This window comes from Haemaphysalis longicornis, unplaced genomic scaffold (assembly GCF_048455015.1).
Source record: "Haemaphysalis longicornis isolate Haplotype H1 unplaced genomic scaffold, Haemaphysalis longicornis Haplotype H1 scaffold_8, whole genome shotgun sequence".
Taxonomy (NCBI): Eukaryota; Metazoa; Arthropoda; class Arachnida; order Ixodida; family Ixodidae; genus Haemaphysalis; species Haemaphysalis longicornis.
Genome location: NW_027526445.1, coordinates 8,206,775 through 8,350,953, shown reverse-complemented (window position 1 = coordinate 8,350,953; position 144,179 = coordinate 8,206,775). Strand labels below are relative to the sequence as shown.

Sequence of the window (144,179 nt, the reverse complement as noted above, 5' to 3'; positions counted from 1 at the left end):
CCCATAAATGCTGATTGGAAGGCGGACACTATATCCACTACACTCGCCCCGTCCAGTATTCCGCAGCAGCGCCCCTAGCGGATTTCTATATTTCTGGCTTCAATTTTCCTGTGCCGCTTTTGCCACTATTACAATATTCTAGTTCACTGTACTCCGGCTGTCCCAATCGCCCGGAGAGAGCGTATTTCCGAAGAGGCCGTTTCGCCGTTTTCCGCCGCACCGCGGCGCGCGGAGCCGATGGTTGAAACGAAAGCCGGGTATGCTGCAACGCTTCTCTAAATGGCGTTTCGTCAACTTTCGCGTTTCGTATCGCAATAAAAAGAAAGCATAGCCGATGTTATGGTTGCAAAGCGACTCATAGAACCTGATAATAATGAATTTATTTTACCTACGATTGCAGCTATGCGACTTCTTTAACGTGTGCCGCATGACGCCTTAAACACACGGACAATATTCCCTACTACCAATGGAAAATTTCTGGTGCTTAAAAAACGTTCGGTTTGATAAAATGGGATTATTGTTCATGTATTTCTTATCCAGGCTTACGTACTTTATATAATCTGCATGGTGAATGCAGTTCAGTACAGCGCGGGGCGCGATCGCGTCATACGCGCGACGGATGGCTGCGCTCTTATCTGGCCTTCGAATTAATGCCTGTTGGGTGGAAGAACCCGTTATATTTTTAGGATTAACATGTTTAAAGAGTATTACGTTGAGCGATAGCCTCAAAGATATGGCAAAGTGTTCTACACATGTGCGTTAAGCAAGTTACAACTTCAATTTCAGTCGCAACAAATAAAACAACTTGAAGTCAGATGCACCCCGATTTCATTGTATTCTTTAACGTATTTCGGTGACCAAAGGCAAGCTCAATTTGCCTATTTTGGACCCAAGACTAAAGACATAAATTTTCAATTACTGATACCGAAGCCCATCCATGTGTAAAGCAATGATGACAGGTTTTATGTTTGCTTTGGACGTGTACAAACTGCAGCTGTTTTCAGACGGTCATTCTTCCACACGAAAATATGCGAGACTTGTCCGTATGAAAAAAAAGGTGGCGACAACAGTGTTTGCAAAACCGTTTTAGTGTAACAGCGCACATGCAACCTGCATAAAACACTTCGTAAGATTTTCTGCGTTTTGGGGGTCAACCGAATGCTTGTAATGCTGCTTTCTTTAGATAGTGACATTGTGTCTTTCGTTTAGAGAAAACTGCATAAAGAAGGAAAAACGCCATCGTAAACGGCGACTAAGTGTTAGCTGAGTTGCATGCCGCAAAAAGCGAATATAAATTGAAATCTTGTAAATTAAAAAAAAGGCATGTGTGTAAGAATATAATCAATAGGCTGCATAACAGGTGTTCCTTGGACGAGGTATCAAGCAAAAATATACAAATGTTCAACTTCTAAAAATAACTGGCAAAATAAAACACTGCGCTCCATAACCCACCCTATGCGGAAATAAAAATATAACTGCTGTTCCAACAAACAAGCACCCGATAATTCTGTAGCCGAGAAGTTTTCGCACCCAAATATCCGCGCACCTGAATGTCCGCATGGAAATGTCCTGCACCGATCAAGCGCAGCAATCACAGCGCGATTAACTTTTCAGTGCTGTTCCTCGAAGCTTCTGAGACAAGCGTACTTCATGACCCGGTAGTTCGGCTTGTCAGCTCAACAAAAATAAAGCTGCAATACAGTAACGCGAATTCCGGCCGTGAAAACACGCAGCAACTCAAGCCCCCCAAAGCCGGCCAGGGGAGTCGGTGCAAGCGGCCGAACCATCGGCTAACACCGCCACATCGCGGCACGTTGCGGAGTTAGCAAATTACTTGCCCGGCCTCCGCGATCGGCTGCCGGCGGCGCGCCGTTGCTCCGGCCGTCCCATTCGGCCGGAGAGAGCGTAATTTCGAAGGGGCCGTTTCGGCGCTTTCCGCCGCACCGCGGCGCGCGGAGCCGATGGTTGAAAGCAACAGCCGTCCGTGCTGCGCCGGTCCGCGAAATGGCTATTGACAGCTTTTGCACTCCGTAGGCCAAAAATAAACGGCCATAGCTGCTTTTAGGAATGGAAAGTAATATTACAGCACCTGGTGATGCCTTTATGTCAGCTACGGTGGCGACAAGACGGGTTTATTTCACATGCGCTGCCCCGCACTACGCTCCACGGAACCGACTATGCTTTTCCGATAATACCGTGGTAGCAAAACTTCCCGTGTTTAAATGATGTTCAAATCATAAACAGGTATTGTTATTTCTTATGCTGGCGTACGGTCTTAATTCAGTTCTGTACAGCCACGGCTATTAACTTGAGGCATCTGCGTTGCGCTATTACGTTTTCGTTTTCAGCGGCAGCAAACAAAAAATAAGTTTAACTTAGATGCACTCCGTTTTTATTCCGTTCTTAAAGGTATCTCGCTGCCTACTGGGAAGCGCAATAAGCACTGTGAGTGGTATGAATACATAAAATACACGAACATCGTTAATGATTTCAGGTCCCATCTGAGAAGTAACTCAGTTTTTATATGTTTGGTTTGAATGTTTGCAATTTCTAAATAGTTACCTCGCACAGCCCACAAGCGAGTCCAGGGGCCGCATATGGCTTTTTACCTAATCACTGGGGTAGCATTAAATACTCAATTACGAAAAATATGGACTTGGGGGTCAGTGCGAGCGAGATATGGTTCCAAAAATTGCAGGCCGCGCAAAGAAAATAAAATGGAAGAAAATACGGTGTATTTGGATAAGGAAATGAAATTCGGAGCCGACGGATTGCCAGCTGTCAAACACGCTATACGCCTGCAAAATGGCCAGTGAATGCGCTGTGGCCTTATAGACCGGTACTCAGGTCCACAGGTCTCAGCGGGAGCTGTGAAACGTGGGGGACCACATAAGGGGGGGGGGAGCTCGCAAGAAGATGCAAACGAACACAAAATGGCGCAAGGCCTACAAAGACGCAAGTTCTCGCTGCCGCTAGAACGATTCCTAATCGACGCCTCCTCAACCGTTACGACACGTAGATTATACGCCAGACGTATTCCTCTGATGACTATGACATTGTCGAAATAGAAGGTGACACAACCGCGACGGACCTACATTGAGGATCGCACAGCTTAAAATAAAATGCATTCGCATTCCTGCAAGTAAGCAAAGTGTCGCTGTGTACGTTTTTAAGGGGAAGTGTTACAGGCTAGGAACGATCAGCAGCTGCGAACGTCGACAGGGCGCGTAGAAAAAGTCGCGTTGACAGCATGTATCTTGCCGCAAAGCCAACTTTCTGGTGTTTGCTCTGTATATGTCGATGTCATCTCGGTCCTCAGAAATCATAAAGAAATTGGTAGCCAGGGCGGTTGCATCATTACGCTGTGCTTCATTTAATTGTCATAATTTGTTTACAGTGACGTTATAAATGTTACAAAAGTCCCGTCTGCTCTACATGGCCCTGTGGAGAGCGTATGGATACAAAAAACGGCTGTAACTTTTGTTTTATCAAAACTATCGCGAAACAAATATGACAGTTATTAGCGCAAACGGCTCGAACATTACGCCAGGAATTGTAGTCAAGAGTTCGACGAAAGTTCGTCTGGTGAGGTATCATGATGAGAACGAAATGTGGTCACTGACCAAGTCAAGGTGAAAAACACAGAGACGTTTCGGAACCCCTACGGGTTCCTTGATCACACCTGGATTTATCTCACCTGGATCACAGGATTTATCTGCTTTTCAACGTTAAGTAGTTCACAGCTGAAGTAGGAATTCCCGTCTGCTGTCAATACATTTACGTGAGGGAAACAAACAGCTTCATATGGTTGTCCAGTTTCATTAAACAAATTAACTAAGGACTATACCGTATACGTTCAATCACAAATTGCAAACAATGTTTGTTTCATGCACTTCTTCAATTGCACCCTGCTGGTCCGGCCGCTGGTCAGCTTTCACACAGAAGAACGGCAGTAAACTGTTTTTTTTTTAATATACGCAGTAGTTTTATTAACAAATGTAGGATCTCAAAGCGTGGGCCTGACACAAGCAGAAAATATTTCAGTGCGGTAAAAAATTTCATATATATGCTTATAATTTCAATTCACGTTGCAGTGCCCTGGATGTTAGTTTCTTGCGCGATGGGGCCTGGTAGGTGACGATTGCAACAAAATATGGCACGCCAACTGCAAACTTGTTCTCATCATCCCAAATAACTATTTATAATAACTCTATAAATAACCTCCGAGAAAGTACTGCGAACCACTCCGTATGCTCGCTCCACGCTTGAAACATGGTCAAGCTTTCGTTGATCGCTGGCACACCTTTGCTTCAGTTAAATAAGTTTCTCTAAGCTGCTGAGACAAGCCGACTTCATAAAATCATTGTCAAGTCTCTTATTTCATCAAAACAAAACGTCCGCAGGGGAGGCAAGAGGAATTACGACAGCGATGACACCCAGCCGCGCAATCTCCGTTAAGCCATTCAGAAGAAGCGGTGCAAGCGGCCGAACCATCGGCTAACACCGCCACCTCGCGGCACGTTGCGGAGTGAGCCGCATTACTTTTTTTTTTTTTTTTTTGCTGGGGGACGTGCCGAATGGGACGGCCGCAGCAACGGCGCGCCGCCGGCAGCCGATCGCGGAGGCCGTGTTACTTGTTTTTGCTGGGGGACGCACCGAATGGGACAGCCGGAGCAACGGCGCACCGCCGGCAGCGGATGGCGGAGGCCGTGGTGTAATTTTGCTACCTCCGACACACGCCGCGAGGCGGCGCCGTTAGCCTAAGGTTGAGCAAGGCTCGTAGGCGTGCGTGCGTGCGTGCGTGCGTTCGTGCGTGTGTGTGTGTGTGTGTGTGTGTGTGTGTGTGTGTGTGTGTGTGTGTGTGTGTGTGTGTGTGTGCGTGCGTGCGCGCGCATGCATGCGCATACGCGTGTGCGCGCGTGTATGTGTGTATGAGTGCACGTGCGCGAAAACAGCGCAGTACCGATAAGCTCTTGTGTATTGTTTATAGGCCGGCGACTACGATAGTCAAATTATCTGTTAGGCTTCCACGGGTACGAATAAATCATTTTTTGCGTTTTATTTAATATGCTTAGGGGTTTCAAGTACCTACTGCAATCTCGCTACCAAATTATTTACCGTGAGTGAAAAACTCATAATATTCCGCGATGCCTTTCATATCACTATCGACTCTACATGTGTATTTTTTTTTCGAAGGACGGTTTCTGAATTTCTAGATTTGCAGGGGCAATATATGCTGCACATAATTTGTTGACATGACAGATTAAGGGCATTATCTTTTTCGGTGAGCAGTTAAGCTGATCACTAATATCTTTATGCGCAACATCGGCTGTAAGTACGTGGTTCGGGATAATAGTGAATAAACATATCAAGTGGAGAACTATACTAATCGTAACTCGGGTAAAGATTTTTATTACATTACTTAGACCACGTCCATTTATGGTAGACTGGAAGTCTCTCTGTACGTTTGTATATGCAAGCATGCATACCAATAAACAGCACCAGCACGTTTACCCTGCCCATTCGGGAAGAAATACCGATAGTCATTTGGATAGTATACACTCCAAATGCTGAAGTGTATGACGTCTCTGTTAATAGTATCGCAGTAAACGTTGCGCCAAACGTTTCAAGTAGTGTTGCCAGGTAATCTACTTTATCTGTCAAAGCTCGCACGTTTAAAGAGAAAAAAACGAAACGACAAAGGGGGTATTTTCGTGTTTACTAATGAGTGGAGTTCGTTGGGTTGAATTCCCATACTTTCGTTCTTGCTCGGAACGCACGGAATATGCGTTCCGTGTGTTCCAAACAACATGTACGAGATTTTCAGAAATAAAACCCGAAAACATGTTGATTTTTGGAACCATGCGTGACTGCATGGTTCTTGCATTGGTGTGCGGTTACTGTTGTATTATTAAACGTCGCACACAGGCTGTGAAGGCCGAGTTTTCGTCCTCTGCGCCCGCCCGCGCCAGGGAAAGCGACCTTAGCCTACGCGCGCCGCGGTGCGGAGAAAAACGCGGCCACGCCCCCTTTTCAACTTACGCTCTGTCCGGGCGATTGCGACGGCCGAAGCAATGGCGCGCCGCCGGTAGCCGATCGCGGAGGCTACGCGTACGACAACGTATTTGCTGGATGCCACCGTGATGGCGCTGTCGTTTCGCGCCTCTCTACACGGGAGCCTCGTGAGGTTTTTGACAGCGGAGCTCTTTATGACATGTGTTTTCATAAGGCGACGCGGGGTAACGAGGGCGTACCGATGTGGAGAGGGACATAACCCAGGGAGGGAGAGAGCCAGGGACAAGCTCAGGTTCAGCGTAGTGGGAGACGGGGAGCGACCGCCCAGCGCTGGTGGCAGGAGTCATGGGGAGGAGAGGAGTCGGTCGCTTTTCAAACGATGGTCTGGAGGACGCCCATCGACGAGTGTGCTTGCTCGTCGTTCCTCGAATGTTCGGAAATGCAGAGAGACAGAATACATTTACTTATGGCGAGATTAAGTTTTAGTGAGTCTGCCTTAGGTGAGGGAGGCGTGACAGGTATTCTTGAGCGGTAGTGGTGGCCAGGAACTGTTGCTCGATCGAGAAGGTAGCTCCCTGTCATCTCCAGCCAGGCAGTGGAGCGTGTTGTTACCGGAGCACGGATAAGAAAGGGCCCTTCGCAATGGCGTGTGGCGTGCTATTTTGAGCGCCACATGTCGGGCAGTTTCGGTGTGGGTATAATGTCGGATGGATGTCGTGGAGGACGTATTGGGAGGGAGGGGGGAGTCGGTTTGTATATGTCGCCATAATCTGCCTACGGGTAGTGCAAGAGACGTGTGAGGGACGGTAGTTCTCTCCGCTGTAGGCGGTGGTGTGTGATAATAGGGACTTTTAGTACAGCGTTTGTTGCCTTTTCATACGTTCAACGCTAAATTTTTGCGTGCCGCTACGTACACACCGCGAGGGGAGTTTTAGTAGAGCATCTCATCAGTTTTGAGTAGTTACACGCAAATGCATACGGCCCCATCTGTCCAATGTTTTGCGAAATGACTCGCCGGCTGATCTGCCAGCAGAGTGCCGTTGTGCTCGACATTTTACCACTACCCAAAAAAGTGCAAACAAACGCTTTCCGGTTGGTATTGAATGCAACACGGCCATAACAGACCTCAGTACGTTCCATAAAGAAAGCCTTGAAGTGCGGCGGAACTTGTTCCGTCCAATCGCACAGAACGCCCTGAACGGAATTCCCCGTTTTGACGCATACATTTTATACAACTTCAAAACAATCCAGATAATCTTTTCGAACGAACACAACGTCACGACATGCATTGCAAGTATGAACCGCGATTGACAGGTGATCGGTTGCATCCTCCGGTCCGTCGTAAATTCTGCAGTCACCTCGCGCGCGGTTTGAGGGGTCGAAAAGCAAGTCACTCAACTCTGACGCGCAAGCCGAGAAGGCTTTTAGACACGCACACTGTACACACTCGATGCGAGTTTGATTCGTAAGTCGATCGAGAAAAATAATCCAGAGCATGGAAAGCACTGTCCACCAGCAGAAGCCCAGCGCGCATTCCCTCGCGGAGCGAACACACACACACACACACACACACACACACACACACACACACACACACACACACACACACACACACACACACACACACACACACACACACACACACACACACACACACACACACACACACACACACACACACACACACACACACACACACGCCACACGCACACACACACACACACACACACGCACGCACGCACACGCACACGCACACACACACACGCACGCACGCACACATGCCCGCGCACGCATGCACGGACGCGCACATTGCCAACGCAAGCGGCCTCGCGTCCGCACGCCTTTTCGCTGAAACCCCTCATCTTCCGTCCGCTAAACGTAGACGCGGCTTAACGTTCAGGGCATGCGCAGTGCGAACGACGCAAAGAAGTAGCGTTCGCTAACTGTTTACGTACGGCTGCGTACGTTGTTGTAAACTCTGATGTCGCTGAAAGCAAGGAAGGCTTCGCGGGTGTTTCGTGCGCCGTGCTGCGAGGCATCCACGTTTGGGGCTCGATGGATGAAGTCTCGCGCTCTCCGGAAGAAGACGTCCGTAGGGACCGCCAGCGAGAGTTGCCGCGCGAAGGCGCACGACGTCATCGGGCGTATCTAGAAGGCCGCGTCAGATATACCGAAGCCATGCAGATGCGGATAGGTAACCGTTCAGCCAGTTTTAGCTTGTGCAAATTGATTTGTTGCCTTTACTAAGTTCTGTGTAGCTCTGCCTTGCAATTAGGGAACGCGAGTCAACTTCGCTGCTAAGAGGTGCGTTCGCGACGTTGAGTCAGTGAAACTGAAACTGGGCTAATATTTCTTGTCAAAAAATTCCCCGCATTTCCCCGAGGGGAAGAATGTGAAAGTGCGAATGCACGAGTTGAATTTGCGCGGTTCGGTAATGTTCGCGAAAGAGAGATCACACACACACACACACAACTACAAAGAAAGAAAGATGCATTTATTCACAGACACCTATCTGTGTTGTCGTTGTACTTGATTGCTAGAGCGGATCTCAGCTTTGAAATTTCGTGTCAGTACTCCTTTAAGCAGGTGCATTAGCCCTTCTCACGCCCGATTCTTGGCCAATCCCCCACGTGGGTATTTGCCATGTCAGCGGCCAGGCAGCGCGCGCCCATCTCCCCCCGTTGCCAAGGAAGACGAGGAGATTCCTGGCCAATCCCCCACGTGGGTATGTGCTATGTCAGCGGCCAGGCTGCGCGCGCCCATCTCCACGTGCGCGGGCATCGCCGGTGGACGCAGGTTCAGGGTCGCTTAAGAAGTGCATTGCACTTAATAATGTTTCCAATCAATCCTGTAAATTATGCACGGTAGGCTACACACTGAAACCCAGCGCGATGAAGTAGTGACGCCTATTTGGAACTGTCATTCCCAGCCCTATAAGCAGAACTTATCCCGACCTACGAGAACAAGAACTTTCAATTGGTTACTGCGTGGGAATGTCCAGCAACCCAGAGAAAAGAAACTGACACAGAACCTCCTATTTTATTTATTTTTGCTGATTTCAATGTCTCGTTCTGGTCGCATTTGTTCCTTAGAAGACTAATCAGGAAACATAACTGTCTGACAACACGCAGTGTTGACGTTTTGAGGAACTGTGTGTACGAATACATCGCCACGGCAATATATTGAAATGCCATAGGTTTTGCATAGTCGGACAATCATGCTATGAGAATTACACTGCTCTGTGGTTGTGAATTTTCAGCAGCACCAGACAAGAAGTGCTTTTCGCTTGAGCCATTCGTGCTCGCCTCGTCATGTCAAAGGTTTCGTTATATGTTCCCCTTCTCCCTGCAGGATAGCCATGAACGAGCAGCCAAACGCATCGATTCCTTCAAAGGGGTGCAGCACAAGCGCATCTCCCACATCGGGGTTCAAAAAGGGCTGCGTTTCCTCCTCGCCCTCAAAAAAGAAAAACTCCGTGTCGACACCCAGGAGAAAGAAGGATTCCCTTAAGCAGCCAAAAGCATCGATTCCTTCGAAGGGGTCCAGCACAAGTGCATCTCCTACTTCGGGGTCCAAAAAGGGCTCCGTTTCCTCCTCGCACTTAAAAAAGAAAAACTCCGTGTCGACACCCAGTAGAAAGAAGGATTCCCTTGCTCCGCCTGGCATCCAAAGGAAGCGATCTTCCAAGACGGGGAGTAGGAGGCTGTCCCCTTACCAGCAGCACGCAGAAAAGGGTTTTCCTGACGCTCAGCTCCCCGCGCCTGAGGTTGCGACAAGCGGGAAGGGACCTTCCACCGGCCCATCGCCGTACAGCGACAGGAGTGGCCCGCCGGTCAAGGAAGAGGACAAGGTGTCCGCGCCGTTTCCCCTCAACGTCGCGTCCCAAGACCAAGCGAAGGGTAGGGGCCCGCCGCCACTTGCAGTGCCCTCCAAGCCGCCGCTGCCTCCTTCCGACGACACAGGACAAAACATCCTCATCAAAATGATCGTGGTCCTCCTGGCAGCGGTCGTTGTGGGGCTCGTTGTTGTGTTGGCGCTGCCGCTCCTGAAGGGCTTCGCCCAGGGAGGCTCGACCTCCGCGTCCTCTACGGCGACCCTTCCTTCCACGTCCTCTACGGCGACCCTTCCTTCCACGTCCTCTACGATGACCCTTCCTTCCGCGTCCTCTACGATGACCCTTCCTTCCGCGTCCTCTAAGGCGACGCTTCCTACGGCGTCCTCTACGGTGACGCTTCCTACGGCGTCCTCTACGGTGACGCTTCCTACGGCGTCCTCTACGGTGACGCTTCCTACGGCGTCCACTACGGTGACGCTTCCTACGGCGTCCTCTACGGGGACCCTTCCTTCCGCGTCCTCTGCGTGGACACCTCCTTCTGCAGCCTTGTGCGAATCCGAGACGTGTCAGCAAGCCGCGAATCAACTGCTCCGTGGTCTGTCCCCTTCGACACGGCCGTGTGAAGACTTCTACGAATACGTCTGCGGAGAATGGAAGGGCCCGGTAAGTTAAAAGCGGGTCAAGTGCGCGCGAAAGTTAACGGTCGCGTTCAGTGAATTGCATTCCCAAAGGGAGGCTCGTGGGGGACGCCGCTGCGTCCCGATGGGAAATCGCAGGTTTACGACAGATTTTGCGAGTGGTGAAACGGTTACTGGGCAGTGAGAGCCGGTAACAGATGTGAAGACATGGGCGTCACAGCGGCGACGAATCCGGCGTCATCGAGACGGGTAACCGGAGGCTGTTTGCGGTATCTCTTAAAGAAGCGTCCGACCAGAATCTTCTTTACTTATTTTTTCTTTCTAAGTTTTTTGTTTATTGATTTATTTTTATTTATTTATTTATTTATTTATTTATTTATTTATTTGTTGAGTAGATAGGACGTATTCTTGTCGAGACATTCAACGACGCCTTTCAAATTATCGATTTGCGTCTTTAGCGCATTCAAACCTTCGCGACATTTCGTTATGGAGAGAAAATTCTGTTCTATTTCTCCCTGCTTCGTTAGAGTTGTTTCAACGGACGTGGTCAATTATTTTGGCCCCCCAGAAGTTAAGTTAGCATTTTTTTTCAGTTGGTCGTGGGTTTCGTTCTATGTCACCACATGTCAGCAAGCTTAGTGGAAAGGGAAGAGTTTTGGTAAAGACATTCATAAGCTTCAGTGGGCAAGGCAGCAGCACTAAAAATCGGTTATCGCTTCTGCAGCATTTCACAGGCAAGTAAATACTAACCTGTACCGTGAAGCAAAATTGTATGGTGAGCATTGTGCCCGGTGTATGCTGCCGAACTCACTGGTGCCGCAGACAAAGCGACACTTTTGGTAGCATCCGAAAACATCACGTGTGTGACGTCGCCGAACCGGCGTCTGATGTTCCAGGAATGCCACGTTGGTCTCGTCGTTCGCCCACCAACAGTCGCCTTGAGTTGATAGCGCGGAGCTTGCATTGACGACATGGCTGGTCGGTGATCCGCTTGAAGTGCTTGAAGTATGGGAGCAAAAAAACTGCACCAAGAAGCGAAATGGGTTGCTGAGCATAGTGCCCGATGTACTGCTGCATACGATAGCAATACCATGCATATCCAAACTCGCTGCGGTGGCTCAATGGCTACGGCGTTGGGCTCCTGAGCCTGAGGACGACGGTGGGTGGTTTACAACAGGTTCTAACAAGGGTAGCTGGTCGAGCTCTGCAATTTTCTTAAATTTTTTATATCATTCCCCGATCGTCTTATTGGACAGATTCACCAATATGTTATCCAGAAAAAATTATTGCCACTGAAAAATAATACTAAAGCGGCAAGGCAGACTTCCGCCGGTACCTGCCCCTGCACCTGGGCCAAATTTGCCAACTTCTATAGGCAAATACATTCATTTGAGGCAATAGTCAAATTTTATGCTCAATTTAAATCCGAAGCAAGTTCGCCTAAAAAGGTTTCGTTGCTGAGAATACAAATTTCTTGTATTAAATTATCAACTTTGGATCAAACTCCTATTTTTTCGAACAAGGTGCCTGAATATTACGAAACGTATCAAGGTACAACCTTTAATTAAAATTAAACAAAGGGTGCTTTTTGCATGTCTGAATAAATGCACCAAATATTGTAGTTTTTAAGATGCAACGCGATGCAAGTTTGAATGATAACGACAAGACCCCAAGTTTAGACGCCTGTATAATAAAAAGGTATCGTCCTTTTTTAAAGACCCTCCCCACGAATGTGTGTAGTTGGTGGGGTGGTAAAACGTTTTTTCGGGAAGGGATGGAAGGATATGGCTAGCCGCCTAAGTCCAGGAGGCGTCTTGTACGGAATGCCTCAAGGGCGCGCCGCACCAGGGTGACCAGGCGCTCCGGGTGCGGAGCGCTCAGCTTGGACTCATTGCTCAGGGGAAGGGAATGCGGACGTTGGGGGTGGAGAGAAGACGTTTCTAGAGCTCGCATCCCGAAATAAAAACAAAGGAATATTGCGGCGTCCGCCATTTCCACTCAGCGCAGCGACAGTCAGATAACGCTCGTATGAGCGGGCGCCGAAGGCGGCAGGAAGAAAAACCAAAATGCGCACTCGCCGAACGATGGTGTTTACATGGCAATGTTGGACATGAACTATGGTAAAATTTTCGTACTGCGCATACGCGGCCCGTCATCAGGATGCGCCGCATGTACTAAATAAAGCCGTGTGCTCCGTTCGTATTTTAATGTATCACGATAGTACAGGGTTAACGAATCCAGTGAACAAAAAAAATTGAAATCATGTCGCATTAGGATAAGACTCGCTGCCTTCCTGGATCGACGCCTTACTTAAATGTTGCTAAGACAACGAAGGCTGATCTTAGAGAGAAGCGGTGTAAGAAGGTTTCCGCATTAGTAAACAGCCTCCACAACTGATGTAACTTTTCATGCTTGTTCTTCTTTTTGCTGAAATGGGCAGCAAAGACGTAAAAGCTAGAGCTCTACTCGAAAAGCCTTTAGCCATTTCACAAAATATGCTGCGCATTGGGGACATTCACAAGTTTCTCACCGCTGAATTAAACTTCTCCTCTACGGTTTCCCTGGCGAGATCATGCCGACGTTCCAGAACCTTGAACCTAATTTTCGCGCGGAAGTTGCACTCGGCGCAGTCTCTCAAAAGCTCTGATAGGCGGCGCTACCAGGCAATCGCGCTTGAATATGGGGCTTTAATCGCGCTGGTCTCGCCGGGCAACCTCACCGAAACTGGAGATGGTGGTCCTTTTCCAAGAACAACTTCTCGTTGGAACTGGCACAGTTGGGGGCGAGGGAATTTGCTTAACAGTGTTTTCTTTCCCCTCTTACTTTTATAGGCATACGAAGAGCACGAGCTCTTCCAGAAGTTCGTGGATGGCGTCGCAGAGGAAAGCCGAGCACAGCGGATTCCGTCAATTAGACAGACGGCAACAGAGAAGGCTGCCATGGCATACCAGTCGTGCGAGGATATCGTTGCCAAAAACAGCACGAGCATGGCTATGGTCAAGCACATCCTCCATGCTGCCGGCTTCTTCTCTTTGGTAACCTGGTACAGACCATTTAAGATCCTGAATGCCACATTCTTCTTGGCACTGACGTGGCGGATCGCCTCGCCGTTCAAGATTGAATTCTTACAAGAAACGGAGCCAGGACTCATCATCCACCTAGGTCCGAGTCAGTCATTGGTGGAGTACCTCGAGAGGAGGCAGCAGCCGGACTGGAGCACTCGGTCACAGAGCGACTTCGAGGAGATGCAAGGCACGTTTCAGTCGGACATGGAGGAGACGATCCCGTACGCCCTGTGGAAAAAGGCCGACGACGCTGTGACTGATGACTGGTTTGGGAAACTTCCTACCGGCGAGTCGAAAAAGGTATCGCAAAGCTGGGACGACTCCAATATCGACCAGGCTGTCGTGAGTATGAGCCGAGACGATTGGAACACTTTGCTGGACACGCACTTCGTCAGCCGTACGCCGCTGACGTTCCTTGTGCATTCACCAGACCTGTTCTCCAGCTTCGCGGGCCTGCCAAGTTTGGTCGGCCATGACATGGCGCGACCGTACTACAGGTGGTACATGGTGGAGGTCCTGGCGGGTGCCGTGTACGCCCCGTGGATCACCAGACGGTACCCCGATCGACGCCGCGCACTCAAGCATCAGCGCCGGTATTGCTTCGCCGTCTTGGAGAAGTCCGCTGGCTACGCGTTTCTCGCGCCGTACGTCAGGAAGATGTTCTCCGTGGAGGTCACCGACAACATTTTCAGCCTGCTCCGCCTAGTTCGTAGCGCCTACGGCAAGCTGTTCGCCCGAAGCGGGAACTTTAGCAAGATCGTGAACTTGCTGCCTTCTTACTCCACTGACTGGGGACACGTGCTAGATTTCTTGGACGACGCTAATCTCGACCAACGTTACGCCCGCTACGACGATATGACTTCGGACCCCCTTGAGAATTGGAGAAGGCTGAGAATTGGCCTCACAGAATCCTTTGCCGGCGACGTCACGATGGATGCACCTGGCGATGTTATAAATCATTTGCGGTTCTACATACCCGCCAACCCGCACAAGGACTTCATCCTGCGCCCGGACGTGGCCGTCATCCCGTTTTTTGACCCTCTCATGCCCGCAGTGCTCCAGTTGGCTGGTTTGGGCTCAATAATGGCGTCCGCGATGATAGATGCCGTCTACGCCGCGAAGAATATGTGGACGGACGGAGACCGCGAAACATGGAAGCAGAGCTCCTCTTGCATAAGGAATTCGGTCTTTCCCGCCGACAGCTCGGAAGAGGACGACCTGCTGAAACGCACCCTGGCGCTTGCGACCGTCGTTCTGGCTCAGCAAAAGTTCCTCGAGTCCGAGTTCAGCGCAATAGTTTTGAAGGATCTGCCTGAGCTGTCTGGGACGCAGCTCTTGTTTGTCGCCTGGTGCCACCTCGAGTGCGGCAAAACAAGTGCCTCAAAGCGCTGCAATGTGCCTGTCAGGGATCTTCCGTCTTTCGCCGAAGCATTCAAATGCAATGCGGACGCGCCCACGCGAGCTAACGCGCTCTGCACTCATGGCCTATTGGAAATGTAGATGCAGACGACCTTGCGATGCGCGGGCAGTTTTGGGGTGTCATACACAGTTCACATTGTTCCATTACTACCCGGAAATGTGCGTGGTATAGCGTTTCTCTTCCCTGGGCCATTGCCTCCTAAACTATATGCTAATGTTATTTGTTGGTGGGCGCCGCAATCCCAAAGACGTATTTTTTTCCCGCTAGGAAAAAATTGTTCCATCCTACAGGAAAAAAGAGATTGTTCGTTCAATACACAATCTAGCCGACCACTTCGTGTCTAGATTATTGAATGTCTCCGATAAGTATTTTCTATATCAACATGCAGAAAAATACTCAACTCACCCCGTTCAAGTTGTGCTTTTAAAACTTATACCACTGCTACACTAGGGTCCAAATGTCATTTGAACCAAATGTCATTTCGCTCAAATACCAAATTGTGCTGCTACACTAGGTTTTCAAATGCCATTTGGCTCAAATGACATTCGAGCCAAATGAGCACCGAGAGAGACATTTGGGATTTCAAATGCCATTTCCAGCACTCTCCGAAGCAGCGTCTTCGATCGGCAATAAAATATATAATATTTCTGTGCGTAAAACAAACAAAATATTGTTGTTTGTGGAACTTTGGTAACTATTTATTCACTTAAAATACGAAATCAACATATTTAATTTTAATACTCAAAACCAGTGGGTCAGTTGCAAAAAAAAAAAACAACGCAAACAGCCGCCGCGTTAGAGTCAAAACTGCTGTCTCTTCTCATTTGATATGATTTTACTGGATCAGACTGCTCCTAAGTTTGATTCTTGTATTAGTGTACGAAAACGGAACGGAGCAACAACAGCGCCACTGCAGCATAGCGAACAGTTGTGAAAGTTTTTAAATGCCATCGAAATTGTAGTGTAGCACGGCGGATTCTGAATGGCATTCGAAGCAAACCATTTGAGTGAAATGACATTTGGTTCAAATGACATTTAGACCCTAGTGTATCAGGGGTATTAGTCGTTTCTCTCTCTGTCTAGTTTTCAATAAGGTAGTTCGCGAACTGTAATTTAAGCAATGCAGCGCCATTTCGAGAGTGAAATCTGGTGTTCTGTTCTTTCCTACTAAATAATGTTTTTGCATTTAACCCTTAAACGCAGCTCATTCCCACTTCATTCAATTAGCTTCCCACTTCAGGGAAGCTAATTCACACTTCATTCAAATTCCGCCATAGCCCGATGGGTTGCATGTTCTCTCACAGTATTGTGGAGCCATCTAGCGCGATGCCTGCCTACCACGACATGAAAAAATTGTTCTTTTATGTTCATTCCACTAGCTTTCTCTGCAGGTATTGTGATCATATGCCGCAATTTTCTGTCAATCTTGACTTGCGCACATTGAGCACCATAAGCGCTACAAGATATGAATTACTAAGTAATGCACTGCGGGAAAAGTAAGTAAATACTACTGATATGATAAACTGATGTCTTAGCTAACGTACTAGCGTGTTTTTGAGCCCCCTCTTTGCTTTTGTGTACTATGAGTAAGGCTTGGATCAAATCTACCACATGGGAACATGTTTTCCTACGGGCTTTCAGCGCATTCGAATATTTTTGCGCTTTTTCTTTTTTTGTTTTGTGTGGCTAGGCATCTGACGGCAGAAGAGGTTTACAACCTTTTTATTACCTTCCTGAAAATGTAGATCAGTACACGGATAGTGGAAGATTATGTTGATGAGGTTTCAGCTGTGTTTACCCATTCAAAGATGCAGGAATTGATAGCATTGCAGACATGGTCAGCTTGTCAAACGCGAATGCTAGCAGGGACATGTTTTGAAGAACATATATGTAATAATGACCGCTGGTACATACACTCCCTTCAGCACAAAAAAGCAGCCCGAAGTTTGGTTTACGGCCACGTGCTTCATTGAAGATTACCCCGTATTGCACGTACACCCTTGATTTTTGACTTATAGACGCACTGTTTTGTGATAGAGTGAACATTCTTGTAGAGCAAGTGAACCTTTTGCGAAGCAAGGAAACCTGTTTGCGAAGCAAGGAAAGATAATGGGCTGGCAGGATATAGGAGATGAAAATATGCGTGCTTTTATTCGTAGTATGAAGATGTGTTTTCATGCGCAACGCCCCTTTTCTCACAGGCGGGCGCGCCATACATGCGGTCAGATATTGTTCAAGAGCAAAAAGCCACAATCGGTCCAAGATAACTTGCACAACATACAAGGTTAGCCTCTGCGCGGCTCTGGCTTCGCGAAGTTTTCTATAATGTAGGACACCCCAAAATTCCCACAAGGAAGAATATTCCCATGGCTGTATTTCTTGTTCCTTGCAACTGCAGGGGTTTTCTCGGTTGTAGTTGTGTTCACAGCCTAATAAATAGTGTTTCTGGAAAAATACCCCCATTTATCTTCAATAGAAACCTTATGGGCCTTTAAGGGTTAAACGGTGCTAATGCAAAAGCCACTTTTCCAGAAAAGTACGGAGAATTTCTAATGGCACCTCTCAATTTCAAAGATGCCTTAAACGAGAGAGAGAGAGACGAGAGAGAGAGAGGGAGAGAGAATAATTTTTTTTATCGAGCAGAGGCAGATGAGTGGGCATAGCCCTGGTGGAAGGCATCCCTCGTTCGGGATGCCCTGACTTCTGCTGGCCGCCCGTGGTCGGCTCACCAGTTTTAGCTAGATATATAGGTCTGGGCTGACCAGGAAGCCCTCCACTGCTCGAACGTGGGGTTGGCAAGTGGGGGCGAGTTTAGAGTACGTAGGCACTTCCCTATTATATGGTAGAGGGCACCAGGCTGGGGACAGTAAGCACAGAGGGAAGGTTTTTGGGTGGGGAGGATGAGGTGAAGGCGTGTGAGATGTGGGTGTGTATTCGTCTGGAGCCGCTGGCAAGTTTTAGCTTCCTCTCTAGAGGTGCCAGTGTGGCGGTGGGAGGCTGCGGCGAGTTTGCTTGTAATGGGCGAGAATCTCTGTGTAGCACCTCAGTGGGTGGCGTTTATCTTGAGGGGGTAGACATTGACCACCGTCGGCAATGCCTAGGTGTGTCAAATCGCGAGCCGCGGCGTCAGCCGCTACTTTGACAGGGATGGCAGCGCGTCCAGGAACCGAGTCGATGCAATACAAGGAGTTGTCGAGAGGTTTTTGAGTATGAGTGGAGTTTGTAATGAAATGCGGTCAATCTGGTTGTTTCAGCAGGCTATCTGCGCACCCGTGAGGATAGTAACTGGTTCAGGGCGGGAAGTGGCGGCCAGGGAAATGGATATTTCTTCAGTGACATCGATTGAGGTTGTCGTAGTAGTTGCGGCATTTATGTATTGGCCAGTATGCGTAACTGCACAGGCTACGTGGCCTGCGCGCCAAGGGTAGGGGGCAGCATCTCTGTGTAGGGCGGTGGGGTCGTTCCCGTATCACGCAGCAAGGGCTCGAGCACGAGTAACCCGGCGGCCAATGTGGTAGTTGGCGTGCATATTGCGAGAGATTGGGGCCACCCGGTTGCAATCTTGCAGGTCTAGAGGGATGCGTTTTCTTTGTTCCCTCGGAGGTATCGGACGGTGTTTTAATGCTGTAAGGACCTGTCGACCGGTGGGAGTCAATTGCAGGTGTCGTACTTGAGCTGAATAATGGGCTTCTTGAAGCTCTTCCCACCTGTTGTGAACTCCCAAGGCGAGTAATTTTTGGGTCACAGTGGCAGTGGGGAGGCCAAGCGCCGTTTTGTATGCTTGGTTATTCATGCTGTTGAGCCGAGCCGAGCCAAGCCGTTGAGCCGAGCGTGGTTGCGCATGAGCTGAGCTCACGTGCAACCCGCGCGCAGGCCGATACACGCACGGACACGGGCGGAGCGTCTGCTTCCGTACTACTAAACGTTTCTGCGCCGCTCCCCTAGGCGGCGCTCAGTGATGGTGATGATGCTTAGTCGCGTCCCCTTTGTAACGGGGTGGCGTTGCACAGCGGCCTTAGTCGCAACGCCACTGTACAATCACCTCGCAAAAAATACAAACAGAATAAATAAAAAATATTGTCAAAATAAAAAGAAAATACTTTTACAAAATTTTTGTGCTAGTCAGACTTCTTTGTTCGCATGTCTTCACAGATGGTTCTCTGCTCTTTTCCCACCAACATTCTAACCTTCTTTTACTAACCTCTATTACTGTCCAGTTCACTTTTCCGCTAACCTTAAAGCCAAAGGCTTCCGGAAGCTTGATGGCTTCATCACTGAGTACTGGACGGATACTTTCGCACTCCGTTACAATATGTGGCATGGTTTCTGGCTCATTTCCGCAGCCTGCGCGTAGTTCTTCCTGTACCGGCTCGCGAATACGCGTTTTTATCCGCAAGCAACCCACTCGGGCTTCAAAAAGCAATGAGCTCCCTTTGGTATTATCGAATTTTTCCCTTGTGATCTCCTGCTTCCCGATCTTGTATATTCCTAAGGACTTCTTCGCATCCACCCTCTTTTTCCAGGTCGTTGTCTCTGTTTTCTTCACTTCATTTTTTCATTGCCTTGGTCATTTCCCCTGTACTTCCAGGTTTCATATACTTTGTCCTGTGCCTTCTGGTTCTTTTCCTCCATTGTGTGTCCACGCTTTTCATGAAAAGATACCGTAACACTTTGGCCGCCCATCTCTGGTCATCCATATTTCTAAGTCGTTATTCAAAACATATTTTGCTCTGTGCTTCCCTCACTTCGAAGGATGCCCATCCAATGTCTCCCCGCACTGCCTCATTTGTTGTTTCACTATGTGCTCCTAATGACAATAAACCTACGGCCCTCTGATTTACTTCTAGCCCTGATTGAATCTCTGATTTGACACATACTACTGCGTTTGAAAGGTGAGTGCTGATACCATTACTCCCTTCCAGATTCCTCTCACTACTTAATATCTGTTATATCCCCACAGTGCTCTGTGCTTCATGATAGAGGCGTTTCTTTTGCCTTTCATTCTTAAATGCTCCTCTTGAGTTTTTAGATACGCCTGACCAGCGTTTATCCATATGCCCAGATATTTGTATTCTGTTACCCACGGTATTGCTGCTTGTTGAACTAATACCGATTCGTTACGGGCGTCGTCATTAAAAACCAGGACTCCAGACTTTGCTGTGCTAAACTCTAAACCCCGTTCAGTGGTTTCTTCCCCACAGATTCCTGTGAGCTCTTGCAGACAGTGTTTGCTAACTATCTCATCTGCATATATCAGTCCCGGGATATGTAGTTCCACTTCCTGTCCTTTGCGGCTATACCATAGACTGAATCTTATTTTACTGCCTTCAAGCTTTCTTTCTAGTCTAGCCATGTACAGCATGAACAGTAATGGCGACAGAGGACAACCCTGCTTTAAACCTCTATTTGTGACTATCGGTTCCGTGCACTTTTCGTCCTCCCAGGTAAATTTCACCTCGCTCTCATGGTAAATTCCCTGCAACAGCTATATAATGTCCTGGCCTATAATCCCTCCCGCTCAAGTATGCTCCATAGAAGGTCTCTATTGACGTTGTCGTAGGCTTCCTTTATATCTTGAAATGCTATCCATAGTGGTCGCTCCTGAGCCATTGACACCTCTATGCATTTGGTTAGGACAAATAAATTGTCCTCTAAGCGTCTGTCTCGTCTGAAACCATTTTGTAGTTCTCCCAGTATGCTTCTCCCCTCTATCCACGCCTGTAGGTCCGCTCTTATGGCTTGCAATGCCAGCGTGTATGCTACTGGGGTAACTGTAATAGGCCCGTACAAATTGCCATCAGCCCTGTCTCCTTTACCTTTATATATCATCTTCCCGCTGCTCTTACGCCAGTTGTCCGGTACTTGCTTAGTTTTTATCACTTTTTTGGATGGCTCGAATTAGTTGTGCCTTGCTTTTTGGACCCAGTAGGTTGACCAGCCGTATAGGAATTTCATCTGTCCCTGTTGCCGTATTAACTGGAACATTTCCTTCGGCTTTTTTCCAGTTTAGATTCTCCAACTTCAGCTCTCTATCTGTACGCACTTCGCTTGCCCACTCCCTGAATGTTGTAGCCCTCTCTCCGTTCTTCTGAACTTCTCTTGTATCATTGAGCGTATGTGAAATACCGCTTCTTCCCCTTTTAGTACCTGGCCTTCGCCGTTTATGACATGACGTTGTACTTCTTTGGTCTTTTTTCATTGTTCCTTTACATGATTCCAAAACTTTCTCGGCGCGCCTTTATCCTTTGCCCGTATATTCAAGACCCACCGCTCACTTTCTCGTTTAAGTTTTTGCTGTACTTCCAGCTTCTTAAGGCGGTACCAATTCTACTTCACAGTTATTTCATCTGTTTGCATTCCCACTCGCTTGGCCTCCCTGTGTTCTCTCGAGGCTTGCTGCCTTTGTGTTATAGCTTCCTTGATTTCCTTGTTCCACCAGCTTCTATAGGTTTTCTTTTTCCTTTCCAGTAGTTGCGTTCTTTCGCGTTCCATATCTTTCCTTAAATGAAACCAATCAGTTTGCTGTATTCCCAATCTTTGGTAGGTTGTCTCTTGATTTCCGTCTCCAGGCTTTTGGCAATTTTAGCCATTTGCTGATCGTGTAATTTGAAGTCGTGTACCACCGTTTTCTGGTTTTGAACTTGCATTTTTCCAAAAGTCAATGTTATCCGTTTATGGTCACTTCCTAAGCTGTGGACACCTATTTCATCTATTTCCATTAGAGTCAACCTTTCACACACTCCTTTTGAAAGGAGGCTGTAGTCTATACTAGACTGCTTTTCGCCTCGTTCCCAAGTAATTTCTTCCTCACATTTATTCTCTCTGTTTACTACAATGAGAATATGTTCTTCACACATATCTAGTACGAGTTTGCCGTTGCGGTCTGTGTATCCGTCCAGGTCCTCAATGTGGGCATTCATGTCTCCCACTAGAATCACTTCTCCCGATTGTCTTAACTGATCAGGGTCCCGCTTAATGCATCCTACCAGTTTTTCATTCTTTTCTCTAACCTCCTGTCATCACCTGACCACAGATAGGCGACTCCCAACAGTGTTTCTCTTCCCGCTATCGTGCCCTTAACCCACATATGTTCTTCGCAGTTTTCGTTTACTCTGTGCCAATTGGCCAAATGGCTCCCTGTTGAATAAGCATGCCGATCCCTCCCCCATTCTAGTACCTACCGTTCTGTTACAGCCTTGCCATATATATTCATGGATTGCGGGGGGCTCTTCTGAATCTCGAAGAAAAGTGTCTGTAAAGGCATATCCTTCAGTTTTTTTCTTTTTCTAGTTGACCGCGAACCTCTAACCATTTTTCCCGTGATATGCCACCGTGCATGTTTATGTAGTTATTCTTAGCCATCCCATGCTTTTTCTTTCAGTTAATCCTTTTCCGATGTATGGGATAACAGTCGGTCACCGGGGGGACGTCGCTCGCCTGCTCGCTCGCCTGCATTGCTACCTCATGCCCCTTTCTAAGCCTTTGTGCGCCCTCTGTGCTATATTTGGCGCTTTCCTATGCACTGTACACTTGACCTCGATCGCAATCGCTTGCCCCTGCCGCATTTTCACTGTGCCTGTTATTTATACCAGCTTCCGGGATGATCTTGGTCCCCCTAAAAAAGCTACCGCCCGCGCAGCTAGTCGCCTCACCACCGGCTCCACTACGCCCTCAGTGAAATGTACTCCGTCCCTAACAAACGCACGGCCCCGGCCCGCACGGTGCACTTACTGGTTGAGGTACCACTTCAAAATTAATTGCTTTAGCTAGCGCCCGAATTTCCCTGTTGGCTTCTACCACTGCCCTTGCTACGTGGCCTCCTCTACCCTCAACTTCCGGCACCATGCAGACCGCGATTTGGACGTCGTCCAAAATCGCCCGGAGTTCATTGACCCCCTTCGCCACCTGCCTCGCTATGCCTCGTCCTCTTCCCTGAAGCACGTCGTTTAAGCCCCCCATTATCACCACTAGGTGCTTCTCTGTCATTTTGTCCCCCACCTGCTCTTTCGCCTTCTCCATCACCACGCTAACCATCTTTCCAGGGAGCGTGCTAGCCTTAACTCTTTCGTCCTCCCCTACCATCTTTGTAATCACCTGCTCTGCCCTGCGCATGTTCGAGCCGCCCACAATGGTGACTCGCCGGTCCCTTGGGTCTTTTGGCTGCGCAGGTGTTTTTGCTGCCGAGGCTTTCGCGCTGAGTGCCTCTGAGTAGCGCTTGCCCAGCGGCGACCCCTTCTCTTCTTCCACGACAGCGTTAGGCCCCTCTCCGTGACCAGCTGTGTCATGTCCGCCCGCTGCCTCATGCTCGGCGGCCCTGGCCTCCCCTTGTCTTACCGCCTCGGAGCCAGGCACCCTCTGAGACGAAGGAATCGCAGAGGCCGTGGGGACGTTGCGACGAACACATATTTATTCTCGAAAAGCATGATGATGACTAGAACAGGAACGTGCCTGTGGTGACTTCTTCTTCTTCACTTCTTCTTCTTCGCTTCTTCTTCTTCTTGGTTTTCTACATCTTCCCGCCCGCGAGATTCAATTGTAGTATCCCTCCATGGAGTACAAAAGCTGTACCGGTCTCCTGATTAACTGCCGGTCAGGTGTCTTCAGCAAACATGCCCTGACTAGGCCGTCTCTGCCTGGAAATATCTTCTCAACTTTGCACAGCTTCCAATGGGCTCGGTGTGTCTTGTCCCCTAGTAAAACTATGTCCCCTTCCTTAATCGTTGTGTTGGTTGACGACTTCAAGCTTGCGCTTCTTAATTCTGCTAGGTATTCCTGCTGCCATCTTTCCCACCACGCTGCTGTTCTTTCCCGGGAGTTCTTCCAAAAAGCTCCTAGGCATGTTTCGGCGGCTGTGGGGTCTTGATGAAGTCTCTGTCTACCGCCTATAACGTCGGCCGGGGTAATAGGCAGTGGTTCGTTTGGGTCGTCGTATACATATGTGAGCGGTCTGTTGTTGAGTATCCCTTCAGCTTTCACAACGATTGTCCGGAGTTGTTCTTCTGTCATAAGCCGTCTTCCAATGGTCTTTCTGATGGCTGACTTAAAACTTCTTATCAGTCTTTCATAAAACCCGCCCCACCAGGGTGCTAACTCGGCTATGTACTTCCACTTGACCTGAAGATTCGTTGTGAATATACGCACTTTATCGTCCTCCATCCTCAGTATTTTATTGATTTCTTTTTCCGACCTTTTGAATGATCTGGCATTATCGCTGTAGATGGTCTTGCACATGCCCCTTCTGGCCACGAATCTCCTAAAAGCGTGTATAAAGCACTCAGAGGATGTGCTCTTCATCAGCTCAAGATGTACCGCTCGCGTCACCGCACACGTGAAAATGACAATGTACATCTTTTGCTCAGTGCGTCCTTTTTCCTCTCTAGCGTACAGTGGTCCAGTGAAATCGACTCCTATGACTTCAAAAGGACTTGATTTGGTGATTCTGTCAGCTGGCAATGGCGCCATTTCCTGAGTCATCGGTCGAGCGTTGAATCTCCTGCATGTAATGCATCTCCTAATGATCATTCGGACTAACTGTCGGCCTTGAACTACCCAAAACTTTGTTCGTAATCTGGTCAACGTTACACAGACGCCGCCGTGCATTGTCTGATGATGCACATGTCGTACCAAAAGCTCAGAAAGCTTACTGGTTTTCGGCAGTACCATTGGGTGTTTCTCGTCGAAACTCATGTCGCTTCGCTCCAGCCGTCCTTTCACTCTGATTACACCTTGAGTGTCCGTGAAAATTCCGATTCCATGTAATTGGGATGCGCCTTTCCTTTCTGTCGCGCCGTTCCTGACCGTCTCGCCTGGATGCATGAGTTCTTTTTGCTCTTGCCTGATGAGAAATAATTCCGCTTTGTTGAGTTCTTCTGCTGTTATAGGACCTGATGTTTTATTCTTTCGTAACTTCCCAGCATAACGTAGCACCCATGCGGCGATCTTTAGTGCCTTAGTATAAGATCCGAACCTGCTCACGTCAATAACTTTTTCTTGAGTATCGCACGACGTAAGCATACAATGCTCCATGTTCGCGACCTCCTTTTCTTCCATATTGTTTATCTGTGGTTCATATGCCGGTCTCTCGCAAGTTCCTATTAGCCAAACTGGCTTTCCACCAGGCTTCCGACGCAAGCAGTTGTTTCATTTTTATCCCTCTCGTCATCAGGTCGGCAGGGTTTTCCTCACTTTTTACGTAGCCCCATTGATTTGCACTTGATTTCCTCTTGATTTCATTTACTCGATTTTGAACGAAAATGTCCTTGATTTTGCTTGATTTGACCCAGCAAAGCACTATTTGTGGGTCTGTCCAGAACTTGACGTCTTTGATTTTTCCGACAAAGTTGTACACAATGTATTTGGCTAACCGTGCTCCGACTGTGGCTGCCAGAAGCTCTACTCTTGCGAGTGTTACGTCCTTAAGCGGTGCAACTCTTCCTTTACTCATTAGAAGCTGGGTGTTCTTGCTTCCATCAGTGTATGTGGTCACAAGATATGCCGCTGCTCCGTATGCTCTTGGGCTTGCATCAGAAAATACGTGCAGAGTTGATAACTCTTCCGCTTTTCCAAAGGAGTGCGAGCATCTTGGTAACGAAAACCCGTCCAGCACCTCCAGCTCTGAAATCCACTCCATACAAGCTGTTCGTATCCATCGGGTAAAGGATCATCCCAGGTGAATGACTCTTTCCAAACATTCTGTAATTGCAGCTTTGCTCGCACGGAAAAGGGTGTCAATAGTCCTAGGGGATCGTACAATCTGGCAGTGGCTTGTAAAAGTTGACGCTTTGTTATCTCTGCGACATCCATCTCCGAACGCCAGGCCGTGCTAGGAAAGGTAATTTGGTCCTCTATTAAATTCCACTTCATCCCCAGCACTTTAGTTTTTCCTTCTTGTCTCAGTCGCCGGTCTAGGTCTTCCCCTTCCTTGTCAAAGACACTTCGTAGGGTTGGATCGCTAGATGTCCACTTCCTTAAATTCATTCCGGCTGCAGCAAATATACTTCGGGCCTCGTTGTACATGGTTCCTGCTGTTGACATATCTTCAGCCCCTAGCAACACATCATCGACATAAATTCCTTTTTTTAGTTCACCCACTGTGTTTGGGAACTTTTCTCTTACTGCATCTAGATGATGATGAACCGTTGCAGCCAACAGAAAACTACTGGGCTTCGTGCCGAATGTAACTCTCTTCATTCTCCAGGTCTCAACTGTCGGGAGCTCTGAGTCTTTGTTCGGTAGTTCCTTCCACCACAAGAAACGAAGTGCGTCCCGATCGTCTTCGTGGATGGCTATTTGAAGAAAAGCTTTCTCCACGTCTGCAGCCATCACTATTTTGTGTTGCCTGAAATTCATCAATAGGGATGCGATGTCAGGGTTAAGGTTTGGTCCAGTCTCTAAGTTGTCATTCAACGACCGACCTGCCGTGCGACTCGCAGATGCATGAAACACGATTCGAATCTTGGTTGTCGCTCTGTCCTCTTTAATCACAGCCTGATGTGGCATGTAGTAGACGAAGTTTTTCCTTTTTTGTCTTCTTCCGTGCTCACTTTCTCAGCTATACCTGATTCAATATACTCTCGTATTGCCTTATCGTATGCTTGAAGATTTTTGGGGTCCTTAAGTAGTTTTTTGGTTACTTGTAAAACTCTTTTTTCGTCCAACGTGACGAGTTCCTTCCAAGGAAGCCTGACTTTGTAACGTCCGTTTTGGAAATCTATAGTGTCTTTGATGTACGTATGTACTCCATCGTTGTCTGTTGTCTTGGTGTGAGCAATGTTGTCGCTGATGCCTATTGATTCTAGCTCCCAAAACCTTTTTACTTCTTCGTTTATGTCTTCATTCTTAGTGGTTACCTTCAGTACCATCACTGTTGACGAATTCATTGGTTGGGCTCGAAATTGTGTTGGCCCATGCAACGTCCACCCTAAAATCGTTTCCGCGGCCATTACTTTGTCTTGGAGCCGTTTTGTTCGTCTCGTAACGATCTCCCAATAATAATCTGCTCCGACGAGCAACGATGTATTTAATGGGACCCTTGACTTGTGATATTGCGTCAGGTCATCTGCCAATGTCAGTCCTAGAGCTTTCACTTCCTGCACCACTCTCTTCGGTGGCGATGGCAACGTGTCTTTAGAGATCATGTCTATTTCCCGTGCATCAATTATAATCTCTTCTTCGGACGGATGCCTCTTAATTTTCACCTCCACAACCCTCATTTCCATTTCTTTCTCGCCGCCACCGAACGACCCAACGGTTAGCCTCTCAATTCTTTTCTCCTTGCATCCTAGTTTTTGTGACAAGCTTTGAAGAATGAAGGATCGTTGGCTCCCGGTGTCAAGCATTATTCTTGCGTAGCTGCCAGATTTCTGCCCTTCCATCCAAGAGATAGCAGTTTGTAGCAAGATGCACGAAGAGATGTTCGTCTGTTGAGTGTGCATATTGCACGACCGGCTGGATGCAGCTTGGCTTGACTGATCCTGGCCCTTAGACATCGTTTCTGCATCGCTCCTATCATGGTCGCGTTTTTTGGGACAGCACATTGAAGTGGCGTGTCTTCCTTTGCAGGTCTTGCAGCGAACGTTGGCTCGGCAAATTCGCGCCGTATGGTTTGGTCTGGTGCATCGGAAGCATCGGTTTTCCCGTTGAAGCACAGCCTTCTTTTGGCTCAGCGTAATGGTCCGTCGGCAGTCTTCTGCATAATGTCCTTGTTTTTCACAGAATACGCACTTTTTGCTTGCGATGCTCTGGAAACTTGACGTCCTGCACGTAGGTCTGACGTTCGTCCTGGGTGCGCGATGGCCTTCCGCTTGGTTGTTGCTTCGGTCGTCAAATTCTCCTTCTCTGCTGCTGATGTGAATTCGCAGAAAATCTAACAGTCTCTGGATTGTTTGAACACTGACATCCGATGCAGATAGCGATGATCCCGTAATGTTGTTTGTTTCTTTTGTGGCTTCCTTCATCTTAAAGTCCACCATCATATCGGAAGGCAAAGCTTTCTTGATCAATGTCAGTAGCATTGGCGCGTAGCTTTCCAGTTTTACTCCCAATGATTCGAGTCCTCGTTTGTTAAGCTGTACCTTGTTGTAAAGAAGCTTGGCTCCCGTTAAGTCTTTCTTGCTCTTGACAGCTTCGAGACTTGTAAGCTCCTTCATATAAACCTCTCGCAGATTCTCCTCTTTGCCGAAGGCTTCCCGCAGCAGTTCTACGGCGTGGTCATAGTTTTCTTCTGAGAACTGCAATCCTTCAACTAGTGACGCAGCTTCCCCTGTTAGCGATGCCAGCAAGTAATTGAATTTTTGCGTCTTTGGCATGCTCTCTCTGTCGTGTATTGTCGTTTCGAATTGATTCCGAAACCGGGGCCATAGCTTCCTCGTTCCGTCAAACTTGATCATTTCGAGCCTTGGCAGCTTCACTATGTCACTTGGTTCCGTGCGGTTAGTACCTTGCATGTCAATATTGACATTATTTTCTTGAGCACGATGGGCTGTGCGAGAACTCAGCTCGGATTCCTCGAGTTTCAAATCAATCTTGGATAACGTCTCTACTATCTTCATTTCATATTCGAGCACTCTTTCAAACTCGGCTTCGGCATTTTCTACTGTCAAAACTTGCTCTATTTGGCTGTCCACTTGCTTTAGAGCCTCCGAGATTCTTGTCACTTGGTTGCGTAGCGTTACCAACGCGCTCCGATCTACCTGTGTCACAAGCTTCTGATCAACCTCATTAACAAGGGTGGTAGCCTGCCCTCGCAGCGCTTTGCGCTTCTTCATGAGTATGTCTCTGTTCATGTTTCTACGGAATACCGCGCTGAGGACTCGCCTGTTCTCGTGATTCTGCGATGCTTCTCCACGGCCTTGATCCTTCCAGCGACGCTTGTCCGATCAACGTTAAATTCCGGCCAGCCCGTTGACGCTGAGGAGGCTGGCAGCGTCGATGGCGTAGTCTTCCTCGAATCCTGGTCACGGCACCATTGAGACGAAGGAATCGCAGAGGCCGTGGGGACGTTGCGACGAACACATATTTATTCTAGAAAAGCATGATGATGACTAGAACAGGAACGTGCCTGTGGTGACTTCTTCTTCACTTCTTCTTCTTCGCTTCTTCTTCTTCTTGGTTTTCTACATCTTCCCGCCCGCGAGATTCAATTGTAGTATCCCTCCATGGAGTACAAAAGCTGTACCGGTCTCCTGATTAACTGCCGGTCAGGTGTCTTCAGCAAACATGCCCTGACTAGGCCGTCTCTGCCTGGAAATATCTTCTCAACTTTAGTTTTCTACACCCTCGGTGTGGTTGCCCCGTGGCGTACGCCATTGCTTTCCGGAATGGCATCCCTCGGCACACACACGCTTTCTGCCTGGGCTAGCTTCCCTTCGAGCACCTCCCGCTGTTGCCTTTCGTCTTTCAGCTCCTCCACTAACCCGTCAACCTGTACCTTCAGTTGCTCCTTCTCCTGCTCTATACGGTCGAGGCGCGACTCCATTACACACATTCTACTCATGAAGTCCAGCTGTCTTGAACCTTGTATCCTCGAGTGGATACTCCCGTTTGCACGTCATGCACGCAACGCCCGGCTTCTTCTTCGCCGGCATGTTTTGGAACTACCTGACTGCCGTCCACGAAGTTATTACTGCCGCTTTCTCCCGCACGTGCTACGCTCGAAAAGAAACGACAAACACCGTGCGATGCTTGCCTACAGCATCTTCCTTTGTTGGTGCACTGTCAAAAAGGTGCTTAAACACACTACTAACACTAAACGTTACTTCTATTTGCTCTACAGCATTACTTCCCGATGTACGATGTTCGGAGTAACACTATGTTTGTTCAGACCTCGAGGGATATTTCGGTACATTTTCCACAGCCATATCTTCCCGATATTCGGATATGCGTTATAAGAAAAGAGCACTCAAGAGGAGGAGGAGAAATTTTTCGTACAATAAAATCGAGCTGGTTACTGGGCCAGGTCCTCAGTCCAGGACAAGAGAGTAAAAGAAATTTTCTTCAATTCATAGATCACCATCTAGAGTATAATAGGATTTATTCTTTGCGCCTGGAAGGGTTGGAATGCAATAAAGAGCTACTTGGAATTATTCTTCTGTTTCGATTCTTGTAATATATGCAGATATACTATTTATTGCGTTAGCGAGTATATCATGCCTTCAACACTGTAATCATGTCATCATTGTTCGGGTTGAGAGTGAGTTCTTTATGATAACGATATGATTACGATAGAAATTCGGAGCACAAAAGCCGCCTTTGACTACTGTGGACAACGTTGTTTAGGGCGCGATTGCGGTGGCGTTGCACAAACCTTCTCATTCTATTTGCATGTGCATAAACAAAGCACGCTGCGGATATGCACCTTCTTGCACGCAGCCGTAATGAAAGCCCATTTGTGAAGAAGCAATGTATGCCATACAACAAGAAGGAAAATATCTACACGATCTTTGTGAGCCTCCCAAACATCCCAAAACTCCCTCATCAGACGTTTGTGACGGCGCAGAAAAATTTATGCGTTTGGCAGAAAAAAAAGCAAGAACCATTAATCTGACACAAGACAACATCAACAAAAAAAATAGAAGAAAGCCGCTTTATTTCCTGCTGTACAATGCGCCTGTTGGGGCCGCTGCTTGGTACGTAGTATTAGACTGTTGAGTCTTCATAAGAGCATCTAAAAAATACTGCAGGGAAGCCTACGCATTTTGAATACTTATCGAGAAGCTCTGATCGCTGACCCTCGCGAATAAGCTAGAAAGGACGAGTTACACACGATCTTGTGACCGTTGCTCTGAAGAAAGTTGTTCTCTATCTCCTCGTGTGTTGCAAACTTTGTTGGGGATACAGCTACAAATTATTAAGATGCGTCAGAAGCTGGCAAAATAACTCAATCACTAGAAATACGCTTTTTAATGCACTACAGCAACAAAGCGGGCGATTTCTAGCACAGACACTGCTGCTCCTCACAAGCGGAGTGTAGCAGACGGTAGCGGCGTGAGTCCCTAAGCTGACGTCAGAGCCAGGGGGCGCCACTCAAACATCCACCTGCTTACTACGCGGGTCATTCTCCCGGCCTCATCAACAATTGCCTTTCGGGGAACAACTTGTACGGCCGACTTCTGGGACCAGTACTGGCGCCGTTGCTGTCTGCTCCCTTGGGGTACCCTTTTCCTCTCTCTTTTTGAAGGACGCGGGGTTCCCCTTCTTTCCCTCGTCGGGGGAAACTGTCGGCGAACGCATGTTTTGAAAATAAACAGTATTGTTTTGAAACAGCAAACCAGCTCTGCGTCTGCATTCTCGCCTCCTTCGGGAGCCGACATTCTGGGCTGCTACAAACACATAAAAATAGTTTAAAATAGGTTTAGTCGTTTAAAATGTGTTTATAAAACCAGTTGCACAGAAGTCAACCCAACGCCCGCCTGCAACAAAAGGTGCGTTAGAATAAAACGGACGCAAAACGGACGTAAAACGGACGTTTTCATAACGGACAAACTCGAGAATACCGCCCCTGGTGTAATTACTCTGATAATGCAAAACATTTGAAAGTTGTAGCGTGCACGTTACACCCCTATCAGATCTGACACTTTTACCTTCACATTTTGCAAAATCGTCCTTGGGCCTATTTTCAGCGCCTGAAAAAGCATCACTTCACAGGGGTTTCTCTGAATAGGGCTGTCTGCTTATTTGTACAGCAAAAGTATGGCTCATGGTAGTAGTGTGCGGATGTTTCCTTTGCGATGTTCATTTTCTTTTTGTTGTTGTTGTTTTTTTGGTTCATAACTGTTCAAAGGTGATACCAAATCTTGTGACTGAAGATTGGGGAGCAACATCACAGGAGTGTTGAAGTTCCTGACCCCATCTGGACGCACAGCGGACATTCATGCTGAAGTGTCCTCTATCCAGATAAGTCGACTATAACCTACAACCTCGGTATCAGACTTATTGCGCCGACTTTTTTAAAAATATCACTATGCAGGCTACTGCTAACCGGTAGTGGTGTAATTAGTGTTGAAATCATGGCCGCGATGCGATGATGATGATGGTTAGTGTTTAATGGCGCAAGGCCAACGAGGGCAAAGAGCGCCAGAGAAGAGGTTATTTAATGAAGAGAAGTGATTACCACACAAGGGTAGGTATAAAAAACGTGTAAACCGAACATAGTAAAATCAATTAAAGATAATGGGGATGGCTGGTGTATAGGGCCAGATTTGATTATGCGTGATAGGAAATGAGGTTTCAAAACTTGACGTCTGACAAATATCAAACACACGTTTCACGGAAACCATGGCATCGTCACCTAGAAACAACGATGGATGTAGGGGAATATGTTGTCTGTAGAGTTCTCTGAACTATTTGTGTCATGTTGTGTGAAGTGTCTTGCATGTGATTAGTGTGTGCACTACGGATAGGGCCTCTCCGCACCTGGTGCACTGGGGTCTAGAAGATCCCGTCAGCAGATACGAGTGCGTTGCATGGGTGTGCCCTATCTGCAGCCTACCCAAGGCGACTTCCATGTGTCTGTTGTGTGAGTCAAATGTGTACCGTCCCAACTGCGGCTTTACTACATGTAGTTTGTTGTCTGTCTGTTCATTCCAGTGTGTTTGCCATGTTCGGCTCAAGTGTTGTCTTATGTGTGGCTTGACGTCTGTATAGGGTATCGTTCAGTGTTGTACACGTTCCATTAAAATAGGAACGAAAGCTCCTTCCTCGTTCCTGCCCAATTTTGAAACTAGCTCCCGTTACAAGTTCCTTTATTTGGAAAGGAACGCGTTCCAGTTCCACTTCGAAAATTGGAACGTGTCGTTACAATAACGTTACAATTAGGTTTTTATGTTAATATATAGTGTCGGACAATCCTGGGGCGAAATGAGGTGAGAACTTTAAAACACACATCGAACTACGTATATTATACGAATAATAACACCGCCGGCAGCAGAGTATCTCCACATAAAAGTAATAAAAAAACATTTCCTAGGCGAATTTTTTCACGGAGCACCGGACAAACTCCAGACGGCTGTAGGACATTTCGGTTCAGGATGTTTCGATGCGGAAATTTCGGTGTACGGACATATCGGTGTGCGTGCGTTTCGGTGCATGGACATTTCGCTGCGCAAACTTTTCGGCGACCAAATTATCCCGGGCTTGCCTGTTTGCGATAGCCGGAATATTTTTATTTCCGCCTAACGTGGGTTATGGACAACAATCTGGAGCAGTGAATTTATTTTGTTGTTTTTTTTAAGAAATTCTACATTTTTTATACAATTCTACAACTCTATATTTTTACAAATTCTGCAAACTCTACCATTCTATATTTTTGTTTGATATCTATTCCTGGGGCCCCTGTTATGCAGCCGATTGAATTCTTTAGCCCATGTTTTTTTTTTCATTTACGACAGGTTGTTAATTTATATTCGCCCTTTTTTACCTAAGACAATTAACCGGTGTTTATGATGGCCCGACGCCATTTTGTGTTTTTTTTTAATTACACAACCTGAAATTACATAAATTACATGCACACCCTCAACATCGAAAACGTAACAAACATTAGCTAGCCTCCCAAAATGCAGAAAACCTTATGAAGGGTATCGCGTAGGCTGGGCTGCGTTGCTAAAATTATTTTTGCGAACACTTGTCTAGGATATCGTCGTGGAGGAAGAACGGGCCTTTTTGAAAACAGCCATAGCTTCTAATGCCCTAAATGTTGATTAAGCGCGTAGGGATTCTGCATACAAATTGCACCCATCCTGTTCGGAAAAACCAACCTTCGTTGTATGTTTACATGCCTACATTCACCACATTTTAGTTCCTTGTCCAAGCGCCCCCCCCCCCTCCCCACCTGCACGCTTAAATCTCTACCAGATTCAATTACCAAGAAATGGGGTAGTTATCCGGTTTTCGGATTGTCATGGTCGGAAGGGGTGGATAGGATACTTCGGTGCGGCCCCTTTTAGGAGGCCGATCATTGGGTTTGAGAAATTTAGAAAAACCCATGCAGCATGTATAAAATCAGGGGACGGGGGTACTTCCTTCGCTCTGGTTACACTGATACCGAGAGAGGTGCTGGAGCTCCCTGCCTGGTAAACAGACAGGGAGCCCATCCGCCGGAGCTTGACACCTCGGCTCCGACGGCCACCGTTTGTGGATTCTGCCCTTCACCTTAAAACTCGTAGCCACGGTAGGTTACAGCAAGAGTATGGGGGCTCGGGGTCCGCGGTATCGCCAGTACGGTCACCAAGACTGCTCAAGGTGCCCCGTGCGGGGGGCCGCGATGCGAGGAGTCAGTTGATTTTGCCCAACGGGGCCAATCGCTACCACTCACTGACTAGCCAGTGTCACTGTTAATTATTGATAGTGGCGCTATCTAGTGAGTGAGCGAAAGCGGTTCGGCCGTTTGGGTACAAGTCAAGACACCATGCTTCCATCCAGTACAGCAATCCTGGCTGGCGTCGTTTCGCAACTGTAAGTCTGTCTTGATTTTACCCAAGCGGACAAACCCCTTCCGCTCACTGCCTAGGTATACCCGGTGACAACTTACGAACGCCACCGGAAGTTGCCGCTGTGCCTTATCACCGCAGCCGGATGTTTCTCCGCGCGGCCCAAGTAGGCCGTTACTGGGATTATTTTGAACATGGCGTGAGCCGCTCCCGTGATTTTTTGGACTTAATATGCTTATAAACGACTCCAGTGACTACAAACAAACTGCGTGAGACAAGGAAGACGATATCACGCATTCATAGCAAACCCCTTTCAAAACGCGCGCGCACTGACGTACCGGGTCCGGCGCTTTGGCGGAGTGATACACTACATGAGGTGGTGCCGTTCTTGAGTTGTAACAGAGTATAGCGTCACTATCAATAATTGACAGCGACTCTGGCTTGTCAGTGAGCGGTAGCGGTTGGCGCCGTTGGGTAAAATCAACTATGACTGCTCCTGTGGCGTGCATGATGCAACACTAATTAGACCGTTGCCCTGCTACACTGCTTGAATATTAGCTGAACGTCATCCAAGACTGCGGGGAAAATTTCTGAGCCACATAATTTCTGTTCTTGTTATATACTCGTCCTATACTTCGTAAGAATTGACCGCACGCTGTTTCTTCCCGTGTTTTGTTTTTCTTGCACAATATGAAACCGCGCGCAAAGCGCTACTTCTTGTTAATTCTTTCTGCTGAATTTTTTCTGTTGAAACGGGTTGAATATTTTGGGAGTGTTTATTCTTTCTGGTGTACGCGCGCTGTCGTACGCGTGGAAAGCCATTAAACGAATTAGCAATTGATTAGCAGCTGTGGAAACTTTTTCGTATACGAAACAGGAGTTGGTGCGCGTTCAGTGGACGCCGGCCGTGTGCGGGCTATCCCCAGCCTAGCCGAGTAGTAGTTTCGCCGCAAAAACACTTATTTGATCACATCTTAGAGCTCACAGAAGGTGTGCACGTGCCCAATTGAAATCGGCAAAGGCTGACCAAAACGGACCGAGAAAACGACAAAGTAACAACAATGCCAGGCCGAGCAAACAAGTATACAGCGGGGAAATGAGGATTAAAAGCAGCGCCTGCCGGTTCAGGGGCATCGGAGAGAACTACAAGAACTTGTAAAACAAGCAATAACAAATTCGGCATGCATAATCGGCTCGCCTGGGCGGTCGCTATCTATATTCGCCGCGAGCTCGACATGTACGTGGTGACAGCGTCGCGCTTCTAGTGTGGATGCTCCGCTGAGCGCCCCGGATGAATGCATACTGTGGGCACGCTTCATGCCTTTCTTTAATTCCGGAAGTTTCCTATTCAGCGTAAGGGATAAATGAAATGTACAGATACACTCCGGATTCCCGAAGGAATCGGAGCAGGGGGCCATGATGTGGTCCTTGTATCCACGCCATGAAATCTGGCGGACGTCCGGGGCGCGGGCCGCAGGTGGCGATGTGCACAGCGCGTAGGCTTCGCAGAGCAGGGCAACTCCACACCAGGTGCTCTGCTGTAGCCTGGTCAACTGGGGTGGGCAAAAGGGGCAGGTGGAGTTGAACGGGGCATGGTATTGATGAGGCCTGGACCTCCTCACAGCTGGCGTGAGGGCGTCTTCCAGGCGAATACGTCTGAGCAGGACCTCATCTTGGCGAGACAACCCGCGAGGGATATCCGTACCGCGCGGGGGAATTAGAGCGCGCGCGGTGTGCCGTAGACGTTCTTTTTCACTGGCAAGGCGAACACCGTTTGACGAAGGTGCAAGAGGAGATGGATATTGCACACGCACGGGGTGTGTTCCGGAATTTCCAGCCTGCATTGCGGGATGTCTGTTCTGTTGGCGCCATGACACGCGCACAGGACATGGATAAGTGTCCACTATGTCCTGGATTTCTAGCAGAAGTTCGTTGGACGTGAGAGTTTTACGAAGCTCTCGTACAGCTGCCGACGAATCAGTGTAAATTTTACACTGTGGTAAAGCGGGGTTGGTTATCAAAGATGTGTGTAGCAGAGCATCCCGCACTGCAAAGAGTTGTGCCTGCGTTGATGGCCAATTCTGCGTTGTTATGTAAGTGCAGGTTATTAGATAGGGAGCCACAGTCGCGAAAAGTAGAGCGGTATGAAGTAAGGTATCGGAAGCACTGGCGTCGACAAACATCAGCGTAGAGGAAGGGCTAGCAATCTCCATAGAAGGCGGAATCGGACCCCCAACTCTCCGGGGATAAATATGGGCAACAGGTCGTATATTCATTAATCCGTGGAACTTCCATGGGGGCCGTATATTAGGGTTTGTAAGACGTGGGGCTGGTGAACCGGTCATATACGCTGCAAGAGCGGCAGAATCATGGTCAGGGGCTTGTTTTTAGATGCTGGCTTTTCGACGCTGATGCACTAGCTCATCAAACGTGTTGAGCTGCGCTTGCTGTTGCAGAATAGGGACGAGGGTGAGGGTTGGAAGACCCGTGATAGCTCGCATAGCCGAATCGTTTATCGATTCGAGTAGTACCCAGTCTTATTTTATAAGAAAGTGGAATTGCGCTTAGGCTGAAGAATGGCTCGGACTAGGATGCGGGCCATCTTAGAGGCCGCACCGCCGGCTTTTAGAGACATCGGCGGAACAAATGCAGCTATTGTGAAGGTTGATGCTTTGCAGAGCGAATCCAATGTTTTTTTAGAACCAGTGGCCGTAATATCCAAGCCCAACACCCGCAGGGTAGATGCTGTTGGTATAGGAGTGCCTTCAACCGAAAGACAGATAGGGGAGGTTGCCAAGCGGTGACGGCCCCATGCGTTGGCCCCTGTGAGAAGGGCTGTTTTGTTAGGAGAGAGTGTGAGGCCAAGATACCTGCACCAAGAATTGGTTTCATCTAGAGTTGTTGCAGGTGGACACTTTGGACGTGAAGGTCGTGGTGAACAGACCATACCATGATGTCTGCACCGCTGTATGTGAGACCCAGCGGTGCAGGGCAGAGTGGTATGCTGTAGATCGGTTCCTCAACGTCCAATATTTAGCATGAAAGCTGGAATAAGTTATCATTACTACACAAAAAAACGGTGACCCATCGGGAGTCTCAGAACGGCCAAAATAATTCCAATGACCTTGTATGCCATGGCTCGAAGCAAGCTTGATCTTTTCAGACTATGGCTTTGAGCCTTCAACAAAAGCTTAAATAGAAACAAATCAGGAAGCCTAGAACTCTGGAATTCAGTTTACAACAGTTTCACTCGCTTTCATTCGTAGCATGACGCATTGTTGCATTTGTGAGATGCCCGTGAATGGTAACACCACTTAACTGCCCCTACATTTTTTCCAAGAGCTTACAATATTTTTTGTGTGTTTGGTTGATGAATAACGGCTTAATGAATAACGGTGCCAGTCACTCATTCGGGGTTTTCGTCGCAGGTGCACATGAGAATTAAATTGCTAACGCGCGCAGTACACTCACCATCTCATGTTTAGCTAGACTTGCAAAATGATAAGCAGATAATTACTCTGCACTGTGTAAAAAAAGCTGCTGGGACCTACAGTGAGCACAGATTTTGTTACGGGTGCACTGTTGACCATTTGCGTCCATTTTAAAATCTAGCAAGTGCCTAGAACAGGGAGATGTGCTTGTATTCTTGCATGATGTCGCTTACGAACCATAAACGTGGCAAATGAAGTTGCCCTGTTGCGGACGCAGTAAAACGTTCCTTTTTATTTCTCGTTACGAAACAGCGCAACGGGTTTCCGATGACTAATTCATGTTGTAAACTAAACCTCGATAGATTTTGTCGGGGCATTTACTTCTTGAAAATTGGTTAAAAAAGCCACAGACAAAAGTTTTCTGTGCATTTCCTTTTTCTTTTTTTACGGGGGGGGGGGGGGGTCTGCCAAACGTTCAAAGCCAAACGTTGGCTATCAGTATTACTTGGAATTGCAAGTACACTCTTAGTCAATTCCTAGTTATACGACCCGCATGCAGGCGGGCCGCCGCGTCAATTTAAAGCCTCTTATAAAGCGGCGGTTGAGGCGGCCTCGAGCGCAAGCGGCCCGCCAAACACGCGACCCGCCAAACACGCGGACCGGCGTTTAAGCGGCCCTCTTGAGGGCCGCCTAAAGGACCACTTGAGGGCCACTCTGTGCACGCCAGATTTTTTAAAAATGTTTTTCGGCTTTCGCCGCGTCGTCGGCCACCGCAAAGGAAGCTCGCGAGCCATTGTGTGAGGAGGAATACGCGCATGCCCCGCAAGCCACACTTATCGTTGGGAGTTTCACGATTGACCCCCTTTTTTATTTTATTCCTGCCGTTAGGCTGTCTGCTAGTTTATAGCCGTGACATGGGCCGTTGGCGCAGCCGATAAGCGTGCTGCAACAACCCCAGGTTTTGAGACTGCCCACCGCATATAAATAGGACAGAATCCGGGAAGCAACTAAGAGTGTGGGGCCCGCGCAGTGCGGCGCGCTCTCTCACTCCGCCGGTGGGCGGCGCTGCGCGCGGCGCAAGCGCGCTGTGCGCATGTGCAGCGCCCTCTCTCTCCGCGGTCTCCTCTCCTTCGGGCGCCTGCGCATATAAGAGGAGTGCCGCGCTCCGGCCGGTCTCTCAGTCGACGGTCGTCCGCGCTACCCTTGCTCTCTCTCTCCCTCTCTAGCATTACCCGACGATTGCTCACGCAATTTGAGTAATCGACCCAGCGGAAACGCACAATGGAACCCCCTTAAGCATCGCATCACACCAGGGTCCCGCGAGGGGAGGTGGGCGTAATTTTTTCTGCTCGTCGTAGCTCTCCTGATGGTGCGGTTACATGCCTTGACCCTTGTTTTTGCAATAGGGGGCGGTAGTAAATTGCGCATCTGGAAATGTAATGAACCAATATACACACACTGTACATAGCATTGTGTCGCGACGCCTGCAGAATTGCTGCGTTGACGCCCAGGTAAAGAGCCGTCGGACGGCCCTCCAGATACTGAATTTTTTTTATTGATCGCGAGACCGGATAAGCACTCGGCAGTGTAACTTGTAACGCCCTGCATTTCCAGAAAAATGCAGGTTTCGCGGAAGTTCCACCTTTAATCATTATAATATCGTAAATGAAGATCATTGGTCAAACGAAATTTTGAGAACCTAAAATTAAGAAACATATAAACAAATGATGGAAAATGACGAACCGTATAACGCCCTGCATTCCCACAATAATGTAGATTGAGCGGAAATTCCACTTGTAATCGTTATCATAGCGTAGATGGAGATAAAACATTTACCGCATTATAACGATCACAGGGGTTACTTGCGCCATTCCTGCATTTTTTTGTAAATGAAGGGTGTTACAAGGCTCAGCATTTTCTGTATTTTCTATATTTTGCTTGTTCTTTAGTTTTATCTCCATTGTAAATGCTGCATGTATGCTGTAAATGTATAAATGTATGAATATAAATGGTAGTAACACTACCGCCATGTCAAATCTGCTCAAGAAATGTCCCCTTGCATGAGCGTGCTCTCCTGCTGAATTTTGTTAATGAATTTTCGGTCATTTCTGCTTGTTGTTTTCAGTGTTAGCACTACAGTGGGGTGGAATAATGAGGTGCTTTTTTGCCTCGTTACATTCTCTAGAAATTGGTTAAAAGCCAAATGTTTGCACATTCCAGCCATCCAGCAGACACCTCTCCATGCAGGAATGGATGCCATTTTGGGCCGCTTTTTTCTTCTTATCTACATAAGCAGAAAAATATTCTGTGGGCTGCAATGTGCAATTACATTAGACGAATTGATTAGCTGAAGTGCATTTGTTTAAACCTCAAGCTAAATAGTCCAAATTAGGAGTTCTCGATTAAAACAAATAAAATTTATTAGTAAAAGTTGCAGGAAGGTTTTAACATAGACTATGGTGACAAAATTGCAAGGAATTACCTTTCAGCACCATCAATAACTTTTGTGCTCTGTATCCTGTTGTGAAGAATTTAAGGCAGAATAAAAGTATTACCAAGGGAGAGAAATTGGTTCAGGCCCTCTAATTATTTCAGTACGTGACAGTAATTTTTACGAAATTTATTTTCAGGAATAATGAAAAAGATCTTATACATTGACTACTGATAATTCCATTTGTTTCAATTCATTTGCAAGATTTAGTAAAGTCAGAGCTAAATACAAAAATTAAATCCAAATAAATGCAGTGAGAAACTTGTGCTTCCATAAAAGAGGGCCAAGCTGACCAAGAAAATTCCGCCACTGACCCATCGCCACAACAAAGCAACCTGCCACCACCTTAATTTGCATGCACGCGCAGCATTTTTTGTAATAAAATGTGAACGGTATGTCATGAAGTGTTTGTCATCATTTGGGGTGCAGCATTAATTGTTGCTGTTAACTGAAGTTCATTATATATGCTATCCACATGGTCATAAGCTTAATCCATATATAGCCATATAATATATTAGGCCGCAATATATGTCTTACCCATTTATGGCGTCACCTATATATGGCCACGTCAGGAATTAGGCATATAAGGCCATATATGGCCCCCATTCATATATGGGCTCACCCACTAATGGCCATGCCAGAAATATGCATATATGGCTGTATATGGCACACCCATATATGGCCACGTATGCCCCATTTCTGACGTGGCCATATATGGCAATTTTTATATCTGGCTATATATGGCATTTTCGTAGGGATCGAAGCGCGCGCCGGAGCCATCGGAGCGAGAGCAGCCGCCGGCCGGCCTGCGCCGCGCGCTGCTGCCGCGGAGAGCGGCCGCGCACCGGGTTTGTCAGCCAGTTTGAGCGGTGAAATCCAACGGCTCGAGGTATATCAGCTCACAATTTAAGCTGCTTTATTTCGCGACCCGGATTTTTCGCAAATCGGGCTACGAAGCCTATATGGGGCCGCTGATTTTCGCGAGTGAGACCGAAGGATGAAACCACAGCAACGAGAGTAGCCGTTTCATGCTGCCTCTGGAACCATATTTCGCGCAATTTTGAGACAGTGAGAGAACGGCGGCACCACACGCAGTGTTTGTTCCAATTAATTGTTAAAACTACTTGATTATCCCCGAACGTTATGCATTGAAGGCGGTCGGGCATGTAGCCGGCCAGGCTAGCTCGAGATCGAGAAAAAGGAATAAAAAAAAGCTGTAGTGAAATGCTTCACACACAAAAAAGACCCGTTCCTAAACCCTTCGAAGGGGCGGGGTAAAGCAAGGCAAGATTACTGGACTAAATAAGCCTCACGAACATTTCTTCTTAATTTCAAACAGCCGCAAATAAAATGATTTACCGTACTCTCTCTTGTTGCTTTCCCCGCTTGCGCCTTGCGATTCACTCCTAGTATGCGGGTGATCAAAATAAACCCCTGTGCAACGAAGAGTGCAAGCGCAGTTACTGTTTGGCAGCATGATTTTATTAAAAATACCTTTCGCGTGCCCCTCGAGGTAGCGAATCTTTCAAATCGTGGAATTCACAAAAATTACAGGTGCGCAAAATAAAAGGTTTGAAAGTACCAACTTTCTACATGTCGACTCAAAGCGCCAAAAATATCGTGTGCATGTGTACACACGTCATATTTTTATTCTGCAGTAACATTTAACAGATATTCCCAACTGAGGAGGCACCGAAGACGTGCGATGGGGCCAAAGTAATGAACGATGCGAATTGGACAGATCCCGTTCAAGCTTCACAGGACATATTTGACTCGCAAACAGGGAGAAATCCGGATGGTTCTAAAGTGCCACAAAAGAAGTTGCGGAGCGCCCACACACCACACAAACGTTTTCACCCGTTTACATATCCAGGGCAGTGTACGGCATGGGTATACACAAAAAACGCTTCTTTGCAAGGTAACAAGTCGAAATTCCGCGTAAGGTGCCCCAGTTAGTACAAGGTACCGCGCCGACAGTGTTTCCGATGCCCCCGAGTATGTGTGGAAGCCTTTTACCCTGAAGAGGTAATGAAGGATAGAACGCAGCGACACGATTCCGTGGTTTGGCTCATCGTTCATAATACACGAAAACATTCATGCTTCGGTAAAAAAAACTCTTTGTATTCATAGGGACAAATTTATTTAGCTAATCTGTTTTGTACACAGAAATGAGGAGGGGACGAAAACGCACAGGTAAAATCGGCTGAAACCGTCCTGACCTACGAAGGCAGCACGGTGGTGCGCCATCCGCCGCACTGTTCCCTGCGCCCGCACTGGGCGGCCGGGCTCCAACTGCCTGCAGCGCCGCCGCTGCATGCATCACGGAGGAGCCCCCTTCGCGGCCGCTGGGCGGCAGACTAGCTAATCTTTCTAGGGACCATATTCTCAACGCAACCACTGTGCCGCAGTCACTGTTAGGTTTGCAAGGTCTGGCTACTAGTCGCCGAACTGGCGACGCTTCCAGACACTTGGCGAATAAAATTTCAGAGTCGCCAATAGGCTTCTTTTTAGCTCTCTTTAGCACTAGTAATTTAATATATTTGCGGGGCCCTGCGGCGTCCCACATTCCGCAAAGTGGGTCCCATGTGACTCTTCAATGCATTTTAGCCGTTGCGACAAACTAAATAAACTGTATAGAACAATCGTTTAAGCAGAAGACAAAATATATAATACGTCCAAATATATCGTTCGCTCAAATTCAATCACGATTTGTGCAAGTAAGAATCGCGGTATGCCGCGATTTTTACTGGCACCAATCGTGGTTGAGGCAGAAATAATGATCTAAGGGATAGTTGAGCGCCAACAAAAAAGGACCTGGCTACTCCAAACGTTAGAGTAAAGTAAAGATAAACTGGTTGCATTATTGAACCACAAGTTTAGATTAAGTACCCTGGAAGAATAACGGTTGAAACTTAAATTTGCCTTTCGCTTTTTCATATCCTGCACCTCATCCTGAACGAACAGCATCAAGGCTTTAGGCAACGCCATCTGTGTAAAGTGCTATGCTTCAGCAGCTTTTGGAAGCTTGAGGTCTTATGCTGAGTGGTAGTAATTGTGTATTCGATGTATAATATAGGCACGAGAATGCAAAGACGCAGCGAAAGTGCTAAAACATGGCATTCAGTGAACGCCTGTACGTAGTATTTCATATTCTTTTAATGTCCTAAATAAACCTGCATGTTTTAGCTTTTCTGTAGACAGTGCTTAAACACTTCGCTCTCCCGACCACCACAAACGAATAAAATTCTAATATGGTTGTCTACTTCTCGAAATATCTGCATTTTTTCAGCGAACGTAATAAACTACTTACTGAAATCGCTTTGCTGAAGATGCGACTTTTCTGGCTCCTTTTGAAACATTCACTTTAAGGTGGAACTTTTGTGGCTACTTTCGGAAATTCCCCCGCGACTTTTCTTTTTGAAGATCTGAAAACCCTGAACACTGAGCAACCTTGAGCCGGCGACGCTCTTTGCAAACGTCAACGTTGCACCTACGCGGCGGCCCGGCCAATGATGGTGGTTTTCCAAAGCCACATTGGGTGCATTTATTATTCACTGTGGTAAATCGAAAACACATCCTTGCATTCATTGCTTTACATAAAAGGTGGCGCAAAGCTACACATATTTCCGCAACACCATACTAAAATCCTTCATTAAACCAGCCTGATAACTGAAAGACAAACACCAGAGCCACTTTCCAGTTTGGCCTGTTAACCATATCCGCAGGGCGTAAGAGAGACCTTTTATTGCGAAGTAGTGCATGCGTAACTTCCCAGTTTTCATTCTAGGGAAGTAGATTTACTCGGCGCCAGTATGGAGAAGCTCCCCGACGCCTCTAACACTACTTTCACAAGTGTTACTCCCCTCGCCACCACCGATGCCTCTTTCACAAGGTGAGCAATCAGCTGATAACTGCGGTAATGCCCTGACCAGGCGTTACCAGGGCAACGTGCATGCTTTGAATGCCGACGTGAGCCCATAATTCTTTTAGATGCGAAGCATCTCATGGTCGGGGCTATGTCCCTCCCTTGTCGTTGTTGCACCATCCACACCCCAACTGCGCATGCTCGACTTTCTGGACGCCCTCTGGTGTCTTACCCTTTAATGGCTCCTGGAGCGACAGTGTTGCCGGTGTCTTCCTGGGCCGGCACGAGACGGGCACGCTTCAAGCGCCTTCGACGTTTCATCGTCGTCGGCAGCGGTGTGCGTCGGCAAGTCTCGCCGGGCGGTGATTACAAGCAGCCCACAACCATCCGGGGAACGCGCACCGACCTCATCTTTAGCAACTTTTTTGTTGAAATTACAACAGCCATTGACTTTACATTTCACAGACCATAACGCGCTCATAATCAATGCGGAACGCCAACCACAGCTCGACATCACCTACGGTGAACATGATGATGATAATGCTTTAATAAAGACAAACTCATACCACGTACAACGTCTCTCTCTCTCTATTTATTGCCTCTCCACTCTAACACCCCCCCCTCCAATAAAATTACACCATCTTCCCGTAGGGGAACCCTGAGTAGTATGCGAAACAGCCATGGGGTCAACGCAATTTCCCATTTCGTAGTTCCGGAAAGTGAAAAATGGGGTGGTTCCCATGGAAACCAAACGGTAAATATAACGGTAGCTACGTACCTCAACCTAACGGAAACGACGAACTGAAAACTAATGGGCACTTGAATCGACGCCATGGCTGCTTCGCATTCTACTCAGGGTTCCCCTACGAGAAGATGGTGTAATTTGTTTTCAGCATGAAACGCTGTTGCGCGACATTTTCACCCGTCTACTTCACGAAAAAGCATGCAGCCATCGCTGGTTGCCGGTTTATAAGTCCACTAGTTGGGGGTCAAGGCAGGGAGGTATGCACGCACAGCTTGTCTTGATGCCGCTGCCGATTGCAAGGCGTTGTGCTGGCGGCAAATTTCAACTTCTCGCGGCTCAATGTGACATGTCCGCTCCTTTCAATGGTCGAGCGGTTGTGGTTTGGATTGGTGTGTTACTCAGACAGTGAGGCGCCAACGACACCGGGTGTCAACGAACAGCCCCAAGTTTGTCCCCCTAGAAAAAAGCTCGAGTCCTTCCAGGTTTTACCTGCCTGTACAGACGCGTGACGTTCGCTGGAAGGCCGAACAGCGGGAATCGAAGCAGCGTCTGCCGGAACAAAAGCGCGAATGAGTGCGGAAACAACTGAAATACGCTGCCGCCGCAGTTCCCACCGCACGTTTCACGTCGCCGAGCACCTGGGTATGTTTCCAGGATGAACAGCAACGTCGACGTTAGCCAATATGCCTTGTGTAGCTTGAAAGGCTTTCAGGGCGATAATTTTGGCGGTGGTTTTCACTTCTAAGCACGCGCTCATAACTGGTTACGTCTATCAGGCACGAGTTGGGTGTGGAGAGATGGGGGCGTGCGCGTGCAGACATATGTTTTATGCCCTCACTGATAAATGTCCTTTGTGCAGGCGGGTGGTTTAAACGCGTAGTCCACGGCACCACTGCGAACTTTCCGTCGGTCGAGCGGATTGGGTTGGTGTGTAACGCAGACAGTAAGATGCATACGCCGCGGGAGGGAAGCAAACAAGTCCATGTTTGACCATTAGAAAAAATTTCGAGCCCTTCAAAATTTTATTGGCCTAAGTGCTAATTCCTCAATCCCAAATTACAAACAAACGTGTTTAGTTTTGTGCATTTCGTGTACTGCGTCCACCTTCGCAGGTGACATTTCTTCTTATAGTGGAAGGGCACTAATTTTTTTGTGATGGTGGGGTAAAAACAAAGCATTTCACACAACCCACCACTCAAAGACGTATGAAAGCATTGGATATACCAGGTTGGAGAAGTATTGGTTATCCATTCGATGTTATGCGCTACTTCTTTCACATCCTAGTGAATAACCAGAAGCTTAAGAGTGCTGCGGTGTTGCAATTGTCTAGGAACTTGTGGTAGCAGCCGAAGGCGCTGATGGAACTCCATCAGTTAGTTTGTAACTAAAAATTGCCTAATTGCTCAACATAATTGATAGAAGAGGAATAAACGTTTGTTGCCTAACTGCAACACCTTCACCAGTACCGCGTCAATTATCTACATCCGCAAGCTCCGGTAGGCCTTTCTGTGGTCCAGGTGAAAACCATCCACAAGATTCGAGTGCACTCGATCTAGGCACCATTAGTAGCAGGCACATAATTTATACAAGGGTGATTTCGAGGGCAAGGGCAAATGCGGAAAATTGCTCAATGCTTAGTAATACATGTGTGCGCCGCAAATACGAGTTACAAAAATAAAATAAAGGAGTGTAAGCGATTAGTCAAGAGCGGTTCATTAGAGGCGGAGCGATAACATGCAGCCCAAAAATGTTCTTTACCAGATATCCGTTACATACCTTAGTTTATTATTGGTGTCAATGGAATTATACTACAAACCAAAGATAATTACTTGTGTTAGCCAAACATTCCTGCCAAAATAGCAACGGCAATTTCCCTCACGAAAAAGTGTGCGTGAAGGACCAGTTTTTTTTCACTTTCTCGTGAGCTTGAATGAACCCATCATAAATTACAGTGGTGACTTCCTCACGGGATTCTTGGATTTTGAAAGACCACTGAAATAACTTGCGAGGGATTACGACATACTTTCGCGAAAAGTGATGCGGGCCCCAGTAGCTCTATTCACGGAAAAGTGACAGACTTCATGGGAAAGCCGGGACCGGTTTGCGAACAATTCAAAAGAGAGTTCGCGCAACCATCGCAGATCGGTATGGTCGCCCTTGCCCATGGAACGTAAAATGAATAGCAAGAGCACTGGCTGCGCCAAATGATGTTCACAGGTGGCCATGACCAATAATCTTGGAAGGCCGTGCGATTATCTACCAAAGTTGCTCGATTATCGCCCATCAAACGTGGTCCCCACTCTCCCCAGGCGCCACGTATCTGCCTAAAGAAGATGTACGCAATACCCATGTGCTCATGGCACCCTTTTTGAATATGCTTGCAAGGATGATACATTTAGGACCACCGCTCCTATTAAGTGAACCGGCCATATGATTGCCATCAGCGCCTGATACGTAAAAATGTTTAAATCCATGTCAACTAAGTGGCGATTTTAAAGGGCCCAGAAACTGCATTTGCCTGCCGATGGACGACAATCCCCATCGTGACTGCATCTCTTTAGCCATTTGGTGACCCCTGTCAGGAATGTCGGTAAGTTACCGCTGGGAAAACAAAAACAGCTCTCTCTAGGTAAATTTTATGAGTGTCAACATTACGACCATCCTCCTGAGGGGCATCTTTGCCTCCACCCTTCACAGCGGAAGCGTACATTCTTCTCCACCGTTCACCTCTATCAGTCACAGGTGGCGCTCGGGAAAAATGCCCGAGCGCAACTATCTACATTTGCCCATATGTCGAAATCAGCTGTACATTAACACGAAGCCGGTACTCACCCTCTGACAGAATTCCGAGCCCAAATCATGGCGTACCGGGGGCCACACGGGGAGCTTACCATAATGCGAAGACATCTAATTTGTGACACACAAATGTCACTTGGCGAACAGGATGATTCACCGCTCCCTGCGATGGCCTTCGCCTTCGGTTTTCTTATTTCTGGGGTCTGTTCATGCTTAATACAAAGCGTTATACAGTGGAACCCCGCTCATACTTCCCCCGGACTTGCGACGACCCGCATCTTACGACGGATCACCACGGCCCATACAAAAATATTGTATGGTCGGCTATAGAAAATCCTTTTTATGGTCGGCTTTAGCTATTTGGCCCAATATTCTTTAGACGTTTCTATGGGTGTCTTTAGCGAATCGTATCGCCATTCCTATGGGTGTCTTTAGCTTCTTCTATAGCCAGTTCTGTGGTTGTCTTTAGATATTCGCATCGACATTCCTATGGGTGTCTTTAGGTTCTTCTATAACCGGTTCTATGGTGGTCTTTAGCGATTCGTATCGCCATTCCTATGGGTGTCTTTAGGTTCTTCTTTAGCCGGTTCTGTGGTTGTCTTTAGATATTCGTATCGACGTTCCTATGGGTGTTTTTAGCTTCTTCTATAGCCGGTTCTATGGCTTTCTTTAGGTCTTCTTTCGATATCGTTATGGCTATAGAAGAAGCTAAAGACACCCATAGGAATATCCATAGAAATGGCTAAAGACAGCCATAGAAATGTCTAAAGATAATTGGGCCAAATAGCTAAAGACAACCATAAGAAGGATTTTCAATAGCCGACCATACGATATTTTTGCATGGGCTGCAGCCAGAAGAGAATCGCCACTACTTGAAACACAGCGACAGCAGCAGCCTCTGGGAAATTATTAACACGCTGCCATGCCAGCATATAGCCTTGCAGATCTCTAGAACTTCTCCTGGGGCACTTAGGTTGTGTGGCTATCTGCATTCTGTAATATATGCTCCATGAACACTTCAGCAGTATAGGGGGAGTGCAAGGTTGCGATTGCAAACACGTCGCCAGTTTTCATTCACAAAAGGCTTAAACACAGGCAAACAAGGAAAGCACAACCAAGGGGTTTATTCATCCCATTCACTACATAACGGGCTACTATCTACGCTACTTCGCCGCCAGTAAACTGTTGTTCACATACGCCGATAGAAACACACAGCACACGCATTCAAACACTCTGGCTCACGCTTACGTCATTCGCTCGACAACCACACTACGCGGCACATTTTTCACGAACGCCCACCGAGACACATATACCTACAGGTACTGGGTAGTCCACAGAAAATAGAACACTCAGAAGTCGTTCATTTCACTCAGTACTCAATGCACAAAGTTGAAAGTATGGTGGCTAAAATGGAAATGCACTGTTAGTTAAACAATGAAGACGGTCGCACATAATGCAATAATAAAAAACGTTTTCCAAGTCCGTTCAATTAGTTCCTAGTAATTCGCGAAAAAATAATTATCTTTGTCTCATCACCGCGGCGAAATCTTCACTTCTGTGTACATTGCAATGCCCATGTGGTGCAGGGTAGCTTGGAAACGTATTCTTGAACACCAAAAAAAGTTCTGCATTTCTCGCACAACACAGCCTCTTCAGTTCGTAAGATCACTCCCTCACCCTGGTGTTTTGCGTACGATGAAATTCCTGTCGCGGTATCGCAGGTATCCATTTTCGCATGACCGGGTTGATGTTGAATTAATCGCAACACTGTCACCGTAAACACCGAAATTTCCGACAGCGAAAAGCGGCACATTTGCTTGGCGTCACACCATCAACACGAACACATTGCAGTCGAGTCGTAAATTTCCAACATTTGGCAACACGTGCCATGCCCGCGCACATGAGCAAGGAGACGAGATGTGGCTGACTGAGTACATCCTGGTATAAGCAGGTCCATCGCGCTAGCAAATAGTGCGGAGATACGTGCCCATCTTTCGACCTTTTTCTAACTTGTTTTCTGGTAATGATTTTATTTGGCAAATACAACATCGCTTAACGTTTTGTTTTCTTCATCCGAAAAAACTATATCTGTTATCAGTACTCAGGGAAACTTTTCTGCCACTATTATTGCTGCGCGCACGAATACTAACACAGCACCGAACGCCTGACCCTCTTTTCCACGAAAACTTCCCTTCCCACGACCGGGCTACAGCGTCGACGCGCGGGGCACTCACGCCGCACCTCCCCGGCCGGTCGTGGTCCCCTCTACCTTTTCAATGCTTCCCAGAACTTCCTTTCCCTGCCTCCTTCGGTCCAGCTTGGGTCGCTCTCCCCCTTTCTCAATGACTAATTTCAAAGTGAGCTCCGCGGGAGAAGGAACGCGGTTGTTCGCAGATGCCACCATATTTCTGACTGCGCCCGCAGGAACGGGGCCGCGAAAGTTCTTTCCAATTTGCTTCGTCGCTGAGAAGGCCGTTTTCAGAGAACAGAGAAGCCCCTTTTTCACTTGACCGCGGCAGCGAAGGGCCGCAGAGGAAGAATTCTCCGAACTTATACGTCTTTCGGTATCCGTTCATTCGCAAGCTTTGCAGAGGCACAGTATCCAAAGTTGCAACCTGAATTTGAGCGTTAATCTGTCTGTAGCTGCCTTTAATCGTACTTTTCCCGTATTGTTGGTATATTAGGTACCTAACGTTATTGAACAAAAACTTTCATATAACTGGCCGATGAACCTCATCATCGTTATTCAGTCTGTGTTGTAGATGTAGCTAGGTAAATCATGAGTGTATAAATTACGCGGCATAAGTCATATTGGAACCAGCGGAATAGAATTTAATGGTGCGCTCGAATTATACCTTTATAGGCTAACACTTTTTTATTAGCGGCTGTAGACTTAGAGGCTTATGTCACTATGTAGTTAGCTAAGGAAGCTTTTATGGATGCAAGCCTCTTAATTCTGCGCCAAACGCTTTCCTAATTCCGGCTAAATGTTGCTTAATTGTCACACGTCTAAAGGTTTACAGTTATATATTGCGCTGTATCCAGCCGCAGACACTTTTATGGGTGCCTCTCTTTAGCTTTAGGGCAGATTCTCTCTAATAGCTGGCAGAAGACAGCTGAATGGTTCCAATTATGTAGACTTAGAGCTAGACAACGGCCTATATCCAGCCAAATGAGCTTTTATGGCTTTCTCTCTTTAGCTTTAGGACGAATCCTTTTCAATAGCTGGCAAAAGACAGCTCAATGGTTTTGAGTCTGTAGAGTTCGAGCTAAAAAACGGCCTATAGCCACCCAAATAAGCTTTTATGGCTTTCTCTCTTTAGCTTTAGGACGAATCCTTTTCAATAGCTGGCAAAAGACAGCTCAATGGTTTTGAGTCTGTAGAGTTAGAGCTAAACAACGGCCTATAGCCAGCCAAATGAGCTTTTATGGCTTTCTCTCTTTAGCTTTAGCACGAACTCTTTTCAATAGCTGGTAAAAGACTGCTTAATGGTTTCAAGTCTGTAGACTTAAAGTTAAACAATGGTCTATAGCCAGCCAAAAGAGCTTTGTCGCGGCTGGCCTATGGAACTAAAGCCATAGATTTTTCTTTAACTGGCTACAGTAGCCTGAATAGCTGTGACTCTATAGACTAAACACACTAGGATGTTCTATAGTCGTCTAAAGAGAAATGTATGGTTTACATTCTTTAGTGCAGGATGCATAAAAACTTCAATAGCTGGCTATAGCCTAATTTATACACTTTTATGGGTGACCATAGGGACCCATAGGCGGCCATATCTCACCATATATTTTTCTATAGACGCCCATAAGGCATTTTTGTATGGGGGGCCCCGCAAATATCCCCATAGAAGCAATGTACTAAAACCCCTGATATGCCGCTGGGGTGCACGCTCTCCGCTTCATACGACGGACCCTGGCGCGGATAAAACGGCGCTTTTCTTATATTCTACACCTTTTCGCCGCCTCGTCCCGACCTTCTTTATTCTGAACCTCCCTTTGACGCTGCTTGATGAGCAAAGTTCCGCAGGCCAGACCACTTACTGAACACACGCAAGCAAGCTGGCTGTTACCCGTGAGTGGGAGTTACACGGCCCCACTCGGCAGCAGTACGCCAACGTGCCAACCGAGAGAAGTCGGAGTTTAGGTGGAACACGGACCGTGAATTTGAAGCTCCCGTCGAGCCGCCGACGAACGCGAGAACACATTTGACGCAGCCCCACGGTGATGACCGGACAGCTGCTTTCCCTGCACGCTTGATACAAGTTTCTGCTCTCTGCTTATCAAAGTCTTTCAAATCCGCGTTACAATGAACTAGTGCACTGAAGCCGCGTTGTCACGACTCACTCCGCTCTTTTTTTTTTTTGCTAGTGTGCCTCAATTTACGCGCGTCCGTCGCAAGGGTGGAGACACATTCCCGGTCCACCGCCATTTTCGGCCACTCGCTGGCCGCCGCAGAAGGTCACTGTAGCAAGGCCGCGCGATAATTTTCGACGCAACACTGTTTACTCGCGATGTTTGAATATCTTGTCTATTTCGCGTTGCAGGGTCGTGTGAGAAACAAAAGCAGCTATGTTTTGAGCACCAGTGACCCAATAGCGGCGGCACGGGGCCGTTCAAAGGGTGCCTCCCCATGGAAATGACGGTTTTAGTCCATCTCTGCTTTCTACAATCGTTAGTTTCCCTTGGCCTTGGCAGTTTCACACTTACCCTTTCCCCTCTTAATTTGCTCAACCACGTCGGCCTCATCTCGCGGGCGCAAGGAGCGGGGCTTGCGGCAATGGCGGGTTATAAATTGCAGCGGACAAGAGGGGTGTCGCGAAGCTTACGCGTGGCGCTTGGCTGATGGGCTAGCTGGACGCCATGGAGGGGAGGGGGCCACAACAAAGGCATTGCTTTTTTTTAACTTAAGGCTTCAACTTAAGGTTCGCAAATCACGCGAGAACGCGCTACATACAGTAGTGTAAATATGTCCTTAGCCTTCCTGTCGCGTGAGACCACCTACTAGGCCGGAATTTACCCGCATTCCCGTCGTACGACACCCCGGTCATACGACGCTTTCTCGAGGTCCCTCGAAAATCGTATTATCGGGGTTACATTGTAATAGACTCGGACTAGCCAGACTAGCGGAGAGTCGCCCTGACACGCAAGCGGAAGATTCACAGTATATGTCAGTGGGAATGCTCTGACGTATATCGTGGCGCTGGAGGACTAGAAGCAGTGATCACAAGATGTGCCATTTGGATGTAGTTTCCTCATGGGATACGGCGAAGAATACGCACAGGCTAAATACAATCGACGATCGTGCATTATTGACTTAGACTGAGGAAATGCGACAACAGAACACTGCAATCATGTTGGCGTCACGCGTGGACATGGAGCTCAAGAATTGATACGATACCCTACCTGTCGGAACATTTGCATACAACGAGCCTTTACAAAAACCTACCCACACAGCCCCTGAAAATTTGGGTACGTGCGAAGGGGAAAGCTTGTGATGGACAGTTCTTTCAGCCTGCCGAAGGCTCCCCGAAGCAAAAGTAAGATGAAGCTTAAAGGAGCCATGAAGACAAAATACAAGTTGGGCTTATTAGAAAGACTGCTTAGTCCCGATAACAATGATACCAATATCATCGCAATCTTCGAACAAATAACGGAGATATTAAAGAAAACGTGTGAAGCAGTCGCGACCCCCTAGCCAATTTCCCGCAACTTTTCTATGACGTCACGGAACCTTGTTTGCGCGATTGGCGGCCGCCTAACTGACCTGTCGCGGTTACACATGACTCGACGTCTGTAATGGGGCCTCTAGTTTCATTTGACCGCATCACTTGAATGCTAACGTGCAGTTAACGCACTGAAAATTATGTGTTTTTGTTGGCCCGTATGACGTCATGCTTGCTCATAACACGTCACTGTGGCGCAAAATTTGAAAGTTTTTAAATACTTTTTGCTTTTTTTTCGTTAAAAAACATTTTTTGGGGCTGTAATGGAGCTGAGTGAGATACTGAATCCTAGTTCTTTCAAATTAAACGAAGTTGTATTTTCTCTTCATGGCTCCTTTAAGAATACGATGTTATCTGCGTAACAATACCCAAGCTAAAAGCCTGCAGGTGCGCTCCAAACATGCCGATCAAGTATTCGCATGAACGCGGATACCACGACGAAACCTCGAAGACAAGGAGTTAAACTGATGCTTTCGATATTGTTGTCTTGCGGGAGCTAATTGCAGCATCCGTTGGCTGAAGGGACTCAAAGGTTATGCATGCCGACTGTCCCAACCGTTTCAACGCGATCTAAGCGCGCTACTGCAGCCCGTATTTGTCGATCCGTGTGACCCTTTTTATGTGGCAGTATAATTAAGTGGTGTTGTTTTTTGTGTTGGCGATGCACTGCCAGAACCTTGTCACGTCTTTTTGGAAGTGATCTGGTGGTCACCGCCAAACGATTTAGACCTATCACTGTTACAAATCATGAATTTTCTCGAATCTATTAAATCAATACAATATACATCTGCCAGTGGCGGCGGCATTCGATTTTACGAGGGTAATCACCAGTGACGAATCGCCAACTACTTTTCCGGATGTTCCGTCAGTTTCTCTTATGCACAATTTCTTCAAAAATCGTGTTTTCGCGATAGGTGCGCAGCCATCGATATGCGTAAAATGATAAAACATTGCGTCAAATCTACATTAGGAAGCTCCAATAAGGTTTTCAAGCAACAATCAAACTTCATGCGGCAATATTCTCAATAGAACCTTTAGGTAAGAAAACAAGGAGAAAACAGTGTGCTATAATGACTGACCTTTTTTTGTGCATACGATGGATTAGCAATTTCACTGGCGGTTTTATAAATATACTGGTTAACCTGGCTATCTTTTTATTTCATATAAAAGTGACTATGTGATAGCTTAACTACAGTTTTCGTCAAGAGAAAATCAAATTAGGGTCTTCAGAAGAGAACCCCTTAAGCTTGAGGTTGCTCCGGCGGTGTTGGCAAAATGTTTTCGCGAAAACACCGAGTGCATGTGAACGTGCGCCTTGTGAGAGGCAATCGGCGTCCCCCAAGCTTGCGTGTAGTCTTGAGCCACTTAAGGCACTCGCAAACACACAACAAAAAACAGTTCACGTGCGTTCACGCTTGCAATAGGGAGCACAGGACTGCTGGCACTACAGACTCTATGTTCGTGAAGCGAATACTGTTGCCGCCTGTTCGAGCTCATGATAACCCGGTCCACTTTGGAGACATATGAACGGCTTCAGACAAAATACTCCGGGACTGCCAGTCATGCACAACTTCCTGCGGCAAGTTTGGAAATACGTATGACGTGCAACAGCCGGGTCTCCGACGAAGGCAGAGGGGCCGTCAGCTCTGCATTTCTTCAGCCTTGCACCACCACTGTAAGCTGCGCGAATTTTTTTTAGTCCGCTACTTCTTCTCGAACGGCGAAAATATTCTTACCTTAGGTGAAACAACAACACACAACGCTCACAAGAGGTAGGGCATGCTTTATTGAAATTCCTATAGAAATCAGATGTATGCTGCACTCAGCCGTCTTCCATCCCTTTCCACACGTGAGTCGGTCTGCACGGGCATTCGTGTTTATAACCTGAGTACGCCTCGCCAAACTACAATCCTCTTTGTGTAGAGTAATATTTGGTTGGTTTCGACCATCGAATTGTTTACAGGTGTTACCAAAACAACACACGGTCCTGCAGATCGCAAGCGAGTCCTATTAACTTCACGGGGTGCTGTCGTCGGCGTCGGTCGAGTAGCAATCGGCCTACTCCCGCTATAGGTTCAACGAAAGGTTGTACAGCAGTATGTCTGTGCCTTTACATTCTTAACACCGTTTATGCGTCCCTTGATTTGTTTGCAATGTTTTATGTTTTCTGCTGCCTTAAAAGTTTTACAAAATGTACTATGCAGAGTAATTGGGACTAGAAAATCATTGTTTATCCCTAGAATTTGGTTACGAACCTACGTTTTGTGCAAATAATTCGTAAACAAACGTGCTCTTTCACTTTGGAAAGACTTTTTTGTGTTTCCTTCTCCTTGGAGTAATAACCATTCTTTCTTTTTTCAACCCCTTGCGTTAACCCCGTCTTTCTTGTTGTTCTATGCGGTTTTTCTATTATACTAAAACGTTTGCCTATATTTGTGTCGACATCGCGTTAAACAAATACGCAGCGCTACAGGGTTGTGCCACTGTGCACTTTGCCCACGCTGTGCAGCCCACCTGGCTGTGCTTCAGGTAACGTTGAAAAAGGTAAGTGCCCGTGTGTTAAGCTTTCTGCCCGGCCTAAAGTATGCAAAATGGAAAAAAAAAATATTGTGTATTGCTGCACTACGGCGCCTCATAGCCCAACTTCATAACAAGGTGAGGATGCAGAAGAGTAGCATTATGATCCACGGCGGGTCAGAACTTCGGTCATTAGAACTGCACTATACTTCGTCTTTGGGGACACCACAATAAATAAACTTTCCCAATCCACTAGCAATATATGGGTGCGATTTGCCCATTCCGCCGAGCCCCAGTATCCATACCGAAGACAAATTCGTATACCTCTGCCCGCTTTCTCAAGCCCTTCTCAAACCTTTTGTAATAAGCGGTTTACGTGTTCTAAAAATAAGGCTGTAATGGAGAAACGCCATTTTTCTTTTTGTAGGGATAGACTGTGGCACATCTGGTTCGTTATGTGGCTAAAATAGGAGATTTACAAATCGCTTTCATTTCTTCTACCCGAGATATTTATTTTTGCGCCCGGACATTTCAACTACAGCACAACATGTGTACACCTTCCTCACAGCGCAGTACGAGTCGGCTTTAAAATGTTCTGCATGACTTACAAATGGCATCAATGCATTCTACGCCAACACTACGTAAAAACTGGGGCAAGAAAAAAAACACTGCCATCAAGGCAGAGCAGATAGCCAACTGTTTGGCAAATCCTGTATATTCCTAGCAACATTTTTGCTGGTTATGAAAAGCTTCGCCTTTTTTTGGCTACTTTACAAGCCCTCCGTGATATCTTCGCTTGACCGAAACCTTGTTTCTTAATGATCTTCTGTTTCACCGCGTGCTTCTGTCTAACAAAGTGGTTGTGTGTGCGGTCGTCATTTTGGCGTTACATGACATTTATGACAATTTAATATTTTTATCTTGCTTCTGAAGGTGCCTACTTTGGGACAGAATTGAGAAAGTATATGAAATCCTGCAAACGTTGCAATGTAGGCTTGTTTTTGCCATTCATCATAAATAGGTGTAGTAAGCCATGCCCTCTCCTGGATCACTTAGGACGTGACGTATTTTACAAATTTGGCGGGAAGCTGAGTGTCACACACTTCTAACCTCATCCTGCGTAAAAGTCATGCCATTTCCCGCAAAAGCTTTAATGGCTATTGCCGCGGCCATCCCATAAAGCAATCAACTTCCCTTCCATTCGCAGCGGTGATTTCCCCGTGAATATGCATGAGGCGGCCCTACCACTACGTCCGCTTTAGACTGTTTACTAGCAAAAAGAACAATTTTGATTGCTCCAAAGTAAAAGTTAACAGCGCAAAGAAATCACTACGATGTGTAAAATACTGAAAAAGTAGGTATTGCTTTGATGTAAACGAATCCCACGACCCTCTATTACAACGAACATAACACACTGCATTTGCAGAAGTCTAAGAAACTAAGCAGCAGTGGCAGAGATCAAATGAAATGAATTTATTTCGGTGCCCTTGGGCTGCTGGGCTATCAGCCCCCCATTGCTACGTTTCATGAAAAATTGCTGTGGCCCAAGTACAAGGTGAATGTAGGTATCGTCACGAGAAAGCACATTCGAGGCAAAATTACCTAGGTAATTTAAGCTTACTTTGACAAGCGCATGTTGCCTGTCTGGCTCATCTTTTCTGTACTGAGACAGGAAGCAACAGCGCAGTAAAAAGTACTAACCAAAGCAGCATGGCACCGTGTGTTCAAACAATGACTGCTTACACTAGCCTTACGCGTCTTTGACATAATGCGAAAGGTTTATTAAATGTCCGTTATGCATGGATCATTGTTGTTCTAAAGCATCAATGTCCGGCGGAGTACAGGCATTGTGTCCTTCCGCACTTCTTCTTTGTGGCTCACGTTATAGAGACCGCCATAGTATCCTTAGCATCAATTTCCGGCGGAGTACTGGCGTTGTATCCTTCCGCATTTCTTTTTCTTTGTGACTTGCGTTATAGAGACCACCGTGGTATGTTTTGGCACATGCGACCTCTGTTTTAGTGCCAGTCACGTCTGCCTCAAGTATATCTGCCTGGTGCAGTAACAGCATTTGGCTACTGCTGCCGGGAGCGGAAAAATTAAGTCACCAATTCGTTTCATTTCCCACAGCGCTGTACTCGAGCCCTTCTGCTCTTTCCCACTTGATCTTGCGTTGTCGTTTATAATGGTTGGCGCGTCTGTGTGCTACTTAGTATTGTTGGTTCTTCCGAATAAATAGGTGGACACATTGTCTGCGTCTATCTGTGTGAAATCGATTTCAGCTATCCTCTCCCCAGTTTACTTTTCGGTTATAAGCGGTCGTGTTGCAAGTTTAATTGACCTTTAGCGGGGATTTAAAGAAGACGCGTGTCCTAATAGAGTTTTACAAATGGCTATAAATAACGCTTTCGTTTTTTATTTTTGTGAGGTCCCGGACCACACTGCTTTTCTACTAGCGCTTTTTATTTCGTGCTGTTGAGCATTCGTGTGTTTCGTTCATTTTTGTTCGTGCTGCGCTCCGTCTATTCCCACCGGAGTGCGGATAAGACTAACGGTAATCACAAATTGACGCGCGCCGCGCTAACTTTAACTAGTGGTATATTATATCAGTAGCTTTGTGGAAGGTGATAGGTTAATACACTCCCACTGGACCTATGCGTTCCTTTCGAACGCGTGTGGTACATGTGGGCGTACAAAAGGTAACGGCAGCGACAGCAATAGCGACGGAAGCATTAGCAGCTTTACCAGCTTATTTACCCTACCCGGTATATTTTTTACCTTTATTGCGTCGCTTGTCATCGCTTGTTCCTGCACAAAATTGCACACAACCCCTGTGTTGTTGCCAAGACACCTTAGCTCTTTTTATAATTTATAGTTATGGAGTGTTTTTGTAATATTCCCGAAACTCTTCTATCTAAGATTTGCTACTATCATAGGGTAAACCAGATTAGAGGAATTCTTGTCGTTTTGCTCCAGGTGAAACCAAGTAGCTGCTCTATAAAGCATGACACTAAAAAAAAGATGGCGCTATAACTCTGGTACTTCTCGTGTTTGGGAGCAAGTGTAAAGAAGTTAGAAGTTTAGGGTGTATATTTTCATAGGTGTCTGTGTAAAAGAAAGCGTTGGTACGGTATTTAGTAATCACCCTTCCGTTTAGCATTGCAGTGAATGATTTTTGTGCATATTACAGGGGCTACAACGTAACTGCTAGATGTCGGTTGCAGTAAAGAAACCATCCACACGTGCTGGACGTTCCTACATTACTGCTGTTTACCTAATATTTCTATTCAAGTAGTACGTTTAGTTTATACGAAAAAAGAGCATCTTGTTTGTATTGTTACGCGGCGCCTCTTGAAGTACTAGAAAACTGAGAAGAAGCAGCCTCCTTGTACCCAAATGTAAATATTCTAAATACGTACGCTATTCAAAGTAACAATCTTTAGGTGAACATTAGGTTTTGTATGCTTCTCAGCCTTTTAGGCACAGCCTGAAAGTATTTTTGCTTTATGATCCTTCTTTTTTTTATTTTTGTCCTTTATTTTGTTCGTGTTTTGCTTCCATGTGTGAGATATTTTTTTATAAAAGATATGTATTCCTGACACACCCAGCCATGTTTTTGTGGTAAATGAACGTGTGATGTGCCTAACCAAAGGTAACCAAATCGAGAGGGTGTGTTGGGGTCTTGTTTTGGAAAATGAAACTAATAGTTTGCCAAAGTAACTGCAATTCATATATTCTGCACAGTGCCAATGTGCAATTGCTGAAATACATGAACTCTCCAAATCACTATCGCATAAACTAATCTTAGACACTAGATTTGAGCCTTTTAAATTAATTTCTCTCAACACGCCTGTCGTAAGTTCGTTGAAATAATATTCTGCTACTTAAACAACCCAATTCAACCGTCCTAACCAAACTTCCCTAAACTTTTTAGTTGTTTACTTGAGACATAAGTGTCGTTTATGTTTATTTGAATGCACATATGCCTACAGGTAAATATCGTTTATAGACTATTACACAGAAATATGTTTAATGCATGTAGCTTTTTGCGTAATCGAATGCATCAACAGCCATCTGGGAGCAAGGGAAATCATAATATAGGCATTGTCCATAATGATAAGCCAGGAAGCTAAATATGTTCAGGAAGAAAAAGTAGTGTCAAGATATAATCATTGACATTACAACAATACTTTCGAAGCATTGTCCAATATAGGCGTTCCAGAATTTTGACATTTTTTCGGCTTTTCGGCATGTCATTTTTCGCAAGCCGGACTGAATATTAGCGGCCGAGGTATTACCAACGACGGAAACATTTGCCTCTAATAATTCACCGTGCTTGAACTTTTCACTTTCTGCTGCTTGGAGAGGCTGCGAGCCATATTGCCGCGAACCAAGCATTTGGTTTGTTTGTTTATGCTTTTGCCGACCGGCTGCGCCGGGCTGTGTTATCTCTGTTATCCGCGGGCCAAGTGAAGCGCTTGTTGTATTCTTAATTTTTATGCAGCAAGTGTTATCTGCTCTGATAGGGAACGTGTATTGAACTACCCTCACCAGCCTAGAATAATCTTCTACGATCTGTAATGTTCTCGATGTAAATAGACTGTTCCAGAAACACTCGCGCCGAAGGATAAAAGCAGGCCTCTCAAGCTTGGACGTTCCTTGGTTTCCCTATAGGCGGAGTAAAAATCGACACCAACCTACAGCGGCAGTTTTCCTAATCAAGTCCACCAGACGGCGCAACCGAGAGGTTACTTTTGGTAGAGAATACAAAACATTCATTCCGTGACTCAGAGAGCCAACAAAGTTCGCTTACAATGTGTTGTTTAAAAAGAATATTAACAAGTTCCGCAAAAACATCTGTTGAGCAAAATGTACGCAACTTTTTACGAACAGCCGACTGGTGCACCACCTCGCCAACCTCGCTTTTGAATTCGCAACCACAAAGCCAAGCTAAGCCAAGCTGGATTGCAGTTAACTTATTCTCTGTGGTCTTGTCAAATCTAGTTTTCTTGAGTATTTCTGCGCTGTGAACATGCAGTAAGTGTGATACGCGCCACCGGGAAGGCTCAGCGACCCGCGTGAGCCTGTTGGAGCCCGTGTTAGCGGGGCCGCTGTACCGCCGCATCGACTTGTTGTGATGGCGCATCTAGGCCGCTGCGACTCCTCTTGCTATTGGCATCACTCTTCGTTTTACGGACTCGCCTCGGTCCAGACCTCGCCAAACGTACGTGTTGCTCCTCACGACGGATTCGCCCGTCTGAGCGTGCTCGCCACTACAAGTCTGTCTCGCGCGCTGTGCACGGAGTTGGTTCCCACCACCTCGCTGAAGCATCGCCCCAAGGTATGCCGCCACATGTGCGCACCCCTTCCTGGCCGCCCGACAGTCACGTTGTGCCTCTTGCTCGTTGGAGACATTAGAGAGTTTTAGCATAGCGGCTCCCGTACGCTACGCTAAGGTTAGCGGGTAGCGGGACCGGACTGCGCATGCGCGCGCGGGGAGTGCGAGGAGGTTGCCTTTCAGCGGAGGGAAAGAGCGGGCATGGCGAAGGCAGGCCGCGCGGAACTAATCCACCCCACCGTGACGAATTTGCTCTCCCCAGTCGCGCCCCGCTACCCGCCGCCGTAGCGTTAGCGGACGGAGCACGCTATGCTAAAACTCTCTATTGCGATCAATCCCGGCCCCAAGCGCACGTCGTCACGTCCTACTTGCAGCCGCTGCGAAAAGGTTGTGCATGACAACGTCGCCGCTCTCCAATGTGATGGATGCGGAAGGTGGGCACATCGCACGTGCGAACTGATGACGCTCGCTGTATACCGCCGCCATTCATCGTCGACTGAGTGCTGGTTGTGTGCCCTTCGTTCGAAATCTTAGCGCAAGTGAACGAGTTGTTATGGCAAAAAAAAAATTTCACGAAAGCGACTGCCCCTGTAAACTTGCAGATGTCAATAAACGATTTGTTCTCACTTGCTGCTCACTGTGGTCTGTGCCAGTAGAGGCCATCTGGTCACCTGGCGTAACATCACTTCACTAGCGCGGCGCAAGTAAACACGCGGCGAGCCAGCAACCAGCAGGAGCAGCGAGCCGGCGACTGCCGTGCAAGAGCAGCCATGTTATTAAGGAGCTCAAGCGGCCTGTGCAAAAAGCATCCGCCATGTTTACAAAGCCTTGTTTCAGCGGCACCAAGCGGGCTCCCACCGTAGTTCACGACGCCGCCGCTACGATTTTTCTGGCACTACAGGCAAAGCTAGACCTTTGCTTCTCTAAAATCCTCCCTGTTCTGTGATAAAAGCCTGCAGAGCAGACGCCTCGGTATTCGATTCGCCGACACTCGCATGTGTACGTCACTTTGTTGACTGCTGCTTCGCCGCCTGTATATCCTTTAGGTTGTTAGGGGAGCGCGAGTTCGCTCCAGTAAACTTATTTTTCCCTCAAGACAACTGCTTCGTCTTTGGCCACGTGACAATATGTCATATTTCGAATACAAAATGGTGCCATCGCCACGCTGTTTGCGTTGAAGATTTAAGAAGCAGTGAATGGGAGAAAACATCATAGCTTTCAATTATGGGCTGAAGCGTTTAGGGGTCATTAGGGGAAACCAAAACTGAAAGTCCCGGCCTTTTTCTGATTTAAACATCAGAACCTGCGTGCGCTATCACAACTGACGATATTGTTACGACGGCCACCGCGGGGTATTTAATATTTACGCCAAATACTATAGCCAACCTTCTCTTCAAAAACGTCACATTGCAAATATGTACCCTTGCTTGCATGACAATAGATATCGCGAGTTAGAACATAGGTGATAGCTAAAGCATAGTAATCATTTTGATCTCTGTAGCAGCACGTGTTTTTTAGTTGAGGTGGTAAAACTGTGAGCGAGGTAAAATAACAAAAATATCATATAGGTACCGTGGAACGCGCACTTGTCGCTGGTGTTGTCACTCGCCACTGTCGCTTCACGACACGTTAACCTTTAAAAAAATACGCGGTTAGAGAGCAAATGCACAAGTCTTGGACTTTTGCTGGTGTAATGGCTGACTGGGTTAAGCCGACCCTACTTAAATTTTAATTCGTGAATTGTGCATCATTAAGTGGAACATTTTTTTTATTCCGGTTGAGTTGCTGTTGTGTCATTCCATTCAAAAAGTTAATTTTCTGAAGAATGATCGAATTGCTGAAAGTCTTAGTATAGCACTCCCATTGGCAGTCACGATTGTTCCCGCTTGATGAAATTTGCTCGCATGGTTTTCCAGCTGGCAATGTAGCAGTGACTGAATTGTTACTGTCCAATTTGATGAAACTCAGCTTTGAATAAATAAAATAAATTAGAATAAATACCGCTAGCTTGACTAAAAATGAACACTGGTCTAAAACATTTGCCAATCACATTTCTCAGAAACAGCTTCAAATGCTTCCAATATAGTTGCCTTGCATACAAGTGTACGCAACCATAACCACGAAGGTTAAAATTTCAATGCCTTAGTTTCGCGTGTGCCAAACCAGTCGCGTATTCATTCCTGCTACCTCAAACCGTGCCCCTGCATTAAGGCCAGAAGCGGGACGCCCAAGTGTTGTTGGGAATGGCCACGATTGCAGAAATTGAACGCAGAGCAATAATTTAGTTTCCCTTCTTAGCACCGTGTCATCGGCCTCTATTCGCGTCGTAGTTTTCATGTCAAGGGTTTTATTAAAAATCGTAAAGGTATCCGAATACCACTAACCTAAGCTTTAAACCTCAAAAGTCCCGGAAAGGTGTCGCCCAAACCAAAAACACCTCCCTCACTTCTAGATGATTCTACTATTGAGTGAAATGATTGCCTCACTTAGGTCAAGTAGATAACCTTAGCAATAATATAACATATCAAACAAAATATCCATACCTTCTTATACGCCAATAGTTCGTGTATATTGCACATGTACTCGACTGTCTTCTGCCAGGAGTCACTTCCCCTAAATTCGTAGGAGAGCTTATAACTCGTGTTTCCTGTAAAGGATAATAAAAATTACATGAAGCACACTAGTGCAACTGTGTTTATATCCAATACTAATGAACCTCGCGCACCATACTTAAGCAGTCAGCCAGCCATCTAACACTTTTATTTTTTTTACAGCTATTGCACCCATAGCTTTATGCAAGCTTGAGTATTTAGATAACTGTTGAAAAAATGAATGAGGGCACTCTTTTCTAGAAATATTGCAGAGACATTCTGCATGACCACATGTCTAGTAAATTAAAATTGAAATTTACAAGGCAGTTTAAAGCGCTAGTGGTAGGGGCAGCCAGTAGCGCGTATTGATAGCTAGTAACAAAAAAAAAATCGTTATAGACGGGTTCGGCTATATCGAACTATTGGATAAATCGAACTAATCGGGGCGCATATTACAGTTCGCTCTAAACCGGGTCTGTCTGTATATACTTACACCTCCACGTTTGCTGTAAAGAAACAAGAAAACACTGGTCGCAGCAAGCGCAAGAGATACTGGGAACGCTTCGAACATTCTAAAAATGTACAGGCGACAGCCTAGTTGGACCTTCTCTTAACTTGCTCTTGAACTTTCTGTGGAACCTTTTGTTCGTGTATGTGCCCACTTGACCAGACCATGGACAGCGCCCTTCCGAAACTTGTTCCTATCTCTCGCCGTCGCCAGGAGCCTCCTGTTTGCCCCCGTTGGCGCCTTTAACTTCCAATTCGTCTCGTAAGGAACACGAGGAAGAGCCCTACCCTGCTTTGGCGTGGCTGTTTCCTTTCCCAGAGAAAAGACGCCTCCTCCACCCCTCTTTCTACAGTCCTCTGTTCGTTTCATGGCTCGCGCTCCCATTTTCTGTGTGGTGCCGATGGTGCTGTGCGCCCCAAAATGATTGTGTGTACCTTGCACGCTGTATTTCGCATGATATTTCACACGCTCGCTTTAAAAAAAAAATTGGGCCCATCTCCCCGCGAGGGGGACTCGAGTAAATGTGTCGCATAGGGGGTGGGTGTATTGCGTTAACGTTTAGTGTTTGGGGAGTTGGTGGTAGTGAATGCGTTGTATCAGCAGCTTCTTGACATAGTTTGAACGAGTCAAGGATATAAGGCGCGTTCGTAGCCTCCCATTCTGTGTCGGGTTTGTGGCGCTGTGGGTAGAGCACCATGTACATTGCGTTCCGCCCGCAGGGTCGAAGGATCGAAAGATTCGAAACCAGGCGCCGGATAGTATTTTTTTATATAGTGTAGGGGGAGGGGTGCGGACTACTGCTACGGACGTCAACGCGGGTGACATCGTAAGTTACTGAAATGCTCTGCATTTAAAATTGCGTAACATCTCAGCAAACGTCCATCTTTGCAATCTTATTAAATGAGTGTTGAACGATATCAACATTACCAAACCTGTATATGGCATACTCGCCAACCATTTTCTACCAAGCGGACAAAGTGCGAGTGCTGAATAAACACTAGGCTGCGCTGCATATACATAGAGAAAAAACCACGAAAGTACAAAACAAGTTAAATTTTTACATTAGTTTTTTGCTTAAAAAACAAAAGTGATTTTTCAGACTAGCCACTTCTTTTTACGTCAAAAGTTGCACATAAATTTTATTCTGAATTTGTAGATCAATATTGTTTAAAAATTGCATTTGTTTAAAAGTACCTTACAGAGACATTCCTCGAGGACGGATCCTGAAAGTCTTGTAAAACCTGCAACAGAATGTAGTTTCGGTACGATGCCGCAAAAGCGCATTCAAATCACTTCCGCATGATGCGTGAATGTAGTATAAAATGAAACACTAAAAAACCACGACAAAGACGTATATAATGTCAATTAAATGTTGTATTTGTCTCGTTTACAATTGCCAACATTTCAATCCCGTCTAGTTTCCCTGTAAGTTTCGATTATGCGTTACTATTGCTGCCCATCGAAGTTTCTTCATCCTCACATGCGGGTATAAGCGACATTTCAGCGTTCCTGCAGCCTTTCTCAGTTGTCACGATTTTAAGTGCGAATAAGCGACCCCAAACCATCCACCGCCGGCGGCGTTGGCGTCCGCAGTGCTCCTCTATATTTGAAAAAGAAACAGCATCCGGCGCCAGGTTTCGATCCGAGGACTTTGCGGCCGGAGCGCGACGCTCTACCGACCAAGCCACGGACGCGACGGTGATATCAGTGTTAGACGCGCCTTATATCTTTAACGCATTCAAACTACGTCGTCAGCGGCGTGCGTTGGCGACTCAGCGGCGTTATAGCGGCTTGATAACTGCGTGGTGTACACGTGATACTACAAACCCGATGGAAGAGATGGAAGAGAAGGCGGCGAGGCGGTGGGCTGCGGGGGCCGAGCGCAAGCGCCGCAAGCGGGCCGACAACCGTGCATTCGCACTTTCACATTCTCCCCCCCGGGGAAATGCGGGGGAATTTTTTCGACGGTGTACCTCGTCATTACGCTAAATACTGCATCATATCACGACAACACAATGTGACCCCTATAAAATATAACAGCACAACGTTCAATTTAACGACAATGGTTTACTTGTAGAACAACAATTACGACAACCTTTTTGTCTTGTTCCCCACTGCTGTGTGTGACAACTGCCATGGACACGTGTTGACGGTAGCGTTTGGCGCCACAGGAGTGACTGGAATTCGTGCGACACCTGAAGCGGCCCCGGGGCGCTGCTCCGCCGTGGCAGCACCAACATTGGCCGCACTGTCGTCCTGGCCGCGCTGCCATTACTAGCTGCGCCGTCGTTTCAACGCCTATTCTGTTTAGGCTGGTCGTTGGGCCAGCGATCATGCGCAGAAAAACCTCGCCGAGCTGTGGAGTCACCACACGCGCAGGCACCACAACTTCACCGCAGCTTTGCCTCGCCGCGCCCACGCATGGCTCGTGTCGCCACCTGTGCCAGGCGGGGTTCAGGTGTTAAAAGCACGGCACTGGGAACGCGCAGCCTGAAGGCTTGCTCTATCGCTTGTTGCGAGCAGTGGTGGAGTTTTGGCCGTGCAAAAGTGCAAATAGAGAATTGCGCCAAAATTTTATTAGCCAGAAGGCATAGAAGCGATATTGTTGATCAAGGCGAAAGGTGGTGAGCAACCGAACGAGTTCAAAAATTTTCAGCGAACAGTCGTCCCTCTGTGCCCTCCATTTTACTCTTGGAGCGTCACCGGAAAGCCAATGGGTGCGCGTACATCATACATACTTTAAGGGGGACTCCCCAGGGGCGGTATTCTCGTGTTTTGTCCATTTTGTGCCCGTTTCAAAAGTGTCCGTTCTGAGCGAGCTCTCATTGGCTAAAAGCAAGCAACCGGATGTGACGTAACGCAAGCGCGGCGAACCTACTGCGTTTGGCCATGGCTTCTTGGAACAGGCGATTTGAATTTCAGACAAACGGTTTTCGAAGTTCAGTCATACATGCGCCGGTCATCGCCTTGTTGTTGGCTTCTCGGCGGTACAGGTGGTCTAGAAGTAATATAGACGCTTTCGATATGCCCCAGAAGCATTCCGCCAGCATTTCGGGCTCTCGAACACGACCGTGCTGTGGCTGTACGGTGGGCTGCGGGGCGAACTTATTCGGTGGCCGCGCGGGCTCAGTGTCGAGGAGCAAGTGGTATGCGTCTTTAGTCTCCGTAGCTTTCACTCAGAGGTCGGTGACGAATAACCGATATTGCTGTCGCAGCCCTCCGGGATCCTGTGCGCCTATGCCGCCGCCATCACACAGTGAAAAAAACGATCGTGTGAGAGCTGCCTAATGGTCAACAGGTGCAGTGGAATAAGCGATCGTCTGCGAGCCTGATGGCTGACGAGCAGAGTACAAAAAGTACACAAGCACTCGGCAGGACATTTATAACCTTTTATTGGTACTTAACGCATGCACATACCAGCTTAAAGGGGCACTGACACAAAATTTTGAAGGCGAGATAACTTCGGAGATAGATTGGTGGGAACACATATGCATCATCTGCAAAATATCAGCGGCGAATACAGCCTAGAACATATTTAAAATCAATTTTAAAGTTTGCAAAACGCAACCGAGCAGCAAGCAGAGGACCAAGCGCAAACGAAATCCCGAGGTTATTGGGTAAATAAACAACATCCAAACACGTCACGAGTTTGTGTTTGCCGCTTACGTACTGCCGGAGTTTTTCGCCGGCTCGCCCGGCTCGCCGCTCCAATCAGATGGCCGGAGAGCGGAGCTTCTGCTCTCGAGAACGAACGACCCGATCGTTGGCGGCGGAGGCGCCGTGATTTCGTCAGCTAATCGGGCAGCTGGCAGCGACCAAAGTTTTACAGCGATTCCAGGCACTCTGTTTCTACTACTGTTTATTACCATTGGACCCGAAAACGCGCCGGAGGCACGAAAAGCCCACTGAGCTAGCCGCATGGTCGCTGTGCAGGTGGCGGCCACGGCCGCGAAGTGGCCCAGGCCGGCGCAGGTAGCTCGAGTGATAGCTTGTTACCGCTGCACGAAATTTTCCCCAAGTCCCGACCATGGTGGCTTACATGAGAAAGGAGTTAATGATGCGATGGCGGGTTGCATTAAAAATTGTCATCTGCACTGCTTACGAGAGCGGCACTCGAATATCCACCACAGTGCTGAGCCGAAAACATCTGTAGGCGGACCTGTAGGCAGACCGGCCGGCTGCTCCCAGCGCGCGTCTTGCCACCCACCGTCTCGAGCGTCGGGCGTCGTTCTTTAGCCGCGGTAGCATTTGCACTCGCAGCGCCTACGTCACATCCACGGTCGCTTTTTAATTAAGCGCCTCACGAGATCAGTACGTGGGGGTATTCGCAGAAACTGCCGTCGATGCGGATTCGACAGTGCTACGGCGGCTCTGCTCTGTGATATCCCTCCGACGGTCACGTGGTCAGCTTTGTTCACACAAAATCCACAAAATCCATCGTTTCGCGGAACTCGCTCAAACCGAAACTGCGACTGGCCGCATTTAAAATGCCTCTAATTAAACAACCGTCGCACGCTGAAGCAAATGAGGTTTCTACAGGTTGTAAGTAGGTCACTAGCTACTTATCCCAACGAAAAAAACAAGATGCAAACTTTTTGTGTATGTGCCCCTTTAACGTTCGTAGACCTCACGCGAAACACGTACGTGGTTAAGAAATGTCAATTCAATGTTGTATGTGTCTCGTTTACAATTGCCCACATTTCAATCACGTCTAGTTTCTCTTAAACGTACACATTTGTTCACTCGTAGAGCCCCACAAAAATGTCAACGACGTAAAGCACCATTCCAGGTTCTTGCAAAAGCCCGCGTCAGCATGCCGCAAGTGCGTCAATGCCAAAACACGTTACGGGAGGGTTATCTTGATGCACTGGCTCTGTCACCGACCTCAAAACGGAGTCCAAAAGCAAAACACTGACTGGCCATAACACTGTTTACGCTTCATTGTCACAGCAAAACATGGAGGAAAGAATACTCAGGAGAGGCCCCTAGCATCCCAATGCATTGCAAAAAGTGTGAAAGAAGTGACGCCATTTTTCTTGAGCCCATACACAGTGTTGCCTAGTTTCCTACGGCTGCTGTGGCTAAACCTGGCAAAATGCCACGGGCAATTTTTTACGGCGCTTTGACTGTGGCTGCCTCGCTGCGTTGGCAACACAGCGCGGCAGCCGCTGGGGCGTCGTCGTCGTCTGCAATCTGTGCACTACAGCTCATTTCGCAGCGTTTCTTCTACTGCCATTTCCTTTGTGATCTAATGTTCCTTCGAAACCAGCACCCCATGGTTAATAATTGGCGTGTTCGGTGAGCATAGTTGCCTTTATCTTGTGGCGATATCTCGTCGATTCGCGCAGTGGTTTTCCATCCTTATCGGTCTGCAGGTGAAAAAGTGCGCGTTGGCAGCTTCGGCAGCGTCGACCAACTTTCTGCGGCGATTAGCTTTAGTTGGAAATCTATTCTAAACGAACACACAACAAAGTAGGCAGACACGTAGTGCTTTTGTTTTGCTCGAGAAATCGCGCATGGGCGAATATACTTACCTGTGAACCACGAGTGCGACCGGCAACCCGACACGAAACAGTGAGGCATCTTGCAAACCACTACAGCCACTTATTCACGTGAAGTGAGATAAGACAGTTTTATTTTCACGAGTGTACAGAGTTCACGTACGCAAACGTGAAAAGCGTACGTAGTCCACGCGCATGTAGTTTGCAAATCGTACGCGATGCTCACCGCGCGTAGGCTGCCTGGATTCCTAGCGCCATCTACGAACAGACACAGCAGTAGCCACTCGTGATCCCGCGAGCCTGTTCCTATGACGACGACAAACTCTACTTTGCCTGGATTAAGAACTGAAAAATCGCCCTTCTATCTCAAAAACGAAGGCCGTTTTTCGATTGAAACTTTGGGTGAGGGTTAGGATGGACAAATTGAAGGCGAAATCAACAGCTTAGAACATGACATCGCACCAAGGAATTCGCGACGAAGCTGTTTTCGCTGCGAAGCGGGAGGGCAGGGCGACGCCATGTTAGTCAAATCAAACCGGAAACAGCAGAGGATAGTAAGAAAAAGTGCGGGGCTCAATGGGCTCATGTCATGGCGGCTGTGGCTTTACAAACGTGACGTCAGGGCCTCTCCTAACCTTTTCTTTCCTTCATGGCGCAAACAGCTGGATCATGCAGGAAAGAAAAGGAAGAAAAGTGACATGAAGAAAGGTGACACGAGAAAGAAAGAAAGGTGACATAAGAGGTAACATAAGACAGGTGACATGAAGGACTTGAAAAATTACGGGCCGATCAGCTCATTGTCAGTCGTCTACAAGGTCCTTACCAAGGTAGTCGCTAACAGAACTTCTGCAACTTTAGATTTCAGTCAACCTAAAGAACAAGCAGGGTTCTGTTAAGGCTATTCAACAATGCACCATATTCGCACGATTAATCAGGTGATAGAGAAGTGCGCTGAGTATACCGAACCCCTATATATAGCCTTCATTGATTATGAGAAAGCATTTGACTCGGTCGAAACATCTGCAGTCATTCAGGCATTACGGTACCAGGGTGTAGATGAGCATTATGGAAGAATACAAGAGGATATCTACAATGGGTCCACAGCTACCATCATCCTCCATAAGGAGAGCAGTAAAATACCTATAAGAAAGGGAGTACGACAAGGAGACACAATCTTCCCAATGTTATTCACAGCATGTTTACAAGAAGTATTCAGAACATTGGATTGGGAACAGGTGAGAGTAAGGGTTAATGGAGAATACCTGAGTAACCTCAGAATTGCTGATGACGTTGCCTTGTTAAGTAACCCGGGGAAGGAATCGCAAAGAATGCTTACCACCCTGGACAAACAGAGCGGAACCGTGGGCCTGAACATAATATGCAGAAAAGTAAAGTAATGATCAATAACCTCGGGACAGCACAGCGGTTTGAGATAGGTGGCGAGGCCGTGGAATTAGTAAGCGAATATATCTGCTTAGGCCAAGTTGTGACCTCGGATCCCAACCATGAGGCAGAGATAATTCGAAGGATAAGAATGGGGTGGAGTGCATTCGGCAGGCATTCTCAGATAATGAATGGCAGCCTACCATTGTCCTTTAAGAAGAAAGTGTATGACAGCGGCATCTTACCGGTACTCACCTACGGGGCAGAAACCTACAGGCTCACTAAAAGGATTCAACTTAAATTGAGGACGACTCAACGAGTGATTGAACGGAAGATGATAGGTGTAGCATTAAGGGACAAGAAGAGAGCGGAGTGGGTGAGGGAACAAACGCGTGTTAAGGACATATTAGTAGAAATTAAGAAGAAGAAATGGACGTTGGCAGGGCATGTAATGCGAAGGCAAGATAACTGTTCGTCATTAAGGGTAACAGAGTGGATCCCTAGGGAAGGCAAGCGTGGCAGGGTGCGGCAGAAAGTTAGATGGGCAGACGAGATGAAGAAGTTTGTGCGGATAAATTGGTCGCAGTTAGCACAGGACTGGGGTAATTGGAGAATAATGGGAGACGCCTTTGCCCTGCAGTGGGCGTAGATAGGCTGGTAATGATGATGATGAATCTCACTTCACGTGAATCTCACTTCACGGCTGCAGTGGTTTGCAAGATGCCTCACTTGCGTGCCGGGTTGCCGGTCGCACTCGCGGTTCACAGGTAAGTATATTCGCCCATGCGCTATTTGTCGAGCAAAACGAAAACACTAGGGCTAAAGGACAATGGTTCGTTGAGAATAATTTCCCAACTGAAGCAAATAGCCGTTGAAAGTGGGTCGACGCTGCCGAAGCTGCCAACGCGCACCTTTTCACCGGCAGACGGATAAGGATGGAAAACCACTGGGCGAATCGACGAGATATCGCCACAAGATAACGGCAACTATGCTCACCGACCACGCCAATTAATAACCATCGGGTGTTGTTTTCGAAGGAACATTAGACCACAAAGGAAATGGCAGTAGAAGAAACGCTGCGAAATCAGTTGAAGTGCACAGATTGCAGACGACGCCGACGCCCCAGTGGCTGCCGCGCTGTGTTGCCAACGTAGCGAGGAAGCCACAGTCAAAGCACCGTAAAAAATTGTCCGTGGCATTTTGCCAGGTTTAGCCACCGCAGCCGTAAGAAACTAGGCAACACTGTGCGCTCACAAAAAATGACGTCACTTCCTTCACACTGTTTGCAATGCATTGGGAAGCTAGGGGCCTCTCCTGAGTATTGTTTCCTCCATGAGCTGGATGCACCTGCCATCTTTGGACGTTCGTCCCGTTGCGGTGAAAAATTTCACCGTCGTAACAAAAAATATCAACGCGTGTCGTTTAAAATGCGTTTTGAATAAACACATAAAGATTGTCTGACATGGTTTTAGTTATTTAAAGCGTGTTTGCAATAACAGTTAAGGTATTATCAAGGCAGCGGCTCGTGCCACACGCGTGGCACGAGCCACGCCCCCCTCGCGGTGGCTGCTGCCACGTGTAACGTCATAATGACGTCATAATGACATCAAAATAATAACAAATTGTTGTTTCGTGTAATGTAATATAAAATACACATTTTTATATTGTTCTTTTATTTAAAAATACAAAAATACATATTGATGGCAGTTTTTAAACTAACTCTTAGTCGTAGGCTCTGCGGCAGTTTTGCGTGTCCGAAAGTGAAAGAGATTTCGGATCGGCAACGCTCTCGGGCTTTTCCGACTCCGCAGTGCCTTCATTGAAGCTGAGTTGGCTGAGTCGAGAAATTTGAGAGACATTACCCCAGAAACAATGAGAGAGGATCAGGCCAGATTTCCCGACGGAAGCAACCGGTCTCCTAAACATGCGCTCCTCCGTCGTTGGTACCTGCGTGCAAGCGTACGTGAGTCGATGCGTACGCAGCTGACCCGTTGAGCAACCTACGCGAGAAAAGACTAATGCCCGTCGCCAGCGTTTCGCGCGGTTTGTGCGCACGGGATAGAATGTCCGCGGGTGTATGTGAACTTGCTAAGGCATCGGGGCGCTGCGGTATCTGCTGCAAACTTATTGCATCTGCAGCGTTGGTTCTATAAACGATGCCGGCCGGCAAGTATTCAGGTGGGTGGTCCACAATCGCAGTGTGTGCGCTCGAAATAAATGCACCTTACCGACTCCGATAGACGGGACACTGATAGTGTTAGAGCTAGATTTTTATTGAACAGTGCCGTGCAGCATTAAATAATCCTTTGTCACCCACACTTGTAATCATGCAAGAATCTTGCAATATTTTATATGTGGGTGATTCAGGAAGCTTACTAGGGAAGGGGGAATCAAGTTGCAGCAGAAAGCTATATATAAATCCCGGCCTTTTCTTCCGGAGGCGATGACCTGCCATCCCCAGTGCCTCTTTCACAAATTGCGCGATCGAGTGATAAATTATCAGCAGTCGCACTTTTCACTCGCCCAAAAAACTGTGGCTGGTACATCTTTTTAGATCGAAGAGAGCGACGTTATCTTTTTAACCGACTAGCCAAACTCTGCCGTGAATATGTTCTTGAAGGTAGGAGGGGTTGGTATGCAGGACCAGTATCTTTTTTTGTGTGTGCATCATTGGAGATAAGTCAGGTCTTTAGCAGCATCAGCAATACATGCCTTGCCCAAGTATATTTTGTGACCTGAAACCTGCGTGTATTTGGCGAGGCAAAAAAGGACACTAATCTACTGTTTACATTCTTACTACGTTGCTGTAACCATCGCTTCAAATTTACCAATGTATGCTTGATCATGGTTCACTCTTGCAACTTCATGAATACAACTGCAAAGCATTTTTGCAACCCGTCTTTTGCGATGAACAGACCGCGTTTCAGCAGTACAGGCCATGTATACATGATACTTGTACAGTACACAGGTAAAAGACTCCCTCATATTTGTTGGGGCTGCAGAAATCTGTTCCAGCAGTGGCCAAAACATCAAATTCTTTTTTGGTTCAAAGGCATCAAACGGCCCAGTGAGCAAAAAAGCCGGTGTTGGCAGCACCCAACATCTGTAGTGGCTCTAAATGCTTATTGACTGGGACACATTCTATAGCATGTGTCTCGGAAAGTTGGCACGTGCTGAGTCAATTGAAAAAGCACAGAGTGCCTCTGGTTAGAATGACTTCACCCCAGCACGCAGCAGGCTGAGCTTCGCGCTGCTCAGAGCACCCTGCAATTTTCAGTTGGGCATTAATGCCTTTGCATTCACAACTGATGAGTGCTTAGATATCCTCAAAGTTTTTACAGCAGAGCTGCGTGTGAAATTGAGGGTTGGACGGAAGCCCGTCTGGTCGGGAAAACGCATAACCACATTAATTGTGAACAAGGCACCCATACGGGAGCCAAAACGTCTTTTTTAGATTTTATAAACATTCTTGGTCGGTGCCAGTTTTCATTGTGGTCAGAGCTGTATGTGGCGAGCTTTCCATGGAGTTTTTATCTCTGTGTCAAAAAAGTCCCGAGTGTACTCTATGAGAAGGCAGAAAAAAAACACTAAGGTATGTGCTGGCACCTGTCACAGCAAGACGACAGTTTGGAAGCAGTCCGCCGAACATAGTGTGCTATATTTGATGTGATCGTAGATTCAGCTGCCTCGGAAAAAGAGCTGGCCATTTATGAAGCAAAGCGAAGTGAATGTAGAGGCGAGTGTATTCAGCAGTGGTGGGAGGTGAGTTGCAGTGAAGGTGCCTGAGGGGCTGCCCGTAAGTGACGGACCCAACAGGAAGACCAGTTTCACGATGTAGACAGTGCGGCGAAAGGATGCAGGTACCATGCCAGTAAATTGGACAAACACAAGGATGCATTTGCAAATTTTCAGAGGGACTAGGTTAGGCAGGCATTTGGGACCCAGCCATACAGTGTATGTCAGACTGTGCTTCAAGAATGACTTGATGGTGGTTGGCAACATTAGAGATATTGTGAAGTGTAAGGGTGCAATGAACATGTTGCTGCGTATTTTCCTGAAAAAAGCTCATGGTAAAAAGATTCAAAGTGTGTGGCTAGCCAAGTATTCCTTACTGTGCAATGCTGTGGTGCATCTCTACACACAATGAACACGCATATAAATACCCCCCAGGTGCTGCACAACTTCACTGGTCATCCACCTTTACAGGGCGGAATGGCCTGTAGTCGGCATCCCAACTTTTAATGAATCACCATAAATCGCACATTACTTGGCTCACTTGGTAGAAAAAGTGGTGTACCCAAAGCTGCGTAGCCAGTCCATGTCAACCAACTCTGCATTGGCCACTGTGCTAACTTAGCTACCTAAGCACACCCTTCTTGTCGAACTTGCAGCCGGTCTTTCTCCTCCCTCCTGGACACTATCATTCATGAGAAAACCAGTCAATCATTCCCCTCTCTAGGTACTTGTTTCTCATATCAAACCGTAGAGCATTCTTTTTCCCATATTTTGTCATTGCCTTACTGTAATTTTTCTGCAAGCCTGCTGTGCCTGAAACAACAATAATTTAATAATTCCCCCAACTGGGTGCAACACTATATTGAATCGTTTGCAAGGGTCTACATAAAAGAGAAATAAAAAAGATATTCTGTAATTTTGCTTTTCTGTAGGAGCGCTTTGTACAGAAAGGTATTAGTTTGGCTTTTCTGCACAGCTTCGGTGTCGTACAAAAAGGCGTCATTTGGTTATGGCTTTTAGGGCGCAGCTGTGTTGTCATGCAGGAAAAATGTAGCATTTTGTTTGAGGAGCTTCGGCGTTGCAATGAAAAGCAAACGGCACTGTATAAAATGTGCTCCCAGACAGAATTTCAGGGGCTTTTTTCTGCACTGGCTCAGCGGCTAGGCAGAAAGAATGACCGGTTCCTGAGGAATTAGGGACCATTTTAGCATTGTTTTAGATTGTCCAAAGTGACTGAAGATTGCCCGTTTCGTATAAAAAGAATGTCAACACAGGAGCACTTATTGAGGCCCGCATGCTGCTCATTGATACCAGCACACATTTATGTTCAAGCAGTGATTTTATTGGTGAAACCATTCGAGGTTCACTATACAACTGTACTGCAACTTTTACGAACAGGACTGGACAGTCGCAGCTAGCACTGAAGTCCACGCAGGTGGCGTCGCTCTGCTTCCTGCACAAGGAAGGAAAAGCCACATATTAGGACGTGCACCATTTCTACATAATTGTGCAGCATGTATCATAGCCTTGTAAGGCTGCAGTTACCTTGTCATTGTCACAAAGTTACTCAAATATATCTAAGGCCTGTTGGTCCGCGGGCATAAATGCCTGCCGTGTGAAAAAAAAAGAACAAGGCATCTCCATCGCCACCTGAGAACACGCTCTCTAGCGGTCAGGCTCCGCCGACAGACATGCAGTATTGTAAACGTAATGTGTGACATTTTCTTATTCCCCTTAATGGGCAGATTCCCTTCTTAAGTGAGTTTTCTTGTGAATGTCCATGTTTTATACAGCATAAAATTGCTGTTTGCCAGTTATCAGTAAACAGAGTGCTTCAATATTGCACTTGTACCCACATTACCATCAAATATTGAAAGAAGCAAATATTTTTGCTCGTTACAAAATCAGACATACCAGAATCACTAATACATAATGGCAATGGGTGACAGTTACCAGGAAAACAATGAATAACACGTCATAGGGAACACCTATATGAGAAAGCAATAGCACTTCACACAACCGTACACTGAAATGAAAAAAAAAGAATGGTAGAAAATGCAAAAATTAAGCTGGGGAACACCGGTATGAAAAGTACTAGCACATCACACAACTGTACTCTGAAAGGAAAAAAAAAGTTAGCCGATGGAAGAATGAACCAGCATATTAAAATAAATGAGCTACTTCTGGCCAGATCTAGATAAGAGTTGTTGCATTAACAAGTGACAAAAGGCAAAATTCCCTGACACAAAGGCTGAATTAGCTGAAGGGCTCTCCTGATCTTTGCAGCCTGCCCTTTGCAACATTTTTGCACTCGTCCGAGCATACTAAAACCATACCTAATTTACTAGCTGCAGGCTGTACACACCCCCTATGGAACTGCTTAAGGCAGACAGGAGATTCTAAATCTATTTCCGCTGCATTCAGTATGGGTTGCCTACAGTAACAGTGCAGTGTATAGCTATTCCGCTTCGGACGCACACGAACAGCAAGAGACTGAAGGAGAGGAAAATCATCCATTGCACCTGTCCGTATACATTTTAACAAATGTCCGCGTAAAGCTTTCTGATTAAGGGTAAGGCTGGATGGCTCTTTACCTGAAGCTATGTAATACATGTTTGCAATTGCAAATAAGCCACAGTCAAGTGTGTTGCCCTGGTTTTGTGCAGGTTTGCTTTCTATAATGACTGCTGTCGATTTAGACTTTAGCATGTCACAAATTTGGCGAACAGCATCAGGTTGAATGTCCTGATCGAGGGAGTCGTAAAGATAAACGGTATCCTTGGGAGCACCAGTATTCGTTACAGTAACCCAGTGGTTGTTATTTCGAGTGTGCAGGATCTGAACAAATGTGACATTTATTTTGGAAAACCTCAGCCCCTGCGCACATAAGAAGTCTTGGAAACCACTAATTCCAGGAAACTTTCGTCTGATTAGAAATTGGGCTACATTAATCACGCTGTCTGACAATGAAGTGCCTCCTTCTACAGCATTTAGGTCTTTATCACAGAGAGAGTACTGGCCGTACAACCCCAACAAGTCTGCTTTTATCATTGTAAGGCTTATTCGTTTTTCTGCAGATGGAAAGATTTGCACTTTACAGTTTAACATTTTTAGGGTGGCCCCTTCTGGCTTTTACCAAAGGTATCTTTAGGTTTGCAGTGCTTCCATCATCCGCAGCAGACATTTGCTGAACTTCTACGGGGGCAGGTGCACCCTGCAAATTTACGGTTTTTTGGTAGCGAGTGAAGGCTGTTAGGTTTCTAAAGAACCCATCGCAGGATGAAAGCTTTTCTATTATTCGTTAGCGCTACAGTTTGCCAATACATTAGCCAATGATTTGGACATTTCGCACAAGGTTTTTGAACGCATAGCAATACTTTTCCTGAGCAGTATCCAACTTAACAAATGGAGGTGGCTGAACACTGCTTGTGACTGGGTGCGTAGTGATTGAAATAGGGGGAGAGATAGCACTAAGGTAAAAGTTCTTTCGCCACCTGTCTGGGATGCAAGCCGCATCAAAAAGAACTTGTTTAGCGAAAGAACGGGCTGCAAAGATGTGCGCACAGGGCAGGCCATACTGACCGTGGAAGCTGCACGTGCAAGTGGCTAGATTGTGGTTAACACTGTACTCCTTGCTTGCAAAAGCGACTTGATAGGAGCTACCTCTTCGGCTAACAGTGTACTCTGATGCATTAAACTTTTAGGACTGCTCCCGTAGTTTATTTCTCCCTTCCGAAGTACAATTCGATGCAACTGCTATCTCAAACCTATTTATAGCACCTACATTTAAGCTCAGTTTTATTTCCCTTAGCTTGGCAAACTGCTGAGATTCACTGTCTGTGTCAACATATTTTAGAAATGCCTCTATGGCATCAGTCAGATGGAGGCGGGATTCAATGTAAGATTTTATCTTTTGATTATGACACTCCATTCTGTTATTCGTATTCTTGCCTAGCGTCAGGACATTTAGCCGGTACGCGTGAACCCAGAGCTACATTCACAAGTGCCATTTCTGGTAATAGTAAGAGAAAAATTCCTTATAACCAATAGCTCTCAATTTATCGAAGTTTTGTAAGTACTCTTCGGTGCTGTGAGAGTAAATTTAATTATAAATTATGGGCTTTAACCCGTTTAGACTCCATCCTGAATTTCTCGTGGGCCTGTCTTTCCAAGCACCTGAGCACGTGCCAAGTGCACAGCAAGATTGTAGCATTGGGAATAAGATTGCCCAAAATTTGCAGTGCGTTTAAATCCTTGTCTATCATTACAACCTTGCAAGCGAGTAAAAAGTACAATGGGATTCAAAGCAACAAACTTAGAAAGCACAGGCTGAACAATGTCTGTAGTCTTATTTTTCAAAAATGCATAACATGCACTACTTCCACGACCAGAACTGTCTTCAACTAAAATCGAATGAAGTACATAATTTTCTACATTGACTTTGTATGTTCCATCAACAAAAATTATACCGGGATAATTATTCAAAACGTTTTTCATGGAGGCTGTCTCAATTAAGACGTATTGCAGCTTACCCTTGTTGTTTTTTTTTCATAATGGAACGTAAAGTTAGGATCTTCTCAAATTAAACTTTCAATTTTTTTCACAAACATTTCTCCATGAGCTGCATCATTACCAATAGGAATAGAATGGCGTTGGGATATGTTGTTAAGATACTTTGTTTTTAGTTTTTCCTGTCATATTCTTGACCTGCTCCCGAATTTTTCTTCACAGAACACCAAGATTTTGTAAATTGACTACCTGTTCCTGCTCCTCGCTAGTCAGAAGTCTGTTCATTGGGTACAAAGCATAGAAATGCAGGTCATGACTATGTGCTGCCTCCACTTCAGTCACCATACAGTGGAAAGTTGGTTTTGAAGCAAGGGCCACTTTATCACATATTCCACACCCAGTACAATTGTATCTCTGATTATTTCTCTTGCCAGTTCCCCGGGGCCTTACTGTAGCACCATGAACACACTTGTAGACAACCCTACTCTACCTAAACTCCTCGCGCAAGTCAGGCGTGAAGTTCTTGCGCGAGTTACTAATTGAAACAACATGTCTGCCTTCTGCCCACCACGCTTCGAAGCACTGCCGGAAAGTAACAAAACTGTCAAACTTAGCACCCACAGCAATCTCGCTGCCTCCCCCTCCAACTAACGTAGTAGCATCCTTGGCATCACAACAAGCAGTCTCGGAACCTGGATCCTTTTTGGTCACAGTCTTTCCTTGATCGGTCTGGACATCAGAGGTGGCAACCCCACAGCTCGGCATCAAAGCTACCAGACGTCTGCAATTCTTGGAAGCAATGTGACCAGCCTTGACTGGATTACCTACTCCTGCGCCAGACCTACCGGTGACATGGCTGCTCTCTTGTCCACAAATGCGGCTTTTGCAGCCACTGACCTCAGTCACAGCACCACTCAAGGCAGCTGTACCGAGAGCAACAGATGCAGCTGTAGCCACCTGACAGCTCTCCTGCTACCTGGAGGCCACGTGCTGATCTATGCCACAGTTGTCATGAGCAGTGCCATGCGAGGTGTTGGCTCCACCTTGAGTTGGCCTACAAAAGCCGGCGGAGGAAGCAGTAGCACTGGAATTCCTTTTCAGGCGTTTCTGCCACTGGTTCACAGACACTAGCAAACGTGGGTCGCACTTCAAGTAGTTAGCAGCTGCCGATGCCGGAACACCGCTCACCCTGCTCACTGCTGGGACATAGCTTTTTTCTCGCTTTCGCAGTGCCGCAGCCTTCCTCCTTCTCTTCTTAAACAACACCAGTATCCACTCACCGTCGCCACCATGGCGAACATCCCTGGGCTCTTCCTCCACGGGGGAGCGCACAACAGGGTGGCTTCCACACGCCTGTGAGGCTCCCCCTGCGACGCTGGCCTGAATGGTGCTTGCACCTCGGCTGACGGCCTCTGGCTGGGCGCAAGACACCTGAGCACAGCGCCTGTCAGCCTTCCCCTTTGCAGGTACATTTAGGCCAAGCGGCACGGAGGAAGGCAGGATGTCCCAGGTACACCAGGTCTTGCTTCCCTTGCAGCGAACGCGGACACCACCAACAAGAGCAGGGCAGCTCCACGAGGGCGGGGGGCAGCTGGAAGCTGGCTGGTGTCGCGCCTCTGCAAGGCAGCAGTCCTGGCTTGCCAGACAGGAGTTGGTGTTGTGGGAGCTCCACTTGCTGGCTGCGGAGAGGCATGCGAGCCAAGCGGGGGGAAATCTGCTTCGCCGGGGGTGAGAGCACTTGGGGTCTTGGTCACCCAGACCCTCCAGAGGGACACTGCATGGCTCTCCTGGTAGCTCCTCCGTATGTGGCTCCTCTCCAAGACTGCAACCAGGCTGCGCGCGGGCCTCTCGGTACAGGAAGTCCGCCAGCACCTTGTTCCCGTGGCGGCTCGGGTGGACACCATCCAAGGCCAGGCAGCTGGGCCACACGTTCTCCAGGCCGCCCAGGCAAGTGAAGCCGCGCTCCCGGCAGAACTCCTGCAGGTCAGCGTTCACACGCGTGTACAGGTAGTTTCCGCGCCGGAGTTTGTCGGTCAAAGCTTCCTCCCCGCTGTACTTGTTCTGCCCCCGGGGGAGGATGGCAGAAAAAGATACATGCGCGGTCGGATTGCGTTCGAGGATGCCCTGAGGCCCTGAGCTAGCCGGTGATACTTGTGCCTGTACAGGCTGACACTGCCGTCGTCGAAGTTGTTAGGGCCAACGTGCACAATCACAACATCAAAGCCAGCTACCTCGTCAGCTATCTTCGACAGCAAGCCCTCGATCCGAGTCCCTTCGTACGCAGAAATTTTCACAGCCAGGCCCTGCCGCGACGGAAAGTACTGCTCCACGTACTTTACCATCGAGTCACCGACAACCGAAACACGAGCCATGGCAAGCTTGAAGTTACGAACAGGCAACGAGCAGCAGCTGGGTTAAGGTACAGTCAATGAAACCCAAGAGAAAATATTCTGCTGGTTTCTGCTGGTCCCCGTTGAGGTGGTTTATGGCCAGCTGGGAATGGCTGCTGGTCCCAGCAGGCTGCTGGTCCCAGTTGGGAATGTGCTGCTGGTCCCAGCAGGCTGATGGTCCCAGCTGGGAATGGTCTGCTGGTCCCAGCAGGCTGCTGGTCCCAACAGGCTGTTGGTCCCAGCAGACTGTTGGCCCCAGCAGGCTGTTGGTCCCAGCTAAGACCAGCAGGCTCCAGACCGACCTGAGAACAGTTCACCAGGTTCCACGGTTAGGTAGCTGATGCTAGGAGCACATGCCACCATAACCGCATCATGTCACGACATATACATGGTGTAGCTGGATGTCATTGTCATTTATTTATCCAAGCATTGCTCCCGCCAGGCCCTCGCCGTCATGGCCCTTGGAGTCTTGACCCTGGGCGTCTTGGTCCTGGGTGTTCTGGCCCTGGGCGTTTAGGCCCTCTGAGTCGTGTGCCTTTGTTCCTTGCTTCTTGAGCGACTTTCTAGCGTCCTGAATTTTTTCGCTCAATGGCCGCGACAGTGCAGCCACGGTGGAGTCCACATCGATGCTCTTCTTAGAGCCTCAGTAGCGTACGGTTGCTCAAAAAAAGATAAACTGTGAAGCACCTTTCGCAAGTAGGATAGGGGAACTGCATTACCTGCAACCACCTGCACTTTTTCGGGTGACAGCTCCTTTTTGGCCCGCTCTCCAAGTGCCCTCTTGTTGGGTGCCACGCCCCCGTGCACGCTCCGATCTGCGAGGACCTCGTTAGTCCAGATGGCTTGTGCGGTATCTTTCGCAACGAGCGTAGGCTTTTTGTTGTTCAAAATTTTTGTTGCTTGGCCGCTTGTCACAAAAACCCTCTTTGCAAGTTGGAACTGCATGAAAATATGAAAATCATAATTAGTATTTTGCAGTAAGATCAATGACATGCGGCAACATGCGGCAGTGTACTCACCGATCCGTCAGCCAGGTGCACAAATTCTTCAGGTACTGTAAAAGGTAGCAAAGCCACACATTATGACAGATGACAGCACGAGACAACACTATTTTTAGTTTATTGCAAGTGCATGTCACCAAATGTAGGTGTGGTTGCAAAGCTCGCACAAAAGCGCATAGAGGCCATGAAAAGAAGCAGACACTGCAATGTGCTACGGTTACACAAGTGTGCTATGAAGCTCCAATAATGATGATGTTTCGCCACGTCCCAGCTAAACCTCGCATGCCTCACTTGTTTTTCATAGCCACCAAACGAGTGACAGGTAGCTATTTACACTTCATGAAAGCACAATCAGTTTGGTCTACTTCCGTGTTCATCAATGAACTATTGTGGACTCATTGTTACTTAAACTATGAAACATTTCAAAATAGCACAGTATGGACTGCACTAAAGGGACAGACCAAACAGGATGAGTGCTAAATATTCAGCAGAATTTTTCACTCATGCTTAACAGATACAGAAATAGCGCAAGCACGAACATGAAAAAAAGAACAGGAAGAAATTTAATGACTGGGCGGGGTAGCTGTTCCCTGCAAGCGTGCATTCCGCTATGATTACTTTTTTCAACAGGGTCATAGATGCAGCAGTGTAATCGTATCAACACCACGCCTCCTTCCCAGTGCCTTCCTAGAAATCCTATAAGCGTCACCTCAACAGACAAAACCGCAATACACTCTTCGGTCGCAGCCACATAAACATGGCTTATATATGATTTTCATGAGTACAATCCATAAAAAATATATATGCCACATTAGTGTTGCATTATTACACAACAAATTCATGTAAACTGCTGCTTGAGAATCATAAGGCGTTGGACTAAAGTATATTTTGCCCAGTGGTATACTTACGTTGGGGGAGCTGCTGGTTTGCGCGCACTGCGGAGGCTGCAGGCAGGGAACCTTATTAAGGAAAAAAGAATTCAAGATCAGCTGTTACGTTTACACTGCAGTCCACCTACTGCTTGAAAACAGTGAGCTGATGGACTGAAATGGATTATGCCCAGTGGTGTACTTACGTTGGAGGGGCTGCTGGCTCGCGTGCACGGCAGAGGCTGCAGGCAGGGAAACTTATTGAGGGAAAAAGAATTCAAGATCAGCTGTTACGTTTGAACTGCAGTCCACCTACTGCTTGAAAGCAGTGAGCTGATGGACTAAAATGGACTTTGCCCCGTGGTGTACTTACGTTGGAGGGGCTGATGGCTAGCGCGCACGGCAGAGGCTGCAGGCAGGGAACCTTATTAAGGAAAAAAAGAATTCAAGATCAGCTGTTACGTTTGCACTGCAGTCCACCTACTGCTTGAAAACAGTGAGCTGCTGGACTGAAATGGACTTTGCCCCGTGGTGTACTTACGTTGGAGGGGCTGATGGCTCGCGCGCATGGCAGAGGCTGCAGGCAGGGAACCTTATTAAGGAAAAAAGAATTCAAGATCAGCTGTTACGTTTGCACTGCAGTCCACCTACTGCTTGAAACAGTGAGCTGCTGGACTGAAATGGATTATGCCCAGTGGTGTACTTACGTTGGAGGGGCTGCTGGCTCGCACGCACGGCAGAGGCTGCAGGCAGGGAACCTTATTAAGGAAAAAATAATTCAAGATCAGCTGTTATGTTTACACTGCAGTCCCCCTACTGCTTGAAAACAATGAGCTGCTGGACTAAAATGGACTTTTCCCAGGGGAATACTCACGTTGGAGGGGCTGCTGGCTCGCCTGGATAGAGGTGGCTGCAGGAACAGCACCTTGTTCTGCATAAGGGCGAGAGCATGCAAAACTGGCAGTCATGTTTTCCCTTTCGTCAACCAGTAAACACGATGTGCTTTAGTGCACAATGACATATCATTAACAAATGTCAAAACTTACTTTGCGAGGAGCAGCTCGGGGTGTCTCCTTCCCATGGCAACGTGTACTGCTCGTTTCGCGCACAGGCTGGAGCAACATCTATTAAAAATGCATGTTCCAGAAGTACTGCATTATCACAAGCTGCACAAATTTTTACGGTACTGGTATAGCACTTGACATTATGAACTAGCTTACCATCTTCATTGTGCTCCCATAATGTATGGGCTTCACCCTCTGGAACATTAAAACATTTGATAGCACATAGCCTTAGTCAGTACATACAACTTTGGCTCTATCTACCTGCTTTGCACAAAATATTCAATTTAGCAAGTCTAGTATACATTCTAGATATATTGTTAAACCAGGTGTTCTGCAGTTTAGTTTTAGGAGAAGCAAAGAATTACCTTCATCATGGTCCGATAGCTTGCTTCTTCCTTCCACTAAAATGTAAAAATTAAATGTAGTAAGTCATTAGCCAACGACGGAATGGGTTACTGAAACACATTATCTGCAGTCAGGAGAGGCATTATCCATTTTCAGCTTGTACTTTTTGATGGATGTACTAGGTAGAAAATGTTCCTTTTTTTGTTTCGTTAACTAAACTAGTTCATACATGTAAGAAATTTTCTTGCATAAGCTTGATTTGTAAATGCTTGGTGTACAAGTATGAACTTTAGCAGGAGTTTACCGGCAAACCTTCTCTTTCGGTTACAAATATACAGAAAAATATAAATTTTCACTCTTCTACAAATAAATGCCGACGACTGGTAAGGTGTTCTTACGCTGAAATATTTTGCTTTCCAAGCACCGCTGAAGTGAGGAAACCTGGCCCAGCAAAAACTGCTTGTCGTCTTCAAGCTTTAGAGCTTTGTCTTTCCAAATCTTTTTCTCCGCCAGTGCGCTTTGGAGTTCAGATTTTGCGCAAAGTGAATCATCACTTTCAGACGAGCTTGTTTCGGGACGAGCCCTTTTTGTTGTCTTAAAAATCAAGATACTCAATGTATTATCTTAGATTCATTTGTGACAAAAATTCTGTCTAGGAGTTACTTACGGGTGCCCGTTTCGTCCCACCCTTTGTTTTCTCACGTGCATCTTTAAAATGCTGGTTCAGCATCTTGTCGTACGCAGCACTCTTCGCCTGGGCCTTCACTTTCTTCATTTTCAGGGCAGCCTGGCACACAATACATTGCAAACAACCTTGAAACATCCGATTCAATAACGAGGCTTATAAAGCTTTAATAAACTAGTGACGACAAACTTTCAACCCCTGTTGGACGCGTAGGAGCAGAAAACGTATGACAATGACATACCCCACAAATGATACGCAACCACCATGTATCACCATGCATGCATCAATGGACACAACATGATATGCCCACCTGCTTCTCCTTTTTTTGAGCAGTCGAGTCATCAGGGACCACTTCGGCCACCTCATCCGCGGCCATCTTCGGGATCTGTATCCTCTTTAAGGATTTTTTTCTTTCTAGCTCCTCTTGGGTTTCTGCATAACACAAAAACACCAGTAATTGACCTGCTCGTTGCTGCGAGGTAGAGGAACGGCATGCATGCTCTAGCGCTTCACTCAACTACGAAAATGACAGTTCGAAAATATCACTGCCGCAAACGTACAGCTGCAGTCCGCTGGATACGCTAAATGATCAAAACAATGCAGCGCCACACGCGGCCACACATGTGCTCATACGTGCGCGTGGGTGAAGGATAACTGGCGCCAAAGCTAGGGCTATCGAATTCGTCACGAAAAAGCATTTCTTGAATAAAAACACAATGACTCGAATACATGCAACCGGTTTTTGCTGATCGACAATCACTTACCAGCTATCAATAACACGTAACCATCGTAGAAGCCGGTGTCCTCCCCACCAGACTCAGTTTCCTCCCAGAAGACAGTGTATGGCCCCTTCTTCTTTTTGTTTTCGTAGTCAGTTACATCGAAATCTTCAATGTTGGAGACGGGCACCACGTGTAGCCTCCTGTCCAGATCGTCCGCAAACCGCACAAGAGCAAACATCTTACAGGCACATTGACGAGACGCGGAGATATAAACTAATTACGTAAAAGAGACCAATAAACGAAGCGAAGCTAATATATAAAAATAATAAACTGCAAAGCTAAAAGGAAGATACAACCAGATAAAAAGCTGGAACAGAGGCAGCGCAAACAGCGTACCGCAAAACAACGTGTAGACGTGAAAATACTGCGCAAACAATCCTCACGTCTAAACGTCTAAACTACGTCATCAGCAGTTGGATAAATAAACAATTAAAGCATAACCTTACAATTTTATTACTTACCTTTTTTTAATTTTTAAAAGAAAACGTAACAAAGTTTGTTTTTAGCACCACACACAGAGAATCACGTTTATTTCCTCCATGTACACATAAGAATCATCGGCTAGCTCTATCATGGCTAAATGAGATCAAAAAACCAACAGAATCCAAGATGGCGTTGGTGGTTGTGTGGTGTGTTGTTTGAAAAATATGCGCATGTGCACTAAACTTCGCATTCAGTGTTAATTTTAGCTTCTTTGTACGTTGTTTGTGGCTGCGTGTGTGGGACAATGCCTCGTCGGAAACGCTATCTTGATTCGAGTGCCGACATACCGGGCAGAACATTGAGAAGATTGAGGAGAGAATCGCCTCCAATCGACGATGAGCCTGAAGTTGCCGCTCACGGACATGATGCTCAGGAAGACGATTCCTCTGCGCCGCTGTCTTATACAAGTGAGGCGCAGCCGCCAACCGCACTACCAGACGAGGACGCGCCACATATTGTGGGATCGCAACCAGCTCACCACGAAGATGTTGAAGCTGAACTGGGTGACGGTGATTTGCTGGCATTGTCAATCAACTTTGTCATCGAGTTCGGGTTGCCATGGAAAGCCGTCGAAGCTCTGCAGAAGCTAATGGCCTATGTCCTTAAAAGGCGTGGTTCGCCTATGACAAAGTACATGTTCAAAAAAAGGGCCGCTGTTAACATGGACAGCGCAGGATTTCATTTCTACTGCGATACGTGCAAGACGCTTGTTGCCGAAACGTCAGGCCGCCTAGCTGACAGAAACAATGTACAGGGTATGTGTCCGAGCTGTGGTGAACGCTACAGTGGTCGTAAGATGCTGCTTGATGGCCATTTCTTTGTGAGTCTGCCCGTTGCAAAGCAACTAACTTCTCTCCTCGCTGAGGAAGAAGTGGCCACCGCTCTTACTCAGCGGCTACAAGAGATTGGCGATCGACACAGCAGCGGTGCTGAGGAGTTGTCACACATTACTGATGGGCAAATGTACCAGGCTCTACGGCAAAAGTTGGCGAAAGAAGATTTGACGGTCACCATCAACTCCGACGGTAGTCCAGCATTCAAATCTTCGAAATATTCTATTTGGCCAGTCCAGTTAACACTGAACGAACTGCCTCCTCGTCTGCGCCACAAGAACGTCCTCGTATCTACTTTATGGTACGGGCAGACACATCCAGACATGACCCTCCTGTTGACTGCTTTCGCGGACCAGATGCAACACCTGGCACATGAAGGAGTAACCTGGAATAATGGCACACACACCGTTCAATCACAGGTATATGCTTTCTTCAGTGTTCTTTTTGCTTCTCCAGCGCAATTTTATTGCACAGGCTACTCAGCTTGCGTTAACTTTTCTGGCTTTGCAAGAAGACCAGGATACGAGAAAAAAAAACATTGCAAGAACAAAATACTAGGTGGGTAGGTGCAGCACACATGCAGCCTAATTGTTTATGCTTGGACATCAAGCTGAACTCATTTTTGCATCTTGATTTAAATGCGGAAATTAATATACTAAGCAACAGAGACATCCCGCGTTTTATTGCCGCAGAGCCTAGAAAACGAACTTTCGTGCAGGCTTCATGTTTTGTATTTTTACGTGTAAACGAACTAGCATACCCTGCACCTACTCATGCGTCTACTCGTGCATGACTTAATTTATTTGCAGCTGCATTCAATGTCTTTGTAGTTTAGTTTTCTTAAGCATGCACTTTGTTTTCATTGCAGGTACATTGTTTCAGCTGTTCCGCTGATGCTCCTGCCAGGGCTATTATGCAGAATATGCGGCAGTTCAATGGACACTACGGTTGCGTGTGTGCCTACACCCACGAACTCTCATCAAAGGTAGGCGTATTTCTTTCTTGCGTTTGTTAAAAAGACGGTTTTGTGAGGAACGTGCTGAACCATTTTAATTTGGAAACCACTATAATAACATTATTACGTATAGCTCAAAAGTTTTCACAAATAAGCACCAGGGTAAATAAATTTCTGTGCTTTGCATACTTAGTTTAATACAGTGTTTAGTGCAAACAAAGTGTGCCTACTGTTTCTAAAGATGGTCCGGGGTTTCTAGAATAAAATTTTAGAAATGCCCTAAAAGGCTGATGTCACATTTCAGGGCCTTAAGAAGTGTTCACCGGTGTTAGCACATTCTCTGCTTATTTCAGCACATATTTATTGCATTAATGCATAAGTAGCAGCCTTACTGGATATGTGCCGATTTCTCAGCAGCCCCAGCTCCTCCTCTCCCCCCAAAAGGGAGTTACTCTACCTTGGTCACTACATTGGAGAAAATGCTCTTTTTTTCTTTTTTGAAGATTGTGCGTGTAATATTTAAAGGTGGTCACATTTCTTGTCAGAAAAACAAAGTGAAGTTGTTCCATTCAAAGGACTTTCACAACATTATTAGTGAGCTAAAGTCTTGCTTCCCTAATGCCACCAGGCTGTTTTTATCCCAGGTATAGTCGTCCGTGCTATTGGAATTGTTAGATTCTTTTCACCTTCATATCTTTATGGCTACCTTTAAACAAACTGGATATACCAGGCTTTATCCATTCATACATCTACAAAAATTGCCCCCTTTTATGGCCTATGGGTGGTGTTCACTGGACAGTTGTCACCTACTTCAAGAATCCTGATTTTCATTCTGGTTTGTTTGTGAATGAAAGCTGCAGGAAAACATGGATAAAATGGAATGTTACTTGCAGGAAAAAGCCAATATATATCATGCTACTGAGCAAAAGGCTCTTTTCACGATTCTAAAAGTTGTTATCATGGCCTGCATTATTTTGTAATTTTGCTGTATTTAAGGGTGCAGCTGTTACATGCATCTTTCTGGTGGCTGCACCTACTTTATTTGTTGTTTCATATTGTTATCCCAATCACGAACAATCAAGTATCCCCTTGGTAAGCCAGCGGAAGACAGGAATGCAGAAGATACTGCCTTACACTCGAGTGCCGCAGCCGCAAAGAACAAGATTGTTAAAGGTGTGAAGGGGCCAACACCTGTGATCAATTTGACTCACTTTGATATAATCTGGGGATTTACGCCACATTACATGCATTGCGTACTCCTTGGTGTGACACGGCAGCTAACAGAGATTTGGCTGACAAGTGTGGGGAAGCGATACTACATAGGTCGTCCCGCACTCCTCAAGGTAGTCGACAAACGGCTCTGCAGTATAAAGCCTCCCTCATGCTTTCAGCGTTTGCAACGCTCTCTCTTGCTGCGAAAGTATTGGAAGGCCACCGAGTGGCAACACTGGCTGTTGTGCTTCTCCCTAGTTTGCATGGATGGTGTTTTGCGGCCACCATTTTTGAGCCACTTTGGTTTGCTTGTGAAGGGAATCCTCCTCTTGTTGCAAGATAAAGTGAGCACTGAAGACATTGCGGTCAGCACGGACTGTCTCGTGAGGTTTGTTGTTGGTGTGCAGTTTCTCTATGGTAAGAAGCATATGACGTTTAACGTCCACCAGCTTCTCCACCTACCGAAGAGCGTGTTGCACCAGGGGCCTCTGTGGGCACACTCATGCTTTGCCTTTGAGTCCAATATCGGCCTCATCAAGGAGCTGGTGACCTCTGCCAAGGGTGTGCCTTTCCAAATTGTAGAGCGCCTTATGATGGCTACCTCTTTCAGCAGTGTGAAGGCATTGGCTTCTCCTCAGACACAATGGTTTTTGAGCAAAGGGAGCTTCTCAAACCAAGCACCTGTTGTCTTGCTTGGCAAGCCACGGCAGGTAGCTTCTCAAGCACTTCTTAACCTGGTTGAGAGGCAGGTTGGCTACATCGTTAGCGGCCCTGTGGTGGAGCATGACAGAGTCTCTGTGTCTCAGTATGTTTTTCACAGTGAACAGTACAGAAGGCCTAGTAAAACTGACTGTACAGCTGCAATGCTGCCGTCTGGCAATTGTGTAAAGATCAACCACCTGTTGTCTTTTGAGGATACGGCGGGGCAAGTACGGGTGTTTGCTGTGACATCAAAATTTTCTACAGTTCTCGCACACAAGACAGCACACATCATGAAAGCACAGCAACGTCCTTGCAAACAGCTGGTTGAGGTGGCACCTGGTCTTGTACCCAGTGTCCACATGAAGGTTAGAATGATGACCTACTTTATCCCACTTCTTTCTAGGGCTCTTTTCTGTTAGTAAGTGCCATCTCAAACTTTTTATTGCACCATTTTGCCAGAGGTAATCACCTTTATGTTGCTGTATGGCTGCAATTTTGTGGGGACAACTGTCAGCAACTAATCAGTGCTTCGTAATATGCTAAACAGTGCACACACACTGCTAATTTGTATTTATTGATTGTACCTAATTGTATATATTCTGTTGCCTGATTGTACATTGTTTTGATGAATGTTGAAGCGCTGTAAGTTTGTGGTTCAGTATGTGCAATTTTCTCTTATATTTGCATGCCATGGCCACATCTTCAAAGCATTTACATATATATGTACATAATATATATGCTTACCAGATAATAAATCACCATTCATCCTTGTTTGAATAATTAGCCACTGTGACTTGTGAACGAGGAGTCTGTTCCCCCAGCTGGATGTGTACAGCTACACTCCTGTGCTGCATATGTTTACAGATGTTACTGCCGTTAATTACGTCACGTTGATTGTTAAATAAATTTGATTTTTACACTTTACCTACCTGCACTAATGTTACTACCAGCACACCACTTGAACCCATTAACAAGTGGTTTGTGATAAAAGTCTGGAAACAATAATGGCTTATAACATTGCTAGTGTAGAACACACAGAAACAGGTACGGCTTTGTAAATTGCATATGCATACTGTACACGTGTTTAGCAGCTAGTAAAGCATGTTGTAAATGCCAGTGAAGCCATACACAGTTTTACGCACTAATACATCATACTGGCCAAGAAAAACAAAAGCTTTACCATTTGTCCAGGAAAATGCTTTCAAGTCGATGTTGAGGTAGCGTATATGCATGTGCATTTCACAGCATGTTTTCGTGCATATGCTGGAACTGAAATGGATTACCTGGTTCACAGCTTGAAACTGCCATTCAGGTTCATTACACAAATAAGTTCTCAAACCCACTCCTATTTGGCGGCTTCATGAAGAACCAAAGTGTGGGCTGGGGTTTGCTGATTTTTGCAGTTGCGGTGAAATATGGGCAACTGTTTTTATTAGAATGAATGATTGGGCATCCCCAAATGGGAGCAGGCAGTTTATTTATGTTGCTATATGTAGAAAGTTGAGCTGTAGTTGGTCTCAGCTGGTTTCTGCTAATGACTTGCTGGTTCCAGCAGCCTGTAAACATGAAACCAGCTGGGTACCAACAGCCGCAGTTGCAGCAGAAGCCGCAGCGAACGCAGGAGTGGTGGTTATCCACTTGCGTGGTGTTTACTGCTCCGATATGGGACCAACAGTTGGTCCCAACAGCAGCCCTGCTGGTCTGAACCGAAGCCCAATTGGTCCGCACTGAAGTTGTGCTGGTCCCAACTGAAGCCCTGTTGGTCCCAACAGCAGCCCTGTGCTGGTCCCACTGAGGCCCAGTTGGTCCCAACAGCAGCCCTGCTAGTCCCACTGAGGCCCAGTTGGTCCCAACAGAAGCCCTGTTGGTCCCAACAGCAGCCCTGCTGGTCCCAACTGAGACCCAGTTGGTCCCAACAGAAGCCCTGTTGGTCCCAACAGCAGCCCTGCTGGTCCCAACTGAGACCCATCTGGGACCGACAGCAGCCCCGCTGGGACCAGCAGCAGCCCTGCTGGGACCAACAGAAACCAGAAGAGACCAGCACAAACCAGCAGAGACCAGCAGAAACCAGTTCAAATATTTTCTCTTGGGAACGTTCTAACTAGCACTACGGAGCTAAACACAACAAATTTCTGCAAAATACCTAATCAAATAATTTAATGCAATATTTATCAACACAAAAAAAATGCTCCGAGGCAGCGGTTGTGCACAGAGCAAGAGATGTTTTTGGCTTGCTATTGCTGAAGAACCATGCCGAAATTCCGGAGGTTCAGAGGTGTACCAGGTACCACCAGCACCAGCAGCAGAATGAGCGCGCCGGGCTTTTCGTGCGCTCGTAGGCTGACCGGAGCCCGCCGGGCTTTAAGCGCGCAACAAAAAACAAACACCAAATGACGTAGGGTCAGGGACGTCACCGGAAGTTACGTAATTTTTATACTTGATGTCACTTCTGCGTGGCAGCAGCCACCGGGAGGGGGGCGTGGTTCGTACCACGCGCGTGGCACGAGACATAGCCTATTATGAAAGGACCGCTGCTTAGCCGGTAGTACGTCACGATGAAACGGACGCTAAAGGAACGTTTCCAAAACTGACAGTTACGAGAATATCACCCACGATCGCATCGTTAAAGAACTCACTAAATCATGAGAGAAAGGTTTAAAAAGCACCTTGCACCAATACGAAAGCTTTTAGAAATTTATCAAAATGTTCCTTATGACATAGATTGCTTTTTTTAGAAATATATCACGCATTTCGTTTTATCCAGTTTTCGCTAGATGGCGCTAGTTGTCTAGCAAGCCGGAGTTTTCTTTATTTCAAGGCAGAAGAGACGTATCTCTAAAATGAGCAAACCAGGCCACTGTGTGCATTAATGTGTATTTGTAGAGCTTTTCGTATTGGGGCGTGATGGCTTTTATGTCCGTGGGTCATGAAGCAGTAAGTCCCATTTGAATGTTAATAGGTTTGGGAGACTCCTCAATGACCGAGTGATCAGTGCTCTTTAAGGGCACAGGGTAAGCCGTGTACTTCCCATGCATTTTTGGCCTTCTTGAGGTACATTTTTCTCGGCATTTATTGAGGCTATCTACATATTGTATAAATCACTATATTGGAAATTTTGTGCTCTTTTAACTGCTGCAGAACTAAAAACATGCCTCGAAAATTTTAGCTTTAATGATTTTTTGTTTGTTAGTACCCGAATTTTGGCATTAGAACGCTTTTTCGGCGGTGGGCTCTGGAATGAGAGCTCCTCTCGCTTGGGAAGACGAAGATCTATTTTCACCACCAATAAAGTTTCTCCTCTTCCTCGGCGGTGGAGGCCTTAACTTTAAACATAAAAGAGGTTGGAGGTCTGGAAAGGTGTACCTGTATTTCATATGGCAGTGTCTAGAGTGCCATCCGACGGTATTATAAGCACTGCACTATATCGAGGTCCACTGGCGTTTTGTAACAAAATTACCGCGTCTTGCACTAAATTGCTCTAGATAATGTAAATCTAGGCAACCTATCCTAAACACAACATAACATAATATAACCTAACAGACAAAAAGAAATCATTTAAGACACCGAAATAACCTAAGCCCTAAAAATTATAGTTCAATTTAAAGATGAAAAAAAAAGAAACCGAGGCAAGAGCCGGCCTCGAACCACCGTCCTTGGGATCAAAAAGCTAAGACGGGTCCTCTACACTACAACGACAGACGCTTCGGCCTGTGCTAGCTTAGTCTTAAGTATTCGAATGTCATCGGATGGCACTGTAGCCATGCCTGCAGCGATCAGCTAGAGTGGCGTCGGACGGCACTCTAGACACTCCGAATTCATATTACAGGGTCCCATTAGGGAAAGTGGTGGGTCCCTGCCTCGGTAGGAAGGCTCCGAGAGGTGAACTGCAGAAATCCTCGGTTTATTGCACGGTGCGCATAATCGAAAGTCTACGTATTGATCCGTGTATTTTTACAACTAGCATGCTGTATGCATTAATAAAGAAGTAAAGCAACTTCGTGGTGGCCATTTTATTTACAGCTAATTACGTTTACAAAATGATTACAGATATTTACGATATACGGCTGCTTGCACACTTTTATACTTCCAAGGTATTTACAAAATAAAGTTCAGTTACGGCACAAAGGGCTTCTTCTGCCCCTTGCATTTCTTTGCATTTTCTCCTCGCTTGGGGTCCTTTAGCAGAAGATGAATTCTCGTAATGGAAAAAGAATTCCCCCGCATTTCCCCGAGGGGGAGAATGTGAAAGTGCGAATGCACGGTTGTCGGCCCGCTTGCGGCGCTTGCGCTCGGCCCCCGCAGCCCACCGCCTCGCCGCCTTCTCTTCCATCTCTTCCATCGGGTTTGTAGTATCACGTGTACACCACGCAGTTATCAAGCCGCTATAACGCCGCTGAGTCGCCAACGCACGCCGCTGACGACGTAGTTTGAATGCGTTAAAGATATAAGGCGCGTCACTAACACTGATATCACCGTCGCGTCCGTGGCTTGGTCGGTAGAGCGTCGCGCTGCGGCCGCAAAGTCCTCGGATCGAAACCTGGCGCCGGATGCTGTTTCTTTTTTAAATATAGAGGAGCACTGCGGACGCCGCCGCCGCCGACGCCGCCGCCGCCGCCGCCGGCGGTGGATGGTTTGGGGTCGCTTATAAAGTGCATTCGCACTTAAAAAAAGTCGCGCAACTGACTTTGTCAAACTCTGTGATCCATGCAGCCGATATGCATCATGCATGTTGTGCAGAATCCCAGCTGCTACATTCGCATGTAGCCGCGTCGTGGTGAAACCAACGTGTCCTTCGGGTAGATTTTTCCTTGGACTTTTTTCTGGCCTTCTTTCATGTTTTGGGGGCGCGAGAACATCGTTCTTTCAGTGCTGAATCAATCTGGCATGAGAAAGAAATGTCGTAATTAAAAAGAGGCTACACACTACAAATACTCTCAGGAGCACCCGGACACTGTCACACCCGCGTGCGCGCTCATGTGATCCCGCCTGTATGATCCAGACTGTTACTTGCACATACTAAAATGTTTTGTCTGTCGCATGGACGTATTTTTAAACAAGTGTTAACAGTGCTTACGTAACCAAAATGACCGAAGCATTGCTATTTGCTGATATTGTTGCTAGTGATATAACACTTTTCTGTATGCATAATTCATAGCTTCCCCTTTTTTAGCCTAACACATGCCCTGCACATAACGTAAGTGCGTAGATTTGATGTAGACTGTACAAAATGAGCTCGGCTGACTTTACATTGGATTCGGTTGTATGGGTGTAGAATGGTTATATGCAAGAAATTTCCTTTTTACAATAATGCATTTTGGACAACAAGAGCACCATAAAGAAATCACATTTTTACAGCCTACGTCATTTTATTGTGAGTGTCTCGCACTCGCTGTATTGTAAGCGTATAAATTAAACAACTAGTCACTTATGTAACTATCACCATTTAATGTAAGGCTGTGGCTAGCGTTCCGTCCAGACGGAACGATATACACGTGTTAAAGTTCCGTCCAGAAGGAACGGGGCGCTGCGAGGTATCCTTCCGTCCAGACAGAATACAACTGAGAGCTTCGCGTTCCGTCCAGACGGAGCCGGCGTTAAATGTGTGCAGTTCCGTCTAGGCGAAAGCAAAACCGGCTGATTAGACACCGTGCTCCGTCTTCTGATCTTGGTGTAGGAGTTGCGCCTCGAATAATTGCGGTATTGTACCGGGTTCGATTCCCCCCGGACATGCTTGTTTTGTTTTGTTTTTTTTGCGTGGTTGCGCCAGCGTTGTGCAACAGCTAACTTCTTGCCCACTTTACAATTAACGCGGTGAGAGCGGTTGGTCTTGATTTCGCACTCAACCGGCTGCCCCGCTACTGCTCAATAGAGCTAAGGCCGACGTGTTCCGTCGCCAGAGTTCCGGTAACGTCTAGTTCTTAAAGGTGATTACTAATTAACGGTTATTCTGGCTAGTCAATGAGCGGAAGCGGTTCGTTCAGCTGGGTAAATATCAAGGACGACTGCCCTCGCTGCTTGTTGTGAAGCGGGCGTGTTCGAAGTAGCAGCTTGGAGTTCCGTTTGACGGAGTTAAGCGTGAACCGCATGGCGCATTTTTGCTCGCGCTTCGTGCGCGTCGGCGTTCCGCGTGCGATTTTTCGACGCCCGCGTCTTCTATCTGCCTCACTCAGAAAATGACGCGCGTCGCGTGCGGCAGTGGGAGGAGCCTGCGACTTGCGCCATTGGGGCGGCGCGCACCTCATGGCGGAAGTTTCGAAGCGCTCGAGTCAGCCGGCTAGCTCCGCCAGCATAGACCACCAGAGATGTGTAGGCCTACCACCCCGGTAGATACTGCATGGGCGCTTTCACTAGCTGCGCGGATGGTGTTTTGTAGAACCGTTTTCGCCAAAATTATAAGCTCCTTGACCTCTCAAGCAACTTCGTGCGTGTCTTGAGCGGCATTTTAGAGAGCGCTTAGGAGCGGTCGCTCGTGCTCCCGACACAATAGAGTTTTCCGACACCACTTCGTGGCCAAAGCCGCCGCCATGTTCCCGCCACCGACCGCGCCGTGCGCAGCGTAGTACCGGTGGTTCCGCTGCAGCGTCAGCGCGCCTGTGCGTGCGCGGCGCGTTTTCGCGGGCAGAAAACGCTCCATCCGATCGCCATTCTTGATTTTGTTGATTTTTATCCAACCGGTTAAACCGCTTCCGCTCATTGACTAGCCAGAGTCACCGTTACGAATCACAGAATCCCCATTACGAACTAGAGGTGATCGGAACTCTGGCGATGGACACGTCGGCCTTGGCTCTATTGAGCTGTAGTGGAGCAGCCGGTTGAGTGCGAAATCTAGACCGACTGCTCTCCCCACGTCAATGGTAAAGTGGGCAAGAAGAAGTTAAAGAAGGTAACTGTTGCAAAGCGCTGGCGCAACCACGCAAAAAAGAAAAACAAGCATGCCCGGGGGGAACCGAACCCGGTGCAATACAGCCATTATCCGAGGCGCAACCCCTACACCAAATCTGAAGACAGAGCCCGCCGTCTAATCAGCCGGTTTTGCTTTCGTCTAGACAGAACTGTACAAATTTCACGCCGGCTCCGTGTGGACGGAACGCTAAGCTCTCAGTTGTGTTCCGTCTGGACGGAAGGATAACCCGCAGCGCCCCGTTCCGTCTGGATGGAACTTTAGCACATGTATATCAATCCATCTAGACGGAACGCTAGCCACAGCCAAAGAGTTAGCATTGCTTACGTAACCAAAATGACCGAAGCATTGTTATTTGCTGAAATTATTGCTAGTGATATAATGCTTTTTGTATGCATAATTCCTAGCTTCCCCTTTTTAACCCTAACACCTGCCCTGCAAATAACGTAAGTGCGTAGATTTGATGTAGACTGTACAAAATGAGCTCGACTGACTTTACATTGGATTCGGCTGTATAGGTGTAGAATTGTTATATGCAAGAAATTTCCTTTTTATATTAATGCATTTTGGACAACAAGAGCACCATAAAGAAATCATATTCTTACAGCCTACGTCATTTTATTGTGAATGTCTCGCACTCGCTGTATTATCAGCGTTGAAAATAAACAACTAGTCACTTTTGATTTTTATTAGAACAAACACACACTTAAATACTACAACCTAAACCCATGTGACCAGACATCATACACACGTCACAATCCAGCGTATCATTTCTAAAACATGACTGGCATGAAACAGACTGTGTGGATGAAGGCGCGTGTTATATTTAGGTTACAGAGCGATTTAAAAATTCAAACTCACTCTCAAACTGTGTGTTTGTTCTAATAAAAATCAGTTGTGAGTCAGCGCTGTGGTTTGTCGTTTCTTTCCCTAGTGTCCGTGTTTAAGTAGCGCACTTAGTGCACTACCTTCAAGATGTCCGATATGCATTACCAACTAGCCCAGTTGTCACTTCTTCAAGTAGTCACTTATGTAACTATCACCATTTAATGTAACGCCTGCACAAGGTGCCCGTGCGTGCAGTATACGTCGACTCATTGGAGGAAAGAAGGAAGAAAGGAACAGTACAGGAAACGCAGGGAGGTTAACCAGGATACTGTCCGGCTGGCTACCCTACTCAGGGGGGAGGGGATACGGGAAATGAAAGGGAAAGAAGGGACCGCGGTACATATTAAAGTAGAAAAGGCGAGGAAGAAAATTAGGAAAAACACAAGGCGTGACAATGGCAACTATAAAGGCAGTGCAAAGGGCGCACACAAAACCAGAAAATGCCCAAAACTAAGGCGTACCCTGATAAAATTGGTGAGCTAAGGGCACTGCACTGTAGTAATGTCCATACAATCGTTCAGACGGGCCCGTGTCCTTCAAAAAGTGAAGTAAGGCTTTTGTAGCCTTTTCGGCCTGTGACAGACAATGCCTATGACACAAAATTGTCTGTGCTGTAAAGGGGGGTCGTCGAGTCAGTGAAGTGTGGTGGAGAGTCTTGCCTCGGCGTTATGAATCGGTCACATGGGCACAGCTAGAAGGTGTTCAATCGTCACGTCGGTGGCGCACACATCACAAGCAGGGCTTTTGCCATTCCAATGGTGTAGGAGTAAGCACCACTTAAGGCAACACCTAGCAACAGGCCACAAAGTAAGGTGACTTCCGAGCGTGACACGTTATTAGGTAGGTGGCACTGCAGATTGGGGTATAGCGAGTAAAGACGACCGTTCGAGAACTCTGGTGTGTTCCACTTAGCGAGAGTGACTTCGCGGGCAATGGACCGAAGCGACCTTGCTGCGGTAGCGAGCTTGCTGCATGATAGACGGGTGCAGGTAAATCGCACTTTTTGTGGGCGCCATGGGCCGCTCTATCCGCATATTCGTTCCCAGTAATGCCGCAGTGGCCTGGGAGCCACTAGAAAACAATATCATGTCCATGCCTGATTATTGCGTCATATAAGCACCGGATTTCAGCCCCAAGTTGTTCGTATGGGCCGCGGCGGAGGGCATACGTGTACCCTATCATGTCTACTGAGTTGAGCAGGTGGCATGATTGCACTCCGGACATTTGCCACCCGATTGTAGCCGATTGTAGTCGAGTAGGTAAGACGACGGACTCTGACTCCGTTTATCTAGCAGACACAGGTTTGAATCATGCCGGTGACGGTGGTTTCTTTTCTTTATACTGTTACCCTGAGTTTTGTGAAACGCACGAATCAATGAATTCCTCACGCTTCGCTGTTAAAACCGCAGGAAGAGATTTCAACGATCGAAGCTAATTTCTCTATTTCCCGGACGCTAATTGCACCAGCCGCATATGGCAGTGTACCCCGAACAGTGATGCCTAAATCTTGCTTACAAGTACGCTTAAAGGGCTGAGCCTGCACTCAGCAAAGAAATTAACTTGGCACGCCGCAAGTGCGTCTTGTAAACTTTCTCCCCCTGGTGTACATCCCGAAACGCTTCAAGGCCGTACTGAGTGGTTGTCCGGTTTCTCATAAGAACGACAACAATGCCAGGCGTGCGAAGTTCTATTTTTCCCGATAACCGTTCGAAGTCGCTCAGAATTTCAATCAGACATTCCGCGATTCGCGGGGCATGGTCCCCGGGCGTTCTTGGTATGGCATGTCGCTCGACCTCGCTGCTGTCAGACTCGGTTTCCGAGGGCTCTTCCACCGTTGCGGTCTTCCTGCCAAGGCGTGGACGACGAGTCGTCTTCGGATGCTCAGTCGACTGCTGCATTACTTCGTCGTTCCCTAACAAGTGCAGGGGAAAAAGGAAGAGAGAAAAATATAAGCAACTTGCTCGGACATTGTCATACCTAGAGACCGCATTTTAGGCAAATGCCTATTTGTGTTCGTGCGCTTCTATCGCGCCATTTTGATATAGGAGCATTAATCACAAGTGAAGAAGAGAGTTTGTAGTGCGTTTATAGCGCCTATAAACCCCTATTCTGACGCTTGTTACTGAATTCTTATTAATTTCTTTAAACAACTATTTCCAATGCCTATTTTCAATATCAGCCTTTATATGAACCCTATGTAGCTTCAAGTTCCCCTTCCGGGTGCAATTTGAGATTGTTATTCGCGTTTAGGTGTCGATTGTAGGTCGCGCACGCCTTCCTTTCAAACTATGTCGTTTTATGTAAAAACATATGGCGCCTATATTTCCGACGTTGCAAGCCTGGAATGCTGTTCTGCCGGCCTGTTTTGGCGGCTAAAACGCGCTTTTTTAAGTCCCTATTCTGGCGCTTGTTGCTGAATTCTTATTAATTCCTTTAAACAACTATTTCCAATGCCTATTTTGAATATCAGCGTTTATATGAACCCTAAGTAGCTTCAAGTTCCCCTTCCGGGTGCAGTTTGAGATTGTTATTCTCGTTTAGGTCACGATTGTATACGTCGCGCACGCCTTCCTTTGAAACTATGTCGTTTTATGTAAAAATGTATGGCGCCTATTGGCGGTGAGCGCGAACACGGGCGGCGCTGTGGAGTGAGCCTCCGTGACGTCGGCTTAGGGATTCTCGCATTTGTCGTCTGCTTCACTCACGCTTGCTCTCCCTGCTGTTTTTTTTTTTTTTTTGCGCTCGGTCAACGTCTGATGCTTTTCCACACCAGAATTGGCGTGTGGGTAACTTTTCATTATTATAATAAGCTTAAAATCGCATACACTAGCTCATGGTGTCAGTTAAAGTATAGTTTTGGATACCGCTACGGAAGAAACATTGCCGGCGTCGCCCCATTCCTTGCGAAGCCGGTCCTGTGCGGAGCGCGAAGAGTCGGAGCTGGGCGTCAGCTTCTCAATTCAGCCATCTTTCGAACGAAGGGAACAGTCAGCTGCTAATAACCGACAACAGTGAAAATGGAAGACCAAAACAAATTCTAGGCCTTCAGGGCTGTTGGCTTTGGCAGAACGCATTACGATTCCCGGTAATCTTAGGTAAGGTAAAACAGTTTTTGCAACCTTGCCGAACGCTCGAACATGTTGTGTCACATCACTTTACGTTGTCAAGGCATGAAAGTTTGCCGACATGAACTATAGGCACCGGACACTGAATTTTACCCGCGCCTGCTGCGCCGCCTCTCGCAGCCCCTTAGCAACTTTGGGTCGGTGGATGTCGCGACCGGCCGTTCAGCGCACGTGAAAACGCGCGCTGCGTGTGGGTCGACGCTGTGTGGCGGACGTTTTTTAAGAAACATAGTTATAATGCAAGTGCAGTGCCCGAAAGGATCAAAATGTTACAGGAAAGAATTCGTGGCAGCGCCGCTACTGCTGCGTGAAGGACTACCACAATCGCGAAGGGCAGCCTGGCATCGTTCTGTACTGGTTTATTGAGCAGCCGTGGGAAAAGGAGAGTCGCAAGAAATGGATTTCAACAGTACGAAGACTGAAGTAAGTAAGAAAGCCATGACATTTTTTGTCAGTGGAAGGAGTAAACTTGTGAGTATGATTGCCGTTTATGCGCTGCGCATACATGAAGGGCCGCGCAACAAACGTTTGCTTTCTGTGTTTCATGCACATCGCACACTACGATATTTGTGCATCGCATGCCGCAGTATTTGCATAACACAGGGTATTACGTCTTCCCCCACTATTGTTTTATCAGCAGTAACTTTTTTTAGCGACATTCACGGCAGCGAATGGAAGCCAAAAGGCGGCACAAGAATATGCTCCCAGCTCTTCGCGGGTGGTGCCAAAAGCAATGTCAAGACGGTGAAGACGCATCCCTCCTCCTGCCCTACATTGTTCCCCGAAGTGTACAGAGTTCGGCCACGCATTCCAAGCGAGAGCGTGGCAAGAAATCAAAGGCAAGGTGGCATCCTTTAATGCGTTTTGCGCACTCAGAAAGTTGACGTTATTATTTTTTAAGCAGAGGGGGTGGGGGAGGAAGAGGGGGAGGCGGAGGAAAATTTTGTGGAGATTTCTGAACTGCCAGAACAAATTGTATCACAATTAGCCGTGCAGACAACTAACTCTAACATTACTCACAAGAAGCCGAAACTAAACAGAATCTTCGCACAATAATTAGCAGCTAAGACGACTCAACATTACTCACAAGAAAAAAGCCGAAACTAAACAATCTTCGTACAACCCGCAGCTCCGCTGTATCAACAGATTTCCCACTGGGTGGAACTGGGTTTACTTTGTCCTCAGCCAATAACATTTGGAATGAGTTGAAAATTAGTGGCAACACCAACCGAGCCGAAGAAGGGCCACCGAAATAGTAACTGTAGTGTGGTTGCGCGAACAAAGAAAAGAACGCAAACACGCCCCTCTTGCCATGGAGCGTCTTTGTATACGCTAGAGCCACTTTATTGGGCTGTGATACAGAAAAAAAAATGGTATTGACCTGAAGAGAAGCGCTGTAGAAAAGCTTTTCCATTGCTGAGAATGGGACTTCGCAACGATGTCTGTCCGTCAATTTCTTTCGCGGCGTACACGCGCCCGGCAACGTACAATCTCTGTCCCTTCTCGCCCACGCAAGGCCGACAGTAAACCCCGTAATTGTCCGGTAATCGCACAGAAGCACTTGAGGCACGGGGAAACTATTTGCCAGAACAGTTTTCGAGCACGAGATACCTTCCAAAACAATCGCAGAATCGCAAAAACAAACTACCAACAAGTGTCGAACATGCGAACGCGCGGCTGCCGTCTGTCTCTCACCGACCCAAAGTTTGCTCGCGCTTCCGCTGCGCGGCGCTGTGTGTACTTATTCACCGCGCCCTCTGAGCACTGACCGGTGCGTATGAAAAACCGTAAGTTGAGTTCCAATTAACGCACTGTGTATATAGGCGCGTGCTCATTTTATACTGGGCATCTAACCAGTATGGAGGTTTGTTGAGCAAAACGAGCCACGTCTACGTTAAATATACAGTAACACTATGTTTGTTCAGACCTGGAGGCATATTTCGGTACATTTTCCACAGCCATATCTTCCCGATATTCGGATATGCGTTATAGGAAAACTGCACTCAAGACGAGGAGGAGTAGGGGCAGGAGGATAAAACTTTATGTAACAATTAAATCGAGCTGGTTAGTGGGCCAGGTCTCAGTCCAAGACAAGAGAGTAAAAGTAATTTTCTTCAATTTATAGAACGCCATCCCGAGTAGAATAGGATTTGTTCTTTGCGCCTGGAAGGGTTGGAAAGCAATAAAGAGCTACTTGGAATTATTCTTCGGTTTTCATTCTTGTAATATATGCAGGTATACTATTTATTGCGTTAGTTAGCGAGTATATCATGTCTTCAACACCGTAATCATGTCATCATTGTTCGCGTTGACAGTCGGTTCGTTATGATAACGATATGATTACGGTAGAAATTCGGAGCACAAAAGCCGCCTTTGACTACTGTGGACAACGTTGTTTAGGGCGGGATCGCTGTGGCGTAGCACAAACCTTCTAATTGTATTTGCATGTGAATAAACAAAGCACGCTGCGGATATGCACCTTCTGGCACGCCGCCGTAATGAAAGCCAATTTGTGAAGAAGGGAATGTCATACAATATGAAGGAAATATCCACACGTTCTTTGTGAGCCTCCCAAACATCCCAAAAACCTCCTAATAGGACGTTTGTGACGGCGCCGAAAAATTAATGTGTTGGGCAGAAAAAAAAAGCAAACAAACATTATCTGATACAAGACAATAACAACAACGAAAGAACTAGGAGAAAGCCTCTTTATTTCCTGCTGTACGATGCGCGTGTAGGCGCCGCTGCTTGGTACGTAGCATTAGACTGTTGAGTCTTCATAAGAGCATCTACTAAAAATACTGCAGGGAAGCCTACGCATTTTGAATACTTATCGAGAAGCTCTGATCGCTGGTCCTCGCGAATAAGCTAGAAAGGACGAGTTACACACGATCTCCTGCCAGATGCTCTGAAGAAAGTTGTTCTTTATCTCCTCGTGTGTTGCAAACTTGTGGGGGATACAGCTTCAAATTATTCAGATGCGTCAGAACCTGGCAAAATAACTGAGGCACTAGAAATACGCTTTTTAACGCACTACAGCAACAAAGCGGGCGATTTCTAGCACAGGCACTGCTGCCCCTCACAAGCGGAGTGTAGCAGACGTCAGCGGCGCGAGTCCCTAAGCCGACGTCAGAGCCAGGGGGCGTCACTCAAACATCTCACCGGCAATATTTCCGACGTTGGAAGCCTGAAATGCTGTTCTGCCGGCCAGTTTTTGCGGGCTAAAACGCGCTTTTTGAAGTCCTAAAAATCCGGCCTCTAGTAAAAACACAATGATATCAAGCAAACGTTTTTGTGTCTGTATTATATCTGTAGTGTTGCCTAAGCTTGCGTACAAAGTAGGGGTGCGCGAGTGATTGATTAACCACCAAATAATCAATTAATGTTTTAGTCGCGTTTATAACCTATTCAACTGGTTAATCGGCTGAAGTCATGTGAGCAAAATGAACCGAACCTGCCATGTCAAAATTCTGGGCAAGCAAGTAACGGATCATGCTCGTATTCAAATAACCCTCCTTTGGTCACAGCAGAAAACGATGCAAATACGATCACATTTTACAGTTATGAAAACGGTGAGGTTATGGCTAGGACTGGCGGAAAAGTGACTTCCTAACACAAATGTACACAGCAGAAAACACTGCGAGCGGGCACTCGCACCGCTTTAGTATGGTGTCTGGAAGGGGAAGTGTGACGGGCGGAAGCGAGAGGCTGCACAGATCAGCGATTACAGCTCCTAGGTGGCGCCACAGTGGAGGAGGGGAGCTAGCCCTAGCGCCGATACGCTGCCAGCGAAAGTACGGAGTGCCGGCGGCTGGAATTGCGTTTCTTCCGATATCACCCTTGATAGGCAGAAATTTGATTTATGTCCTTAAATATGCTACGCAAAAACGGTGCAAGCAGTTCCTCAATTGAAGCAACGACTAACAGGACGATGTAATTTGGAACTGGTGCTGACGCATGTCGCGTGCAGACGGCTTCGTTGCTACGCTGGTTCTTTCGCGTCTTTCGGCACCGAAAGTCCCTTCATCTGCTTTAAACGCCGATCAAGGGACTTTATCGGCACCTAACCAGACGAGCTCCTTTCATTGTCCAGAGCTAGAACGGCTGTTTGTTCGATGCAGTCATTCACTAACAATGCTGCGCCTAGATATATTGATCCAGGTGCATTGGTAACTGCCGCCAGTATTTGATTGCCATATCGCGGCAAAGGCAGTTTTCATGCGCATGCGGACGAGCTTGGAACATGAACGAATACTGAATGGTGAAAATAGCGCAAAAGGAAGACGGGCCCCATAACTTAGACAAGAGCTATCTTGTCTGCGTCGTGCCAATGCCTCGGAGGCGATGGCGGAGGCATTGGTCGTGCTGTCGGTCTTACTTCCGCGCTATTTTTCATCGTGAACGGACACCAACTCCCCCAACTCAGTACAGCACTTTCAAACGTGAATAAGACAATAGAAATGTACACAAAGAAACGTAAACATAGTAACTTCTGGAGGAGGAATACAAGCGATGTTGAATAACACTTCTAAACGGCAGTCTTTGCGCCTTCAAAGTGAAATAACCTGGGATAGTATTGTGCTGTGTGTTTATGCCGACACGCAAGGGAAACCCGAGCCGACGGCGGGCAGCCGGCGGCTCGGCCCGCCCGACGAAGGAATTACGAGCCGCAACCCGGGGAGGGGAACCGAAAAATAAAGGCACTCTCGGACTCAACGCCAGACGTGTCGGTTTTACCTTTCTCGCGCTCTGCGAACACTACATGGTGGCAGCGTACGTTCGAACCTGCTACGAAGGCACCGATGGAGGGGTCGCAAGCCCAGGAAGAAAAAATGGCCATGTCCAGTTTTCAATACAAACCTCCGGAGGAATTTACTTTCGCAAGCCCAAGTGAGTGGCCGCAATGGAAGCGGCGTTTCGAACATTTTCGCATCGTGAGTGGCCTCGCCTCGAAATGCGCGGTGGAACAAGTCTACGCATTGGTCTACTTTATGGGTGACAAGGCAGAAGACATCCTTGCCTCATTCAAGTTGACAGAGGAACAGAAGAACAGCTACAACGATGTTTTGCAGGCGTTCGAGAACCACTTCGTAGTTCGAAGAAATGCGCACGAAATAGCGACATTCTTCAGAAGAGAACAGCGGGAAGGAGAAGGTGTCGAAGAGTTCGTCACTGAGCTACACCGACTGGCCAAGTTGTGCAGTTTCGGAGAACTGTATGAACAGATGATCCGGGACTGGATAGTAGTGGGCATCAGGGACCGCAAGCTGTCTGAACGAATGCAGCTGGATGCGGAGCTGACCCTCGAAAAGGCCACCAACATGGCGCGACAGTCTGAAGTCGTAAAAGAAGAAGCTGCTACGCTCCACCGAGACAAGGAAGGAAACGTGGACAGAGTCGGCCAGACTCGTAAAATGACGGTACCTCCAAGAAATCGGAAGGGGTCTGCAACACGAGACAAGAAGCCGCCTGAATCCGAAGCAAAGCAGTGTATGTTCTGTGGCTACTCGCAGCACACTACAGGGAAGTGCCCTGCACAAACCGCGACGTGCAACAAGTGCCGCAAAAAGGGACATTTTGCCCGTGTCTGCAAAGGAGGAGCATCAGTCCGCGAGATCGTCGGTAGCAACGATGCATTTCTCGGAGCCGTCTCATCCAGCTTCGACGACAAATGGATGGCTACTGTGGACATCAATGGGTCGCCCGTCACCTTCAAAGTGGACACTGGAGCTGATGCGACTGTGATTCCTGTGAAAACGTACCGGAGATATTTCAGGGATCTCCATCTCCAGAAGCCAGAAAAGGTTTTGAAGGGACCCAATGAGCAACAACTTCCTGTTTCTGGCATGATAACGGCAGATATGTCATACCGCGACACGTCGATTAAAGGAAGCATCTACGTTGTGGATGGTCTTCAGATGCCTCTCCTGTCAAGGAAAGCTAGCGAAGAATTAGGCATTGTAAAACGTCTTGCTCAAGTCATCATTCAGAAAAGCGAAGCTGTCGACCCACAGGGTGAGTTTCCCAAGCTGTTCTGCGGTCTTGGTAAAATTAAGCTCGCTTACAAGATCAAGCTTACAGAAGATGCTGTACCGTTAGCGTTGACCACTCCTCGAAAAGTTGCCATACCATTCATTAATGGCGAAGGCCAAAGCAAAACTTCAAGAGATGGTTGAGCTTGATTTTATCGAGTCAGTTGAGGAGCCAACAAAATGGTGTCCTGGAATGGTCATTGTTCAGAAACCTGACGGAGATGTACGCATATGCGTAGACCTGACTGAGCTAAACAAGTTTGTAGAGCGAGAAGTTCACCCTCTGCCTGTCAGTGAACATGTCCTTGCGCAACTTGCCGGAGCTCAGTACTTCTCCAAATTCGACGCCAATTCAGGATTTTGGCAGTTTGAGCTTGCGGAAGAGTCTCGAAGCATGACCACGTTCATAACGCCATTTGGCAGGTACTGGTTCAAGAGACTACCGTTCGGAATCGGTTCAGCGCCTGAATTCTTCCAAAGGAAAATGTCACAGTTTTTGGATAACCTGGAAGGCATCGTGTGTAACATGGATGATATCCTGATCTACGGCACGACACAAGCAGAGCATAACGCCCGTCTCAGAGCGGTTCTGGAAAGGTTACAGAAACATGGCGTCACGTTTAACTGTGAATAGTGCGAGTTCAATGTTCAAAGGGTAAAGTTCTTGGGACACATCGTTGATAATCAAGGAATTCATGCCGACCCGTCAAAAGTGCAGGCTATCATTGACATGAGACCACCATCAAACACTCAGGAGCTGAGAAGGTTTCTCGGAATGGCAAACTACCTGATGAAGTTTGTCCCGAACATGTCAGAAATAGCTCACCCCATGAACGCTCTTCTAAACGCGAAAAGCGAGTGGGTATGGAAAACTGCTGAAGAAAAAGCTGTCTGAAAGTCCAGTTCTATCAGTATTCGACCCAGAGAACATGACTGTAGTTTCAGGAGATGCCTCATCGTTCGGGTTAGGTGCAGTTCTGCGACAGAAGCAGATAGATGGAGTCTATCGACCTGTAGCGTACGCATCCCGTAGCTTCTCAGAGACAGAAAGGAGGTACGCTCAGATTGAGAAAAAAGGCCTTGCTGTGACCTGGGCATGTGAGAAGTTTCAGGAGTATGTCACTGGATTACAGTTTACCATTGAAACTCACCATAAGCCGTTAGTTCCGATTTTCATGTCGAAACATTTGTCGGATATCACTCCCAGGCTACAAAGGCTAAAAATGCGCATGATACGTTTTTCCTATAAAATGACGCATGTGCCGGGCAAGGACCTTTTTGCTGCTGACGCTCTGTCTCGACAGCCGCTACCTCACCGAGATAGCACTGAGCTTGAAGAAGTTGCATGCTACGTTAGAAGCGTAATTGCCAATCTTCCGTCAACTGACAAGAGACTTGCGGAAATTCGACGAAAGCAAGCGGCAGATCCAATCTGCAGCAAGTTGAGCAGCTACTGCAATGATGGATGGCCAGACCGCAAAGAGCTCCCTTTCGAATGTAAAGATTATTGGCAGCACAGGTCAGACATAGCTGTTCAAGATGGCCTTCTCATGAAAAGATCAAGGATTATAATTCCTGGGCCCATGCGCAAAGAAATACTCGCGAAGATACACCAGGGGCATCAAGGAATTGTTAAGTGTCGAGCAAGAGCCCAAGAGTCGGTATGGTGGCCGGGTGTATCGACAGAAATCGAAGAGCTTGTTCGCCGATGTACACAGTGCGTAAAAGAACAGGGATACAGACATGAGCCGTTGATGCCATCTGATTTTCCCCATTGACCATGGCAGAAAGTTGCCATGGACATGTTTCACTGTGGAGGGAAGAACCACTTGCTTGTGACCGATTATTATTCAAGGTATGCCGAGATCGCCCTGCTTCCAAGTATGACAGCGCAAGAAGTCATCAAGCACGTGAAGTCTATTTTCGCAAGGCATGGCACGCCTGAGACAGTTTTCAGCGACAATGGACCTCAGTTTAAAAAACTTGATGGCTCTGCTTTCCGCCAGTTCGCGGAAGAATGGCGCTTCGAGCACGTAACATCAAGCCCCAGGTTTCCGCAAAGCAATGGCTTCGTTAAGGCAGCCGTGCGGATCATAAAGAAGAGCCTACAGAAAACGGGGGACAGTTATGTTGCTCTTCAGGCGTACAGAGCCACGCCACTTGCAAATGGCTTTAGCCCTGCGGAGTTGTTAATGGGACGGCGTCTGAGAACGTCTGTTCCGGCAGTGTCTAGTTCCCTAGATCCCACTGTTGTCGACAATACAGCGCTCCAGGCGTGGGAACTGCGCCGAGCAGCCCAGCAGAAGAGAAACCACGACAGAAGGCACGGGGCTCGGATCCTCCGTGATTTAGAGCCGGGAGAAACTGTGTGGATATAGAACCAGAACAAGACTGGAACGGTGCTTTCACCGGCGGGGTCTCCGAGGTCTTACATCGTGGAGACAGACACAGACCAACTGAGAAGGAGCCGAATCCACTTAGCCCCAGTCCCTGAAGTTGAGGTTCCAGACTCATCGAATGAATCAACGCCTGGGAGAAACCCGCCAGCTTCGCAAGATGCAAGAAGACGTGAGGTGGGAGAAGCGCCGGTTTACGACGACCAAAAGCCGCCAGAAACAAATGAACCCCAGGAGAGCTCATCCGCCCCACAAGGCTACAAGACACGTAGTGGACGCGTAGTCAAGCCTGTGAAGGGAAGGCTGAGAGGGGAAGATGTGCTGTGTGTTTATGCCAAGACGCAAGGGAAACCCGAGCCTACGGCGCGCAGCCGGCGGCTCGGCCCGCCCGACGAAGGAATTACGAGGGCGCGACCCAGGGAGGGGAACCGAAAAATAAAGGCACTCTCAGACTGAACGCCAGACGTGTCGGTTGTACGTTTCTCGCGCTCCGCGAACACTACAAGTATCAACCCTTACCGGCATATGATTGAACTTTGCTTTTCGTGTTTCAGCTGTATTGATCGCGTTTCATTTGTTACTGATGTAAAATACTTTAAAACGAATTGCCTGACATCCAAGAAAACACTCAATGTTTGCAATAGCAAATGTCGGGAAATAATTGCAAGTTCACTGGGAATCAGTATGCACCTGCGAAATAAGTACACACAAGCACAATTTCAAGGGCATGTTCCAGTTTATTTCTTGCAAACACTTCAAAAAAGCATGTAGAGTGCATCAATTTGAAAGCGCAACATCTCCGAAGCTTTAAATGCTTTTTCCTCCCGGCCGCGGCGGCCGCATTTCTGACGGAGGCGCGCAAAGCAAAAAAGCCCGTGCGTTCGAGATTTCGGTGCACGTTAAGGATCCCTAGGTGGTCGAAATTAATCCGGAGCCCTCTACTACGGCGCGCGTCATCGCCTGTCTAGCGTCGGCGCTTAAACCCCGCAATCAATCAATCAAATGCTTTGGCCGGCGGCGCAACTCTTTCCTTATTCAGGGCCTCACAGTGAGCCTGACAACAGTCTTGGTCGAATTTTATTCAGCTTAAAGAAGCGACGAAAGCATGCGTGCTGAACGCATGAAGTTTTATCTAAAGAGAAAAACATTGTAAACGCCTCCATTGTAAACGCACCAATACAAGCTTGCCGTCCGTGGCTTCGGCGGAATGATGTGCTTGAAGGTTTCGCTACATTTCTGCCAATGTCGATCCACGAGGAAAACGCACAACGTACATTCAAGACGATAAATACGGTACGCGTACAAAACAGGCAACATCCACAGCACAACACGCTCGGCTGAAAGGTGAACACGACACCGACGACGCATGCGACGACCCTTCCAAGGCCGCTCCCCTCCCTCGTGCAGCGCTCCTAGCAGACTGCAAGGTTTTCATCGCGTTTCGTGCAGCACCCAAGCATGGCGCGCATATAGCGCCCGTCACGCTTCCCCTTCCAGCCACCATAGCTTTAGCGTCGCATAGACTAAATCTAGCTTACGTGAAACACGATGAAGTGGTGCCCCTGCAATTGGAGCGAGTGCATAAGATAACAACTCAATGAATAATGTTAATACAGAACGCGGTGATAAGCGTCCCCGCTACATATGCGACCAGGCCTAGAGGCGCACTGATATAATTTTACTCTGATGTTACTTTTTTTTTCATTTTAATTCCCGAGCCAACCTGGACGATTATTTCATAAATTAAGCAACTAAGCCTCTCGATTTAGTCGGATTAAAATTTATAATCGACGCCCGGCCGCAGTACAAACACGTTCTTGTTGCAGGTTCAAGATGTAGAAACGGCCTGATACGCTTACAACAAAGCATACAGCAGAGCCTGGCTGGGGCGTTTTCCTTCCATCGACACAAACGTGTCGCGGGAAAAACGCGCCCGTGCCACTCGACACCTCCAGCTTCCTTTTTCCCTCCACGTGCAACACTTCCTACGCTAGCACCGGCGTGTTCTGGATGCGCACATTACCGTCGCGTGTCCTGTCCTGATTGCAGAACGGACGTACGACGAACCAAGCTTATATTTTGTCTTCACGGTCACTTTGAACTACAACGCTTCTTTCTTCGCACTTAGCTGAGACTTCGATTTCGCAAACTTGTTTGTGGTCCGGTTCAAATCTTGCGAATCGGCGGGCGCACGTGCTTGGAACGCGGTTTACTCGAACGGAAATTCAGCTGGAACAAAACTAAGGCATCCGACCACAAGCTGTAGCTGATTTACGTGTAGTAACATCAATGTGGCCTTCGTTTCTCGTGCCCTGCGGGATTCTTTCCGAGCCATCGCGGCTTTCTGTCACTCCCTGCATCTAACGACTTTGTAATGAAGGTACGTATGTGTTGGAGAGCGCGTGCGTGCGTGTCAGTGAGTGTTGAGTGCGTGAGTGCGCGCTCGCGTGTGTAAGCGTATCGGTGGACTTGCGCGCGCGTGTGCGTGCACTTGTTAGCGGGCTCGTGTGCGTCCACGCGTGTATGTGCGTGGGAATGTGTACGTGTGTAGGTGTGTGTGTTGTGTGTGTGTGCGTGCGAAAGCGTGGTGCGTGTGTTGTGCGTGTGCGTGTGTGTTGCGTGCCAGTGTGCGTGTTGGTGCACAAATGTGCATGTCTGTGTGTGTTTGTGCATGTGAGCGTGCGTGGGCGCGCATTCAGGGTCGGTGCAAAGGACAGTCGTTCTGTGACGTCACTTCATCACTTGCTGCGGCTTCCGAAATTCTTAGTGGGATTACAACTACATGTTGATCAGCAATAAGAACAGCTTACTCCACTCCATTTTTTTTTCTAATAAAGAAGTTTATTCTCTCTCTCTCTCTCTCTCTCTCTCTCTCTCTCTCTCTCTCTCTCTCTCTCTCTCTCTCTCTCTCTCTCTCTCTCTCTCTCTCTCTCTCTCTCCCTCCAAGAAAGGCACAGGTGATGGTGATTCAAATATAATAAAAAAAAGCATTCTATCACAACCCTTGTGTCACCTGTAGTGGCGTCGGTTTTTCGCATTGTGTTTTGCTTTTATACAATGCACTAAACAGAACAGCGAACACAGCTCTCGTTTATACCCCTGACCACAGACAGGAAAGGCGGTAAAGTAGCGCTGATTTCATTTTCAGTGCGTTGTGCACGCACCGGTCACTATAGCCCGAAAAATACGGTAGGCGCCTAGATGTTAACACCACATGTAGTAAACACCTTCCTCACAGAATATTGCTCGCTATTGTTAAATGTCAATTTCGAAGTCAGTTTATCGACAACAGCACGTTCCTAACCCTTGAATTAACCAAGCGTCTGTTCGCAACTGAGGGGGTCGCAAGAATAAACCAGCGTGCGTTAACGCTTCTTTGTGCTCAGTTTTTAATGCCAGAACTGCTTTCGCTTAAAGCAGTTGCACAACCATTCACAAGTAAGCAGCGCTCAAGTTTAATTATTATTGGTTTAAAACCTGAATTGCGACGATGTAAGGCTCCTCGTTTAAAGTGTTTAGGTTTGCGTCACGGATGTTGCTACCTTTGGCAGTACAGTTCTCTGCGGCGCAAAATTTCCAAGTGACTTCGAAAACGCCCTTTCTCTTGAGAACATTCATGCCCTTTCCTTCATTTGCGCTCATACCAAAGTCCAGAGCTGGATTCAGCTCGCTGTAATTTTCGCCTGTAACAATGGAGTTTTCCTGATCTCCCCATTCCTTCCCTTCTTCCCCAACTTCTTCTCCTATCCTAATAAATGTTATTCAGTTTTTTGCCTTCGCACTAGTAGAAGGCTATGGTGCACCTCTCTAGCCAAGGGACGACGGCGGCCGGTGGTGGCTCTGCATGCCACGGTGGTGTAGCGCGCCCTTTTGAGGCATCGCAAGCTCCCTATATGCCTCGAGCTTCGCGATCGCTGCGCCGAGTGCCGCCGCTTCTTCGCGGCGTTTGCGGGATGAGCGCTGTGTGGCTGATAAGGGCTCATGAATGTTTTGGCTCTCTTTCGCTTCTCTTTGCCTTTCCGCGCCCTCAACAGCTTGTTATGATGACGTCTGCGAACAAATAATACATTTAGGAAACCTCGAAAAACATCTGCGTCTTGGTACAGTGGGCGAACGCCTTCAACAGATACCCGGAGAGGTGGTTCTGCGCGCTTCTTGGCCGCTCTTACCGGCGTCGGCGACGGCAGCAGCATTCACCACTGTCACCTCCGAATACGTCAGACAAGTGAATTCAAACGTCGCCTTGTTTAGACCCATAATTGCCACAGTGAGATGGGTTTCGTTTTGCAGCGCGGACAAGAAAGACGGTTCTGTTTCGAATATGTGTCGTAGCAAACTATGTTTCGAAGATCTGATAACCCAATTGCTGAAAATAACGTGCCTTTAATGGGAATGCAATCCCCGCAAAAACGTTAATGATATTCAAAGGCTGTGCGTCGTTAAAAATTGTCCCACTCAAGCCTTAGATCGAGAACCTGGGTAAGGTAATAGAACCACGGAAAATAAAGGGTGTGCAAGTCCGGCAGAAATGGAATAGCTTTTACGGTAATCAAAAAAACGGTGTAGCTTCGGAAAGGCTAAAGACGTTCGTCGAAACTTAAGCCTAGTATAACTCACCAGACCTACTAGATGCGAAATGCACTGCTAATTCGCAAGACATGGGGGGGACGCTTAACTATTGTTGTGTTAAAATGCAGTGTGAAATGAAGTAATGGACGTTTTAGTTATCACACACAGAAGCTGCGCGTTTGTTTTCCCTTTGTTTTTCGAATTCATCGAACTGTTGCTCACTCGGATGACGCAGTATTTGGAAAATACAGAACAGTTCACAAGCAATAAAAGGTGTCGTTGAAAGAGTGTGGTATCTGGTAAGGCCCTCTTATTTCAGTGTGTGCTAGGTTCTGTTGGCTACCTGTGAAATATGATGATGTTACGAAGAATAGTTTAGCCGCGGACGCAGATTACTCTATAAGCCCGTCCGTCCACGCGCCGCTCGTGGTGGATAAATGTAACAGATGAATGTTTACGCGCGTTCGCCTCACAAGACGACCCATCAATAAAATTTTAGTCGTACGTGTGCTAATTCCCGAGTGTAATTTTGCACTCTCCAACATATTTCTTCACAGGATGTTCGTGAAATTTATGCCACATTGGCTTGTCAAGGGTAGTGACCAATATCTGAGGTATGATACCGGCAAGCGCACCTGGCGTGCTGTCAGATATAAGTGCTCCGCTAGATTATATAAGGACACACAAAAACAAATTTACATCGTAGTGTATGACCATCTGAGGAAACGCTGCTCAGGGAGACAGGGTTAGTACAGTCTTTGTCAAAATTTTGTGGGCCACGGCGACCGTGGCCGGAGCAGGCGGGCGGCTGAGCAGGGGCGCTGCGCTTGCTGCTGTCGGCTGGTTACGCGACTGAATAGAGTGAGGGGAACTTTCGCGCTTCCTTTCGTACTATCGCTGCTATCGCTGGCGGGATAAGTGCACCGAAGCCGGTTTCTCGGAGTACGCGCAGTAGGCGCACTCCGCTTCAGCGCAGGCACTTTGCGCAGCACTTGTCGCGCCGGACGCACTACAAAAGCAAGAGCAGAAGTTCCGCTTGCTCTGTTTAGCCGCGCAACCAGCCGACAGCGGCAAGCGCAGCGCCCCTGCTAGGCCGCGCGCCTGCTCCAGCCACGGTCACCATGACCCACAAAATTTTGACAAAGGCTGTACATTTCAGGGCGATGTAATTGCAATCAGATCCATGCATGTGCCGGTTTCGCTACGCCGACCTCTGACACACACCTGAGACTTATACAGACCGAATGTACGACAGTAACATCGCATTAGAAACATTTACACTCTCCTAAATACAACACAAATTAAAAACTAACACCGACCACGAGTGCTTATAAAACGAATGAAGACGTTCCGGCTCCCGTACGGTAGCCTCGTTCAGAATGTGCTGAGGGGGCGAATGGGATCTGGTTATGTTGGATTCAAGACGTGACGTAGGCAACGTGCGTACACGTGTGGGAAGTTGCCGTCATTGCGATTAAGTGTGGTCTGAACGGTCAGGGATTCAACATTAAAGGCGGGAGGTCCAATTCTTCTCTTTTTCCACTATGTTCTCCTTGGCACAGTCTTTTTCGTGGCAAGTTGCTTCTGCGTGTTCGGCCAGAGCGTTAGATGTTACGTTTTTTTCACGTTGAACATGTGCTGCTTGGGCTTTTGCCTGAAATTTTCTGTCTCGCCGACATAGCTTCGATGGGAGTCTGCGCGGGGTATGCTGTTGATAACTGCTGGGAACTTTTCTTTCGCTAGCTTGTCTTTAACGTTCACGAGGGAGTTCTTTAACTTTTGTGTTGGCACGTGCGCTACCTGGACACTGTAGGGGCGTAGAACACACTCCAAGTGCACGCTAAGTCCAGGTACACAGGGTATCGGAGCACGATTCTTGAGACGCGTGTTACCGGTCGGTGCCGGACGTTCAAGCTGGCGTTCCACGGAGCGCACAAACCAGTCAGGGTAGCCACTTGCCGACAGGTCCCGATGCACGTGTTGTATGTCGGCAGCGATATCTTCCGGTTTCTTGTAAACTCTGTTTCTACGGCTCACAAACTAGGCGACTACAGGCCTTTTGTGGGAGGCAGGGTTGACAGAGTTGAAATTCAAATAGCGACCCACGTGGGTGCTCTTTCTGTACACGCTGAACGTCAAGGATTTTCCTTCTCGCTTGACGAGGACGTCGATTAATGGAAGCTGCCCACGCTGCTCCTCCTATACGGTAAACTTGATTGCATCATGCGTGCTGGTCAGGTGTGCTGTCAACGCAGTCAGTGCCACCCCCTTGATTACGCTGAAGCAATCGTCTACGTAACGTAGAGCTGTTTTGGGCGCAGGGCTGAACGAAATGAGTGCACGTTGCTCGAGGCACTCCACCGTGACGTTTGCCGCCATGACCGATACGGCCGCGCCCATCGCTCTCTCGTGCGCCTGCCTGTAAAAAAAATTGCCCCCACCTCCCCGAAGGGAATCGTGAGGAAGTGCGAATGCATTTCTTGCGCCGAGAGTACACGGCGTGTAATTCTGACATCGCCTTGAGAGGCGCCCAGCCAGCGAACGGTCTAAACTGGAGCAGAGCGAGCAGGAGACTGTAGCGAGAGAGCGCGCGCGAGCCGACCCACGGAGGTCTGGCGGTTTATCGCTGCATATAAAGGGGGGTACGCCGCGCAGAGCGCCCGAGCCAGGTGGCTGAGAGAGAAGGCGGGCGCGCGAGAGAGAGGGGTGCGCGCGCAGCTGCAGCCAGCGAGGAGAGAGGAGGAGCGAGCGAAGGGGGAGGGGGACGCGCGCAGCGGCGCACGGCAGCTGCCGGGAGAGGAGGTGGTGCGTGACGTCACGGCGCGGGTGAGGAGAGGGATGCGCGCGGCGCACACCGCCGCACCGCGAGGGAGCGGTGAGGGCGTGGCGCCACGTGGTGAGTGACGTCACTGCGCCGTTGCTACCGACGCTCCTCTCCGCTCTGCGCCGTTGCTAGGGAGAGCAGGGTTGCGGACGCCGCCGCCGCCGGCGGTGGATGGTTTGGGGTCGCTTATAAAGTGCATCGCACTTAAAACAGTGCTCGAACGTGAAGTACGTATTCTCAAGGCAGAACGTCAGTGATGCGTCGCAAATCCGGGACTTCAGTATGTGTACCCTGGGGCACAGTTGCGTCCATTTCGAGAACTGAGACGCATGCGTCAAATGCCAAAACCACTGGTATGCTAGTGAACAAGGACACGACGTCAAAAGACACCAGAATATCGCCAACTTCGAGGACGGAGCCCCGTACATTGTCTATGAAGTCTCCGGAGTGGCGAACGTGCGCTGCGCTGTTCCCTAGAAGTGGTCGCAGCACGCCATGCAGGTACCAGGACAGCTTTTGTAGCGGCGAGCTAGTGTAGTCTACGATGGAGCGTATCGGTACTTCTGGCTTGTGAATCTTGGGCAATCTGTACATTGCCGGTGCGGAATCATTATGACACAGCAGACGGTAGTAAAGGGACTTTTTTTAGGGAAAACGCAACTGAATATGTCATAAAGGAGCTTTTGGAAGTCTCGTTGCAGCTTCGGCTTGGGGTCCTTCTGGAGGCGTAGGTACGGGCTGCTGTTGGAAAGTAGAGCCATCATTTTGGAGTGGTACTCAGAACTGTCAAGAAGTACTGTAGCGTTGCCTTTGTCACCAGGAAGCACGTAACACTATGTTTGAGTTGTTTCGGAGGCGCTTGATCGCTGCATGTTTTGCCGAGGACAGCGGTGAAGAGGACGTTCGCGGCCGAAGCCGTGACAGCTCGCCAATCGCAGGAGTGCGAGCTTTGTCGCGTCTTGAAGATTCAACCGGCCTCACAGCATTTTCCACGGCGAACATCACTCGTTTTGGGTCCTTTGTAGGAGCCGCGTTGAAGTTTAGCCCAAGGGTTACAACGGATAGTTTCCGGGATTCAGGTTGTACGGCCATAGGTTGTGCACAGCAGAAGTAACTGGGTTCCGACCTAAAGCCGGATTTCCATGGTTGAACTTCTCAAGCTTGCGCTCTTGGCTCTGTTCCGCACAGCAGCAACGCAGTTTCGCCTTGAAGTTAGCGTGCAGCTGAATATTTGCAAACTCATCCGGAAACTGGTGCTTTAGCCATAGACGAGCAAAGAAGGCCTCGTTCTCAAGCGTTCGTACTCGTTGTCTACAGTCCAGTATACTGGCTTGAAGCAGCGTAAAACAAGCCTTGAAAACAACGCGCTGTTCTCAGAGCTTGTAGCCACAGGTCTGTTGAGCCGCAGGGAGCGCGGAATAAGTCCGCGCATTTTGCACTTCCCGTTGAGTTCAGGTGTCCTCTGAAGGCGGAAACTCGGCTGTTTAGAGAGATGTACTGACGGATCTGAGTGATGGCTGGTTGGCCGTACGCCCGGCGTAAGTGGATGAAATCAAGATTTGGACGGAAGCCGGTTGGGGAAACGCATGACACAAATTAAGAACTGACACCGTCCACGAGTGTTTATAAAAAGAAAAAGGACGTTTCGGCTCCCGTACGGGAGACTCTTTCACAATGAGCTGAGGGGGAGAATGTGATCTGGTTATGTTGGGTTCAAGATGTGACGTAGGCAACGTAGGCACGTGTGGGAAGTTGCGGTCATTGCGATTAAGTACGTGCTCCGTGGTCTGCATTGTCAGGGATTCAAGATAAAGCCGTGGGGTCCAATTCTTCTGTTTTACCCTTATTTTCGCATTGGACCAGTCGATTTCATGGCGAGTTGCTTCTGCATAAGTTTTTAATTTGTGTCATGCGCTTCCCCGACCAGTCAGGCTTCCGTCCAACACTTGATTTCAAACAGAGTGACTTCTCCACATACATATGTATTTGTAAGGCATACAAGCGGTAAATATCAGTCGTGGACGTGTCGCAAAAGCAACGACGACAGTGGAAGGCGTGCCGGAGCCTCCCGCGGCTGCTTTCGAAAGGGGTCGTTAGGGGTACTTAAGTGGAGCCCATACAGACAGCGCTCGAGGCGTCTCCCCATGGTGGGAGGCGGTGTAAACGCCACCAACTCTACCGCTTTGCCACCCACCACTTTTGGAAGACCACCCACCTCTCCGAATGACCCATTTCACATGCGCACCTGGGATCTTAACACGGCCAGTGCGCGAGAGCAACAGCAGCTGGCCGTACCTGCCCCCATTTCGTTATGTGAAAAGATGTGTGAATAAATGGCCTTGAAGTCTCTGGTTGCCATCTGCGTTAACCTGTCGGTGACCGCTTGAACTTACCACTTCCTCGTTTTGGTAAAGAGCTTCTGCCCTGCACCATGCTACAGCACCAGGATAACTGGTATTTTACCACAGTTGTTTCATTTTTGGAGCCAGAATTCGAAATTCTTAAAATGAACACCTTGCCGTACTTCGTTCTCAAAATATCCACCCCTCAAAAATTTTTGGGTGGACCCTATAGCAGTTGCGGACCCGCAAGGCACTGGTATTGCTGCCACCTTTACTTTGTTAGATGCACTTCGGCACCATAGCTCCACCACCTCGATTTTACCGCACCAAATTACTTCCTTGAACAGTTCATTCACTAAAGGGGTGAATTCTGTATAAGTATTTTCCACTGCGCATTCTTCAATACGCCTCCAACCGCTGTCAGTGCATTGCTCGATTTATTGAAAACATCTTCAAATTTATTTCCTAAAGTGTTTTCTGTTTCCGTCATTATTATTTCACGATTATTTATTGAAGCACGTTATCAGTACGCATTCAAGAAGAAATAACTGCACCAGTAAAGGTGTCACATGCATATATTTAGTCTGAGCCATTACGATTTCAGTTTGAACAGATCTTGTATGTAAACTGCTGAAATCGAGTGGCGCGCGACTCGAGTAAATCACTGCCGAACCGTTGCGCACAATTTCACAGAGATACTTGAAAGTCATTGTACTGGCACACTCCACTCGGTAGCTTAGTTTTCCTCTCTGCAATTTGCACGGCTGCTATATGTTTCTGGCAGTCCCTGTTTCTCCTTTCACAATCGTGCCCAAGATTGGGGACGATTAGCTCACCTTTCTCCAGGGCGCCATCTTCGGGACAGACGCAGTAGTAGGATGCATCAGCCTGCGACCACACGTTAGGGTCGTAGAAGGGGACGCAGTTGCAGCCGCTCTCTATAGCCCGCATCGCCAAATCCGTCACCATTATCTCGCCGCCTCCCCTTGGCTCTGGAGGTGAAAAAAGCGCATGTGGAGACCACCAGAGTGTTAATTGTGCAAAGTTTCACGAGAGAACGCTCAGGAGCTCATGTTGCAAGGAAACTGGAGGAGGTTCCGGTACACGAAATTCCTGATTGGTCTCAGGTTCATGAGTCTCCTCGGGTGCAAGTTTAGAAGGACAATAGCCGCATCCGGCTGTGGTGACAGAAACCTACGTGAGAAGGAGCAGGCCATGTCACACGCTATGCGCAATTTATTTCAAAACGCGCGCTTGCCCTGACATCCAGCAAAAAATGCATTTTTCCATTCCGCGATACAATAGGGGTGATTTCCCGTGCAAGGCCGAGCAACTTCCCAAGCATTGTAGTACCGCACAAGGGCAGAGTGCCAGGCCGGGGAGTCGCTTGTACCTATTTTACCGGTAGGGGTCCGGTGCCATTAAGACACACGTATGCACATGGTGACTTCCACAGCTACGGTGGATGCTCAACTCGGTAACCGCCTGTGGCAGAACCTGGCATCCTGTCAATGCTGGGCTGTCGCTTTGGAGGAGTGGTACCCCCTAGCCGTTCTTAACTTGCACCCGAGTGCTATGCAAGTAAAGTCAGACACCGGAGTGTTTTCATCCGCCACTGTGTCCGGAGGGTGGCTTCGTGGTCATGATGTCATTGTGCATCGGTGGAGAGTTTCTGACCTCCGTTCGATCTACTGGAGAAAAGATGTAAGATTATCTGATTCTTTGTCTGCTTGGGCTCCTATTCGGCAATCGCGCATCCCTCGTAAACACGACCTTTAAGCGTCCTCAATGCTCTTGCTTTTTGGCGTTTATTGTCTGAACAATACCTCTCCGTCCACTAATGAACTAAATCAAGGACAATCGGCGCACCAGTCAGCATAGAAAGAGTTACAATGCGTTCCTTTCAGGCAGTGTCGGTTCCGGTCGCTGGCAGCACAGATGGCAGTTTTCAGAAACGTTTATAGAACTAACATCTTTCTGTCATGCGAGTCGGTATAACGTCACGCTATTCTGACCTTAAAGCTACAAGTTCTGACGTCAATCACCAACTCGCGACGTCACCAGAAGAAGCCAGCGGACGTCCGTCGGCCGTCTGACATACGTCCATTTCAGATCTAGCGGACATCCACAGGCCGTCCTATTCAGGGCAGATGGACATACCATGCACGTCCATGGGACGTCCGGATTTAATACTTCCGTACGTGCATCCGGACGTCCGAAGTTGGGTGTATTTTTTATTTTCAGTGAATTTTTTCAGAATCATAACTGCTTTATTAACGAGAACTGTATGTTCCACAAAGGGATACCACGCCGCACAACAACGCACTACCGGGCAGACAAGAGAGAACGGAGGTCCCATCCCGGTTCGGTACCCGGTGGGCGACCGGTCGAAAAACTGGTTGTGCGCATGCGCAGTTGTACCGGGTATCGTCCGGGGACCGGCTCTCCGCTCTGCTATAACTCTCTAAGAATACATTAACACGTATTCTTGCTGCATAAGTTTCGTTAGCTGTTCTCAATGATTATATACCCTTCCCCAAAGAGATCACCGTTTGAGTTCGTTGGCTGCTTAAAAATGCTTAAAAATTGGGCTTAATTTTACTAACATATAGATGAAACTTGCAATTGTTGATGTAGAAAATCTTTTTAATTGGAAAGTAGAGTATATTTTTGTTTTTCCTTTTATATTTAATTTACGCAATTATTTCACGCTTCGCTGTAACTTTGCACGTCCAAGGAAGCATGTCCCTCGGACATACGCGAATGTATATCCTTTGCAGAGTCGCTGCTGGATGTTCACTGTACGTCCACAAAAGCACATCCGAGTACGGACGTACACGGGACGTACAGTGGCCGCCCAAACTTCGTATTGGATGTTCGGCTGTTTTCCGGGCGTTCCATGGACATCCGTGGTTTCTTGGGCACGCGTTTTCTGCATTGTCTGCGGTGGTCGCACGCTGTCTGCCTAGGTGCCCCGACCTTGCAACGGCCACAGGGCCACGGGAAGTTTGAAAAGTAATTTGAAAATTCGTGTTATGTTATGCCATTTACTCGGTTTAATTTTTAACTTGGTTACATTTGAGCTCGTTTCTGTTTAGGATGTTGATCTTCCATTAGTTTTTTTTTTTAATGTAGCCGTAATATTTTGGCACTTTGTCAAAGTTTACGATGCCATCGAGAGACCCGCTGCCTGGTCGAACCGGTGCACCAACACCAGTGGCGCCGGAGATGTTTCCGGTTCCGGAAAGCGCTACGCAACGTCACCCAGAACCGGCTGGTTCCAGGGCGCGGCACGTTTTTCGGTCACGCTGATGGCGATTTCGCTGGTACTGTCAATCTGACGGAGCTCACGGCCAGGCCAATTAATATTGATTTGGGATGTGTCCCCTGTATTGGTAGGCTGCAAAATTTGCTGCAAAAACATCTTCAGAAAGAACTGAAGCCAATTATATTATTTATTGGAGTCTGAATTTGGTGTTTCCATTTTTGGTGTTACCGTAGCCGCGATGCAGGCACAATAGACGTTCACGTAAACGACTTCTTTGTTTACCTATTGTTGGGAAAGATAAGCCAATCTCACAGTTAAGGCATAAAGTTGGGCTAGTTGGTTATCTGACTGCATTCTACTAGCGAAAAATAGACGCGGACGAAGAAGTACACAGGACACTCGCTACGAGTGTCCTGTCCTGTCCTGTCCTACGAGTGTAGCGAGTGTCCTGTGTACTTCTTCGTCCGCGTCTATTTTTCGCTAGTAGAATGAAGCCAATCTCAACCGTCTATTTCACTGATTGCACCAAGGCTTCAGTTACCAGGCGTATTGAGACGGTTCGAACTAAGCTTGAAGGCAATGAAAATGTCCTTCCAAGGCCCCAACACTTATTATCGTGTCCCTTGAGCCAACATCCGCCGAAAGTGTTGGTGAGCGACATGACCTCACTGAACTGATTGGTTGAAAACTGTGCGCCATTCAAAGTGCTCCACGCACCGTGTGAAATCGAATGCAGTAACACTTCCCCCTTGGAGTAGGTGGTTCGCCATTTTATTAACAAACAAGGTAACTACCCGCGGCCCATTGAAAAAGATAAGGGGATGCGAACTAGCTTGCACCAGTGTTTACTTTTTGGCTGAGTGTTTCGTGTTTTTGCAATAAACTACCTCTAAAAATGTGTGACCTCGTTCTGAAGGCCAAACACTCCGTAAAGAACTTCTAGGTAACGAACAATGATTTCATCATCCTATAATATTATTCCAATTTGAAAGTGGCTGGTAAACTATATATGAATTATTTGATATCAAATTAATTTACTAGACGGCATGACAGTGGTGTGATTAGCAAAGCTGCCGTCCTTCGCTTTGCTTGTATCGCCGACGATGACTCCTTAGCCCCTAGGCTGCCCCACCGCCCTCAGTAAATAACTGAGTGCCCTACCATTCGGCGTATGTATAATGTACACCTGAAGGCTTATAAATATCCAATATTAGCCATACATATCCATAACCTGCTAACAGGGGCAACAAACGGGAGTATTGGACAGACTCGTAACCACAGGAGGCTATTATGAAACTACCAACCAGGACGGACCAAGAGCCACACGGTATAACTAACAGTACGCGGCCAACCTGGACAGCATCTCAATAGTAGCATTGGCTACCCCCGTGAACATAATTTGGGATGGAGGCAACTTATTTCCCTCTTAGAAAACTGCAGACATTGCTCTATTATTAAACGCAGGGAATACCCTCACATTTGAGAAGCTGGGCCCAACCCCGCTTACATCCTCTCTGAGGAAACTCTTCCAGGACGTCGTACTAAGTCGCCTAAATCCCTAGATTGAAACTAACAGTCTCTGCTCTCACACCATGGTGGAATTTCAGCGGTTCCTATCGATGCAGAATGTCATTCTGTAACTCCAGCACAAGATCTTTGATAATCACAGCACGTACCCCCACTTAATAGCACGCTCTTCATAAATCTGGGCCTCACCAAGGCTTTTGACTGCGTCAATCATTCCACCATCTTTTGTAATCTGAGCAACCTCGACATAGCGTGAAAACGTCCTACTGTGTCGTCATGTTTCTCGGTGACCGCACTGCCACACTCGTAGTTGGAAGGGTGAGGTATGACGTTATCCATATGAATAATGTCAGACTTGACCACAGCTTCATTGTTAGTCCTGCAAGGTTCCTTTCTTTTCCCAATCTTATTTATTGTGGTAATGATGAAGTTACCTCCGCTTCTCAGCCAAGTTAATGAAATAGACACAGCTTTCTTGCAGAACTCATTAATATTTTGACCTCTGGAGCCAGCGATGCCGACCGCAAGCAGGTACCACTCTATTCAAATACGTCACTCCGCGAGTCCACACAAGACTGAAACACTTTTTTACAGTCTAGCAAGTGCAGTACTCCAAGTGAAGAACGACCAAGCATCAAATTGCACCTCCAAGGAAAAGAAATACCCCAGTGAATTTCATGGGGTACTTTGGCCTCCGTATCCAAGAGGCAAAATCCACTCGCGCCGAAATATTCCGAAAGAACATCTAGAGTCGCTAACAAGAACCATTGTCTGAAAGAAAGACCACCTTCTCTATTGGTACAAGACTTCATAATCAGTCGCATTACCCACGTTGCCCCCATTCTTAAGATGTCTGAAATGGAGACAGACAAAATGGAGATAAAAAAATGCCAAATGTATCATTGGAAAGGCCACCAAACTTGCAATAGGCATACAAATAGAACCCTCAACTGGCCACCCCATGGATATGGGTGTACACAACACCGTAGATAAGCTCGTAGAAGTAGAACGATGTTCTCAATGCCGCAGCTTGCCCAACAGCACTACTGGGTGAACTAGTCTCGTCTCTGTTGGCATCTATTTCGCCACCCAGCACGGCCACAGAATGCTCCTTTCCGACAGCATGCCTCAACATACGCATGCAGCTCGACTTTCTTGCAACAAGTACACTGAACATCACGAGGAGCGGTGTATCGCCCGCGCTAAAGCCCTCCACAAACTGTACGCCAGCATGTCTGTTTGCTGCTCCAACGGCCCGGAATACCGCGACTGGAGAGCGGCCTTGGCATTCGTGATCAGTTGACATGGTGACGTAGCTGCAGGAACACGTGTTCCTCCTGGACGTCGAGAACCAGGGGAGGATGCAGCCATTGCTCTCGCTCAGGTATCGACACCCGCCGCATTTACCGGCCAACTTTTCTTTCCCATGCAATGAACTGACGTGGCGTCCGGTGATGTCCTCAACCGGGCAGACTTTGGTGAAGGTCTTGAGCGAGTCAACGTGCACTGTAGGGACAGGCTCGTCAGTTCCCGAGATATTACACAACCCGGCCGTTTCTTCTATCCAGCGGCACACCCGTCCTTAAATTGAAGGCAATCTGTGGCATGGCGAAAGCTCCAATGTAAATTTGTCCCAGACCACGCCCTCTTTCACAAGAACTTCCAGACATAAATATACTAAGCAGCATGTAAATGATGCGGACTTTGATCGTCTTCCCTAAAGCACATGGTGTGGGCTTACCCTCAAACGCCTTGCACATTGCACAGGCACATAGTCACCACTAGCGAAGAGAAATGGGGGGCCGTTTGGCTCAGTGATGAAGCACCATTACATCCACAAGTCATAAAGCTGACAGATGACGCCACCGCGACCCACGGACTACTGACTGCCGCAGGATGGGAATGTTCTGGCACCAGTCCCCAACTAATCCACATTTTATAGTCAGCTATGACAGCAAAGTTGACCTGAACTTTACATGCGGCTGTACGCCGTGCGCATCTCGGGTGAGACAAACATTGAGCTTTGTTTGGTGTCATTAAATTGGGTAGCCTCATTTGTTTATTTCTCTAGAGTATTGTTTAACTTTGCCGTCGTTATTGCCAGATAATTTTTAGTTATACTATAAACACACAGAACGTGTGCAGATAAGGCTGTATACCTAAACTTACTATAAACTGGGAACGTTGTAAATGTCTTTGCTAATAAAAGCGAAGCTTTCGATCAGTTACTGATGGCGTCGTTCACCCGAGTAAAAAGCACTGCACAAAAGACAACTTCACACACTTGGTTTCACAAAACGAGCATGATAAGCGGAGGCATATCAAACGCCTCGAGGGAAAAAACGCCATACGGGGGATGAAATCCAACTGTTCCTCGCGTTATGAAGCCGGCGTCTATGCCATCGCGCCATTCCAACACTGTCGAAGCAGCTTGGATTTTGGACTTTGACGTTTATTAAAAAGCTTGTAATTTGAGCTATGTTTTTCTAAAGAAGGGACCTTTGATTTTTACATCTACGAAAAACGTTCAGCGTAACAAGAACGTTGCTAATTCAAGAGCCAAGAATCACCGAAAGAGAGGGAGCACTCCACTCTCGCGCTGATCTCGGACCTATCAAGTGGAACGAAGGTAGTTTCTTTTTACGACAGCTGGTGTGTTACTCACCCATCTCTATATGCACTTTAATGCATCCGATGATGACCACGAAGATGGGGGCGAAGAAGGCCGTGGTGACCGCGATACACAGCACGTGCCACGGCCGATGCCTGTTGACGAGAGTATAGGACGCTTTGTATTGAATCTGTCTTTCATAGATTGATTAATTCATCGGTGAATAATGCGTCGTTTGCCTCCGGGAAAATGCCGGGGGCACTATAACACAAAATCTTCCGTATAAACAAACTTGCATTTTGTCTCCGCGGCGCCTTTAAGGTACTGCACCAGGCTGATGTGAAATCTCTCTGCTTAGTGCGTATTTCGACCAAAAGTGGTTTCCGTTTGCAACCCCGGCCTGTTTCAGTATTATGAAGGCTCCCTACAGATGCTTTCGTTTGAATTTAAGTGCGCCGCATTTAAATGAACTCGGCTAACAACACAACGCAAGGTACTAACCACTATACGAATACGCCAATTAACCCACAGCCCTCAGTCTCCAGTGGCTGCGAAGCAACTGACCACGGCGGCGGTCAGACCTGTGACGCAGCAGAGGGTGCTAAGAATACCTGGACCCGGACAGGCCGCCATTGGAATCTGAACCTGGCAACATTTAACACGAGAACCTTATCTAGTGAAGCGAGTCTAGAGGTGTTCTTCGAGGATATAAAATAGTGAGGTTAGAAGAACAGGTGAAGCCATTACGGTGCTGAAAAATGGACACGTTCTATGTTACCGTGGTCTAGAGGACAGAAGAGAACTGGGAGTGGGATTTCTAGTCAATAAAAGCATAGCTGGCAACATAGAAGAATACTATAGCAATAACGAAAGGGCAGCAGGTCTTGTAATTAGGCTCAATAAGAGGTGCAAGCTCAAGGTGGTACAGGGCTATGCCCCCACATCCAGCCATGACGACCAGGTAGTGGAACGCTTCTATGAAGATGTGGAATCGATAATGACTAAAGTAAAAACACAGTATACCGTAGTTATGGGGGATTTCAATGCTAAAGTAGGCAAGAATCAGGCTGGAGACAAGGCAGTTGGGAACTATGGTCTGGGGTGTAGAAATAGCAGGGGGGACCTACTAGTTGAGTTTGCAGAACGGAATAACCTACGCATAAAGAATGCCTTCTTCTCTAAACGGGAGAGCCGGAATTGGACGTGGAGGAGCCCGAATGGGGACCATAAAAATGAAATAGACTTCATATTATGCGATAACTCTGGCATCGTGAAGGATGTGGAAGTGCTCGGAAGGGTAAGGTATAGTGACCATCGTATAGTAAGATCTCGAAATAAGCTAGATCTGAGGAGCGACGAGCTAACAGTAAGGCGTAAAGTAGAAGAATTCAGGATCGCGCTGCAGAACCGATATTCAGCTCTTACCGAGGAAGCCGAGCTTACGACACAGGAAGCCAGCGATGAGTGTGCAGTAGAAGTCGGGGGCACGATGGCTAGACAGGATACTGGTAAACTTTCCCACGAGGCGAAAGATCTAATTAGGAAACGGCAAACCATGACAATCTCCACCCCAGCTGACAGAATATAACTAGCGGAGCTTTCGAAGTTAATCAATAAGCGTAAGACAGCTGACATATGGAAGTATAATATGGAGAGCATCGAATACGCTGTAAAGAACGGAGGTAGCCGGAAAGCAGTGAAGAGACATCTTGGAGTGGGGAAAAATCAGATGTATGCATTTAAAGATAAGCAAGGCAATGTCATCACAAGTAGGGATAACATGGTCACAGTGGCCGAAGAGTTCTATAGGGATATGTACAGTAGCCGGGACATCTAGGATAATGCCGAACGAGAAAGTAGTTCAGAGGAGATAGACATCCCACCAGTAACGACCGAAGTAGTAAGGGAGGCTTTGAAACAAATGAAAGGGGGCAAAGCACCTGTTGAGGATCAGATAACAGCAGACCTCTTGAAGGATGGCGGAGAAATTGTACTTGAAAAACTAGCAAACCTGTATACACAATGCCTAATTACCGCAAGTGTACCGGAATCTTGGAAGAACGCGAACATCATCCTAATCCATTAAAAAGGTGACATGAAGGAGCTGAAAAATTCCAGGCCGATCAGCTTACTGTCACTCATCTACAAGGTACTTACCAAGGTAATCGCTAACAGAATTTCTGCAACCTTAGATTTCAGTCAACCTAAAGAACAAGCAGGGTTCCGTAAAGGTTATTCAACAATGGACCACATTCACAAGATCAATCAGGTGATAGAAAAGTGCACTGAGTATAATGAACCCCTATATATAGCCTTCATAGATTATAAGAAAGAATGACTCGGTCGAAACCCTAGCAGTCATTCAGGCCTTACGGAACCATGGGGTAGATGAGCATTATGTAAAAATACTAGAGAATATCTACAATGGGTCCACAGCTACCATCATCCTCCATAGGGAGAGCAGTAAAATAACTATAAGGAAGGGCGTCAAACAAGGAGACACAACCTCTCCAATGTTATTCAAAGCATGTTTACAAGAAGTATTCAGAACGTTGGATTGGGAACAGGTGGGAGTAAGGGTTAATGGAGAATACCTCAGTAACCTCAGATTTGCTGATGACGTTGCCTTGCTAAGTAACTCGGGGGACGAGTTGCAAAGCATGCTTTCCGCACTAGACGAACAGAGTACAACCGTGGGCCTGAAAATTAATACGCAGAAAACTAAAGTAATGATCAATAACCTCGGGACAGCACCGCAGTTTGGGATGGGGGGCGAGGTAGTAGAAGTGGTAAAAGAATTTATCTACTTAGGCCAAGTTGTGACCCTGGATCCCAAACATGAGGCAGAGATAATTAGAAGGATCAGAATGGGGTGGAGTGCATGCCGCAGACATTCTCAGATAATGAATAGCAGCCTACCACTATCCGAAGAAGAAAGCGTATGACAGCTCCATCTTACCGGTACTCACCTACGGGGCCGAAACTTGGAGGCTCACTAAGAGGGTTCAACTTAGACTGTAAACGACTCAGAGGGCAATAGAGCGGAAAATGATAGGTGTAACATTAACGGACAAGAAAGGAGCGGAATGGGACAGGAAACAAACACGTGTTAAGGATATACTAGTAGAAATTAAGAAGAAATGGACGTGGGCAGGGCATGTAATGCGCAGGCAAGATAACTGTTGGTCATTAAGGGTAGAAGAGTGGATCCCTAGAGAAGGCAAGTGTTGCAGGAGGCGGCAGAAAGTTAGATGGGCGCATGAGATCAAGACGTTTGCAGAGATAAATTGGTAACAATTGGTACGGGACCGGGGTAATTGGAGAATACTGGAGAGGCCTTTGCCATGCAGTGGCCGACGATAGTCTGATGATGATAATGATGATGATGGCTAACAACAATTGATCGTAGTTTTAAGCTAAAGTTATTACTCCAGGTACATACACAAGAAACGCCTCGCAGCGTTCATCTGACCTTCAAGAAAGCACCTAGTCAGGTCAAGGTCAAGCAAGCGACGTGCGGTCTTCGCACCGACCGAAGCGCCATTGACCACGTCTTGGTAGCCGACCGAACCACTTTGCGGCGGCCGCGGCTTCTAAGTGAAAATGTCTAATCGTTCATTCCAAGGGGAATGTTGCGAAGATAGAGATGGCGGGAAAACGTACTGGCGCGCGCCATCAAAACAAGGTGCGAAAGCGCTTTGAAACGCCACAGACTGGTGTTTACGAAATGGGCTGCGCTGTGCGCGGCTCAGGCGTTTTGTTCTTCGGCGCTCTCCTGGCTCCAAGTGACAAGTACTGCTACACCGGCCCTACGGGATTTCTAAACTCTGCATACCGTGACAAGTGTGTGGCGCCCCCCATCCCTGATATTCATTGCCGCTAGGTTCAGTGGCCCCACCAGGCTCGGTGGGCAACATTGTGGGTGGCCAGACAATAAACACCGCCGAGCACGGCTGCTCGCGGTCAGTCACCGTCATCACCAGCACGCTGCATGTCGTCTCTCGGCTGTAGGGTACCCCTACCCTCCCAGGTTCACGAACGCGGGGCTAAATCGTGACACTGGCGACGAGGGAAGAAGCCCGTAGAGCGGCCGAAGCCACCGAGAATGCCGCCACCGAGAACGCCGAGACACCGCCCACTCAAGCCACCCGCCATTACGCCATGCCGCTGTACGGGAGGCTCGAGCCGTTCGAGGGCGAAAGGTCCGCCTGGCCGGTCTACGAGGAACAAGTCGGCGTGTTTTTCCGGGCGAACAACACACCCGAGGCAAAACAGCGCGACATCTTCGTGGCCAGCTGCGGGACCCGCGTCTTCGCTCTCCTGCTCGACCTGCTCAAGCCGGCCACGCTGCATGACGAGTCGCTGGGTGAGCTGCTCGCGACGTTACGCTCACACTTCAGCACGGCTCCATCGACGATAATGGAGCGTTTTCGCTTCAACAACCGGATCCGCCGAGGCGGAGAGACGCTCGGGCAATTCGTCGCAGCGCTGCGAGGGTTGGCGAGCGGCTGCGCCTTCGGGGAGCAGCTCGACTCGCTGCTCCGGGACCGTTTCGTCTGCGGCATAAACGACCCCGCCATGCAGACGCGACTCCTGGAGCTTCCCGACCCCTCGCTGGACGACGCCGTGAAGGCAGCGCTGGCGATGGATGCTGCGGCCAAGGACGCGCGCGAGATAGCGCGTGCGGCTGGCTCACCGTCGGCGGAGGCGGCGGTGAACAAGATGGCGACACGGCACGCCAGGTGCAGTCGCTGCGGTGGTGACCACCCCCCCTCTCAGTGCCAGTTCGCGCAAGCGGAGTGCTATGCGTGCGGAAGAACTGGGCACATTGCTCGGGCGTGCCGAGGGGGGATGACGGCGGACGGACGGAAGCAGCAGCCGGCGTCGAGCACAGGTTCCGCGCCAGCCCACAGCCGAGGGAGTCGGCGCAAGGGTAGGCGGCGGGGGCGTGTGGCAGGAGCTTCGGGTGCAACGGCTAGGCTTCACGTCGTGGCCGAAGACCCGAAGATTTTCGACATGTGGCACGCGGCCGCAGTGCAGCTGCCGGTGCCACCATACTTGCTGACCGTCGAAGTCTGCGGGCGCCCCATCTCCATGGAGCTGGACACAGGGGTCAGTGTGTCGGTCATGGCCGGGAAAACCTTCAAGCGCACCTTCCCTGGCGTGGCCGTCGAGGCGTCGGGCGTCATGCTGCGCAGCTACTCCGGACAGCTTGCCCAAGTCGAGGGTCAAACCCAGGTCAGCGTCCGCCTTGGCGACAGGGAGGCCACCCTTCCCCTGTACCTGACCAAGGGGCCGTCACCGACGCTGCTGGGCCGGAACTGGATCCAGGCTTTGGGTGTGCGGCTGCCGGAGTACCAGGAAGCAGTGCGCGCGGTAAAAGACTTCCCGAGCCTCCTGATCAAGTTCGAGGCCCTGTTCCAGCCCGGGGTGCGGACATTCACCAGCACAGCGGCAAGTATTCATGTGCCAGATGGAGCACTGCCCCGCCCAGCCCGACTGCATGGACGGCGTCATCGAGCAGCTGCTGCACCGGCGGGGGGCCGGCACCAACGGCGGCGGAGTGCTAGGCGCCAACGGCCGCCTGCTGCACCTGGTGGTGTTAGGAGCCGGGGGCAGCTCCCAGCAGGTGGCGCAGGCCGTGCGGCAGGCGCAACCGCAGGGTTTCCGGCTCCACGACAAGGCCCAGTACGCGCTGGACTTCAGGATCATGGACGGCGACGTGGGCCTTCCACACAACTCGTTCCGCACGGAGCCCCTGCCCCACGACTGCCTGTGCGTGTACGCCAGCCAGCCGGGGCTGGAGTACATCCGCGAAAGCCTCGAGAAGACCCTGCTGGCCAACCTGGAGCAGGAGGACCGGCTGCCCTTTCACGGCCTGCCCCTGGTCATGGTGTTTGCGGGCCAGGGGGACTTCCTGCGCGAGGAAGGCATCAACCGGGCCAAGAGCCTGCAGTGCCCCTTCGTGGACGACGGCGGCGGCCTGGACCCCGTGAGGCTGGAGCAGGCGCTGTGCGCGCTGGTGGAGAGCATCGAGCGCCGGGCGGGCCGGCTGCACATCTACCAGGCGCTGCCCGCGGCCGCGGGGCCCCCGCCGGACCTGCGGCTGATGCTGTGCATGCTGTGGGACCCGTACGCGCCCGAGCAGGTGCTGGCGCAGCCGGGCTGCCTGGCCACGGGCCTGCCGCACTGCCTCAGCCTGGACTCCTTCCTGGGCCCTTGCCGGAGTCTGGGGCTCCGGTATTCGCCAGGAACTTCCGGCCTGGTCCACGCTGGTCTGCCGGGCACGTGGTCTCTCCTGCCAGTGCATCGTCACTGCTCGTTCGCATGTCGGACGGGACCACGTTGCACCGGCACGCTGACAATGTGAGGCCTCGCCTGGTGACCTCAGCCGCCCCTGCAGGAAGCCAGCAGGCAGGGGAGCCAACCACACCGACCGCTGCCAGCACAGCACCAGGGGCTGGTTCTACTTGTGCAACTCTGGCGCCACCTGCAAGTCCGGTGCCACCTGCAAGGCTGACAGCTGGTGCGAGTGTGACCCAGGCAGCACCTAATGCTGCCACAATGGCTTCGACACCTGTGCTCCGGCGGAGTGAGAGACAGCGAAGACCGCCGAACCGTTACTCGCCGGGGTGACAGGTGTTGTTTGGTGTTTGCGTAGAACAAACAAACTTGGGGGTGACGGGTGTGACAGTGTGTGGCGCCCCCCATCCCTGATATTCGTTGGCCGCTAGGTCCAGTGGCCGCACCAGGCTCGGTGGGCAACATTGTGGGTGGCCAGACAATAAAAACCGCCTAGCACGGCTGCTCGCGGTCAGTCACCGTCACCACCAGCACGCTGCATGTCGTCTCTCGGCTGGAGGGTACCCCTACCGTACCAGGTTCACGAACGCGGGGCTAAATCGTGACACATACTTTTTAATTTTCTATCCTACTCACTTCGCCCCCGCATTCCCCATCTTCGCACTGGGTTTCATGCAGCTGTACCCTCTGACTGCGCACAAAAAGATCCGCAGTGCACCCTTGCCTTCCGATTTCCCTCCGAACCAATCAACAACATGCGTAGTCCTGCTCAGCAATTGTGTACGCGTCCCCGCGGGCGGTAGTCCGTAAACCGAACTTTCTTTGACAAGCTTGGGTTAACCCAGTTGAACCACGGAAAAAATTTCTAGCTGCGGTTACATGGATGTATCGCATGCGAGGAGACAAACTCTTTCTTCAAAACGACAGCCATCCATATACAGAGTCCTAAGGCGGAATAATGTAAGTTGGTGTGACTTGCTGTCTTTGCTCACGACTCACTTGTGGAAACGAATACAAGTAGCATTCCTGCTGTATACAAGTCAATAATAAACCGAAGAGCCGCTTTAAAAAAAAAAGGCTTGCACTCTCAGTGATTCCAACTTGCGACTTGCAAAACAACATACGTACCGCTCCAAGACTACTCATCCACGGCCCAGCGCTGCCAGCGTCGGAAATATAAAGTATATAATGTGTAGCCAATTTACATTTTTATGTATTTTTAAAGCAGCTTAGATGAATATTTTTTCTGTAGGGCTAGTGCAGTAAGCGTCCCTCAGATTCCCACAATACCTCATGTCTAGCAACTGCAGCATTTCTAAGACGGAAAGGCTTTCGCAGATGAGTGGTCGTGCTGCTGACCGTGTTCTTGTTCACTCAGCACAAAAAAAGTGCTCCCTGCCCCCTGGTTTTACGCTGTGCGGTAAAAGTTTAGGTTGATTTCATTTCCTTGGTACCTATATTAACTTCGACTACTTTTCTTCCGCCCTCAGTTGGCCTTAGATTTTTCTACTATCGTACCAGTCAGCGAAGCGTGGCATGTGCACTTGTGTGGATCTACTTGGGCTTGGAACTTGATACACTATACAAACTAACAAACTAACCGCACATTTCTCCAGACGGAAATTATGTAGTCGCACAGTTTCAATTAAGCGAACCAATTGCGACGGCCCGCTAGCGGCCGGCCGATTAAACGCTGGGCCGACTGATTATATCGCAGGGTCGGCGAGCCGGGCAGTAGCGCATTGCAGCCAAGCCATCTTTTTTTGATGTCATGCGAAAGGTCATAGAAATCGGCAAGGAGAAAGCAGAGAAGGGGACAGCCTTTTTGAATTGATTTTTCTGCTGAATAAAGTCGCGTAAACGCAGCGAGAGTGGTCGAAACATGGCCTAGAGACTCCAGACTCTAATCGTCGCTAGTAATCCCGCAATGTTTACAAATCACTACAGTGTCCCTTTAACACACACCAAGCGTTTCACGACTCCGTAGAGCGCGGTATACATACTGCCACGTTCACATTTGCTGCAAAGAAATAGGGAAACACTGATCACAACAAGTGCCAAAGATTACGGAGAACGCTTGATACATTCTAAGAATGTGAAGGAGAAAGCCCAGTTAGCCCTTCTGTCAATTTGCTGTTGAAAATTATGTTGAACATCGTGACTGCAGCCGCCACCACTTTGCCAGTCCGTGGGCGCAGCACCCTCCCGAAGCTTGTTGCTGTCTTTCGTCATCGTCGGGATTCTCTTGTCCGCGACTGTCGGCACCTTCACTCCTCGATTCGGATCGTAAGGAACACGCGGCAGGGGCCTACCCTCCTTTGGCAAGGCTGCTTTCCTAAAGTTCAGGGGCTCACGTTCCGATTTTCTATGCGGTGCTGTGTGCCTCACAACGGTTTCTCGTACACAAATATCCCCTCTCTGGATCTACGGTCATATAGTGTCGAACCTCGCAACTTAAAACTTAGTACGAACAACAGTGAAAACAAAAAAAGTTAAAACAGACAAGACACAATGCTGGAATATACAGAACAAAACTTCAGAAAATGCAAAAACACGTAAATTTTCGAAAATTTTAGTGCAAAAATAAAAAATTCTTTTTGCGCAAAAACCACTTGTTTGCCCACATGAAGTTATGCAAAAATTCTGTTTTTTTTACTTTGACTAGTGTTTTGCCTGAAATTTCTATTTTAAACGCACCTGCATTCATAAATATTTAATCTCACTTGACAAAACGGTTGTCGTATATTGTTCTACAAACTACACTAAGTTTTTTATCTAAATGCCGCGAAGCGTTTCCTAGTGACCACATGGTGTTTGTCGTAAAATGGTGCAGTGTTCGCTGTAATAGTGAGATACACTGTCGAAATATCGTGACAACTGAGGAGCGCAGGTGCAACGCCGATATTTTACCAGTTCCAACTTTGAAATGTTAGTTATACTCGCATGAAACGTCGAAGAGACTTTGCTGGGGAGCAATAGTAATGCATTATCGAAACTTCCAGAGGAAATAGGGGGGACTGACACAAAGACATCTGTAAAACTCATTTTATTTACATTATACAGTAGACTCTCGATAAACGGAACTTCAAGGGACCGAAAAAATTAGTTCCGTTTATCAGGAGTTTCGTTTACTGAGAGAGATATGCAAAGGTGCAAATTTATGTGCGTACACACTCTTAATGAAGTTTCGTGGAACTCTAAGCACTAGAAGGTTAATGTAGCTGATACTTTTTCAGAAAGCAAGAAAACTACAAGAGGCCTGGTCACAACATTCACAAAGTTCATTTGGCAACAATGAGTCTATGTGCACTTCAAAATGCATCAATTATTTTTGTTTGAGTCCATGCAACTGCATCTTCACGGAGGCTAGAGGCCTCAACTTCGCGAGTGCTTACGAGCCACCGAATTTAGAAGACGGCAACGCGGTAATGAAGCGCGAATAGCACCACGATGGCCCGTACGAGGCGGCAGAAACTGAGCCCTACAACCTCGGCGTTTTGAATCGAGACCGAACGACTGGAACAAGAACTGCGATGTTGCATTCGCTGTGCTAACACGGCTAACCATTTGCGAGACCAGGCTTACGAGGCCAATTGACGCTAAAAAAACACGGAGGAAGAAAAAAAACAAAAGCAAAATCACTGGAACCGTAAAAAGCTGGTGACTCTCATGCCAATGGGTATCACAAGAAGTTTCAATTCTGGTTCCGTTTACACGGTGACGCAGAAATTTTAGTTCCAATCACCGGGAGCTTTTTTACGTTATCTGAATACAAAACCAACCAACACAGGTTACTGTTCCGTTTAAGCGGCAATTCCGTTTAAGCGGTTTACGTTTATCGAGATTCTACTGTATACGTCTTCTTGAGGGTCGGTGTGTTTGTTCAACTTTATCTGAATCGTATGGAAGTGATACAGGTAGCGTGCCAAATTGATTTGAATACGCTTTTGCGGCGTCAGACCAAAACTACAATGTGCGCCAATGTCACACCAGCTTCGAAATCCTACTTCGAGGAACGTTTGTCTAAACTACTTGTCGTGAAGGTGCCCCCCTGCTGTGTTTGATGACTGCGGCAAGCACGTTGTTGACCATGGCGTTACGCATCATGGGCATAGAGAGCGTGCGTGCGGCACCTACAGAGGACGCGCTTCTGAGTTTTGGCAGCGCCCCCACAGGCCGCACCGTCGCTCCGTGTTAGGAGAAACACGCCGCATGCAGCCGCCTAGTAGATAGGCGTTTCCGAAGGCAGACGATATCACTTAGAAAAAACAGCGCCAAAAAACGATACGACAGGGAGTAAAGACAAACACTGGTCTCGCGAGTTTGGTCTCGCCTTATTAGGAGCTCTGGATTTTTTACTGGCCCCAATGAGGGAAGGGGCATGGTCTCTCAAAAGCAACCAAGCTGTCGGCGCGTCTGGGTAATGCGACACCCCATAGAACTGCACTGTAAAAGGTAGCTTTCATCTGTCAATCCAACGTTACCTAGTAAAAATGAGTTTTACATAGTCCCAATTCAGGCTATTACCCTTTAAAAGAAAACTTTATCACTTTCTACTCGTGAATGTTAATGAACCTGCTTCAAGCAAGATCCTGCCTTACATTTAAGACTGCTTTTTAAAAAGGAAGCTATAACGCACGCTGTTTCGTTCTGGCAAACCTATCACTAACAAACCCTTACAAACTCGCTTGAGGAAAGACCACGAGCTTATGTTTCGATGGAACTGTCTGAAAAATTGACAGTTCAGATTAACGTGGATCAGTGAGAAAGGTGTTTAGTACGCAAGTAATTCGTATTTGGGTACCGTGTATTTTGTGCTGCTGCAACCGATGCTGGCACAACGCGATACAAATGAGATAAGCGTTTCTTTACCGTCGTATCTGCATTTGTTCAAGTCTGTACACCACAGGTCTGCTTTCTGCTAGCACATAGCGCATAGGCAGAACAAAATGCTGTCAACATACCACATGACGAGTGACAAGTGCTGTGATCGAACGCACTTTTGCTCTTTATACTGCAGTCAACATCAGCGGTGGCTTCCTTGAAGTGTCCAAGCGGCAGTGGCCGATTGCTAATCTTTGGAAACCCTATGGGTCCGCATTGGCTTCCGATCGGCCACCCATCGGTAACTCACTCGAACGATTGATTGGGCACCAAGCAACCTGCGACGGGAAGGAACGCCACACGGAAAGCCCGTCGAAGGCCAAGCTTAAGCAGACCTATAAAAGAGGGCCCTGGACAAACGCATTCCGTGCGCGTGGCATGTGCAAACAAGGCGGTTAGCGTGGGGAACTGACAACAGCGCAGCAAAATGTAGTTAAATAATGGGCCACAGCATCGTGTCCCGAAACAAAGCTTACTCAAACTACACTGCAGCGTATTCAAAATAGCACTCAGGATAGTGCTACACGTTCTGTAGACACGGGTCGTTTGCGGGTCCTAACGCAACGGTTTCCGGCGGAATATTTCGATGTGCGCTTTCGGGGTGTGTCTGCCTCCGCGGTTTCTGACCGGGCGAATGCTTCACTACACTGATCTCCACTTAGTTGCTGGATGGCGCTTCGCCGCTGTCGCGGCCGGGCCCGCGCACGGCCACCGGAAGTTCAACGGCTCGTCCCGGAAGTCGGGCGTCTGCTATGCTTTTCAACCGCTGATAAGCGTACCGACGGGCGGATTTTGGCATTTTGTTCTCACTTTATTGCATTTTGGCTATACACATTGCGTTCAGATCGCAACATATGCTATACCGAAATATGCGACGTTAATATGAAGCAGCATTTAATTGCAAAGGAGAACGAAAATGTCACTTGGGTCTTGGTTTGAGAGATGACGCAGCTGTAACGGGATTTATGCTAGAAATTTATGCTAGGGATTTATGCTAGAAAGAAAACAACGTGAGCACGGCGACAGGCTGTAGCCGAGTTCGTGCGCCCGTTCTGTCAAAACAGTTGTCAGTAAAGTGGTAACTGCAGAGCCTGCTGCCTGGGGATGGAGAGCACACGGGCACAGTTAACCACGGTTAAGCAAACCGCGGTTAGACAAAACCCGCAGTTTGCTGCGTTACACGACAGACGAAACTGCGGTTACGTCGCTAACCATGGTTAGCGCAAACTGAGCTTGGCACCTCAGTTCGGTCACGCTACCCGCCGCGGTGGCTCAGTGGCTAAGGCGTTGCGCTGCTGAGCACGAGGTCGCGGGTTCGATTCCCGGCCGCGGCGGCCGCTTTTCAGATGGAGGCGAAAAGCAAAAACGCCCGTGTGTACGAGATTTCGGCGCACGTTAAAGATCCCCAGGTGGTCCAAATTAATCCGGAGCCCTCCACTACGGCGCGCCTCATCGCCTGCGTTGCGTCGGCGCGTTAAACCCCCACAATCAATCAATCAAGTTCGGTCACGCTAACCGCACTTTCTGCAGCCGCAGTGCTCAAAATCGCACAATTCAGTTCGGACGCAAGTGGCGGCGCATCAGCGGAGGCGAAAAAAAAAAATCACCTGGCGTTTGGAAGAGACAAAGGTTCTCAAATAGCAGGCGCCCAAAAGCTGTCCCCAAGACGCGCTTACGTTCTTTGCATCGCTCTCGCACGGCCGCTCGATGGAAACTAGGTCCGGCCTGCCGAACGCGCCTCTCCGCCGGTGACGGCGTTAGTTTCCCTTTCCGCCGCAGCGTCAGTCGTGGCGCTAATCATCGGTGAAAGAAGAGCGGCGGCTGCCGGCCGCGGTCACGGTTTCAATGCGGTGTAAGTTGTTCATGACTGCACCGACGGCAGAAGTCAGCATCTATATAATTTATAATAATATGCGGTGATACGTGAGGGGGAAACTCACAATATAGGCGTCACGTACTAACTATTATTTCAGAAGTAGGCACAGCGCTAAATTTGTTTTCCTTTTAGCGCGCCGCTTGCGACATTATCATGTGGCGCATTGACAAAGTCGAGCGCAATAGGCGGATTTCTTTCTAAAGACTTTCCCAAGGCTTTCAGGAATAATATTTGGCGTGGCAAGCTAGTCTGAGCAACCGCATTTATTTATAACAAAAGACGTTATAACTTGCGCGTACGTAAAAATTACGTAAACGTTTTATGCTGCGCCGTACACGCCCATTTCTCAATGCGCGTTTGACGAATGTGACTGGATATTTTCACACCTTAATTTAACTGCGTTTTCAAAGGGAACTGGAATAATCTTAATACCTTTCAGGGTCCATTGGCCCATTTCTTTTGGAAATATTGTTAGACTGTGCGTTAGGTTACAGGGTACACAAAATTATGGAGGACACACGAATAAAGTGGACACGGTGAACGCAACTATGAACTGATTAATTGCAACAAGAGCACTATTTACATGGGAACCAAAACTCGGAAAGGATGCAGTTGGAATGGGGTAAAACTGTGGCAGTCGTTCTTTGATTTACACTAGTTGCAAAAAGTAATATACAGTTGAAAGGTAATTGCAATTAAATCGCTGGGACATCAAGGATAAATTTAATACACCATTTAAAGGGGGATTTATTGGGTTTGTCAGAAAATATGTAAGTCCTCTTCGCCTATGGCTCACCGGCCATCAGCTTTACAAGTGGGAAACCTTTGGCGAGAAATGTTTTCGCGAAAGCTTCAGTGAATTCTCCACAGAGCTATTAACGTCGCCAGCCCAGGTGGCAAGAAGCAGCCTCAATAGCTTTTTCAAGACCATTTCGCACAGCTCATGACAGTGGTACGGGTCCCTGTTGATGGCGCACCACATCAGCGGACCGTCTGCGAGGTGTGGGAATACAGTGTCTGAAAGGAGCTTACAAATTTGTCTGCTGTGTCGAACTGCCTGTACAGCGCGGTCCTCCTCGAACTTCTTCACTTGTTCGCGAAATTCGTCGCAGCGTTTGTTCAGTTTTTGTAGTTTTTCGTTTAGTCTGTTTTCTTTCATTTTAAGGCGGCGGGAATTTCTCTTGGTGTTATCGAAAAAGCCTGCCAGATCGAACCAAGTCTGGCATTCTCGAGTCTCAAAATTACGTTGGCCGCATGATAGCATGTCCGTGAGAGCGTACAGGATTGTGTCTTCCTGTGCCGGTGAGTGCGGTTGATCTCTTTCTTCATTCCCAGTTAAGTCCAGAATTGAACGTTCAATCGTTTAATTTTATGCAACCATTGTGCTCACTTGCTCTTCATTGCTTGCTTGAGATGACGGCGCACACGCCTCGAGCGGCGGCCGAACAAGCGCCCTCCTTCTTTTCGGGCTTCCCGGCTGCATGTACGTTGGGTACGACGGGAATCTTGTCGGCACAGCTGTTGGTAGCAAGAACTTGCGCTTCAATCCCACCTTGTAGTCATCCTCTTTGAAGTGCAGCGAGCAAACGACTGATCGGGAGCTTGGTTTCCATTGGCTGCCCTTGTCGATACCTTGACGGGAGATGTTGTGCAGCCAGGCGTCACGGAGTTGCTCTTTGGCCGGAAACTCGTGGTAGCAGACGTCCGAGGTTTTCGAGGAATTCGACTTGCAGCGCGGCACGCAGCAGTACTTAGGCATTTCATAGCCTGAAGCACACTAGTACGTTATATTAAGCGCGCAATGCGCGGAAGTATGCGAAACGAAAAGCTCAAAGCGCTCACGCGAGCTTCAACACTCCCGCCACTGCTGCTTTTCGCGCCCAAACCGTAGTCTGCGCTGATACGTGGCGCCCCACTGCGAGTACAAGCGGCAACCGTAAGCTTCGCTTTCATGACCTCGCCCGTCGCCCACGCGCGATGGTGCAAGCCGCATTAATCCTTCCGACCACGGCTGCTCGATGGAGCCCATCGAGGGGCCGTGTTCCAACCGTGTTGCTTGCCGGGGTTATTCCGGTTCCACTCTCCTGAAGTTAACATGTACGGATTACTAACACTGGAAGCTGAGCTAATTCGTTGCTGTTCTCCTGAAGTTAACATGTACGGATTACTAAAACTGGAAGCTGAGCTAATTCGTTGCTGTTCAAAATGAAACACGACAAGCAGTGCAAATGCTAGACGACATAGAATCACGCAGAAATACACAAGTTCTCACTCGCACGCAGTTTTTATTACATCTTCCAAGCGGCCTTTCAGACTTCACACAACAAATTTCACACATACGGGACACTCGATCGCACATGCGAAATCAAACCACGATTCAAACGAAATACGGAAAGAAGAAAGCAAACCACAAACACATTACCGATATCACGCAGGTGTTTCTCTAGCAAAACAATCAGGTTCGCAGCGCATCTCAGCATTTTACGTCCCTGTTTAACGAGTAAATAACTGGTTTACTAAGTGATGTGGCCAACTATTTCTCCGCATTTGGGGACACGTAGTTCGGGGCAAAATTACCGTGCCTGAATTCAAACATGAGACAGCCCTGGTACTGCTGAGCCTGTGCTTGGCCATGTTAAAACACGGCCGTTTTAACATTGTCCTTCAATTAGCATATGGTGAATGGCAGCTTAACAGAATTTTATTTTCCAGCACAAACGGGCTGCAGTGTTCAAACCGAATTGGCATTGTAACATCTACAGTCATATTCCCGAACATCGCGGGAACTGGGTCGCGGGAGCGGTCGCATCGCTTTCGTCCTTTTAAACCGCGAGCAAGAATTACTTACCGCCGTCAAACAGATGAAATTCTTAGATGTTGAAGGCATGTCTTTGCCGTAAATTGTGGTGTTATTATTTTCCAGATACGCATGTTACAACGCGAGTGAACGACGTTTGAAGGAACGATGACCGTCGGTATTCCGTAGGCGCCCCGAAGCGACCGCCGCGGGAGCTGTCACCGATGCGTGGCGCCCCCGCCGAAAGTAGCGGCGGCAACTGACAACTCCGCTCTCACGCCGCCGCCCATTTCCGGCGCGTGAATGAGCAGGCCGGACCTAGTTTCCATCGAGCGGCCGTGGCTCTCGCACGGCCGCTCGATGGAAACTAGGTTTCCATCGAGCGGCCGTGGCTCTCGCAATCAGCGCGACTGCCCGTCAGCAGCGGCTCGTTTCCCGATCCGCCCGATGAACTACGACAAACGCCGTGCTAAATTTGTAAATTCCGCGCGTCGTCCGCCAGAAATGGATATATCAGGCAATCTTGAAGCGTTTTCAGCACACGGAAACGATCGGCGCGCGCGTCGGCCGTGCCTGTAAACACGCCGGCGCGCCTGCCCGCACGGCACTGCTTGCGGCCCGAACCGGCCCAGACCACGGCAGCAACAGCTTATCGCATCGCCGCTCTTCGAAATCAATTTGATCGCGGAAAAGAACTTCCGCATGCGAGAAAATGAATGTTAGTGCGGTGAAAAATTGTGCTATGGATTGTAATTCGCAGTTGTAGAGATAGCGGTGGTCAAATATCTACCGCGATGCTAAGATGAAAGTTCCCAACACCGAACAGACCTAAGCAAACCAAGCCGGTTGCGAGCTGTTGCGGAAGCCCCTTCTCGCCGCGCACGAGTGCGTTGCGTTTGTGTCAGAAGCGAATGCTTTAACGATATTTCTTTTTGTCTACACTGCTTCTCTTTTTTTATCGTGAAGTTAAAAGTGTGGTAAT

At 47.8% G+C, this 144,179-nt stretch overlaps 3 protein-coding genes, 1 long non-coding RNA gene and 2 pseudogenes across 6 annotated transcripts; 2 read left to right on the top strand and 4 right to left on the bottom strand.

The window, feature by feature from the left end:
* Positions 1 to 28,856: 28,856 nt before the first annotated feature.
* LOC144149756 (uncharacterized) lies at positions 28,857 to 81,905 on the bottom strand (annotated as a pseudogene).
* Positions 81,906 to 82,735: 830 nt separating this feature from the next.
* On the bottom strand, positions 82,736 to 84,214 carry LOC144148777 (uncharacterized). Its single transcript, XR_013318057.1, has 3 exons — positions 84,000 to 84,214; positions 83,833 to 83,883; positions 82,736 to 82,977 (listed from the first exon to the last, which is right to left on the bottom strand). It is a non-coding gene; the product is annotated as an uncharacterized LOC144148777 (long non-coding RNA).
* Positions 84,215 to 84,711: 497 nt separating this feature from the next.
* LOC144148776 (uncharacterized) lies at positions 84,712 to 87,021 on the bottom strand. Of its 2 annotated transcripts, XM_077680289.1 has the most exons (5): positions 86,652 to 87,021; positions 86,198 to 86,319; positions 85,870 to 85,989; positions 85,601 to 85,796; positions 84,712 to 85,258 (listed from the first exon to the last, which is right to left on the bottom strand). In XM_077680289.1, exons 1-5 carry the CDS (start codon positions 86,845 to 86,847, stop codon positions 85,137 to 85,139), a joined length of 756 nt encoding a protein of 251 aa, XP_077536415.1. In that variant the 5' UTR covers positions 86,848 to 87,021; the 3' UTR covers positions 84,712 to 85,136. The 2 variants fall into 2 exon arrangements, with proteins under 2 accessions (XP_077536415.1, XP_077536416.1); XM_077680290.1 differs by lacking the exon at positions 84,712 to 85,258 and having other exon boundaries at positions 85,673 to 85,989.
* Positions 87,022 to 87,298: 277 nt separating this feature from the next.
* On the top strand, positions 87,299 to 89,204 carry LOC144149754 (uncharacterized; annotated as a pseudogene). Its single transcript, XR_013318354.1, has 3 exons — positions 87,299 to 88,404; positions 88,854 to 88,970; positions 89,200 to 89,204. The product of XR_013318354.1 is annotated as an uncharacterized LOC144149754 (transcript).
* On the top strand, positions 89,001 to 91,754 carry LOC144150243 (uncharacterized). The gene has a single exon (XM_077682097.1). The coding sequence runs from the start codon at positions 89,951 to 89,953 to the stop codon at positions 91,271 to 91,273; it is 1,323 nt and encodes a 440-aa protein (XP_077538223.1). The 5' UTR covers positions 89,001 to 89,950; the 3' UTR covers positions 91,274 to 91,754.
* A 923-nt stretch (positions 91,755 to 92,677) lies between these two features.
* LOC144149753 (uncharacterized) lies at positions 92,678 to 127,488 on the bottom strand. The gene is made up of 4 exons (XM_077681407.1): positions 127,392 to 127,488; positions 120,768 to 120,923; positions 100,379 to 100,555; positions 92,678 to 92,862 (listed from the first exon to the last, which is right to left on the bottom strand). The coding sequence occupies exons 1-4, from the start codon at positions 127,393 to 127,395 to the stop codon at positions 92,678 to 92,680; spliced, it is 522 nt and encodes a 173-aa protein (XP_077537533.1). The 5' UTR covers positions 127,396 to 127,488.
* Positions 127,489 to 144,179: the final 16,691 nt, after the last annotated feature.

Excerpts from the sequence above, each read along its gene's own strand:
- LOC144148776 (XM_077680289.1), bottom strand. The coding sequence starts at position 86,847 with ATGTTTGCTCTTGTGCGGTTTGCGGACGATCTGGACAGGAGGCTACAC. Across the intron at positions 85,990-86,197 it reads CTCAAAAAAAGGAGAAGCAG|GCTGCCCTGAAAATGAAGAA; the intron begins GTGGGCATATCA and ends ATTGTGTGCCAG. Across the intron at positions 85,259-85,600 it reads GGAAAGCAAAATATTTCAGC|TGGAAGGAAGAAGCAAGCTA; the intron begins GTAAGAACACCT and ends TTTACATTTTAG.
- LOC144150243 (XM_077682097.1), top strand. The coding sequence starts at position 89,951 with ATGCATCTTTCTGGTGGCTGCACCTACTTTATTTGTTGTTTCATATTG.
- LOC144149753 (XM_077681407.1), bottom strand. Across the intron at positions 100,556-120,767 it reads AGATGGCGCCCTGGAGAAAG|GGAACGACGAAGTAATGCAG; the intron begins GTGAGCTAATCG and ends TGCACTTGTTAG. Across the intron at positions 92,863-100,378 it reads TGCCCCGCGAATCGCGGAAT|GGCTGCTGCTGGTCCCAGCG; the intron begins GTCTGATTGAAA and ends TGGTCCCAGCAG.